The sequence below is a fragment of the Amblyomma mixtum genome, chromosome 9, assembly GCF_055824585.1.
Source record: "Amblyomma mixtum isolate Tamu chromosome 9, ASM5582458v1, whole genome shotgun sequence".
In the NCBI taxonomy this organism is placed as follows: domain Eukaryota; kingdom Metazoa; phylum Arthropoda; class Arachnida; order Ixodida; family Ixodidae; genus Amblyomma; species Amblyomma mixtum.
This window is the reverse complement of record NC_143020.1, coordinates 82,172,788-82,316,966: the sequence shown is the minus strand read 5'-3', so window position 1 is coordinate 82,316,966 and position 144,179 is coordinate 82,172,788. Positions and strand designations below refer to the sequence as shown.

At 44.0% G+C, this 144,179-nt stretch overlaps 1 protein-coding gene across 1 annotated transcript; it reads right to left on the bottom strand.

Annotated features, from left to right (window-relative positions):
- Positions 1–55,768: 55,768 nt before the first annotated feature.
- On the bottom strand, positions 55,769–140,828 carry Hn (phenylalanine hydroxylase). Its single transcript, XM_089560616.1, has 13 exons — positions 140,409–140,828; positions 110,094–110,216; positions 106,426–106,606; positions 95,429–95,523; positions 93,579–93,646; positions 92,375–92,425; positions 86,788–86,933; positions 82,679–82,814; positions 80,747–80,873; positions 62,352–62,447; positions 61,265–61,398; positions 59,941–60,056; positions 55,769–56,004 (listed from the first exon to the last, which is right to left on the bottom strand). The coding sequence occupies exons 1-13, from the start codon at positions 140,445–140,447 to the stop codon at positions 55,964–55,966; spliced, it is 1,353 nt and encodes a 450-aa protein (XP_089416742.1). The 5' UTR covers positions 140,448–140,828; the 3' UTR covers positions 55,769–55,963.
- Between the last annotated feature and the right edge of the window lie 3,351 nt (positions 140,829–144,179).

The window sequence follows — 144,179 nt, the reverse complement described above, 5'->3', positions numbered from 1 at the left end:
TGTTCCCGGCTTCCCGCGCGCTGCCCAGAACCGGTGCCGTTTCCCCAACAGTGAATGGAATGCCAGTTTATTTCGGTCGGCTAAAGCAGCACGTTTGGTTCATTAAGGATTTGTGGTGCAAGCTTTCAAAGTCAAATTCTAGCGATGCTTTTTCGCCAAACATTTTACTTATCAATCAGCCGACTTTACTTAGCCTTCCGGACTCGTGGCCCAGTTAGCTTTACAGCAGTATGCTTTTGCACATATCTGCTTGGGTACGATAATTGCCACTTCAGGCCTGCCGACGTAATGGCATCGACGCGGAAGTTGCATCTACTGCAGCGGAAACATGCCACGCAGAATACCAGCCCAAAGGCCTTTTAATCATAGGGGCCTTCCATTAGCGCATCGTTTTGGTCCGATGCATCTGCTCTCGCAATTAATGACCTATCTTCTTCAGAAGTTAGCTGTGCGTATGGATGGCGTAGCCAGCGAGGAAGCTCTTTTGGCTTTTAACAGCAGCGCCTCTGGCGATAGAGACATGGCCTCTCGTAGCGACGCCCATCAAACTCAATCAACCGTGTTAACCCTGAGGCCTGGAATAAAGTACACACCAACAGCCCGTGCGCGACTGCCGCTGTCTAAAGCTCCAACGCAAGCCGGTTTGAAGTCAGCGCTTTTCATCGTTGCGCGTTTTATTTTTATTTTGCGATCTCATCTTATTCAATCCTAATTAACTTGGATAGAATTTCTGCTCAGCCGAAGTCGCCCATTTGATTGGCTTCGGCGTAGTGATGTGGGAAATGCATCGTAGCCACGCACTCTGTCGATCTAGAACTGTAACGATGCATACGGGTGCGCATTCGCTATTGAAGCCACGAACCGGAGTTGGAGGATTTGCGCCTGAAGAACTGAATCGATCAGGAGAAAAAAGAAGAAAGGGAAACAAAGGCTGAAAGCAGCATTTCAAGGCCTTGCTGCACTTGTGCACATATTTGCTCTCTGTGTGCTCTATAAAGTTCCTATTGCTTTTGGTCCGTGTGTTGTCAGTTTGGATCAATCTCAAGGTTCGACTCTTAATGATGCTGAGATTGAAGCCCACGACCACCATCTTATTTTTTTCGAGGTGGTGTTAATCAAAATAAAGTTTAATATAAGGAAAACGTTCGTGTTGTTTATTTTGATGATGCTGTTGAAAATACTGAGAGCGTTTTAATCGAAGCAAACGGAGAGGAAGAATGGATAGAAAAACGTAGAAAAAATGTAATCAGATAAAAGTTTGTAAAATAAACACCTACTCATGTTTCGAGGTCCGGATCAGCTCTAAAAAAAGAGAATACGTGTTTGTCAACGCCAGTAAACGAAGGGTAGCAAAACAGAAAACGGCACCATAACGAGATAGTTTCAATGCTCTGGAGAGAAATTCTTCGTAGGTTCAAGGAAAAATTCGGCAAAGGAAAAAAAGTTATCTGGCAGGGTATGGGTTTATCGTATATTGAGTGGCCGTGTTCAGGTTTCACGTCAAATTCGATATATACGCGGAGCTAGGCTTCCACTGACGTCATTATCGCCATGAGCCATTTACATGTTTGAATCATTGGTTTTAATGCGGAAGAAAAGATAACGGCTTCCATTATTCGTTTTCAGATTAGAAAACAACATAATTTAAGAGCAATGTTGAAAGAGCCCTTTCATAGAGACATATAATGAAAAGAACTTAAAAAACTGCACCTGTAGACAGTGTTGTGACTAACAGAATAAAATTACTAAAGATGTGTTTTGGTTCTCTTTTTCTCCCTCGAGCTGAAACAGAATGCCATGTTCGAGTTCCCTTCAAAGATAATACTTGAAATAGTAAAATCTCTTCCGTGAAAGAAGTGCGTTGAATTTCTGAACTATTAGAGAAAACTCGCTATAATTCCTCAAGAGAGTCTCAATTTGAGTCTTCACAGTGGTACACATCGACATTGTTTCTTTTCCATTGCGCCATATAACTTGCCGGAGGAAGCAAAATACCGGTATACGGTGACAATGGCAGGTTGCTTACATATTTTCCGATTTATTTATCGGAGAACTCACAATAATTTTTTTTCATTATGGGGTGGTAGTTCGGCAAATTATGCCCAATAACAATGGAAACATGCTGGCGAAACGTCCACATGCACACTCAAGAACAACACTTAAAATCAGAAAATTTTTTTTTATGCGAAACATAAAACTGTATCCTTGAAGAAGGAAACAACGAACAGCGTTACATTAATAAGGAACCTCTCGGAAGATAATTGGTTTCGCAGAAATCCGATGAAGGAATGTTCTTCGAAACAAACCACATTTTATTGTCAGCGAAAAGGAAGGCAATACACCTGTGCAGATCTAGGGAGCCACTGGGGAGAGAAATCGATTCTGAACCCATTTCGAACAAGTTTGTCGGCCTGGCGGTAGAATTTTGGTTGGGAGCTTGATGAAACCTCAATTTCATGTGCACCTTTTTTCGGCCTTTTGCTGTGTCATTTCTTGTTTAATACAGTCCGCTATCTTTATACAAAAATTTGTAATTATTTGTCACCTGTCAGGCGAGTAGTCGACGCGGCATAATTCTAGGGTGCTCAATGCATATTGTAATTTCATTCTCAGCTTACAAAACGCTCTTTTATTACTTTCAGACGCTTTCAACCTACGTCTGCCATTGCTCTGCTATCTACTTCGGACTTTGGACCGCATTATTTATAACGCTTCCTCCACCGTCTTGAATCATCAATGGAAGTCCTGACGTCTTCGATTCAGCGTTGCCAAATACGCCTGTGAAGCGTTTTTACAGCACAGCTGTTATGCATTCGTACCTGCATTTGGCGTCGTCGTCGGCGTAGGAGTTGGCGGTGTAACGGGCTGTCCAGGTGGCAGAGATCGCGCAGAATGGCTAGCAGCGTTGCATACTCTTTGCCAGAAGTGGCAGGTGTCGTGTGAAGAGCTGCAATCAAACTTCGCATTACCGACACTCGTAATAGTCTGCCAATGTTTTCGTGTCAACTTTCTCGCCATAAGAAGTAATCGCAGCATCCACAGCATGCTCCACTCTTTTTTTTGCAAAACTTTAGGTGGCGAAATTTGTCTAGTTCAATAATTTAGAGACTAGAATGGCACAACAATCACGCAGATTCATTTGGCGACATTTCGTAAGGCGTTGCATTTTACAGCGACAGCTATTGTATGCCCGTTCCTTGGTTCCCTGTCGTTTTTGTAGCAGTAGTAGGTGGCGTAATCGTTGAGTAGGCATCATGGATGAATGAAGGTATGGACGGAGTAGAAAAATGCGCAAATGAAGAGTGGGTACGATTGGAGCCATCCGCAGTGTGGGTACCGTGATGGTGTGCCGAGAGCTGAGGAATCTCCAACCGAAGAATGTTTACCGTAGAAATATGAGGCTAAGGCAGGTATTCAGAAACGCTCAAGCGGAGACAATGTGCCGCGGGAGCGATCTGGGTAATTTCACAACCGCTAAGTGTGATTTCATAACCGCTCTCCACCCGGGTTCCTTACGTATTCTGCGGTTTCATTTGAAGCTGCTCAGGGCCTTCTCCATCAGTGCGGCAACGGTTGTTTGACAAATAAAAGCATACAGATTGAATAACAAGAAGAGAAAAATTAACCCTGATTTACTCGTTAAACTAAGTGGGACGTACGTGCTCTAGCACTTGATGCATGAACCATTCATACAGTTTACTTATGACGGCTTTATAGACAATGCAAACGGTAGCTGGCGTGCGCGGCTTTTACTTTCTACTAGGCTGCTCTACGTTTCCTAATGCATCCAAGTTTAAACCTAGCTCAGTGGAGCCCTAGTGGGAACATAGGTTTCCACTAGGTTCTTTCCATTATGCTCCATATGGCACGCTACCCCTCTGTTCCATTTTTCTAGAGCTGTCGTGGAAGGCTTTCGTCCTTTCTACGTGGATGGAACTGTCGCGAAGCCGGTTTTCTTATGCTACCTACACACCACCAGGCTTCACCAGGACACAACAGCTTTTTCGCTAGTGAGGCACCATGTACTAGCGTGCACAAAAGAAAGGGAGCTTACCCTCTCTCAAATGCTCCACCTGCAAACCAACGCATATCATCCTCTCTTATCTGCTTATCTTCCATCAGAGCGGCAATGATTGTTTGGTAGATAAAAGAATAGGGAATGAATCAGAGGAAGAGAAAAATTAAACCTCTATTTACTCGTTAAACTAAGTTGGACGTAGCTTCTCTAGCAAGTAATGTATGAACCCTTCATATAGTTTACTTAAGATGGTTTTATAGACAATGTAAACGGTAGTTGGAACAGTGTAGTCGCGGCTTTTGGTTCTCACTAGGTTTCTCTAGGTTTCCTAAGGCAGCCAAGAGTAAACGTAGGTAGTCGTCGAATACAAGATTTCTTTTTCAGATTTCAATCCGCAATGTTTTCAGCACGCCACTAAATTCGTGGCAGTATATTACTTTTCTCATGGAGAAGGCCAGCAAAGCAAAGGTCGGCGACCGTAACTGAAAAAAAAAGCCTCAAATTCCTATGTGCCCCGCCGTACTCTTCTGTGCGTAATTTCGTTGACATTCCTGAATTGTCGTTTCATACGAGTTTCTTTTCAGGAAGCTTTCTGCCTACTTCAAGCACTAACCGTGATTTTAAAAAGAAGTAACTGAGAAGCAGCGTCATTTTTTGAATAAATTTTAGTGCATGTCATCAATAACACTTCCTAAATCTCAGTGTGCTCTGAACTAATGATTCGCAAATATTTTTCACATCTTTTTTTAAAACTTCTTCAATGCCATCATTCCTGTACGCTGTGGCTCCCAACATTTAAAACACCTCGCGCTCTTTCGGCTCCTTCGGAGAGCGACCAGAGGTGATCATCAATATATATATATATATATATATATATATATATATATATATATATATATATATATGAAAACGACAAGAAATGTGCATGAGTGGTGCATGGCAAGGCAAGGTAACCAACGGTTCGTCAAGGTAACGAAGAGGATTCCAAAAAAAGGCAAACGAAGGAGAGAGCAACAGCGATCGGGATGAGCTGATAAGATTAGGAGGTTCGGAGGGATAAGTTGGCATGCGATGGCATATCACAGGTATATTTGGAAAGATATGTGGGATGTCTATGTCCTGGAGCGGAACTACTTATGCTGACGACGGTCACGGTCTTGAATGTAATGGCGGGGAGCACGGACACACGTTAGAGCGAGACAAATTCTGGCTGACCACATCGTGCCAGAAATTATCTCCTCGAGCAGGCAGAAAATAAAGCGGTGCGGTGGGCCGTGAGAGAGGCCCGAGTGTATGTAACGACAGTCTGTTTCTTTTTTGCGCATCCACAAAATGTCGGAGCCTGCATTACGGGCGCTCACTGCCCACTATGCGTCATTCTGAATGTCTCGCCTTCCAGGTGCGCTCTATTGTAGAATGGCATTTGTCTACAAGATAAACAGTGCCGAGGTCGTGAACATCGTGTTCGACGAGTCGCCTTAATTTACGAGGACATTTGCTTCGTTATGTAGGTCTTCATACCTTGTATTTCTGATGTATAAACTTGCGAAGATCTGTGGAACGTACTAATGCATATAATGAATGTCTAAAAGAATCAGAAGCTGGAAGTAAATGTGCTGAAATAAACAAAACCACTTAAAACTGAAACTGTAATCCTGGAATGTGTATTGCTTTTAAGATATCTATATAACTGGTGAATGCCAATGTATTTCGGGTGGCTAAAATAGCACATTTGGTTTATTAAGGATTTATGCGCCATGGTTTCAAGGTTGAAGTCTAGCGATATCTTTTCAACAAACATTTTAGGTATCAATCAGCCGACTTTACTTAGCGTTGCGGACTCGTGCCCCAGTTTTGCAGCGGTATGTTTTTGCACCTATCTACTTGAGTACGATAATTTCAACATCAAGCCTGCCGGCGTAATAGCATCGACGCAGAAGTTGCATCTACTTCAGCGGAAGCATTAAAAAGCTGCCACGCAGAATACTAGCCCCAAGGCTTTTAAGCCTAGGGACCTTCCATTAGCGCAACGTTTTGGTTCGAGGCATCTGCTTTCGCAATTGATCACGTATCTTCTTCAGAATTTAGCTGGCTGCATGAGTGGCGTAGCCAGCGACTAAGCTCTTCTGGCTTTTAACAGGAGCGCCACTGGCGGTAGAGGCGCGGCCTCTAGTAGCGACGCGTATCAAACTCAATCAACCGTGTCGACCCCGTGGCCAAAAGTAAAGTGGGCTAAAGTGCCCCTTTGCGACTGCTGCTGTCTAGAGCTGGAATGTGTATTGCTTTTAAGATATCTATATAACTGGTGAATGCCAATGTATTTCGGGTGGCTAAAATAGCACATTTGGTTTATTAAGGATTTATGCGCCATGGTTTCAAGGTTGAATTCTAGCGATATCTTTTCAACAAACATTTTACGTATCAATCAGCCGACTTTACTTAGCGTTGCGGACTCGTGCCCCAGTTTTGCAGCAGTATGTTTTTGCACCTATCTACTTGAGTACGATAATTTCAACATCAAGCCTGCCGGCGTAATAGCATCGACGCAGAAGTTGCATCTACTTCAGCGGAAGCATTAAAAAGCTGCCACGCAGAATACTAGCCCCAAGGCTTTTAAGCCTAGGGACCTTCCATTAGCGCAACGTTTTGGTTCGAGACATCTGCTTTCGCAATTGATCACGTATCTTCTTCAGAATTTAGCTGGCCGCATGAGTGGCGTAGCCAGCGACTAAGCTCTTCTGGCTTTTAACAGGAGCGCCACTGGCGGTAGAGGCGCAGCCTCTAGTAGCGATGCGTATCAAACTCAATCAACCGTGTCCACCCCATGGCCTAAAGTAAAGTGGGCTAAAGTGCCCCTTTGCGACTGCTGCTGTCTAGAGCTCCAACGTAAGCCGGTTCCAAGTCAGCGCCTTTCAACGTTGCGCGTTTTGTTTTTATTGCGAAAGCAATACTACTTGCACTTTGACGCCTTGCCGTGCCGCGGCGGTGACCACCAAAGCAATACTACTTGCACTTTCACGCCTTTGCCGTGCCGCGGCGGTGAGCACCATCGTGCCGCGGCGGTGACCACCATTGACCTTCAGTTGACCTTGATTGCATTAGATTGGATTAGATTGGATTGGATTGGATTGGACTGGAATGGAATGGACATGGACTCGACTGGACTGGATTGGATTGGATTAGATTAGATTACATTACAGTAGATTAGAGTAGATTACATTGCATTGGATTGGAGTGGAGTGGACTGGACTGGACTGAATTGCATTGGAATGGATTGGATTGGATTGGATGGGATGGGATGGGATTGGATTGGGTTGGTTTGGTTTGGTTTTGTTTGGATTGGATTGGATTGTATAACCGATGCATCACCACAAGTCTAACCACAAGCACCACCACCAGCTGCAGCTGTATCATGGCGTATGTACGGATATTGCTTTCGCAATTACCGGGCTTAACCAAGCTAAGCCACAGCGAATTTTTATTCTCCGATTGCATCATATTGAATCCTTCAGCTTTTGTGTAAAATTTCTGCACAGCCGAAGTCACCCATTTGATTGGCTTCTGCGTGGGCGATGTGGGAAATGCATAGCCGCACACCCTCTCGATCCAGAACTGTAAGGATGCATATGGGCGCGTATTCGCTATTGAAGTCACAACTGGAGTTGGAGGATTTGCGCCGGAAGAACGAAATCCATAATACGACAAAAAAAGAGAAGTGGAGGCTGAAAGCAGCATTTCAAGGCCTTATTGAGCTTGTGCAGATTTTGCTCCCTGTGTCGTCTATAAAGTTCCTATTGCTTTTGGTCCATGTGTTGTCATTTGGAATCAATGTCTAGGTTCGGCTCTAAGTGATGCTAAGATTGGAGTGTAAGACGCCATGTTGTTTTCGTTTTTTCGAGCTGTTGTTGATCAAAAGAAAAGTCAAGAAAAACATTTGTGTTGTTTATTTTCATAACGGTGTTGAAAGTACTGATATAGCGTCTTAATCCAGGGAAACGGAAAGGGAGGACCTATAGAAAAGCAGAGATGAAATCTTATCGGATGAAAGATTGTAAAAAAAACACCTACCCATGTTTCGAGATCGGGATCTGCGCTAAGAAAAGAGCATACGTGTTTGTCAGCGCCAATAAATGAAGAGTATAAAAAGAGAACGGCACTATAACGAGAGAGTTCCAAGGATCTGAAGGGAGATTCTCGGTAGGTTCTAGCAAAATGTCACAAAGTGACAAAGAAATTAATATTTAGCAGGGTGTGAATCTATTGTATATTGTGTTTGTGTTCCGCTTCCGGTCCTATTGAACACATCATTGGGGCTAGGCTGTTACGTCATTATCACCAGGAGCCGTTGGCATGTTTAAATCACAGGTTTTAAAGCGCAACAAAGCATAAAGCTTCCCACAGCCCGCAATTTGGACAGAAAATGGCGGAATTTAAGAGCAATGTTTAAAGCGGCCTCCTATGAAAAGATGTAATGAGAAGCAGTTAAATGCATTTTTTAACCGCGCGAAGCTGTTAAAACACTGAATAGTACAGTGTGTTGTAACAAACAGAAAAAAAGTTCAGTAATTATGTGTTTTGGTTCCCTGTTTTTCCCTGGACCGGGAACGGAGTGCCAGGTTCGAGTTCCCTTCAGATGGGATGACTGTAAGCAGAAACTTCTCGACCTTTTCGGCAAACCAGTCGGACACCAGCTTGCCGCTAAAAGAGATCTCGCAAGTCGTGCCCAGTCATCCACGGGGTCCTACGTGTAATATATTCAGGATGTTTTGGCTCTGTGCTACACGTTGGATACAGGGATAAGCGAGGCTCACAAAGTTGGACATGTGCTCCAGGGCATTGCAGACGACGCCTTCAATCTGCTCGTTTACAAAAACTGTGACAAGAATGCGGACATCGTGAAAGAAGCCGCCACTTCGAGGACGCCAAAAGCCGACGGATCGCTCAGCATATCGCACGCCTGCCCAACACGGCTGCGTCTTCGTCCTGCCAAGATCTTTGTTCTCGGAACCAGCCGACCTCATCTGAGAATTTGACTCGTATTGTACGCCGTGAGCTTGAGGCAATTGGTCCGGCTCCCTTAGCAGCACCTGTGGCCAACCAGCCCCCGCCCCTTCCACTTATTCAAGCCGTCTTACGACAGGAAATTGCAAACTTGGGTTTCAACTCTGTCGCCGCTATTCATCGCTCCCAAGTACCCGAAGTCCCTCCCTATACACTGTCCGGCCAATTCACGCCGCTACTCCACCGCGCAACCCCTCCGAGTGGAGTACGCTAACAACAGGCCCATCTGTTTCAAGTGTTCCCGTGTCGGCCACATCGCACGTCATTGCCCGTAGTCGATGGTACTCCTCCCAGCGGGCCCGTTACTCGACCCCACCTTATCGCCCCGACGCTGCGCACTCAAGCTCTTTCTCGCGACCCTTGGACCCACCAAGACCCACCGCCGGCGACTCGCCGGCGGTGGGACGGCGAGACGTCGGCTGAAGCAGCGATGGCTTCAGCCGCTCGCCATCTCCACAGCGCCGCCAGTCCCGTTCGCAGCAACGACCACGCGCTTCCTCTCCCGGCTCCTACGGAAGATCACAGGCAGAAAACTAGTTTCTGCAGCGTCTAGAGGTGATTCTGCAGTGACGACCCGGCCCTAAAATCCTCGTTTAGTACTTCGTACCCAGCACCGCCACCAAGGATGTTACGGGGAAATACTATTTACATTTATTTAAAAGCGGTAGGGGTCTAGACTGAATACTTCCTAGCAGGGTGCAGCAGAGAGCACCAACGCGAACAGGGAGACCCCTCAACCTCTTCTACTTCGTTCATCCTTTTCATGCGGGAGGCCATTTCGTCTTCCACTTCCACTTCGTCCTACCAATATATATTCAAAAAATGGCTCCTGTTTACAGAAAAGTCCTAACTAATGTCCTGTAAATCCGCTGTCATTCCTCAAGAGAGTAATCGATTTCAGTTTTCACACAGGAAGCAAAATGACGATTGATGGTAGCTATGGCAGGTTTTTCCTTATTTATTTCTGAGAAACCATAACACGAATAATATTTTTTCATTATAGGGGAGGGGGGCAGGCCGATCCATTGTGCGAAAGAACGGTGAAAACATATAGGCGAAATGCCCACATACGCACTCAAGAAGAACACTTAAAACTACAGGATTGGTGTTTTTATGCTGAACAGAAAACCATATCTTTGGGCAAAGAAACACCAAACAAAGCTAACTGAAAACAAAACCCGTTGAAAGATAATATGTCGTGCCGAACAGGGATTTTCTTGAGAACAAGCCCCCTTTTATTCCCAGCGATTAGGAAGGAAAAACATTGGGACAGATCTGGAGAGCCTCTGGGGAGAAAAATTGATTCTGAATGCATTCGGATCAAGTTTATCACTCTGTAGATTTATGGTCCGGAGCTTGGTGATACTGCAGTTTCATGCCAGCCTGTTTTTGGCCTTTTGTTGAGTCCGTTCTTCTTTAATACAGTCCACTAGTTTTATACCCGAATTTCGAATTATTTTTCAGATGTGAGAGAATCGGTCGACCAAATATAATTCTAGGCTACCTAATATAAGTAGTCATCACATTCTATGGTGTAAAACGCTGTTTTATTTCTTTCGAGCGCTTTCTATCGATGTTGGCCTCTGCCCTTACTGCTACTTCCGACTTTGGACTGTATCCGTTTAGCACGTGTCCTCCACCCTCTGGAATTATAAAAAAAAAAGTCCTGACGGTTGCGATTAAGCATTGCCAAAGACGCCATTGAAATATTTTAGAGTGCGGCTTTGTGAGAAGGTACCTGCATTTCGGGTCGTCGTCTGCGTAACTGGTTGTCCAAGTAGGAGAGAAAAGCCAAGTGAAAGGTGTCTGCCGTGGGAAGATACCGTAGAATGGCTTGCAGCGTAGCAAACCACCTGCTAGAGCTGGTAGGGGTCGTGTGAAGAGCTGCGATCAAGCTTCGCATCCGCGGGTCTGGAAATCGAAGAATGCCTTTTTTAGCACCAAATACAGAGGACAGCAACAAGAAACACTGGCTTCAACTGATCTGTACAAACAAAAATAAATACACAGCAAGTTTTAAAACCTCAGCTCGCAAGCGCATGCCCCTCAGGCAGGCGTTTCAACCAGTTTAACAAACCAGCAGTTTTATCTGGGCACATATTGGTATTGGGTTGTTAAACCGTGTTGGGATGGTGGGGAATATGTGGGGTGCGCTTGTGAGCTGGGGTTTCAAAATTTTCTGTGCACTTATTTCAGTTAGTGCCAATAAACCAACAGTGTAAGTCAGCGTTTGTTTTGCGTTTACTCCCTTTCTTTTTGTTTTTAGCTCTGAAAAAAAAGTTATTCTACGTACCAAGACCAACTAGCCCATTTTTCCACTTGAACAAATTTTTTTGGTGTCCACTTTTCCCCATAAAATATAATAACAGCACCCACTGCATACGCGACTTTTTATTGCCAAATTTTAGATGGATAAATTTTTGCACTTCCACACTCTAGAAACTAGAATAGCAGAACGTTCGAGTAGTTTCATGCGGCGGCATTTCGTAACAATCCGATGCATTTTACAGCGACGGCTGTTGTATGCCCGTTCCTGGGTTCCCTGTCGCTTTTGTAGCAGTAGTAGTCAGCGTAATCGCTGGGTGGGCACCACGGAAGGAGGAAGGTAAGGACAGAGCGAAGGAATGCGCACCTGTAGGATGGTTACGATTGGAAGCGTCCGCTGTGTGGTTACCGTGAGGGTATAGTGAGAGTAGAGTAGTCTCCAACCGAAGTGCGCGTGCTTACCATGAAGCAGGGCAGGGCACGAGTTCAAGAATCCGTAACCGGAGACAATATGTCGCGGGAAACACCCGAGGAGTGATATAGTAGAAGGACGGGGGTATGGCGAGTGCATAAGGATGCCTAAATGGAAGATGGTTACCGCGGGAACCATTCAGTGGGCAGTTATCTTGTAAGAAGAGTGGTACCATGACAGCGGAGGAAAGGGCAACAGGAGGATGGTTTCCATGAAAGGAGGAAGCTACGGAGAAAGAATAAAGGCACCACCAAAGGCCAGCAGCGCGTAAAGTTATGGCTAAGAACACTGTAGCGTTGCTACCACTAATATAACATATAAGCTCGCGGGAACAACGCCAATTGCTATGGTGGAACCAAATTTCTAATCTGAACCGGCTAAATACATTGTATTGTCGTACAGACCACGCTTCGCCGTGCCTAACCTCCCAAGCGCAGCTGCGACCGTAAGTCAAAGCAGTGTTGACTGGGATTCATTCATATAATGCCTGTTTATTCCGTGCTTAACTTCAGAGTTCATGTTGCAACCGTTTACATTTTATAAGACTCTCAATGCGCCAGTCGCGGAAAGCTTAAACGGACCTGAATTATCACGTAAATACACTTGTAGTTGAAGAGCTTAGCGCCGGTTCCGTTAGCGAGCACGTTTATTGGGAGGCAGTCATAAAAATTAGAAATGAAATATGTAAGCCAGTGTTTACTTACTGTGCTCAGGGACTACCCCTTTCGTTAGAGGAAGAATGGAGCGACAACGAGAAACTTATCATGTTGCCTGTGCTATTATTACGATACTCCAGAGCAGCACTTTCGTAAAGCCATAGCAGCACCTTAGCTGGCCAAGACGCAGTCCTATGTCTACAATACATGGCCAGAACGTAAGGCTCTTACATAATATGTCCTTTAAACTGCATCGGTCGGTTACTGAATACGTTAAGAGCTGCAGGCCACAGGCAGTGTATTCATAGGGAAGTACCACAAAAAAAAGCATGTCGGAAAATTCTATGGGCCAGGTAGCTAGATACAAAGAAATGAAAGGAGTCTAGTGTGGGTGCGTGCGCCAAGGATAGCAACGTGAAGTAAATAAACAAAGCTGCACTGGAACTACAACTCGGTTGGCCGCAAGGAGGCGCCAGTGGAAGTTATGTGGAAGATAAGCTTACTAAAATTGAAATTTCGGAGCGGACACTTAAGCTCCGCCATAAGGGTATGACGCGGTAGCGTGCATGTGCCAATGACCAGATATGAGCAACTGGTCATGTCGCTGCTTTAATCATCTAGACCACGGCGAGTCCTCATATACTCCTGGCGCAGTGGTGTAGCGGTTAATCGGTGCGCCACTGCCCTGCAATGGAAGGTGCTGCCACCGGTGGGGCTTTTGCGATGTAATTTGCGTTTCCGAAGCAACCTCTCGCTACCAACGATTAACTACCACCTGCCATGATGGGAAGTTCCTATGCAAAGGCTGTGATGACAGCAAAGCGTCACGTGACCTAGCTAGGTGGCCCACCTGTTTCGGCTGCTCTGGCTACGAGGCTTCAAACGGTCGCCCTGCCGGCGCCGTAAACTTTTTCGACATGGGGGCACTAACGCTCTCATGCTAAAGTTAATCTGGAATTAGAACCTCGCATGCAAAGAGATGTAGTATGGAAGACGATAGATTGCGGAGCACCTGAAAAGACCTCTTTGACATATTATATCAGCACATGCAAGAATAAATGAATCTGCATGCGACTAAAATTGCGAGAAACATGATTGGTGAGGCAGGGATTATGTACTTGCTCGATGGCGCCTTGATGATGACCCATTGGGAAGGTTCGATGACGTCATGAGGTCACTAGACCTCTGCCGACCAATCATTAATTTAATTCAAACCTGCCACCAAGGGCAGATCGTGATGACGGCACAAGGACTCGTAACTGCTGTCGACAGATCAGCGAATTTGGCTCCCAGGACAGGGTTCTTCTCTAGCTATTCCAACGGTCATGTTCCGGCTTATCCTGAACGTATCCCACGCGTTAGACTTCTTGCAACATGCAGTGTAGTAGAGGTTCTTTTTACTTTTCTTCTCGCTTGCTGTTGCGTAGCGAGGTCAGGCCGTCTCGTTGCCGTTACGGCCTGGTCTTCTGATTGGAATTAGCTCGAAGTATGATGACGACGATTTTCGTTGGAGAAAAAAAAAACTTTATACATATGAGATTAGCATAGATTGTACAGGGAAGACAGAATCGAACAAAGGGAGGGCAACAACAGAGTGGAGCCGCCATAGCTCTCCCGGTCAAAAGCTCCTGGCGAGAACACACACACACACACACACACACACACACACACACACACACACACACACACACACACACACACACACACACACACACACACACACACACACACACACGCGCGCATGCACGCACGCACGCACGCACACACACACACACGCACGCACGCACGCACACACACACGCACGCACACACACACGCGCGCACGCGCACACGCACACGCACACGCACGCACGCACACACGCGCACACACACGCACACACACGCACACACACGCACACACACGCACGCACACGCACGAACAGAACGTCATTTGCACTCTGAACCGGGGCCGGAACCGGGGCCGTTTCCCCAACAGTGAATGCGCGGAGTTGGCACACACACGCACATAGAAAAGAAAAAAGGAGCGTTCCCCCGAAAAACGGTGCGGGTGAAAGTGCCGTGTAGGGTTTCCCGCAAAAGGGATCCTCCAAAGGGACCGAGACGAGACTGCCGGCGCGCTGTAAATCACGTAACGCGTACCCGGCTAGCTCCTCGGCCCGGGCACTCGTCGGCGCGACCGTGTCGACAAACAGCTTTCAGGCCGGCGGGAACACATATATTTCGGCTGCTGCGTGGCGGTCTTAAGCTCAGTGGCTCTACAGTGCTCTAATTACTTTCTTTGGTTCTTCTGTAATTTCGAACCGCTCCCGGTTGGTAATAGATGCCTTGATTACCTCGCGAGTAGATAGAGGAGTTCACTTCGCGTTAAATGCGCACATTACGCCAACATGTCGCTTTAGAAATTGGTGTCATGGGAATGGAAATCGAAGAAATCACACACGCAGGAAAAGTGGGCCCCGGTAATATACTGAGTCTGTTCAGTCCTGTTTCATTCTCTATGCTCATGATCACTAAGTTAGGCGAAACGATGCCATCGCTAATGGGGAGGCTGTGAGCTAGCAGTGCGTGTATTAAGCATGCCAGCGAATAAAGAAAGCTAGAACAGGCGCTTGGCCGAATTGTTAATCCATGAGTGCAGACAGCGAAAAAAACACAGGAAGGTGGAAGAGCACAAAGACGAGCGCTGACTTTCAAATGAAGCTTTATTGCTTGGCCGACGAAAATATTGCCACGTATCATTGTAGTGTTTGTTCGTTCACGCTCAAGGCTGCAGGAAAGGGCTGTTATCATTTTTGTTCGTGACGCGAGAAGCGACCAGTCTAATCTCGATTGATCGCAGCCATGAAAGGCTGCATCTAGGTTTTTCCAGATTACTGTAGATGATCTTGTCCTGCTATCTGGAAGTTTCTTTGCCGGCTTTAAATTGAGCGATGCCGCGAGCGGCGGGCATTCGTAGTTCGACGACCGACGAGCACGTTTGTTGCTTACGCCGCCGCCGATTGATTCAGTTCTTTCGCGGGCGCAAGTCAGCCCAAATAAAGAGCTTCGTTTGCAAGTATTTCTGGTGTCTCCCTGACCTCTGGACTGCCGTCACTACAACGTGACAATATATACATTGGTCACAACCGGAAAACAAAAGACGACGATAATCACATGAATAGATATATGCTAACAACTGTTGAAGGTTCCAACAGCGACTTCATTATCTTCCGTCAAAAAACATTATTTCCCTCGCTGGTAATGCCAACCAGGCATTACTTACTGATGAGTAATGAATCCTCGCGATTTCTGCTGCTTCTAGAATTTCCGGGTAAGCTGTATGCGATGTGTACTTATCATTCTCGTTTGGGTGAACTACGGCGTGCAATCTGTACTGTCCCTGCAGTGAATGCCCAGGTGCCCTTTCACCATTTCGAATACATTGTTATGGTCATTTTTTACGCGCTCATTGAGGAATCGCCCCGTTTGCCGACAGACTGTTTGTTTACCACACGATAGCGAGATTGAGTAAACAACGCCTTTCTGACAAGGTACACTTTGGTTTTCGTGTCTTATGGAGCATCGCTGTGCAACCAACGGAGTATTGTTGACCTTATTGCAAATCTTCCCCCGCTTGTCAGGGGCCGCAAAGTCAGCTTGAACTTTAACCCCATTCCCTCTCTTTTTCAGTTTGTGTGAGGGCCGTGAATCTATGAAGCCACTGTTACTTTTTTCTGAATAGTTGCGGATAGTGCCACACTATTGTTCTCTTTGTGAGACTTTAAATCTGAAAGAATAGATTCCGCTATTGCGACGAGCAGCCGCTTTGGGTAGCCGATCCTCTTTAGGCGATGGGTCTGATTACTGAATCTTGGCTAGCACTTGTACTTGGCTGCATCTTGTTCTACTAGTTTAGAATATAGTGATACAAATGGTAGCAATGGCTAACTGTTGCGTGGTTCAAAGTTTGCGCACTCTGTCGTGAAGTGGGGGGGGGGGGGGGGGGGGGGCATTCTAGTCTCAGTGATAACGGTGGTTTTAGAGAGCTTGTGCTCCGAACAAACTCTTTTTGGTGATGACAGATACGGCGTTTGCGGAAAGCCCCTGGAAGAGTAGGCGGAGTTGGTGCAGTGGGTCTCCAAGAGACGATTTTTTAATCAGGATGTTATCCGTGTAAGGAAATATGAAAGGAAGGCCATGATGAACGCAGTCGAGCAAGCGCCGCGAGGTCTGCTCAGCTATGTTTAGTCGGAATGGCATTCTCAAGAATTCAACTTGTCACAAAGGTGTCGTTATTGCTGTTTGCGGGGATGTGTTCTGTGTAAAGAATTTGGTGGTTTGCCGTTAGCAGATCAGTTTTTGAAAAGATGGTTGCGCCGTACGCACCCAATTTCAAAATTCTGTACCCGCATTGTGCAGTGGGTACAGGCCCGGAACGATCTAGGTATGTAAGAAGCAGTATTTTCCGCAGGACCTCCAGTCTCCTGAATTCTTGGGGAGCAGATGGAGTGGAGATACTCAGCTGCTGTAGGAGGGTCTGACGATTTCAAGTTGTAGCATTAGCTCCGATTCTCCACTGGCGACCTGAAGTTTCAAGGGACCCACGGCTGGAAAAGGTGGGTTGTCTTGATGTGATAATACGAAATCGGATGTAGTAGCAGACGCTTTCCGTCCAGACTCGTGGGTATGACAGCTTGGAAATTTTTTTAATAATGGCCAGAAACAACTCCTTCGCAACTGTAGTGAATGAGGGTGCAAAATCGGCTGTTGAGCGCGCTGAGATGCCCTGAAAAAAGTCGTTAGCTGCGGGGACAAAGAGCAACTTTTGCTCCTCATCGACGAAGCGACCATGTTTGGTCTTAAAGAAAGCCCCTGTAATGACTGAACATGCGTCAGCGACCAAACCAGCTCACCGGAAGACTCTTGAAAGGCGCAAGTTTAGCTTCACAGGAGGTTGCCTGTGCAGAGGAATGCTGGCTCTATTCGTTGCTTAGAGATTAAAAATTGCAGCGGGAGCACGTTCTGCTTTTTTTTTTTTTTGCTGGGAATATTGGCTTCGATGTCATATAAGAATCTTGGTCGGGTGTTCGGGTTGGCGATGTGGAAGAGGCAACATTGGCTTTGGCTCTGACCTGTCGCCTGTAGTGGTGGGCTGGTCGGTTTTGCTCCCATCTGCAGGGAAGATGTCGCGGAGGGCGTTGGCAATAGCGCGGCGATGATAGAAGCCTCACTCACTTCGTTCCCGCAGTCTGCGCTGGAGAGGCATTGCAGAGCGACGCCAGTGGCGCTCACGGCGCGGCGAGCAGCTGCCCCGATGAGTTGCTCGACCATGGGAGACGAAAAATGGGAGATGAACAATGGGAGACGGATAGCAACAGCAGAGACGACATCTCCGGGTACATCGGATACAATCGTCGTCTGGGCGGGGTTGGGCGTGTGCTGTTGATTCTGCTCCATTCCATCTCCGAGCGTTGACGTGTTTGTCAATGGGGACAGGCATGACTCTACGTAACTTAGGTGCGTCGAAGAGCAGGTGACTATTTGTAGGACACATGTAAGAGAAGGAGACCAAGCCGAGACGTCCGCACGCAGTCCATTTTATTTTATTTACAGAATACTGCAGACCCTAAGATGGGTCCAAGCAGGAGGGGCAAAAACACAAAAAAAAAGAGGCGCGGCAGATTACATAGCACAAAACTAACATAACAGTAATAGAACATAGTAAAGAACAAGGAGAAAAAACAACTCAGCAATTATCAATACGTAATTTTGTTAATGGCATCGATGCTGTTTACAAGCTCAGGCGGGAGTACATTCCATTGAGTTATTGTGTGAGGAAAAAATTAGTATTTAAAAGCATTGATTCTAGCGCTGTAAGGTGTTAGTGATTCCGTGTGACGATGTCGTGTTAGTCGCGTTGTGATCGGTTTAAGAAATAAATCTGGGCTCATGGAGAGTTTGTTATTTTTGAGTAGGATTTATGTTGATTTATTCGCTGCATCGACATGTCAACATTCACCACCGTTCACAGCACACACGTCGAATGGGATTTAATAAAACACACGTAGTAGTGCCTGCGCTCCCCGACACCGCTGCAAATAAATTTTCGTTTTGAGTTTCGCTGTTTGTGCGGTTTTTGCAAGGATGTGCAATGTTCTCACTCAGAGGCCCTTTTTGACCCCGATGCCCATCTTGAGTGTCGCCTCCATCTCTTTGCGCCTTATATTTAACCGACATGTATTAGAACTCCTTCGTGGAACTTATTTTAACTGCTTCCTGGGAAGCTCCAGCAGAGGGTAAGATTGAAGACGGAGATTTTCAGCGGCATTTTTGAAAACATATTTAGAATAGTAATATCTGCTTGCAGAAAAAAGAAAGAGCATTTAGCGTTGCTCAAATTTTTGTAAAAGCAGCTATATTATTCGTTAAAAGATCCTCGTCAATAAATCAATGTGTCCAGCAGTCGTGGTCAAGAACTGCAGAGCAAAAAAAGGAATGAGCTAAAGGGTGAAGAATTGGACACTGACCGCACCTTATATGAGATAAGATTAGTTAAGATAAGATAAGATAAGATAAGATAAGATAAGATAAGATAAGATAAGATAAGATAAGATAAGAATTTATTGAGCACATATTGGTTACATAAATTCAGTATGCAGGCGAGGGTCCCAAAGTCAAGCGACTGTTATGGAACCCCCGGTAGATTAATACTAACTTGAATAAAAAACAAGCAGCATCACAGACAGGTACAATTTGCTGTAGTAACAATGGTAATTTAAATAAGGAATATTTATATAATGGAAAAGAAATAGAAGATTTTATTTAGAAACATGATGCCCTTGTGGACATGACGGAGCACAGAAGTACAGTACACATAGGCATTCATTTCTCCATTGATATAAATAATATATGTCATATAAAGAATTATAAAATTGCTGCAAGTTCCATCCTTTTTCCTGTCTTCTTTGGTGTTACATAGAAGAACATTAGGATTGTTTGCCATACGTAGTTTAGAAAATACTGAATTTGAATTATTAACCTAACGTTCACTTCATTCAGATTAGTGCAGGTAGAATATTATTGCGGCATAGCAAATTTCCCAACTAGTCTCAATTATGCGCACACGAGAACATCATGCATCACGCCTCTCAAGGCAGCATCGGAAAGCACTGCTTTCATAGTGGTTCTTTACGTGGCCTTAAAAGCGAGATTTCGTGTCTGGTCTTTCGATTTGTCAGCATAATCACGCAGCTCATCATACTGCATTTGCAAAACAGCAGTCTTAGTTTGCTGAACTCACGTTTGGATGATCAAAGAATACTTCACGGAATCTGAAATGGAGTCATGACCTAACATTCAGGCAAAACTTGTTCGTTTTGCTCTCTTGATATGTTAGTGCTATCAGCCATCAAAGGAGACCGACACCAAGCGGAAAATGGAGTCCCGTTTTTTCCCCGCCCAGCTACTTACATCTGCTCTGCTCCCCTCGCTTCGTCGAGGGAGCCTCTACAGCCAGCTTAACCGTTTGATATTGAACGCACTTCTTTTAAAAGCCACGAATAAGGAAGCGACTGGATTACTTCAGAAACATTTTGCTGAGTTTGAAACCGCCATTTGAACCGTGTGACAACACGGAACTTCCATAACGGGCTTATTTGAACGCGAACCACAAGCAGTCTGATCTGTGCCTGACATTACGTGGAACATTCAGGCACAAGGTTTTGTCAACAAGATTAGGTATCTAGACAAATTTTCCTGCTTTCAGAGTTCTAACGATTGTCTTTTAGTGCAATAGAATCAGGAGTAAAGCCGAAAGTCGGGCCAGTAAGTGAACTTTTGTGGTTGTATTGTCTGGGTGGTTGGTGCGTTTGCCTGCGTCGAACGGTCTGCCCTCTATGTTTCCTTCACGTTATTTTTCCCATCATGAGCATTAGGAGTGCCATAAAGGCGAAAGCTGACCGGCGTCGGCGCCTGCTTGAAGCGTCCACCTAACAAGCGCAGCAATAGGCCGGTGGTGTTTAGGAGGACTCCCCCTCTCCCCAAGCCAGCCTGTTCCCCGTCCTCCTCACGTCTTCTTCTAACTGCCTTTCTTCTTAAAGGCGATAGGAGGGAGACATCGGACTAAGAATAACCCAGCAAAATTGATTAAAAGTAGGGTTTACGATCCAATATGGAATCATAAGAAAATAGGAGTCGGAATAGAATTATATTTAAACAGAATACAAGTTGGAATAGAAAGAGAATTGGAATAAGTTAGGATTTAAGGGACAATGGACTGAGAAGTGAAAATGAATCCAAATTTAAATTGACTGACAAGTGGAAGAAACTGCAGTCGGATTTCCTCCGCATTCATCCAAATTATCGCGCCTCAACCTTTTCGTTGTATGCCCAATTGATGTACGCTACCTTTTGCATGAATACCATCTCAAGTGCAAGCTGTTTTTCGGTCGTTTTGTTTTCATGCGTCTGTTTCTTCTTTTGTGCGGCGATGTTTAGGCGAATCCTAGCCCACCACAACTTTGCGAAAACCGCACTCAGACTGACTGTAGTGAATCGTCGTCGTTGTCTGGGGCTGGCAAACGATTTGGTGATTGAATGGAGCGGTTGATTTCCGGGTTATGTCGATAACAAGAGTGGCAGAACGGGATTGAAATCTTGTTTCGAAAATTCGAGAAAAGGCTAACCAGCTCACTTACGTGCTGCGAGCACGTCCTATCCTCGACATTTCCGCACGGCTGTAATGTGAAGAACATATAAAATAGAGATCGTCTTGTTGAATCTGCCAACATATGACGCCAACAACAGGTTACGTAGATGCTGTCTTCTATTCTTTGCGCAACCCAATGACCAATACGAGGGCGCAATGTGATTCGGTTATCGCAATATGCTTCAAATCTATGGGAGAAACTCTCGGCATAAATGAAGGTGTTTTTACTACTGGTTTAGAAATAGCGGATTCTATTGGAGTAATAATATCAGCGTAATGAAACTGCCTAAAGGTTTTGAAGTAACTTCAAGAACAAGTAGAGACTTGTCTGAAGCCTGTCTATTTTAAACCTTCTTTCATTTTTCTTTTTTGTGGTTAGATATTTGGTTTACTTGTGTACCGGTCCAAAGTGCTGGAAATCATATATTTTTCAATACTCTTATATTTACTCAATGACATACCACTGGGAAAAAGAAAAAAGGTAGAATTTAAGCGAAATATAAACTGATTCATCTCCGGTGTGAATTAAACGGCTGCACATAGTGCCTGCAAAAAAATGTGCTCGCTAGACCTGAAGTTCTTCAACCTCAGTTGATCGGCACGTGTCACTTCGCATCGGCCTTTCTGGGTCCTCGTGAGGCTTCCGGATTAAACTCCATATTCGAACCATGCTCACGCCGCTCGCGGGTCATCATAAGACGTCAAGCTTGACTTTGATCTAACAGCCAACCAGAAAAATTATGTTCACGCATACGTAAGCTCGCTCCAATTTGCTCGATACTACTAATTGGAGACTTATGAAGCTTTAATTAGCTCTCTTATGGAAGATGAACCAAGATAATTAGATAGAGATTATACTACAAATAAGTAAGTTCCCTCATGTTAAGCAGCTGATCAGCGCCGAAGTGCAGTCGGGATGCATTGCCACGTGGCGCTTCGGGTCGGCTAGGTATAAACAGGCTGGCAAATTATAGCATAATTAATAGATTTCTCTTGCTTTATTCTTGCTTGCACAGGTCCTTGAACTGTGCATTTACTCACTTTTGAAAAAAATTGAGGCTCATGTACCGCATTGCGAAATGTGCATTTTGCTACCTTTGATGTGCACGCTTTAATGACCCGTATACCCTAATAAATTAGATAAAGACTGTACAACAAATAAGTAAGTTGTCTCTTGTTAACCTGCTGATCAAAGCCCAAGTGCAGTCGCGATGCCTTGCCACGTCACGCTTCGGGTCATCTACGTATAAATGGGCTGGAAAATTATAGCATTATTAACATATTTCTTTTACTTTCATCTTGCTTGCACAGGTTCTTGAGCTATACATAGGCTCACTTTGGAAAGAATTTGAGGCTCACGTATTGCAATGCCAAGTGTGCATTTTGCTGCCTTTGATGTGCACGGTTTAATGAGCCGAAGCTACGCAGGGGCTGTGAGGGACGGTATAGTGGAGGACTCCAGAATAGTTTCGACATGGTGGATTTATTTCATACTTTCTGGCAGCTCAAAGAACTCGGGCGTTTTGATACTAACCCCTGTTGCTACCCGGCCGCCATAGTCGATGTTCTGTTACGTAACCGTATCGCCACAGCCGGTGTGCCTCGGCCACTCCAGCACCACTGCGGGCAGCATTTTGTTTTCTTAGTGACCAAGATAAATAGAAAACAGCCTTTTTATTCGTGAGTTCTTGTACCCAGTGTCGAAGCGATAGCTTATTCAAAAGTTGCGGCTCACTTCAGCCGCCTCGCATTTGAAGTAGCTTCGTTTTTTCGTAGTACTCGTAATTCTTTCACAACCAGTTTCTTCCTCTTTGACAAAGTTCATCTGGACCGTTACACGTCAGCTCAGATCTTCTTCAGGGCATCCGCCTGAAGCGTCATATCAGGTTTGAGAAAAACAGAAATTTGGAGTTAGATGCCATGCTTCACAATCAACCTGCCGGCTGTAAAACCTTTCTGCATGTTGATTTTCTTTCTCAATTTTCGGCGCGGGCTGCTACTTTTCCTCGACTAGGGTGCTTAAAAAAACGCTAGTAAAGGCTGTGCAGTCTGTGGTGGAATAAAAATTTCTCGTTGCCTTTTAAAGTCGAACCAGAGCCGCTTACGCGTGAAACCACACCGGCTGGCTTCAAAGCCACGGCTGACTTGAAGGTTCCAGCGCATGTTGCAGCCATCGCATGTATCTTGGCAAAAGAAAGGTTTACGTTTGAAAACTTCCTGATGGCGGCAACAAACAACTTGTTCAGCACAAATGCGGAAGCGCCCGTTCCTTTAGGACGTGACTGCAGTTCCCTTGGAAATCAGGCTCCAGTGCGCCCGGTCTTTTCAAACCAGTCGCTTGCGTCAGAAGGCGCCCTGGCGTTTTTGTGTGTTCGTTTTTTATATTTTCAGATCGTTGAAAACCGTAGGATGACTCTTGTATGGAAGGCCGAAGCTTCGGCTGACTACACGCCAAGAAAATTTTGACTACTTTTCTTACCTTTAACAACCTGACCTTCGTGTTTGAAGAATTTGGAAGCGGCTCTGTATGTGCTACTAGCACGCAAAGATGGTCAAAAGGTGATTTGGTCACATAAAATGTACGAGTACTGTGCCGGCCGCTTGAAAGCGAAGTGGGTTGTTGGTTTCAACTGTTGGAGGGATCGTCTCAATGCTATGCAAACTACATGCGCAAATATGTGTCATGCTGTGTCGGAGAACATGACACAAGGACAGATTGGTGGATAAGCGAACGTGGTTTATTCCATTAGACCTCAATGGCGGAACGATGGGGTTTATGTTATCGCCAGCTCTCGTGATAGTCGCGCCGCCGCTATCGCTCTAAAGGTGATGATTATACAGCGCTCCTCCAATTTTATTTAGAGGGTGTAATAGTATCTTTATACAACAGTTAAAAGGGAGCTTCATATCGCTCTAGTTGACAGCGTTATCTCTGCGGGCAGCGCCTTCCAGGGGCCGACGTCTGCAATGAAGGAGCGGGCCCAGGAGGGACCTAGGGAGACTGCAAGAGCACAGTCTCTTCCGACGCTGGCTGGTCACGCGTCTGGTTTTGACAGAAAGCTAGGAACCCCCCCGCGTAGTGTGGGTGTGACGAACTTGGTGTCAACATAAGGCTTGCGTTACTTTACATCTGGTCGAGGTGCCGACGCCAGATGAGCCGCGCTCGAAGTGTGGCCTCCATGACTTGTAGAAGATCGGTCCAGTGTCCATCAGAACGGCTCGACAAACCCATTTCGGCGAGCCTCTGTAGTTGCCAACTAGTACACGGTTATTAATGCAAAAACAAATTCTTGTTTTTCCGCTGCTGCAATTGGGTGAACTGACTGTGCATCACATTTGCCGCCCTGCAGGCTCGATCGCATCCAGCCTAATACGCAACAGTCTACACATCAGCATGTTAGCTGGAGCCTCTCCCGTCGTAGAATGGGGCGTATTTTGGTACGGCAAGGAAAAGTTACGAACTTGTTTGTCGATAGACCCGCGGGGAGGTGATTTGTGTCGAGCAGACTTCAATGTTTGCACAAAACATTCCGCCCGACCTTATGTGCGGGCGTGATAAGGGGCGCTCCTGATATTTCTGGCTGCTACGTCCCGCATGATGTATAGTTTACAAGAACTTCTATCTGGGTTAGATGGTTCATTGTACTCGAGAAAGGAAAAACAGTAGCCCCGAAGAACACGCATACAGCTTAAGAACGACGTCGGGTAAGCGCTTGTCCTACGTCGTTCTTCAGCTGTGTGTGTGTGTGTTGTTCGGCGCTACTGTTTTTCCTGTCCAGCATGAATGCCTTGAAATAATCTTCGGACACCAGTTGGGGTCCATTGTCGGACACCTACGTCTCCGGTTTTCTAAATCTGCTAAAAAAAGGTCACGCAAACAAGAACAGTACGTTCGAACCATGTGCTTCGCATGACGAACACTTCAGGCCACTTCAAGTGGGCATCTGCCACGGCCAGGAACATGGTCCCTCGGAAAGGCCCCGCGAAGTCCTGGTGTATTCGACTCCACTTGTACAGAGGACTCGCCACAGCAGATAATCGCGGAACGAACTTCCCGTAGTAATTCACGATGCCTAGAGATGATTGGAGCTGCTGTTTGCCTGTGTGCGCCGCAGCTTCCATCAGCGCTTCTGTCTATTATTGGCTTGTGCTGACACTTGCTGCGCTAATAACATGACCCTGATACCGCAGTTCTTTTTCGAAGAACGCTTTTCTTTTTTCTCCCGAACCCCTTGCTCCGTCAGACGCTTTCGAACCGCTTCAAGGTTTGCAAAATACTCGTCCGACGTTTTGCCGATGATGAGAACGTCATTTATTTATTTTATTTTATTTATTTATTGAAATAAATAAAAAAACGTCATCGAAGTAACAGCTGATGCCTCTTTCAGCATTGTGTCAATAGTTTGAAAAATAGAACGTGCCGACGAAACCCCGAACGGCAGCCTATTTAGTGTAAACTTTTTGTGAGTATTTAGGGTCAAGTATTATTGCGAAAGCAATAGTGCTTGCACTTTTCTGCCATTGATGGAGGTTCATCCTTCGCTCCGGCGCAGTTGTGGTGCGCTACCACGTGACTGCGTGACGTCACGACCAGAGGAGAGCTGGGGGCCCAACTCGTCTCATCGAGGGAGGCTCATCCTTCGCTCCGGCGCAGCTGCCGAGTGAGGGCGCTCGCTAGACTGGGATAAAACGGGGCTGCGGCTGTGCTCCTCGCAGTGGTGTGCTATGTCGGAGGATGCGTACAAGGCGAGGCTGGAACGGTGTGCCGCGGCCAAGTTCAAAGTCAAGTTTAAACGAGGGTAGTTTCATGGACGCTCTTAATGCCGAAGAAGAATCTATGAGTAGTGCGGAGCGATATAATCACTAGAGAAGAAAACACCGTGCGGAAGAAACGCCGGAACAGAAAGAAGAGCGGCTCCCTAACAGAAGAGTGCAGTATACAGCCAAGAAGAAAGAGAAGAGCATTGTGGTGATTCGAGACGGTGACATCGTGGCTCAGCGACGTGAAGAACAAGAGATAAGAGTTGGCGAGTTCGAGTCTGCTACGTGTGAATTCGATAAGCGAAATTACCAGCAGAACCAAGCGCAGCCAGGTGTTATTGCTTTCGCAATCAGCCAGGCTTAACCAAAGCTAAGCCTTCAGCCAATTTTTTTCTTCAGGAGTGTGATATCAAACATGCTGATAAGCTCGGTTGTGGTAAGGCTCAGAAAATTTTTGGCCCCCTCTGAATGCTGAGAACGACTCGTCAACTCTCGGCAGTTGGTAACGATCAGTTTCAAGACCGCGATTGAGGCTGGTCTTGTAACCGCCGCATAGCCTTATGCCACATTCCTTCTTTACTACTGGTACAACCGGTATTGGATAATCACTTGATAATCACGTGACTGGTGAAATGACTTCCATGCCTTCCAACGTCTTAAGCTCAGTCTCGACGGTAGGTTTCAAGGCAAAAAGTACACTTCTGGCCTTCATAAATTTCGGCACGCTGCCTTATTTTAGTGAAAATGTTGCTGTTTCTTCTGCAAATGCCACTGTTCGTCCTTAAACAAACTCTGGTACCTGCCCAGAAGACCACGCAGTCTGGTGCTTTGACTGGAATATGCAGACCCGTATGAAATGGAAGTAGCTTTCAGTTCGAAGATGTGGTTCCAGTCGAGTCGGATGGCTTGCAACCATTGTCGACCTACCGGAGGAAGTCTCCTTTCTCTAGTGATGTAAAGAGGCAGCAGGGCCCGCTGCTGTACGTTCTGCACGGCAACGCGAACAATTCTGACAGGCTGGACGACGGCTCCATCTAACGTCCGCAGCTTCAGCGTCGTTGGCATGACCCTGATCGAGGGAGACATCTGTCGAAACTCAACCCAGGATGGGACGGACTCTGTAGCCCTCGTATCCAGCTACTTCTTTAGTGATATACCTTGTACAGTCGCGAGTAAAAACGATTAGCACACATAACGGAACACCGGAGCCCTGGAAGCAAAACGCGTCGCGCTGCGGCTGACGAAGAGGCTGATAACGAGAGTGCCGAGCCGTTCCCATTGTACAGTAGTAGTTGGGTTCAGCGGACTGCACGGACCAGCAAAATTACTGGCTAAAAGCAGCGCTATCATCTATTGTTCTCGCGAGTTTCTTTTGAAAATCCACCGCGGACATAAAAAAAGACAGTAATAAAAAGAAGTCATCTTTGCTCATGATAGCCGACCCAAAATAAATGCCGCATGCGCAGTCACTTATAGGGTCGGCACTTCGACGCTCGGGCGGTGCACGCTTGATAAAGCTTACTTCCTGCCATCCCCTCCTAGGCTGCAAACATGGAAACAGCCCGTTAGGCAGGCCTGCGAACCGCAGCGCCGCGTGGTGAGGTATAAGTTCTGATCGCCAGTGACCTGTGCTAACATTTTTTGCTCGCGACTGTACGTGCATCGAAATTTTTATCCGTTCCAATCCAGACGAAAAAATTCTCTTCATGCTAAAAGAAGCTGGAACGGCGACCAACACCTTCACCGAGTTCCGGCGCGCTCCCTTCGTTTTTCGCTGCTTGTCAGCTTCGCACACTCACTAAATGTGTCCTTTCTTATCACATTTGTAACAGGTGTCCGTTACGTGCGTTCACAGTCCGCTTACATGCTGCGCCGACCCGCAGTGGTAGCAATTCTGCCGCGTCATATGAATTTCCCCGCCCACTCTGACCATGCGAACGTCCGGTACGCTCGATTCACAGGCGTGCACTTCGGCAGCTCTTTTTCGCCGCTTCCACGGCTAGTGCTCATTCCACCGCTTTTTGGAAGGTTATCTTGGTATCCTCCGTGAATAAAATGGGCTGCATTTCTTCTGTGCGCAGACCGCAGACAAAACGATCCCGCAGCGACTGACCTAGGGTGGATTCCAAATCGCATGTGTGCGACAATTTTCGGAACGGTGCAACATATTCCGCGATGGATTCAGTCTCGAGTTGCACGCCTGTGCGAAATAATGCGCGTTCGGTAATTACCGACGTTACCAGTGACAAGTGGTCAGCTAAAAGTTTAACTCGTCGAAACCTTTAGCTGATGGCAACTGCGGCTTGGTGAACGATTTGAGGAGACTGTACGTCTTTGGGCCTATGAGACTTAACAAAGCGTGTGCCTTGTCGACTTCGGCAATACAGTTGACCTGAAGGAACGACAGCAAGTGTTCCTCGTACGACGGCCAGTCGCTCGTAGACTCGTCAAGAGGTCGATGTGCCCGAGCCGACTGATGACTTGCGCCACTGGACCTACCGCTGTCAGACCATCTACTACCATGTCGGCCTGCTGCAGAACTGGTCAGAATCCTGCCTTCGTCGCCAGTGTCATGTTTAGTCGGGGACCAGCAGAGGAGGACAGGTGAGTGAATTAGCGAACATTGTTTATACCTTTACAGCTCAAAGTGAAATGCGGCTCGATGGCCGAATGGCGGGGTTTATCTTATAGCCGACTCTCATGATAGTCGCGGCACCGCTATCGCTCTTGCGGCGATGATTACACGGAAGATTGCATAATTACCCAGCAGGTTTATTCTGTTGAGCAGAAATATTTAGGACGTCCGAAATCAGTGTGTACTGAACCGGGCAACAGAATAGGGAGATCTTGCTGTTTAGTTCAAAATATTGTTCGAAGGGAACGACAAACGGCCCTTTGACATGTATAAATTAACATTAGAAATCGAATATTTCTTTAAAACGTTCCAATCGAACGTTTGCTGGGGATACCGCTGTCGGGTTCGGAGTCATCACTTTAATTTTGAATAACGCTGCGGTGGTTCGAGTAGACACTTGGGCTGCAAACCCACTTGTGCAAACTTTCGTTAGGGTCTTAGTTGAAAGCGAAACGCAAGAAACTTCTTTAAGCAGTAGCTTATAGACAACTCGCCTGAACCAGCGTTTCCTGCCGTATTGGCTAGTCCCTCCGAGTTTCAGCTTTGTGTACAGCGATTACTGTAGTTGACGCTTCGTTGCTCTAGATGGCGAGAATTATAATGTGATTAAGAGCTTTCTTTTTAAACTCGCACGAACGTCGTCTTAATCCTGCGCTGTGAGAACTTCCTATCACATATAGCGATAGTGGCTGCATGTTGTAGTCAATGCCAGGCAATGGTGCGGTCCTCTATCCAACCACCGAATGGCCTGGTCGCTTTCCACACACACGCTTGAAATCCGCGGGTATATCTCAGTGACCCATGGCAGAGGACCAAGCGTAAGCGAAATGGCCATTTTAAAATCAACAGCTTACAGAATACGGCCCCAGATGTGGGAGGACTTACAAGTTCTGATCAGTTCCATACGTGTGCTTCTTCTGAAGCAGAGATGAAGGGAACTGCGTGGAAATTATATTTGCGGCTGAAGTCTTCTTACCTGCGCTGTATTCAGTTGAAATATGCGACATGCAGCCAAAGTGATTCGTACGCGACTTCGTGTGAAAGGCGCAAAAGTGGTGATGTAAATCAGTGGGATCCGTAGCATTAAGGACGCGACATGTCATTACTATTAGGAAGTCCATGGGAATTTTTGTCAAGAAAGCGGCAGTTATGGCATGTCGTTGTGAAGTTTTTCTATTTCCTTCGTACTTTTTCTTCGTGCAAAACTTGGCGCCATTTGGCTGCACTTAGCACAAAACATAGCTCCAGAAGCTGAGGTACACAGCTGTATTTGCTACATATCTTCGCAGAAGTCGGCGCCTAATCTGGTTGAGTACAACGACCGGCTCAGAGGCTTCTTAATCCTAGGGGCCTTCTATTAGAGCATTGTTTTCATTCCACGCACGTGAATGAATTATGCATCTTCCAAAGAAGTCAGTTGGCCGCATGGATGCCGTAGCTATGTCCTCGGGTTTTTCGAGAGCCGGCACATTCGGTTAGGCCTTCTGAGACCTACAGCGCATGTTAGCAGTGCTACTGGTGGCATTGATTCGGCCTTTCCTAGCTACGCATATCAACATATACCGTATCGACCCCTACGCCTACAATATATGAAAAAAAAAAACACACCCCGTGGCCCAGTGCGATTGCCGCTGTCTCGAGCTGTAGTGAAAGCCGGAACCAATACTGCGCTGTTCAATGCTTAGCGTTCTTTTTTTCTATGGGACCACATCTTTTCCATTTCTTCCGCATTCGGATACAACTGCAACCCAGCGGAAGTATGCCGTTTGATTGGCGTCCGCTTGGGCGATGTGGCAAATGCATGGCCGCACACTCTGTCGAACCCGGATGCATGCATGCATGCATGGGGAAAAATGCATTAAGGCGGGTGCGCGTTCGCTTATTTCAGTCACGGCCCGGGGTTGGAGGATTAACTCCAGAAGAGCGGAATCGATAACGCGAAAATGAAAAAAAGAAGGGGGAAAGGAGGCTGGAAGCCGCATTTGAATGCCTCGCTGCGTTTGTGCAGATATTTGCTCCCTGTGTTCTCTGTAACGTTCGTATTGTTTTTGATCCAAGTGTTGTCATTTTAGTTCAATAGCGTATTTCGACTTCAAATGATAGTAAGGTTGAAGCTTACGACTGTCACCGCCTTTTCTTTTTTTAATTTTTTGAGCTGCTGGTGCTCAAGAGAAATGTAAAAAAAAAGAACAACGTTGCGTTATTTATTTTCACGACGCTGTCTAAAAATGCGATATCGCGTCTTCATTGAGGCAAACGGAAAGGGAGGGCTCATAGCAAAGTAGAGAAGAAATATGATGAGAAGAAAGCTTGTAGCAGTAGTAGTGTAAATTAAACACGTACCCGAGTCACTAGAATGAGATCTGTACTAAGAATAAGGAATATGTCGTCGTAAATGCCAATAAACGAAGAGAATCAAAAAGAAAACGGTACTACAACGAGAGAGTGTCAGTACCCTGTAGAGAGATTCTGGCTATGGTAAAGGAGAAGGTCAGTAGAGGGAAAAAAGTAATATATGGCGGCTGGGAGTCTAGCGTATATTGTGTGTGTGTTCTTGTTTGGCTTCAACTTCAACACACTATGAGCGCTAGGATCCTACTGTCGTCATTATCACAAGGAGCTATTGGCTTGTTTAAGTAATAGTTTCTAGTGCGAAATAACGAATAAAGCTTTACATTACCCGTTTTGAGGCTAGAAAATGGAGGAATTTAAGAGGCATGTTGAAAGAAGCCTTCTAGAAAGACAATAACGACAAATAGGTAAAACACTGCATCGGTACCATACGTTGCTACAAAGAGAAAAAAATATCACTATTAATATTCTCAGTTCTTTGTTGTTCCCTGAGGCAGAACGAGGGTGCTATGTTCGTGCTCCCTGCAAGATGAATACTAAAAAATGAAACCTTTTGTTTAAGAAAAAAAATCAATCTCATTTATCAACTATTTCAAAAAACCCGCTGTTATTTCTCAGGGGAGTCTTGATTGGCTCCATATTGCATGGCACATTAATGTTTTTTTTTTTAGTGCGAAAGCGGTACTAAAAATGGCCAAAGCGAAGCAAGAATCTTGTGGCTTGTACAACCTCTTGGTTGACCTTGGCCAACCTGCTGCGATAAAATAATTATTCACGCGACTGCACGAGAGCACTCTGCTATCGCCGCAGCATTTCCCGCCCAGTGTTAAACTCAACGTACCCTTGCGCTGTGTATTGCACGTCGTAGTTGTAATCAACTTTCATGTGTGCGCAAAATTTTTCGCACGTCCTACTACTTTTATGTACGTAAAAGCCCTATATTTTTTTTTGTTGCGTTGTAAACTTTGTCAGAAGAAATAAATATACGGATTGACGGTGGTGATGGCAGGTTGAAAACTTACTTCTTTGATATATTTAGTGGAAAACACATAACAAAATTGTTTTCATAACGGGGGGAGAGGGGGAAGATGAGAGGTCATGCAAAGTAAAGGTGAAAGCACGTACGCGAAACATCCATATGCGTTGGTAAAATAAATAATTAATTTATTTGTTTATTAATTAATTAAAATTAAAGGAATTTCTACGCTAATCAGAAAATCATATCCTTGATCAGAGAAACTAAAAGAGCATCAGCTCAAAATAAAACTCATTTAATTATAATACATAGGTCCGGCACAACACCCGACAAGGGATTTGCTTCGGAACAAGCCATATTTTAACGTCAGCGATAAGTAAAGCAAGATAACGGGGCAGATCTAGAGAGTCGCGGGGGGGGGGGGGGGGGGGGGGAACGATTCTTAACCAATTTCGAAAAAGTTTGTTGCTCTGGTTGGGAGTTGCTCTGGTTGAGGTTTGGAGTTGGATGAATCTCCACTTTCATTTGCGCCCGCTTTCTGTTCAGTGAGCTCTTAAATGTAGTCGATGTGTTTTATACAACAAAGTCAAATTAATTTTCACAAGTCAGGCAAGTTGTCGACAAGGCTTAATTCCAGGGTGCTCGAGACATGTAGACATCGCATTTTGACAGAACGCTCTTTTAATTTTTTTTGGCGGTTTTCATGGATATGTCGGCCGCTGCTCTAATTGCTACTTACGACTTAAAGCGCATTCTTTTAAGGACGTTTCGTCCGCACCCATGAATAGTGAAAGCTCTGACGGCTGCGATTTAGCACCACCAAACACGACCGTATATCCTTTTTTCCTAAAAACTTTTTCGCCATAAAAAGCAGTTTCAGCAGCCAGTGCATATGCGAGTTTTTTTTTTGCCGAATTTTATATGGAAAAGTTTCAGTACTTCTACGTTTTAGAGACTCGAACTGCAGGACTTTCAGGCTCCTTCATTTTGCGATATTTCGTAAAAATGCTATGGTTTTAAGACAAAAGCCTTTAATGGTTCATACTGCCGTCTGTTAACAAAGCGTGTTACACGCGTTTAACTCTGTAACTGAAAAAGATAGAAGAAAACCAATGGTTGCTTTAGATAGAGGAGGAAAAAATAAACCTAGAAGCCATGTTTGATGACTGTAGATTGATTAGATATTTGATTATAATCAAAAGTATCGAAATCTTGTCGAAATAGCGTGGTCGTCGATATAGCCACGGGAACGGTGGGAGGTCACATCCACCGGAAGTCGTCACGGCATAGTGTCCTCGTTTTTCGCCTCTCAACACTTTAGTTGCCAAGTGTCCTCGCAATTTTTTACAGCCACAGGTGTTGAGAGCCCCTACTTAGGCATTTCGTCGATTCTGCATTAGTAAACGCTAGGGGTTATTTTTACAGAAACTATGTCCTGGAACAGGCACACAGAATATATAGCCTCAAAAATCGCGAGTGTAGTTGGATTCTCCACAGAAAACAAATACTTCCTACCGAAAAATGTCATGATGCTTCTATACAACTCTCTTTTTCTGTCTTACTTAAATTACTGCATACTCGTGTGGGGAACGACCACAATGAGCGGTATCCAAAAACTTAGCAGACTGCAGAGTAAGGCAGTTAGAATCATTACACAATCTGCACATGATTCTAATGTACAGCCACTATTCCACAAGCTGGGCCTATTACACATTAAAGAGATGTATAAGTACAACCTATGTCTCGCATTAATTCGAGAAAGGAGGCAAAATAACAATATCCTAACAAAATTAGCACAACTAGCCGTTAAATGTTCGTCAGGTCACTTAATAAGTTCTGTTGTGTCTCCTGTTGAATTGAAAAAGCAAGTTAAAGCAATATTTTTATCTGGGCAGCAGTTGCATGGGTTAAACTCCTGAGCCAGGTCTTGGTGCTATTAGTCTGTATTATGTTGTACTACCATCGTGCACTATAGATCATATTCCATTACTTATGTACACTCGATTGCATTTCACATTATCAATTTTTGTTTGGTGAAACATTTTTGTTTACTGATAAACTTGATGCAGTACGTAAGAAGTTGTTTTTGTATTACTACAGTTCAAATAAGTTACTTTCCTTTCGTTCTACAGAGAGATTAGAGTGTAACCTAAGACGGTGTATATCTTTCTGTATTCTGTATTGATGTGTTGTACTTCGGTCTGCTTATTATACATATGAGTGTACATATGATTATACATCATATGTACACTTGTGCTGCCTGTGCTGTCAGGGGGGCATAGCCTAGTCAGGCCCCATCCGGGCCTTTTGCTATTGCCTCCTGAGTCAATTTGTAGCAAATTGTCTCAAATAAAGAAAGAAAGAAAGAAAGAAAGAAAGAAGGAAAGAAAGGAAGAAAGAGAGAGAGAGAGAGAAAGAATTAAAGAAAGAAAGAAGGAAAGAAAGAAAGGAGGAAAGAAAGGAATAAAGAAAGAGAGAAAGAAAGAAAGAAAGAAGGAAATAAAGAAGAAAAGAAGGGAGGAAGGAAGGGAGGAAGGAAAGAAAGAAGGAAAGAAGGAAAGAATACTGGAAAGTTGGCTCCTGCAGAACAAATTACGCTGCACAAACCCTAAAACACCGCATTCCTTCGGTCTTAAACTCCTATTTGTCTGAAGATGTAGACAGTTTAGCGCTGAATTCTACGCAGCTTAAGAATATTTTTCTTCAATAAAACGCAAACTGTATGTAACCGCTATTAATATTGTATAATTCATCGAGATGTTCTGTTCAGTCCTGAAATCTGATGTATTCCTTTTTCGGTAACCATGTTCAAACTCCATGTTCAATTAACCATGTTGAATTTACTTTCCTCAGATTTTTTTAGTAACATGTTTTGTTGCCATGTATTGTTACCATTGGCATTTCTTCATTTTATCGTGTCAAAACGACTGTTCTTCTGATATGCTTTTTGTTGTTAAGTGCTTTGCTGTCAAGTGCCACCTGTCGTTTTCATGTAGGGGGGCGGGGACCAGTAAAGCTGCGGTTGCAGCTTTAGCCCCGTCTCCCTCCATCTTTTTTGATGGAAAATAAAGTTTTTATTTATCTTTATCTTTAATATAATTCTCTCCACCTTTCCTTTCATTAAATTACTTTCCCTCTCTCTAGTAATATAGTCTTCGTAATCGGTGGTTAGCGAGGAAGTTAGAGGGTATGGTGAGATCAGAGGAATTCTCAACCTCTGCACGGTTACAGCTGGAAGAGGAGGGTAAGACATGAGTTCAAAATCCGTAACCGGATAAGATGTGCCATGGGACCCACCCGGCGGGTGCTGACCGTAGAAGGAGGCGGGTATTCAGCGCGATGCAGGTTAGAACACTGTTAACCTCAGTTTATTTATACAATGACTGTTTATTCAGTGCTTAACTCTAGCGTTCGTTTTCGAACAGTTTACACTACTAACACTTCCTAATACATGGGTCGGGAAAGCATACACACACCTAAATTGTCATGTACACAGGCTTGGCCGTGGAGAGGTTAGCGACCGTCCTGATCGCGAGCAGGATGACTGGGCAGCAGTCATACAATATTCAGTCGGACATTCAACTAGCTACCAGTGCTTATTTATGCTGCTCAGCTACTATCCTTTTTCTTAATGAAATGACGGAGTGATAAAAAGAGTGTCGTCATTTTGCTGAGCTATTATTACTATATTGATGTAAAAACCGTATCCGCACTTCAGAAGGCTGTGGGGCAGTCCTGTGTGTCGTAATAAACTGCCGAAATATAAGTACCTTCCATAATATTTTCCTTATGGTTCACTGCCGGCTACTGAACTCTTTAGGAGGTGCAGGACACGGGAACTGTATTCTATAGATAAGCACCGCAAAAACAGCATGTCAGAAAATTCTTTAAGCTGGACAGCTAAATACAAAGAAATGGAAGGAATCTAGTGCGCGGGCGGTCATGTAGGATGTCGACATGAAATGAACAGGCATATCTGCACTAGAACTACAACAGTGTGTGCCGCAAGGATGCGTCACTTGTCGTTTTGCTGGATCAATTGGACGATAACAAGTGGGCAGACAAGGTGTTTAATTACGTATAAGGAAAGATCGTTAACTAACAGTGGCAGAAAAGCACTAGTAAACTAAGCTGTAAGAATGCTGCACATAAGGACGGAGAAATAAAGAGCTAAAGAACGAGGAAAAAGCGCAGAAGGTAAAATGTTCCTTCTCACGCGAAGCTAAGATAAAAAAAGAAATATAACCAGGAAGATGACACATGTGCAGAGCGTGGTAAATGTGTGAAACAAGTGAACATCTTATAATCTGATGTGGTGGTAGCCATCGGGATGTCTATGCCGGCGCATCACTCTCCCTGAGGCCATAGTGTATACAGATAAAAATGGTAATGTGATTGAACCGGCGGTGGAAGTTCGCAAAAAGCGGTTGAAATAAAGAATCATGGCTCAAAACCAGAGAGGTGTCATGAGGCTAGAAGTGGCTGATTGAAAATGTATTTTAGAAAGTGAAGTAATTAGAAAGCGACTTCTAACACCGTTACTGTAAAGGCCATGTTACATATCAGCACGCGTTGATCACCGTCATAAAGTTGGAATCCCATCTTGTCACACCAAATGTTTTCATGACTCATTCATACCCCGAACTTGTGTCAGCTGGAATCACCTTCCCCACGACATCGCAGATATTTCTGATAACAATGCATTTCGTAAAGTCCTTAATGTTTCCTTCTGAGTATGTGTCGTTTATTACTGTATAAAAATTGCCTTTCACTGTCTACACACTGTTTTAATATATCCCCACTGCATTCTAATCTCATTGCCTTCCTGTGTTTTCTCTTTTTATGTATTCCTTGTTTGTTTTTGTTTTTTCTTCTTGTTGTTGCTGTTTAGGCTGAATTTTTATGTATTCCCACTCCCCTCTGTCATGCCTTCGGGCCCTGAGGGTACAATAAATAAATAAATAAATAAATAAATAAATAAATAAATAAATAAATAAATAAATAAATAAATAAATAAATAAATAAATATAAAGGAGAAAGAGGCGAGCGTGGTGGGAACTGACAGCAACCCGTTGCAAAGGGGCCGCTCCTATTTTCCGTCAATCGATCCGGGAGGCTAAGCTTACAAATTAAAGTGAGGAGGCATTAGGAACTTCCGTACAGTGCGGAGCAGAATGGAAAGCTGTAATTTTTGTAGCACCTGAAATAGCTCCTTGAGATATTGGAACTGTACAGAGCGGAATATAGATTTGCATGTGGCTGTAATTACGAGGAACACAATTGCTGAGGAAGGGATGGCGCATTGTTGATGACCCAGTGGGAAGGTGATGATGACGTCCCACGATGACGCGACCTCTTTCCACACATCAGTAATTTGATTTCCCGCTGCTACGAAGGACACCTTCTGGTAACGACTCAAGGACACTTGGCTTCTCTTGACCAATCAGCGGAATTCGTCCGCAGAGATGGGCGGGATATTGATGAGACAATTAGTATTGCTATGCGTTAGAATATCACCGAAGCGTTAAGACAAGAGACCCAACAGAATTTTTTGAAAGGCATCAAATATTCAAAACGAAATACTTAATTTTGGTTTATCACTCTACTTGCTTCATGTTCAGAGCTAACTTTCGTTCTTTATGCTTCATCGTGAAGAAAGGAAATTGTGTAAACCGAATAATGCATTAGAAAAATCGCGAGGGTGCGCTTAAAAAGTACTGTCATTTTATATTCTGAAAGAAACGTGCACATTGCCGCCTGATACAATTGAAGTGCCTCAAATGGCGTAATCTGTCATCCGTCTTACATGAAAGCCACTTTTTTTTATGTTTCAGAGTGCTGTGAATCAGCTTCACGAAATTCTCATTCATTTGTCGGTCGTAGAACACACGGGGCAATTATATTATTTTCTTCTACCTAACGTTCTAACAGCGCTGGCGCTACTCTCTAGAGGCAACTTCAGTGGCTTTGTCAAGAACCACCTCCGACACCACTTGCACAATACAGCGCCGTCCGCAATCTGCTACCCTACTTTATTGGGACAGCTAAATGACACCATCGATAGAAATACTACGGAAAAACTCCCTGCGGCTGCTAATACAGCCAGAAATAGCAGAAATGTGGCTAGATCGTTACAATGGGCGCGGATATTTATTTCTTCCCTCTCGCTCCCAATCCAGACGCGAGCTATGTATTACAATTTTATGAGCTCACTAACTCTCCTTTTACAGGACAATTCTCCCGCCGTTACGCCATTATCAAATTTCTGCTACCAGTTTTATTGCTCTTCTGATGCGTAGATTGGATGCTAGATATCTACAGAGAAAGAAAATCTTAACTTCATGCCATCGTTTACGACGCTCACACAGCAGCGTTTCGCCGGCTGTATGATTGCTTCCAGGTTGGAGGCGCCGATTACGAAGTTATCGCATTCCTTGTAGCATTGGATAATTCGCTTTAGCTTACTCTCTCTTGCGAGTGGTATATGTATTTATTTATTTTTATTTATACAAACTGCTGCCTCGGCGAGGCTATTGCAGGAGTGATGCAAAATGCGAAGAAACAAGAATACAATGAGCAATACAAGGAAATAAGGAAAGCAATCATGCAGCATTAGGAACAGGCTTGTAAGAATTCTTCTAATAACAGTGCGAGGTTGTTGCCTGCTAAAATATTCCAAACTCCAATGATATGAGGGCAAAAGCTGTACTTAAAGAAGTTAGGGCGGGCATTAAAGGGCGAAATGTTTGGGACGTTTTGGCTCCTTGTATATGAAGGTTTTGAAATCGTCAGATAATTATCTATCAAAGAAAAACGAAGTGAATTGACTGAAGTATACATGAATTTGAGGCACACAAGACTGCAAACAAAGCGCACGGCCTTCTTTTGCGCAGATCCTAGCTCGTTGATCTCACACTGCCTATACGGATTCCAGACAGAACAAGCATATTCGGGGATGGGGCGAACGGCCCTTTTATATGTTAAAAGCTTGGTTAATTGAGGAGAAGCACACAAAATGCGATGTAGGTAACCTAGCCTTTTCAGGGCCTTATTGCCCATGACATCAATGTGTTTTGACCACGAAATGTCATGCGTTAGTAGAAGGCCGAGATAACTGTATTCATGCACTCTGTGTAAGTTGACCTTCTTATATGATTTTGTGAAGAAGGAAGGACACGGATTTACGAAAATGTCATACAGATGGTATTAGAACAGTTAATATTCATTTGCTACATCTTGTACCAGTTTAAGAAATAATTGTTAAGGATATGTTCAGTTGGTGATTTAATGGTTCGATATAAAACGTAGTATGGGCATAAAGGCGTATCTTTACTGAAGCGCGAAATGAAGGGTCAGAAATGTGCAGGAGGAACTGAGGAGAACCTAGTAGAGCACGTTGGGGAACCTCGGATAAATAAAAAATGTATAGAAAGAGCAGAAGAGGACCTAGTGCAGAACGTTGGGGAATCCCAGGTAAATAAAAAATGTACACGAAGAACAGAAGAAGACCTAGTGGAGGACGTTGGGGAGCACCAGATAAAACACTAACTGATGGTCGAGTTGAAGCGTACGTACTGGGAGCGCTTGGAAAGTCTAGTATCCAGTTAACCAGAGACGAGTTTTTTTAGTACGGCGAACAGCTTGAGCATTAGTTTAAGGTGTTAGGCTGTTTGGAGGGCCTTTGCGAATTCTATAAGTGATATGAACCTCGCCACCTATACCGGGAGAACTGTTGAGGTCATGTACGTGTTCTGTCAGTTGTACTGCAGTACTAAGGCACGATGAAAACTATGCTGTACAAAACTGAGTGTGTTATCTGTTTCAAGAAATTTCATGTGTTAAAAGACAATGAGATCCAGAATTTAACATTTATGCGCTGTTAAGGAAATTGGACTGTAGTTAGAAAATAATTGCAGAGCACTGGACTTAAATAGGGGAGAACCGTAGGAAGTTTCCACGAGGAAGCAAGGGTGCCGGTTGTTAGCGACTTCCTAAAGATGGCTCTAAGGTACCTGCATGACAGCCGAGAACAGCTAACGACAAAAGCCGCAGGTATGTCGTCAGGACCACGCATTTCTTGGTATGTAAGTTTAATACCATATTGAGCATAGCTTCAGTGGACACACTGACATATCGCCAATTCAAGTATCCGGTGCAGAAACAAAAGCTGGAATTACCGAATTATCGGTAGTGAAAACTTAATGAAACCAGCGATTAGAAGCAGGAGCAATTGTCTGTGGTTCAGAAACTGCGTACAAATGCGTAGAAAATGTGTAGCAACACAACCGGTCTTACGCACCACAGGTGGCAGCGACCGCCAATAAAGACGCTACCGATGAGAATCCTGGTTGGGCCCCTCCTCGAAATGAAGTTTCGCGCGAGTCTGTTCGGGCTGTCTCAAGGCAGCGCATCAAACACTGACACTACTTCCAATGAATCAGCGAATGTTTTCCTCATCCCGGCCTAAGACTGCTTGACGCGATACTGTATCCGAAGTGGACCCAGGCGGTAGTATAGACTATCAGAATTTGCGGCACTAAGTTTTAATTATTTCGACCGTATAGTATCCTTGTAATAAAAACGTTTTTCGGCATTTATTTTAATACCAAGCTCCTCTTTGGCGCTAATAAACTGACTGATCCTTGCATGGTCGCCAGAATATTTTGATCGGCGAAATATGGCGGCACGGAAGGATAAATGCAACAAGTTTCTATTCATCCAGGGGATGGCAATATTATTTTTCTTTGTTTTTAAGGGGATGAAGCGCTTGAGGCACATTTTTAGAAGATTTGCGAAGGAAGTATTGACGTAGCTATTGCAACTTATATAAGCTCAAACTCCTCAAAGGTATCACGCTGAGTGTCATTTACTGGTAGATCATCTGGGGGGTTAAAATCAGGAAACGTTTAGTAGACAAATCGAGATGTAGAAACGGTGTAACGAATTGAAACTAGCACAGCTTTGTGATCGGATACCCCCTTAAACAAGTCGCACTCATTAATGTTGTTTATAAGAGATGGGGTCAAGAATTGCCGCCTGCCGAGTACATTCTCGAATGATTTGACTTAAGCTACAAGACTATGAAAAGGGTATAGAGCTCTCTTTTAACAGACACTTCATGTCCGCTCGCTATCACAAATGAGCAGTTGACGCAAGGTGCCTTAAAATTGTTCATACAAACAACATTTGAAGTATTGTAATCATATAAGAGCGTACTCAGAGTATGTAATTGATTAATCTAAGAAGCAGGAGGACGGTAAACAACCCCTGATATCAAAGATGAGTTTTCTAAATAGACCTTAGGCAATAAAGACTCGATCTGGCGGAACTGCGAGTGCAGAAAACTTAATGTTTGACTTAAAAAGAGGGCCACGCCACCACTTCTTCCGAATCTCCTGTCTCCTCTAACCAGATTTAGGCTAGGGGTGATCAGTTCGGAATTCTGCACATAATTGTGTAACCATGTCTATGTAACTCCGATAATATGTGAACGGCAAGAGGAGATTAGCGAAACTACGAAAATTTGCTAACCAGGCGCCTTGCCTTAATGTTCAAAATAGAAAGATTACTGCAGGAACTGCGGCGCCAAGAAGAATCGAGCTGAGATGTGATGTCAATGGACTTCGATGAGCTAGTAGATGGTTTGACAAGTGTGTTGGATGCACTGTCCCAGCTGTACCGAACCTGGTCTGTGAATATTAGTCAAGTCGAAAACGGACAGCACAGCCGTTATCACTGTAAAAGGCAGACGCCTCCCAGAGCTCATTGCGAATGTTGCTTACATGAACGGGGTATTCTTCGGAAACACGAAAGTGAATTTTTCAGTTTAGAACAATTTTTAAACACTAGCGCTTTATCTTTGAAGTTTGAGAGCTTCATAATTATAGGCCGTGGTTGACCAATAATGTTTCTGCCAAGTTTGTGACACCTCTCATGCGCGGACATGAGATCTGAAGGTTATCCTCAAACCATCTAGTAAATTTTGAAGTGAGAGGCTTGTAATTCTCGTCAGGTTCTTCGGCAAGAGCGTATAGGGTGATATTCTTTATACGCAACCGGTTTTCTAAATTGTCATTTCTTGATGAAAGATATGAGATTGCGTTTGTTGATTGCTGGATTTGATTCTGAATGGTATTATTTGAAGACAGCATGATACCGGACGCTGCCGGTGATTCTGACAAAATACACGGGCCTCCAAAAGCTTCAAACCTCGGATTAACCGAAAACTCAAATATTCCACACACCTTGAATTTTGAGTACCATGAAATATCCGGATATCGTGGGTTCGGACGCCACCAGTGGCATGCAGTTGTGTTTCTCCTGCTTTATTCTCACATTAATAAAAAGTAAATTTAAAAGAAAAATAAAAAAAACATGTGTCATGCTCCTTGCTTTCGATGACTGTTGGCTTCCGTCACGTACGTCATAATGAGCACCCCTTTCAATTCCTTTGTCTCCTGTACGTCCAAGCTGATTAGTTAATGGGGACTGGGTAGCAAACCCCCGGCAACAGGCCTAAGCAAATTGTCTAAAATAGCTGCCGTTTCCTTCTCAAGCATGACCCTTCAATGTACGCTGAGGGGAGCTCCAACCAAATTTCGTTTTTAAAAAAAAATATCGACTTCCTGGTTCTTTCTGTTTATAGTGATGTTTGTGCGACAAAAAAAAACAATTTTAACCCCGTGCAAACCCGATTTAAAACATTACCCGCCATTCGATGGAAACTTGTGACGTTTAGATTGGAAAAGGCTGAGTTATCACCTCTTCATACGGGATGGTGGCACAGCGTACTTCCAGGAATCCACTCGCACACGAAGCCAATCTTTGCGCCAGCGCTCTAAGCTTGCGAGAGAACGGCCCGGCGGGTGATGGGAACACCTGTATTTCAATTTTTGAACATTCAAATGCTATGAAAAGGCTTCTTTTATTGAAAGCAGCCTCGTTATTACAAACACATACCGCTTTGATACAGGTGAACTCGAACTTGCCCTCAATGTGCCTGCAACGCCTTGTGTTAGCGCTGAGCTTTCTTTCATGAACTGTTGCCGCTGAGGTGATGACCAACTAGAGAAAGCAAACCAAGGTCTAAATGAAATGTCTCATGAGCAAAAAAGGTTTGTGCCTGGCTCACGCCCATCACGCTTGCTGTCGTGATTTTCCATCGAACCCTATCCTGCTAAGGTATTATCACTTCTGCGAGGTAGATGAAGCTTGGACATTTTGGACTCCTATTTTTTAAGAGAAGTCATGACTTTCGCTTCCGTGCCAACTAAGCATGAAGGCCGGGTAGTTGTTGCAATCCTTACAGTGTATTACAGGCGGAGTGAAAAACTCGGTTGAGTGATAGCATAGTGTTTAGATTCCATAACAAATGGCCTGCATATATGGCACCGCAGTTAATACTGTTTCGCAGAGGCAAGAAAACTACTCTTCTGTTCGCTGAAGACGCTGGCCTGAAGTAGGACGTCAATAACATATTTCCTGTGCTTGCTTCTTTGCTATAGTTGCTTGAACGACATGCACAAGGCGCGAAGCTTTTGCAGTGGTTTTATTGGGGCTAGACTCTGGGTAAAAGTAGCTTATGAAAGAGACGTACAATATCGTAAAAATAAAAAGTCCTATATTCTCATGTATTGCCATGAATTAGCCATTGCGCTCATTAAATTGGATAAGTGGAAAATAGACAAATTGGATAATTCGATAAGTGGCAAAACGTTGGTCTCGTCAGTTTCATAATGGTGGTGATATTGAATGAAGGACGCGTCCATATTTTAAGCATAGGTTATTGAGCGCCGTTTAAGAAGATTTTATCCCTCTTTTAGTTCCCGGTTATATCAGTCATTTTCTATTTCTCCTTTACAAAGTTAGAAACACGGAGCGGTAAGAATGGAACATAAATAAAACTGATGGCTTATTTTTTGCCTGCAGTCGCGCTGAAGTAAGGTAATACAAAATTATTTCACCCGTGCGCCATCTTTCTTGTGCAGCGCACACGCCTCACAAATCACTTGGGAACGTTGTGTTAATCCCTGATAATTGTCTCTATTGGGTGCCTTGCATGTACAGCTCAGGCTCTGGATAAGAAAATGGCAGTGAAGCGACAGTCTAGTGGAATTCTATAATAGTAGTCCCAACTCGCACATCAAGGCCATAACATGCTTTAAGTAAAATTTCACAGGTTCTCTTTCCTTGCACCAGAGGTTCCCCGCCAGAGACGGTTGGTTTCACTCGAAGACTGAAGCTCTTCGCACCAGGGGTGCCCCGTCAGAGACGGTCTCTCGATGAGTAGAGACGCAGGAATAAAGGGACTACTTATGTACAGTTTATGTACAGCAATTTACAATAGATACAAGTTCAGGCACTAGAGAGAAATTAAACAGCAAAAAGATACACAACAAAAAGGTGGAACTGGCTAACACTAGGGGAAGCCCCTACTCGGCATAGCCGAAGATGCATAGCATCTCACCTTAGCGCAGAACCCCGCTTACAGCTCCGGGGCCCAGTTTTAAAGCCCTAAAGGCCTGGCCCACATTCCGTAGCTTCCAATCATGTTGTGCTCTTAACATGATTGGCTCTTCAAGGGCATGGCCAGCCCTCCGGCTTCAACAAGGTAAACCACCCTCTCTACCACTAACTAAACATAAAAACAAACACAAATACACATTCGTGCCAGTACGTGCGCGAATCGGTACCGCGGGGCGGGGAACACCCGTACTTCCTGCCGCGTTCGCGAGCGCCGCGTTCCGAGAAAGGAGACGCTTCGCTTTGAGCGCTCCCAGCCGCGTTTCGATGACCCCGCGTACACTGCCTATCCCTTACTCTTCAGTTTTCTGTGCATTGAAACGCACAAAACTGAAGTCCATACAAGCCCAGTAGAGTTTTGTAAATGAATATCACGCCTTGTTACAGTTGTCTTTTGCGTCCTGTAGTCTGCGTGCAGTGAATCAGTTGCTAACAGGCGCTGTAATGTATGAGTTTTCAGTATCAGTTTTCTGTGTTTTGTTGCGAAAGCAGCACTACGCGAGTCGCCGAGCCATTTCGCGGAGCTGACGAAAGGCCGTACGGCGCATGCGCGAGCCGCAGTGATGTCACACGGCGCACAGCTGGCGCGCCATCGCTGCGCGGGTGACTCAGAGGTGCCGGCGCCGCGCTCGCCAGTTGCGCATGCGCAGTAGCGGCGCATAGCTAGAGTGCAGGGGCTGCCGCTGCTGCTGCGCGCTCTCCATCGCCTCTCTCTCCCCTCTTTGCTTTCGCAATCCTCGAGGTTTAACCAGAGCTAAACCACTGGCAATTTTTTAATACAAGTTTTTTTAATACATTTTTTTAATCCAAGAACAAATGTTTCTCCACCTGACAGAACTCTCGAGGCGCACTATGAAACCACGGGACGTCTATCTTGAATTCTTTTTTCTAAGCGTTGTCCTCTTTCTTATGCTTATAACGCACAGAAAAAAGGTTTTTAAAAGTAGCCGGCATCATCGCCATCGTAGATTGGTTTGGTTTATGGGGTTTAACGTCCCAAAGCGACTAAGGCTATGAGAGACGCCGTAGTGAAGGGCTCCGGAAATTTTGACCACCTGGGGTTCTTTAACGTGCACTGACATCGCACAGTACACGGGCCTCTAGAATTTCTCCTCCAAAGAAATTCTAGCCGCCGCGGCCGGGATAGAACCCGCGTCTTTCGGGTCAGCAGCCGAGCACTATAACCGCTGAGCCACCGCGGCGGCCATCGCCATCGTAGAAACAGCCTATACGCTTCAAAATAGTTCTGAAAAGTGGCGTGCACAATCGTAGACGATGTCCGGGAAGGGGTTTAAATAAGCATGCGATGAGCAGTACTTTTTTTGGTTTCCACTCAGTAAATATGCCTATAAAGACACCATAAAATATTTATTTTTATTAGGAACTCCAGAAGTGTGACAAGGATGACAGCAGTCTAACAGTTTTTCTTTTTCCTTATACCTTCCAAACATAAAACAGCTGCGCTTGACACATCGTGTTGCGCTCTCCTTGCCCTCAGCAGGGAGCACAGTAGCACTCAGTGTCTAGGCTAAGGCTTTTATAAAGCCACATAACAAGTTTTGTCATCAAAAGGCAAAGAACTAACTTAAAAAATAGCGTATTAATAAACACCACAACGAATTTTATTGCCATCGTGGTCCCATAAAGTGGCACTAGGGCTTTCGATGCAGCTAAGTAGCTTTTATTTCGCAGTTTTAAGTTTCATTATCAAAGTCGCATAACAATCGAGCATATACAGGGAGTTTCGCCTAAGAATTTGCAGATTTCTTCTAAATAACCATTTTTAGTTTGAAGAGAGCTTTTGTCGACATAGCATTGTCAGTGGTGTTCTACATCAGGTTACAGTTACGACGTGCTAACTAGCAGGCTGGTTAACCAATATTAAATAATTTAATTGTACCTATTACTGTCAGGCTCCTTAATTATTGAGAGCCGTGTAGCCTACCGTAAGTAACATTCATGTTACTAGAATTTTGAAAACGCGGTTACCCTAGGCGCTGTGGCCCAACAAATTCTGACGACATCGTGCCAGAATACATGCGCTTTCGAGAAGCTTGCAGGCAAAACAACCTCTTCAGTGTACGTAACTCGTCGAAATAGTCGAAAGTTGTTGGGCAGCGCCGACGCGCGTTTTCGAAATTCTAACAACTGATATGGGTATTACTTACGGTGGGCCAAACGCCTCTCAATAAGATATGAATAGTACTTACGGTGGGCTAAACGCCTCTCAATAGTCCACCGTGGTGGATCAGTGGTTACGGCGCACGGCTGCTGACCCGAAAGACGCGGGTTTGATCCCAGCCGCGGCGGCTTAATTTAGATGGAGGCGGAATTCTAGAGGCCCGTGTACTGTGCGATGCCAGTGAACGTTAAGGAACCGCAGGTGGTCGACATTTCCCGAGCCATTCACAAAGGCGTCCCTCATGGCCTGAGCCGCTTTGGGACGTTAAACCCCATAAACTAATCCAAACCAAACGCCTCTCAGTAATTAAGGAGCCTAAAAGTAATTGTTAAAAAGTCAGCTATTCAATATTAGTTAACCAGCCTGCTAGTCAGGATATCTTAGCTGCATTCAGATGTACTATGCCACTGAAAACGCGATGTCAAAATTGCGCATTTCTAAGTCAGAAAGCCTATGTTTTTAAATTGTGTAAAATCTTAGTTGACACACCTTGTCTTTCAGTACCATAGAAATGCGCTCTAGCGCTGTTCAAACAGCACCGACGAATAATAATTCATGCACCGTGAAACTCAAATAAATAAACTACAGATTTCCTGCACAAATATAATACAGAAGCGAATTGTTTCCGAGTTGCAATCTAACCGCAAGCAATTTTAAGAAACCAAGAAAATTCGATTTTAAATGTGAAATGTAGTAACGCTAAATTGAAGGCCTCAGAAGTGGCACAAGGTTTTCTCGACTACTTTTGTCTTTCTGAAGTCCTTAGGTGAAACTTAATGCTGGTGGGTCCAATTTTCGGAAGGGGTGGGATTTTAGAAAACTTTGACTGTTGTAGACGATTACTTTAGGTGTATTTCCCTTAACACTTCACACTCTACTAAGCTCCGGGTAGAAAATTTATGAGATTCTTTGTTAGTTTGATAAAACACCTTGATGAACAGCTTAAGACAGCTAGAATGAACGACACCGTTTTTTGAAGCAACTCGGACGTGAACTTGTGTTTTGTACATTTCTACATTCAAAACATGAAATTGCTGCTATGCAAAGTCATCTCAATTATCATTATCATCAATCATTATCATCAACCAGTTATCAGTATCATCAATAAATATAGCAACCGAAAAGTTGCCCTCTTTTATATCCTAGGCAAACATTTGGATCTTGAACAACACCGAAACAAAACTCGAATTAAAGTCCTTCGATTTGGTATCGGAGTACTGATTTCTCCCTGCACTTTTTGTTCAAGGCCTTCCTGTTCAGGGGAGAAGCAACATCGCCGTCATGTGCACTGGCTATCTGGCAGGACTCGCAGAGAATATGCGCGCAAGGAAGAGTTACGGTGTGGCAAAGACCACGTATGCAAACATTAGGCCAAGTTATGTCGCCTGCCTCTGGTTAACGTGCTTTACAACAGCTGAAGAAATTTTGCACTTTTATCCGGTACATGAACTCAGGAGGAAGCAGTAATCTACGGCTGTAGTGCATGCATGAGATATTGCAATCAGGACGATACGCAGCACTAGGAAACTTGCAATAAATGAGGCATCTCTTGCGCACGTGATGTTCGCGGCTCTCTTTATTCCCTCTTCATGTACGCAATAGATGCTGCTCGTTTTTTGAACATGAAGAAACGCTGGATGCGGTGCAGACAGAATAACTGATCAGGATTTAAACGAAAAACGAATGCGCTGGGCGCATGCATTAGAAGAAGCCGGAAGCGAGACATTCGTTCGTTGTCTGTTTATTCACTGTGCGATGTGAGCTGCGGTCGCCCAGGGCGCGAGGCCTGGACTGCCGCTGCGAGGGCGAAAAAGGGGAAGGAAATAATGCGCCCGCCGCATCAGCGCGCTTGGAGCTGTCTGGATCGTCTCACGTAAACATGGTACGGTCCAAGTGCGCCATCGTTCACAGCACAGCCGTCGGAGGCGTGCGGAGGAAACACATTTGGACTGCTTTCTGGGGAGCCGTGCGCGCCACTACACAGCCCCCTTCCGAGACAGGAAGCCAAGTCCAGGAAAGATTACTTCCGCGAATAGCTAATGTTCCAGTACACGCGATGAGTCGGATATGTTTGTTGTCGGTGAGGAAGGTACGCGGCAGTCGGGAGTGCCATAGTGCGAGACAGCGAAGCGAGAAACAATGGATTGGCCGTAAGCTCGCTTGAGCTGCTCGACCGCCATTTCCTCTCCTGTTCCGTTCCAGTCGACAACAAAAGTCGATGGAAGGCATCGAAGGACACGGGAGGGGCCGCGATAATGTAAGGAGCCGCACAGGGCCGCACCGCACACAAACATGCGCCGCTGCGTTTAGGTCTCGGATCACGTATACTGTGAGTGGCTGGCTTGCCCTCACCGGCTGTGGTCAAAGACGGCGGAGAACATCGCGGAGCTTATTGACGTATTTGCTTGGTGTGTGTGAGACGGCGGTTGAAATAGCTTCGAAGAAGTGTGCCGGTTAACGAAGAGGGGTTCCATAACAACGCTTGGTACTGGCACACGAAAGGCCTTCCTTTAATTTGGTTCGGGTTCAGAGCTGCGTGAGTGGATGAGCATCGATCCACTTGGCCAGTTGACCATGCGCTGTAAGTGCTGCTTCGAGGTACCGATGGAAATGCACCACTAGTACGCTTGTTAGGAGATGGTAACAGGCAGTTCGTAGCCACGCTTGTACGAGCAGTTTCAGGAGTTCCGTGAAAATCAATCAATCGAATTGGGGGTCGCGCTACGTGAAAATGGTTTTCGAAGAGCCAAAACGCGCTACCCATATTGAGACGAAGACTGTGGGGACAGTCGCTGCTCTGATGTCTGGGGTCGCCCTGCCTCAGGCCATCGAGTGAAGCGGTGGGCGCACATCAGCAAATACCGCCAGCCTTGACAAGAAAGAAGTGGGCTGAAGATGTCGATATTGATCACTGCGAAATGTTGGTCGGGTTGAAGAGAACGCTGGGCTTGGGGTGCAGTGCAGCGGTGGACTTTCGCAAGCTCTTATGGTGTACACGCGCGCACCCAGAGGCGAATGCCATCATTTATGCGGGCCCAGACAAAGCGGGATGGGACTAGATATTGCGCTGCGCGCAATCTAGGCAAGTTGACAAGTAATGTGCAAGAAATCGAGAATTGCCGTGCAGAGAGGAACGGGCAGAAACGTTCTATGTGTTATCGCGAGCGATTTGCAAGGCTTCAATGAGGACTCCCTCGAGCTACAGAGATATTTGCTCTAATCGTAGGTGCACGAAACCACTCCGAGTGGTCTGCTTGAAATGTCGCCATTTGCTGTATTTCGAATGCAAAAGAGTACGAACTTGATGTTGTCTAACAACAGCATGCGACGGCGTCGACATGACTGAGGGCGTAAGTTATGGTGTTTTCTACATTTGGGACGTTAAACCCCTATCAACCTATCTCATCTGTATTGATCACTAATTATCGTAACTGCAGATCAAAAGAGGCACGTAGCTAGAGGCTAAAAGACTGGGCCCCGACCATATGATATTAGGAGGCACGATGCCTGGGGACTTGTAACAATACAAAAACAAAAAAAGATACACTGTTAAATGGCCGATATTTTTCTAGTTCCAGAAATTACATTTCTCCAGTAAATTAATATCAGGCGCAAATATAAAAGAACGTTAAGGTTTTTTGTCACAAATTCTCTGAAAATCTGGGATGCGAAACTTTAATCAAATGTTCGATTTATCGAGAGCGCATAGCGAGCATATTATAGTGATTTAGAAACTTCCTAACTAGACTTCCTTATGCCTACATGGCAATGCTTGGCAACGCGCGCCTAAGGGAAGCATTAGAAAACACGATTTTTGTAGTCCACCTGTGAGCATCCAAATCTGAAACCAAAGTCAGCGGGACACTGCGTTGCTCAGTCCTGACCCGGAGGTACAACTCCGGGTAGTGGGTTGGCTCCTGGACGTAGCAATGAAGCATGAATTTCAAGCCAACTAGCGACGCCGAGAAGACCAACGCACCTGTCTAAACTTCATCCCTATCCCCTATCGTTTTTGTCATATGATAAATGGATGTTCGTTCATCCTACTTATAGTGATTGCTTACTAAGCTTCGAAAGCTCAATTTCCTTTCTGAACTTACGAGACGATTTTTCAGCATAATCACTAAGCTCTTTTTGTTGCGTCTTCAAAATAGCAGTCTATGTATCGTAAAGAAAAAAAAGAAAAGAAGAACAAGAAAGAAGAGAATAGTATACAACAGCTGTATCCTACCGGTACTCACCTATAGGGCAGAAACGTGGAGGCTAGCAAAGAGAGTTCAGCTTAAGTTAAGAACAACGCCGCGAGCTATGGAAAGGAAAATGATAGGTGTAACGTTAAGAGATCGCAAGAGGACGGAGTGGGTGAGGGAACAAACGCGGGTTAATAACATCTTAGTTGAAATCAAGAGGAAGAAATGGGCTTGGACAGGGCATGTAATGCGAAGGCAAGATAACCGCTGGTCCTTACCGGTAACGGAGTGGATTCCAAGAGAAAGCAAACGTAGCAGGGGACGGCAGAAAGTTAGTTGGGCGGATGAGATTAAGAAGTTTGCGGGGATACAGTGGCGGCAACTGACAAAGGACAGGGTTAATTGGAGACACATGGGAGAGGCCTTTGCCCTGCAGTGGGTGTAGTCAGGCTGATGATGATGATGATGATGACGTATAATAATAACTCCTAATTCTGTGAAGCTAACATGAAGACACAGAGTGTCGGCCGCGCAAAAGTTATTTATATTGTCCTAATATGTTATTCTGATCAGCTAACGAAACCGGCGTTTTTTATCGATCCACTCATATACCCATCGTTGCGTAGCTGCTGTGTCCTACTGACATCATCGAAGGAACCACTGGATTCTGCGCAACTACTACAGCCGAACCGTACTGCTTGACCCAGCGATGAGGAATTGATCGGATCACCTCGGAAACATTGCGCTGGGTTTCGAACCAGCCATCGCACGCGTTAGGTAACCAGGCATTTGAACAATGCATATTTAAACGCCAGCCAAAATTCGAGGCATCTTGGCCTGACAACGCGCGGAATATACTGGGTGTTTCTGCGAACAATTTCAAAAATTTTCAAATTTAGGCTTTTCGGGGTCAAAATATGGTTTTTGCGGTATAGTATTACCGCTGTTGGCGGAAACTAGAGAACCAGTGAATCGTCTTTAGTAAGCTGCTTAATTAATTTTTAATAATTAACTTCTTAACTAGTAGAATTACGCGCCTAGCTGCAATTAGAGATTTGTAGCCAGTGGTTAGCAATAGCGATATCAGTTTTACAATTTCGAAAACGCGATTACCCGTACTGGCGCTCTGGCTGCACAGTTTGGCTCTTTCGACTAGTTACGTGCACTGGAGGGGCTGCTTTGCCTGCATGCTTTCGGAAGTGCATTCATGTTTGCCCGACGCAGTCAGATGTCGTCGAGTCGCAGGCACGAAGGTAATTGCATTTTCGAAGATCTAAAAACGTATATTGCTATTACTAACGACCGGCTACAAATCTCTAATTGAAACTATTCACCTAACTCTATTAGTTGAAAAGTTAATTATTTAAAATTTGTTAACTGCTGCCGCGGTGGCTCAGTGGCTATGATGCTCGGCTGCTGACCCGAAAGACACGGGTTCGATCCCGGCCGCGGCGGCTAGAATTTCTTTGGAGGAGAAATTCTAGAGGCCCGTGTACTGTGCGATGTCAGTGCACGTTAAAGAACCCCAGGTGGTCGAAATTTCCGGAGCCCTTCACTACGGCGTCTCTCATAGCCTTAGTCGCTTTGGGACGTTAAACCCCACAAAACCAAAACCAAACCAAAATTTGTTAACTAGATTGCTATTTAGGACAATTCACCCACTTTCTGGTGTCCGCCAACACGGGTGATACTATGCCGCAAAAGCGAGAATTTTACCCTAAAAACCCTATTTTTGAAAATTTTTTAAAGTGTTCGCTTAAACACCCGGTAGAGTCATGATATTTGCCGCCCATATTCGGTGTCTAGACAAACCTTCTTGTTCTCGTACTTCTATTGCCTTTTAGTTCGATAGCGTTACCAAGAAAGCGAAAACTATCCGGCGAATCCAGCGGCGGTGGAGTCTCTGCGAAGCCTCCAGCTGCCAACCAAGGAAGGTGGCAGGTGGGGCAGGTGGTATTTAGGAAAATTTCCTGTGTTTAACTCCCAACTCTTCCCCTCCTCTTTCTCATCCTTCCTTCTCTTCCCCTCTGCACTTGTGATGAAAAGGAAGCAGAAGCCGCAAACACGACTACACATCAAAAATAATTAAGCCATTACGAATAGAAATTGAATAAGAATAGAATGGGTGTCTGAATTGAATCAGAGGCGGAATAGAACGCAAGTTATAAAATGTTCGAGAACTATTGCATGATACTCACGCCAAATGCTAGCTGTTTTCTTTCGCATTTTTTTTTCAGGCGTCGCTTCTTATTTTGTCCGGTGCCTTCGAGACCAACCCTGGCCCAACACAACGTTCTGAAAATAGCACGCGAGCAGACTGTAGTGAATCCAGAGCGTTGTCTAAAGCTGTCAAAGGACTGAATGATGAGGTGCAAAAGTTGATATCTAGCTTGAGTGGATGCCAGGCATAGCAGAACCGGATTTAAATCCAGGTAAGAAAATTCGAGAAAGGCTAACAAGCTCAGTTACTTGCAACTGGCCCGAACTTTTCCTGTATATTGCCGAACGCTGATAATGTGAACAACATATAAATATGAAATGGCATTGTTGATTGGGACAACATGTGACGCTAATAACATATAATTCAGAAGCAATCTTCTATTCCTTTAGCAACCTAATGATTAATCCGGGACCTATTTTCAATCTGGGGAAGAGTGTTGTTGGCTTGTGATTTTTATCTATGGGAGAAACTCTCGGCATCAGTAAAGAGGTTTCTACTACTGCTATAGAAATTGCGGTTGGGATTGTTTGTCATCAGCGAAGTAAAACTGCCTAATAGTAGTGAAGAAACTTCAAGAACAAGGAGAGGATCCTCATGGACCTTTTTCACTTAGACCTGTCTCTCTGAAAATATTGCATTTTTTCTTTATTGCGATTAGATATTTTGAAACCATGCGTACCGGTTCGAAATGTTGAAAATCATATAATTTTCAATATTCTGACTTAAAACATGGCGCATCATCAATAAAAAGTAGAATTTATATCTAGAGTAAACTAATCTACCTACACAGTGAAAGAAAAAAACTTAACATAGCGTCTGGAAAAAAATGTGCGAGATAGGTCCGGAGTTCTTTAACCTCAGATGATCGCCAAATGGGACTTCGGATCAACTTTTTATTTTTTTCGGAAGGCTCCAAATTTGATCTCATTATTCCTACCATCTTCGCCGCCTGTATCATAAAACGCCATGCGTGACTTTGATCTCCCAAGCAACGAGAAAATTGCACTTACGCCTAGACAAGCTTTCTCAACTATGCTCTATGCCAGTAATTGGAAACAGATGAAGTTCTAATGTCTGCCTTTTGGAGAGAACCTGCAATATTAGGTAAAGATTATGCTGCAAATAAGTAAGTTCGCTCGTGTTAATGCACTCATCAGCGCCTAAACACAATGGCGTTGCTATGGAACGGGGCAGTTCTGGTGGGCTATGTTTTAATGACCTGGGAAATTGTAATCTCTTTATCAGATTTCCCTGACTTTTGTCTCGCTTACATAGATCCTTGAACAAGGCATAGCGAGACAATAGAAAAATATGAGGCTCGTGTATGGCATTGCGAAATTTGCATTTTGCTGCCTCTTTATGTGCACGGTTTAATGCCCTGAAGCTACACAAGGACTTTTAGAGATGGCGTAGAGGAGGACTGCGGAATAGTTCTGACATGATAGGTTTTTCTCGTATTTACTGATCGCGTAGCAGTCGGATGTTTTGGCATTACCTCCTATTGCTACCGGGCCCCCACGGCCGCGTTTCTAAAGCATAACCCCGGACCCAGTAGCAGTGTGCCTTGGTGTCACGAGTCAAGGTGACAAAGTGGCAGCAGCATGAAAGAAGGGAATTAAGAACACGCTGATGATGGGAAATCGGATAATTTGGCATTATAGAAGGAAGAGACCGATGACTGCAATGGAGAGGTTTTGTTTAATGGAGCAAGAACAAAGATTAGAGGGTTTGCTACAAATAATGAGAAATCAGGACAAGAGAATAGAGTAGGAAATTCGGTTAGGAGAGGTTCAAGCAAGGGGTATAAAAGAAAACAGATGGCATACTATGGCAGAGTATTCCAGCCTTGAACGCCGGAGGTTTTGCATTCCATCAAGTGTGAGAATAGCTCTGTAGTTACATAATAGCTACGGGCAGATTACTTTGCTACCAGTATCCAAAATTTCCGCAATTGAATTATCTTTCGGTATTTTGTTGTGTATTCAATTCTCTCATCTTCACTCCCGTTTCTTTTTTTTTTGGGCTTCTTCCTCTTCGATTATTCTTATTTATTAACCAAAGCAAAACAATTAGCTTGGCACCAGTTTGCCCTCTTGTTTGGCTCTCCTTACTGAACCCTGGCCTACACCCCGTCGTGGGTATGTGCCATGCCACCAAGGCAACAACAACGACGGCATAGTTTGGCAGTCGGATGGTCTCGTGGCTTGTTTCTTGGGCCTCTTCGACCATGCGTGGACCAAATCGGCTTCCGTTCTGATCCCACGGTCGATGGTATTCCCCCGTCTACGCTACGAGGGGTCTACGTGAATGCTCCTAGGACACCGAGAAGGCCAGCTGATACTATCAACATATGTGCCTCTTTGGAATGTGGGCAACGACCCATCGACGCCTGGAGTCGCGTGACGTGGCCCGGACACGTCACCACTACCCCCCCCCCCCCCCCCCCCCCCTTCCAAATCACACCAACACCGGTGCACGCTAGGCAATGCGTCGGAGTTTTAGCCGTGTGCGCGTCATCGAGGACGTTTTTTTGAGATTGCATCCTGTTGCATAGTTTGATGTACGTGTTAGGACTGATCGTTCGTCATGACAGGGTAGGTGTAGCATTAGGTTTTGTTCCTTTGTTTTATGCGCTTTATACGTGTGTTCTATTTTCGATGCGTCCCGTATAAATATTTCTTTTCGTGTGTCACCAGCTGGTCTGTCTCTTCGCTTCATAGGCACACACACGAAACCAATATAGCCACCTAAATAACTGACTGCTGACCAATGTAACTAGAATACAGCAGCTTTATTCATGAGTTCTTATACACAGTGCCGAAGCGATAGCTTATTCAAAACTTGCGGCTGGCATCAGTCGCCTCGTCTTTGAAGAAGCTCCGTTTTTGGTAGTATTCATATCTTTTTTTTCATAGACAGTGGCGGCGCCCTCTTTGCTGAAGACCATCTGGACCACTGGACGCCTGCTCAGATCTTCTTCAGGGCATCCGCCAGGAGCGTCATATCAGCTGCGACAAAAACAGAAACAGAGAGTCAGAAACTAGAATACACAATTATCCTCTGGCCTGTAAAAACTTTCTGCACGTTGCTTTTCTTTCTTTATATTCTGTGCTGAGTGCAACTTTTCCTTAATTAGGGCGCTTGAAAAAAAAAAAGCTTAAGAAAAGGTTGTTGAGTATGCACTGTAATAAAATTTTAAATTGTCTGTATCGTTGGACCAGCCCAGCTTATACAACCTAGCTCAACGGCCGGCTTCAAAGCCATGAGCACCTGACTTCAGTGTTACAGAGCACGCCGCAGCAATCGGGCATGAAATGGCGAAGAAAAAAAGCTTTTATTCTTCATGCAGCTGTTTTTATTCTGCGAGCCGGCAAAGCTAGCCCTTCCAATACCCTGATTACCCAATATATCATCTCGCCCCTATATAGCGCATGACAGGCGTTTCACTTACTGCCTTGTATAATTTTTAATGTTAAGATTTTTGCATTACAAGAGCACTTTTCTTGGCACTACATAGTCACCGATGTAAAGCTTCATAACGCAGCTATGACCTCGTAACTAGCTATGACTTGCTAATTAGGAGGCTGCTTGACTAATATTTTGTAGTTAGCTTTTTGACAATTGCTGTTTGTGTCCTTTTTATAGAAGGGTGTGTAGACCCCCGTAGTGATAGCCTGATAAGTTTCACTCCCGGCCCTGTGGGCCGAAGAATTGTGGCTACATCACGGCAAGACAAACAATGCGCTTTCGAGAATCTTGCAGGCGAAGCAACCTCTCCAGGGCATGTAACTCATCGAAATAGCCAAACTGTGTTGGCTCACAGCGCCGAAGGTAACTGCACTTTCGAAACTTTAAACCTGATCTGCATACGGTTTGGCTGCATGCCTCTCAGTGAGTAAGGAGAGCAACAGTTATAGTTGAAAAGTTCACTACACAGCATTACTTAACCAGCCTAGAAGTTAGCACGTCTAATCTGCATTCTGGTACACTACGCCGCCTAAATTGGTATGCAGAAAAAAATTAGCTGCGGTTAAACTAATGCTTAGCCTGGTTAGAGTGCAAAAGCTACGGAAAGCTATGGCGTATCGAGCAAATATATTCGGCTTGGCATCTGTAACATTGAGTGCGTTCTGGACATATAGACCGCGCACCCACACTGCTATCCTGGCAGGTGGCAGTTAGTGTTTGATCGCGAGGGTTTGCTCACCCAATAAACGCTGCGGCCTATTGCAGCAGTGGCATGTGTCTGCCATAAAGTTATCAGCGCTAACGCATGCTGCCCACATCTATTTCTCATCACCCCACGGAACTATAAGCGCGATTCAGGCGTCCACTGACCCATGGAGCCAGTTATGCGCGATTCCTTCCCTTAAATTCATCGGTGTATAAAACGTTGTCAACGACAACGCCTATGAACACAATGAACACCGACGGCCTAGGACTTCAGTGCCGCGTTGCCAACGTTGACAACAGTGACAACGTTGTCAATGCTAACGCATGCAGTGCACATCTGTCACTACCACTACGTAGCTTAAAGCACAACTGAGGTGTCCCCTGTTCTAAGAGGGCATGATGCGCCTTTCTCTTGCTTTCGAAGCTCAAAGTCATTTGAAGGTGAAAACTAGGCACCCGGCGATCGAAGCACGATGTCCCGTAGTGAAGCTTTCGCTTCAAAAGCACTCTTTGAACTGAAAAGCGCTTTTTTTTTTAAATGTAGAACATCTTAGGCAAAACATACGGCATAAACACCTTCCTTTTCAAATTCTGCACGTCGCATATCATTTTCCAAATTCATGAGCGCAGGCAAGGACGCAAAGTATGCAGATGAAAGATTGCAACCATAGGGCGTTGCACTCTCATTTGAAAGCGTACGGTCGATCGTATACGCTGATGTCAAAGCGTTAAAGCACGCATGTACGGCCCGTTTTAGAAAGGATCTGTGCATATTTCATCGGGCAGCTACAGCCATGAGCCATTTCGAGGAGGAAAGTGTCTTTTGGCAGGAGAAAGGTCGACGTTTCGCACTTGCCTGAGTGCGGCCAGCAACAAGCTGTCAACTATAATGAATGCAGCGATTCGGGTTGAATGTTGCGGCAGTTCCCTTAGAGATCCTGCTTTCGAACGTCTTGTCTTTTCAAAATTCGCGTTTAAAAAAAACGTGCCCTTTTGGACTGTTTTGTTTTAAGTTTTGCAGATCGTAGAAAAGCGCAGGACTGCAGTCGTATTGGTGACTTAAGATACGGTTGACTGTTCGCCAAGAAGGTTTTCAGTCCTTGCGTGACGTTTTGCCTGACCAGTTTTGTGATTTTTTGCAGGGTTTGCAGGAGCTCTTACGTGTTATGAACACGCAAACCTTTTGAAAGATTATTTGGCCATGTAAAATGTACGGTACCTGCAGTCTCAAAGCGAAGTGATTCGTTCGTTTTCACTGTTAAAGTGTCCCTTTTACTGTTATGGGCTCTGTTATTAATCTCTGATGCTAGATATTCAAAGTTTGTATCATCAGCCAGCCAGTTAGTTTTGATGAGCAGGACTGGTTTGTACGCACGCAATCTGTTTGCAGTGATTTCGGCATGAAAAAGGAGCTTGCTGTTTTGGTAAATTATGCGTCAAGGCAATGACAAACAACGAAACTCAAATCGCATTTCGAATATTTTTCAAGCTCTATTCGAACATTTGCTGAGGATGTTGTGGACTCTGTTTTGGCGTCCTGAGAACACTTTTGACTGCTGCTGAGCTAAGGACATTCAGGTTGCAAACGTATCAATGCAAAACTTTGTAACGTCTCAGTATATTGCTTGGCGTACTGTGTAAAACAAAGCACAAAAAAATTCGTTTAAGCTGCAGCCTATACAAACAACTCCCACGAACCAGCGTTTCTTGCCGTGTGTACAGTCATAAAAGTTATGAGCGTGAACACAGGAGCGCGTGGCACATAGCCTCAAACCCTACTTGTGGCGATACGCGGCGGCTGCTTTCAGCAACGCAGTGGAACGGGTCTCGCCGCCTTGCCTGCTTTCGGCAAGCGGAAGAACACACCTCCCTTTCCACTTTGTTTATGAAAGCGGCCGCCGCGTATCGCCACGAGTAGGGTTCGAGGCTATCAGGCACGCGCTCCCGTGTTCACACTCATAAATTTCATGACTGTACCTCGATTACTGTGCTTGGTACTTTGTTGCATTATATTTCAAGAAATATAATGTGCTTAAAACCAAGACACGCAAACGTCGCCTTTTATGCGCTGTGCGAATCTCATTTCTACCATTTTAGAAGATTTGTGCACTGTAAAGCCGCCTAGATGGTGCTCGTGTTATTTTCCTTACTTTTATCGCACTCTTTTTAAATATCAACCGTAAAAGATATTGGCTCATATAAGTTGCAGTAAACTACTAAACTACTTCTAAACAGATTCTTAGAGTTTTCCGGAGATCATTTTCAGTTAAGCGTAAGCAGAATACTGTGAAAACCAGCACCACCGAGTGAGAATGGTTCACGTGACTGAAATGAAGACCGAGTATTCTCAGTGGGAACTTTGCACAATTTGAGAACATTGTAGATGCTGAAGATGAGACCCTTAAGACAACTGATATATAAGTGAAAAATAAACTCGAACCGTTATTGATTAGAATTGCAGCACACTTTCGGTTCTTCACCACTTCGGCTGCGGTGACTAGGTATCAGAAAACAGCAAACCTTAGAGGGTGCAACACAGGGAGTGTGCGATGAGTGACGGTGCACACTTCATGATTTTTCTTCCCACCACCCTTACTAATAATTGTCGCTATCCCTCAACTAGTAAGATGCGATGCAGAAGATGATCAGTAGGAACGCCTAACTCTAGTATTTGATAACTTTACTTTAGGTGCGGTAAAAATTAGGGGAGCAGTTTCATCATTCCCTATTACATTGTTTAAGTTTTGGAGGATTCCGATTATAGTACTTACACTGGATGTCCTGGGCGAGGTTCTGAACCTGAATGTTGGTGTCGACGATCTCGACGCTCTGTGTGTAAGGGTTGTAGCGCACAGTAAATGGCCTGGGAATAGACAAGGCGTATTCCCTGAAAAGCAAACACAGGCAATGTCAGCTAGCGTCCCGTTAGGAAGAGACATGAGAAGACGCATTCCAAGTATAGTGGCTAAGTTCACTGTTCAGTGGGTGTTCTGCATGTGCATTCGAACATGGTTCCCAGAAAGTCAACTGTATACATGAGAACTCAGTGCGTCGTGTCATCAAGGAGATTTTTGAACGCGAAGCCTTCCTTGTTTACATGCACCTAGATGCCAAAATATAGATTCACATCACTACCTTTTACTAGCTTTTGTGAGGAGAATAGGCCCATTAATAATACGGTAGCTTAGTTTGCATGTTTTAATGCCAGTATAAAAGAAACATTGTAAGGACACTTAAGAACGTTTTCTTCGGACCTAGGCTGAATTAGTAGCAAAGTAGCAAATACTTCTTTGTCTTAGGAAGAAGCGGAAAGACATCCCAATAACGCCCAGTCCAAAGCCAACACCGACTGCGTAACTACCGACAAATGCCATCTCGATAGCGCCAACTAGCTGGTGCACAGGAACCTTATAGCTCACTTCAAACATGAATCACGCGACAGATAACTGCGCCCTCTCGAGACCTTAGGCCCCCCAAAATAAGATATTCACATTAGCTGAGAGGTGAATATTAAGTTGCCTTTTGCGACGGATTGCGCAGATACGTGACAGAAAAAAGGGAGAAAGACTACAACTCTTCAGGTGCCCTAGACATGTCCAACATGCTTAGACAAAAATTTAGAATATTGCAATAGTGTATGTTATTCTTATGGAAATATGAATGCAATGCTGCATTCTTTTGTTGTGCAGCAAAATTTTCTTTTTAGAGCATTTACATCACTCGCATTTTTAAGGCTGCCTTAGGAAACAAATGGCGAACGCTTTTAACAGCAGCAAAAAGGTTAAGATCAAAATATTGGAGCTGCTGACGGGAGATCTGCGGATAAGTTGTTATTGTGCAGTCTTACAATACATGAAAAAATTGCGTTCATTAACAGCTTCCCTTTAATAAATGCTTTTGTCCATAATTGTTGTTTGTAACATTCCGAGTCAAGCATCTCCGCGCTACGTTTCTTAGCTCCATCCAGCACGAAGTGCTCATCGCACGGGCATCGATGTGCTCATCGCAAGCTCATCGCAAGAAGTCCTCATCGCAAAAAAAAAAAAGAAAAATAGGGGAGTTTTAATTGAAGTGAGAACGAATGCTTCACGCTACCTGACTTTCTTCTGGGCGTTCTGGAAGCTTTCGGCCACGTAGTAGACGGGCTGGTACTGAGTGATGGGATACTTCTGCTCTCCGGTCACGGCCGGCTCGAACGGCTTCATCTCCGGCTTCCCGCTGAGACAGTACTGCATTAGAAAAATGTGGAGAGGAAATTGGTCGGGAAGCGAAGAGCGCTGGTGGAGAATTGCAATTGTGCTGCTATTCTGGAATGAAGTTTCGGTGAGGACCTGTAGGAAAAGCAGGTTCAATGCAACTGAAGGCGAAATCACGTATTCAAAAGAGAGAATCATTCTGCTGTCTGGACAAACAAAAATGAATATATGTCTGGAGAAAACCTTAGTAGCGTATAGGGAAAAGCGATGCTGACAAAATGTAGGAGAACACCGCATTTTTTTTTCTCATTGTAATTCGTGAATGGCAACATGAGGCCATAGAAGACAGAGCCCCAAAAATTGAAACACCAAAAACGATAACGACTTTTCCTTCTCTATGCAACAATGTGTTCCAGCGCATGCTCGCGATAATTGAGCTTATTGAGGTTTACGCCCGCACTGTGTGTGACAATAATTTTTGATTCAGCACAGTAGTGCTTACGTTGACAAATGTCCAGGGGCAAAGCATCTGATACAGGGTACACTGCATAGCCATATATTTTGTATGGTGCATGTATGCCAGAGTATACACGGAGACAGGTAGCGATGTTTTTCAGGTAAGAGAATAAGAGAAATTCAAGAAAGACAATAATAGAAAAAAGTAGCACACAAAGAACAAGATAGACTGTATCGAATATAGGGGCTTTTGCAGGCATTCCGTAGGAATCCATTCCTGCAGGATTGGTCCCCGGCATTTTGCAAGCATATTGGCGTGCCATATTTGCATTTAAATCATGGTGCATATTTGCATTTAAATCATCTTACGAATTCAAATTCAAATTGGATTTATTTCCGTTCAGAACAACAAGGTTTGTCAAATTCGAGATAAAAAGTGAGAAAAAGAAGAGGCTGCACCGAATCACGTCCAAAGCAGCATTCGGCTCGAACTGTTACAGGATAAATACAGGGTGCAAGGGAATCCTCACCTCAAGCTCTCCGAACGATGACAACAGCCCAGCGCCGTAGGCCTTGAGCTGGCCATCCTGTTTGCAGATTCCGAACTCCACGGTGAACCAGTAGCACTGCAAGGGGAAAAGGAGGGCTCAAAAACTCAAAACGACGCATTGAAATGACAAAAGGATGGCATTTGGGCCAGTTGGTATTGACCCATAGTGTTGTTGCAGCACAAGGCGGACACGCAGAAGTAGATTGGACAATACGAAGAGCTGTTCGTCCTCTCCCTTCACTTCGTCACTTCGTCACTTTGAATTTTTTTATTTATTTCGTACTGCAGATCATGCTACAGATCCAATCAGAACAAATACATATTATATATTACAGATACACCGCGGCAACAAGCAAAATAAAAAGAAAAAACTAAAAATAAAAAGGGCATGCAGGATGACTATGAGCTGACATTTATCGTGTCAGAGAATTCCACTCGCTGAAGGTACGCGGAAAAAAGAAAAATTTAAAAGTGTCAGTTCTAGAAAAGTACGGGGTAAGTGAACCGGGATGATGGCGACGTGTGATGCGTGTAGCTAAAAACACTAAATAGGGTGCAGGATGAAGCGCCAATTTGTTATATATGAGCAATTCATTATAAACATTACAGAAATATCGCCCTATAGAAGAGGGAACGCATAACTGAAAAATTCGGGCAAGAAAATACATGTTTCTTGTAAGTGGCGTTAGTGCGAGAACTAGTGCAATTTCAGTGAGGAAACAAGGCTTGGAGCGCATTGTACGACGACAGTGTTTTAAATACCTGCCCCCTCCCCTCCACCCCAAAAAGCTATTTCACTTGCATGAATGCCTTTAAGTCCTAATTCTTAAGGCTGCAAAACGCTGCTTTTTGGCTGACTGATTTCAGTCCAACTTATAAAAGAATCATTACAAGTGCACCGAGAATAAATATACCGATTGAAGGCTACGTACGCTGTGGCTTTCCCATCGCCTATACTTTTCAAGCCGATTTTTTTTCTCCTATTGGAAGTCAGATTTCTCGTTTTAGAGCTACATTTCCGCTTATCCACACTGCAGCATATATTATTCTGAAGTCGGTATAGCGTATAGCGGTGTCAAGCTCACATTACTTTTGTAAATTGTAGTACAGCAAATTACGATTGCGAAGAGGCGTTAAATTCCAAAGTAATAGACCCAGATTTGACTGCTTATTTTTTTTTTGAGACCAATGTTTGTGCCCAAGAACTAGTTTCCTCGAAAAGTGCTTGGTTTTCTTAAATTTTTTGCTTTCGTTCTTTATTTCGCCGTGATGTTTTGCCGTCAACCTGAGTTGCGTGACTTAGGTCTGTGTGGGCACAACATAAAACACTAGCAGGTATATTCTGGAAAAGTTTCTCTTCCCTCAGCTATCATAGACGGATTATGATTCAAGCTTCCGGGACATAAAGTACAGGTTGAAATGCAACGAACAAAATGAACTTCTCTTTTAAGAAGCACGCCAAACTAGAGTCCCTTCGTGAGTAAACGGTGCATTTCTCTTGGGTAGGAAATAGGAGAATGCACTCCTTTCCGCAATATTCTCCCTCCTCCCCCGCCCCTTTTCTTCTCCTGATAAATCCTCGTATCTGGAGCAAAACAATCTTTTCTGAAAGCTTTTGTGCGGACTCAGAATGCCAGTCAGGAAACAAAAAAAAAACGACTAGCATTTCATATAGTTCCGGCAGCACTATCAAGAGGGCGAGCACAAAAGAAAATAAATTGCTTGAGATCCCCCCGAGAAACTCCGCCACCAGTTCCACCATTCCGGTTTAGTTTCCAGTCTATCCTTTTCAGATTCGCCTGAAATGACTTTCGGTTGGTTTGTTATTCAGGACATTGTTGCTAGCAGCAAAGGTAGCCGCTCACAAAAGCCCTCTGGCAGAGGCGGGAAAAAGCAGTCGCAGCGAATTCCTCTGCGCGCGTCAAAGCCCTTTTGTTTGAAACAGGTAATGGGTTCGAGGTCTGTTATCTTTAAAGTCAGTTAAGAAACGCAACGACTGCATAAAGTTCGTTGGGCCTCAAGCAAAGCGTGCGTAGTTTTAAAAGAGATGCAAACTAAACAAAACTGAATTAAAAAGTGCATCAGGAAAAGCATTTAAACTATATATTTTTTTCAATAGCGTTCTCCGGATGAAGAAAATGTCTCAGGCGGAAGAAAATCACATTCAGCTTGAAAGAATGTACGGTTTGTTTGAAGTACTCCCTGATTAAGAAAGGAAAACTAAGCTGCTCAAAGATTAGTTCCGGCGGCCAGAGACAGGAAGCGACCGGCAGAACCAGTTATGCGTCATTAAAGCAAATAAATTATTCAAGAAATACAAATCGCCACCTCAAAGCGAAGGAAGATGACTTGAAGTTATGAGAATATGGCTACCCGCTTAATCATGCAAAAAAATAAGCATGTACACAGTCATCGACGTTAATTTAAATAGGCAGCTGTTATGCCTTTTTTAAAGCGTTGGTTTGTGATTTTAAAGGTCGTGCCTTAATTGCGTGGGACCTTCTTGGAATAAAATCGCTCATTTGTTGAGGGACGGTGCCTGTAGCTGGTTTGTCATGGACGACTGCAAGAAAGGTGAGCTGTTGTGCGCTTTTTAGCGGGTGCCACACTTTTAGAAACGCAAATTCTGAATGCGATTTCGGCTTTCAGGACTGCGGCTTGTTGTTATTCTTGAAGCGGCAAAAATTGCTGCGCAGATAAAGCATGAAAACTGCAAGCTTTGTCTTTCTGCAGCGGTTTTTATGGGAGAGGGCGGCGGGAGGGGGCGCATAGTTTTCCGAACTTTAACGCCAGATCAATTGCTCTGGCACTTGCTTGGAAATTTTCCTAGTCGGCACAAACTGTTTCCTCCGAGTAAAAAAAAAAATGCTATACTGATGCAAGAAAATAAAAGTTTAAAGCTGCACGCATTTTATGCTTTACCAGACAGAAAACAAAAATGAAAGGGTACAGTCGGGGACAAAAGCACGTGTTCCTCTAACGAAGCCAATAGCTCTGCTCTTAGTCGGCGGCTGGAGACCACACTTGTGGAGGTAAAAGTTAAATTTTTGTTGTTTCATCTCCACAAGTGCAGTCTCCAGCCCCTGTCTGATGGAAGAGCTATTAGCTTTGTTTGAGGAACATGTGGTCCGGAGACTTTTGTCTCCGACTGTACATGTAGTCTTCTTTCAGTCTCGTACTTTACGTGGTCTCAGCACTGATAGACTAAGTTGCAGGATAATAATTGTTTTTCTTTTTTTTGTTATTTCAGCAGCCATAAGCTGTCTTTGAGCTTGTAACGACGGGCTCGAAAGAATCAGGCTTTTACTGTTGTTTTGTGATCAAGATGTCACAAGCAGAGTGTAAATGAAAAAAAAAAGGAACCTGAACGTACGAAGGAAACCTAAGTGACTGAATACCTGGCCGAGAGAGCAAACAAGATGAAAGCAAGTCGGTTCAACAAGGCTTCTATTAGGAAGCTCCTTTAGTGTCGGCCATGCCAACGTAGATTTTATTGGTCTGGATAAAAGCTGAATCTGAGTGCAATTCTGAAGTCGTAGCTCAGCTCAGCGGACGCATATTTGAAAATTACCATTTTGGAGCATACATTTTGAAATCAGTAAGCCTGTGATGCCATTTCTTGTGCTGTAGTGACGATCGTCTTGGGATAGACCCCCGCCTTAAGAAGTGAAGGTTTAATATACAGTGTCTGTTCTGAAAGTAGTAGGAATGGTTTTTTCCTGGGCGAACGGGTGGACGAAAGGTGGTCAGCGCGTGCAGGATCGTTGAATAAGGATATCGGGAATGCTGGGGAAAATCGGCAATCGGCTCTCGGCCGTTGATGAGAGGAAGTCGCTTGTACTGTGAACCCCTGACGAAACGTCTCGTCACGCAGAATCATCGAGCGTTTACTGGATCAGCGGTACGCGATAAAATTTTGAGTAAATCTTGGTAAAACGGGCAAAGAGACTCACAACATGATTAAGAAGGCCTACGGTGACGCTTCCATGGGTAGATCAGGTGTTTTTTGAGTGGCACAAGCTGTTCCGAGAAGGTAAGGAAAGAGTGGAGGAAGACGACAGCTCCAGACGCCCTTCGACCAGCGAGACCAACGAAAATGTGTAGCGAGTGAAACATTTACTTAACAGTGATCGTAGAATGAGTATCAGTATGATTGCTGATGACTTGAGCATTCTTCAAACCCAACTTTTTGAGATCGTGACAGAAAACTTATCCATGAGGAAAGCGTGCGCGAAGTTGGTGCCGGGAGTGTTGTCAGAGGAGGAAAAGGCGAACCGGTAGGATCTTCTGCATCATGTGAATGAGGACCCCGATTTTTTGCCCAGCACAAGGCGGCAACAGCCCGTACAGTCTCGACATAGCCCCGCCAGACTTTTTTCTATTCCCGAGAATAAAATCGAGGCTCAAGGGGAAACATCACGGATCGGTAGAGGTGGTTCAACAGGCCGTGACGAGGGAGCTAAACAACATTCCGGTCCAGGCGTTCCTGGAGGCGTACAAAAACTGTAAAACTCATTCGCAGCAGCGTGTGGGTGCGGAAGGGTGCTACCTTGAAAAATTGTAATTGTTTGTACTATTCTCTTGAATAGATTTTGTTAAAAAAAATGGGTCCTTCTACTTTCAGAACAGACCATGTACACTACCGCATTTACTCTGTTACTTCTATTGAGGACCTAGCGAAGCGTCTCTGCGCTGAGATGGGCTCTTCTTCACAAAGCCGCCATCTCTTTGGGGTCAGTTGGCTGTCATGCTTCTCCCGTTCATGAATGAATGAATGAATGAATGAATGAATGAAAACACTGGTTATCAAATTAGCTAGGCCTTCGAATATTTCGTCACTTGCTAGGATTGCAACAATTGCACCACTTTAGGTTGGCACTTATAAAATACGTTTTCATTACTGTTGAAAGCTGCTCCGCTGCCAGCACAGCCTTTTAAAGCGAGGCGGGCGAGCATTACGAACATACGAACATAGGGTAATTCTTTTCCTCTTAGGAATGCGCTATGGTTGGTTAATGGTTTATGGGATTTAACGTCCCAAAGCGACTGAGGCTATGAGGGACGCCGTAATGGAGGGCTCAGGAAATTTAGGCCACCTGGGGTTCTTTAACGTGCATTTACATCGCACAGTACACGGGCCTGTAGAATTTTGCCTCCAGCGAAATTCCGCCGCCAAGGCCGGGATCGAACCCGCGTCTTTCGGGTCAGCAGCCGAGTGCCATAACCACTGTGGCACCGCGGCGGCTGGCATGCGCTATGTAAATCTTGCAATATGCTCGCTCTGCTGCGTGAGAACGTTACGAAAAGGCGCTGTCGACAAAACCTGTCCATACAAAAAACGAGCGCTCGCAGCCTCCCCAACTTGCTTGCTGCTATATGCTCCACGGGGGAAATCAACTCGCATTGCAGCTGCGATGAAGAACTGCTCAGGGTACAGCTGTCGGCTTATTCAAGTGTAAAGCACAGTTGCCCCTCAGAAACTGCAATGCCCCGAAGTAGACCGGCGCCGGGGATGAATAATGTCATTAGAGATTCAGTCACGCGGCTGCGTGAAAGGAACACAATGCTCAAGTTTGAAAGGACTGACTTCAGTAACACTGACACTTCAGTAAAACGCGTTGCTGGGCTAATTAGTATTGCATACTTTAAAAGTTCAGACAATGAAAGCTGCTTGAGTCAGCCTAGAACGCAGTTGAGGATTCCTCTACATAGCCGGTGTTAGCTTTCTTTGTTTTAGGCCGCCGCGGTGGCTCAGTGGCTATGGAGCTCGGCTGCTGGCCCGAAAGACGCGGGTTCGATCCCGGCCGCGGCGGCTGAATTTCTTTGGAGGAGAAATTCGAGGCCCGTGTACTGTGCGATGTCAGTGCACGTTAAAGAACCCCAGGTGGTCGAAATTTCCGGAGCCCTCCACTACGGCGTCTCTCATAGCCTTAGTCGCTTTGGGACGTTAAACCCCATAAACCAAACTAAACCAAACCTTTCTTTGTTTTTGTATGGAGTGCCGGAGCGTATTTATGAAGCGCGAAGTGGCGTAAGACGTCCACCACGCCAGCTTTAGGAACGCAGTTATTACGTGTTCAGCGAATTCCGTGAGGCTTGCAACTTTCAAGGGGCGAGAACTCTGAGAGAGCTAGGGGACCAGCCACCCATGTGTTTATACCAACAATACAAGCTGCATGGTGCTTAATTAGATTCAGCGAACGGGCGGATGCCCAGTAGAGCAAGAACCTCGAAATGAAGCCGTGTTTATTCATTAAATGCTAAATGTTCCTTTCGCTTTCGCAGTGGAACTTGTCAGCCAATGTATTAATGACTTCAAGCACTCATGGATGAAAAAAGGACTTCTCGTTCCTTAGGAAAGCAGTGGATTGAGAAAAAAAGCTCATTAATGCAGTGAATACTCCTGGGCCACTGTCTGCGGCAAAATAGTGGCTTTTGTCGCCATAACGCTGAAATCATTTTTTTTAGGGGGCGAATTTCAATAATGCGTCCCGCAGTGATCGTAAAAGCACGAACATTGCAAGAAGATAGCAAAAAGTAGATACTTCTCGAAGAATTAAGAAGCCGACGCGAAAAGTACATTCCTTAAACGTTCCCCATGGAGGTCACTGAAAAATCCCTGCGATTTTTTACGAGTTCATTTTTTCTAGGCAAAGAGTGGTAGAAATAATACAAAGGCATAGAGAGAGAGATCGAAAAAAAGCGTTGACTATCACGAGGAAAATTTCACTGTCAAATCGTCACCCAAAAAAAATCTGTGCTGAGCTGCCAGATGTGGGCGGACTTTAGGGACTTTCTTTTTTATTGGCCCTCCCTAATATTCTTTTTCTTGATGCGGTTGTGCAGTCTGTTTTCTGTGATCAATCGTGTGCATACTCCTTTGGATGTTTATATAGTTCTCAGAAAGGAACACTGTAGATGTTACGCAAGAATCATTCGTAATTATAAACTGTAAAACAAATAGATAAACAAACAGCTCAGACGCTCACTCTTACGCAAGAAATCGTTCAAAGTAGGAAAATCAACTGGTCAAAACAGCACCTTCTGAGACCACCGAACGTGCAGGGATGTGCGAGTAGATAATTTATTATCGAGGTGCTTACATTATAAATGACTGTACGTATAGCTGGCTGCCAATGGAGTTCATCAACCTTTCTATGTAAGCATCCACTGAAGCCTGTAAGCAGGCCTACATTGAAGCGAACTATCACTTGTGTGCAGATCACGAAATCTCTAAGCTTGGTACTTCGTCAAGAGCACGTGATTAGCAGAAAAACACGCCTCTTGTAAAAGAAAAAACTACAGAATGTTTACAACATTCGAATCGGAGCAAAAGCACGGATTTATGCTACATAGAAGACGATGGAGAGCTGGCAGTGCCGCGGGACGTAACAGATGGAAGTTGATGAAGACGACGCTCTCCAATGCACAGCGCGAGAATGTGGTGCAGTTTAACACGAAGCTGTTGGCTGTGGCGATAGCCTAGTTTTAACTGGCAAGGTCTCAGTGTGCAGCTTAAGGAAAAATGCTTTTGTACATGACGAGAGGGGCATTTTACGTACTGTCCTGTGTACGCAATGTCTTGAGTACGTAATTTCTCGATAAACCAAAATACACAGAGCGATATAGTGGCGGAGGAAAAAGCATACAGATTACGTCCTTGTACAACCGTTTCCTCGACATCGAAAAAAGGAACTCAGGGGGAAAACGAACAAGGCGGAAACGAACAGAAAAAGACACCTCATGCATAACTCCCCACAAAAAAGGACGATCAGAAGCATTCGAAGAGACAGTGATGCTCGGTAAAGAATGAACTAAATTTACTTGCAGGAATGCCCGCATTATTGGCTGTACAGTGCCCCGGAAAAACATGAAACGTGAAACCACCTGTCGAGCATACAGGCGTACTAAACCGAGGCCACTAGCACTTACAGGTTGGAAAAGGTGATCACGCCTCGTTGATCCAAAAGACAAAACCCACCGAGGATTTGTGAAAACTCTGTGGAAACGCTGGATATAAAGTCTTGTGCAATGAATAATTTTCAGTACATAAATTTTAGGGGTGAGAACCAGATTGCATGCGGTCGGTCTGCCAAAAATCCAGTGACCATGGGGCACAAAAGTCTCAGCATAGCGCTGAAGATTTGGCAGGTGGTCTTTCCACTAATCTACACTGTGCTTATAGTCCCTCAAAGGAACTCCCAGTTACCATTTAAAACATGGCTAGAGAAAAATGGTATTTTTCGTGTCTACTGTGAACTGTCGCCTTTGTAATGCTCCTGAAACGATTGAGCATTGTTTCACTCATTGTAAAGATGCAACATTCTTCTGTGACATCATGCAACAGACATTGAAAAAAGGCTTAATTTGACGCCGAATTCTCTACGATTTCTCACTGTACTACCACTTGTTGGTGAGCCCATAGATATGTTATTTTTAATTGGATTACACAGCGTGTGAAAAACACGCTTGATGGACCGACATTGTGAATCTGTTATTTCTGTCAAAGACCATTTCTGTAGAATGAATGCACACTTAAAAGAATTGTATGCCCAGGCAGAGTATGAACGGGAATGGTACTCACTCTTGGTGCTGTGTTGTTCATGGCCTTTTTATCTAGTTCTCTGTTGCTTAGATGTGTCGTGTTATGATGTATTCGCTATGTGCTCCGAACTGACTCTTTTCTTGTGCTAGTGTGTTGATGTGCCACTGTTTGTAGATACCACAGGTAGATAAACATCGCATCATTATAATAAACACCTTGTTGAAGAAAAAAAGGCGGCGACATCCTAGTGGTCTCGCTGAGTGGCCCTTAAACGAGATCTGTTCGAGCAGCCGCGGGTTCGACTCCCAGTTATAGGTATCGATTCAATTTCTTTTTCTCTTCTTCATGGTTTGACCTCTAACTCAACTAAAGGTCAAATATATACGGCCCGCGATTGAAGCCCGATGTCCCGTAGTGCAGCTTCCGCATGAAAAATGTTATTTCTTTCTTAGTAATGGCCTGACAGGATTACTGCGGCTAACCAAATACGCAAACTAAAAGAACCATGAAACGATATTGACTGTAGTTAAGAAAAGCGTGCAAGCAATCAGCATTCCATCACTCGTAATCGCAGCGCAAAATTTTTTTAAGCCAGTTTAATTACCAAAAATAAATGGCTATTAAAAATGATGCTGTTTTTCGCCACAGTAAATACTTCTTGGCGACGTGCAAGAAACAATAAAGAAAACAGGTCCGCGCTCAAGCAATCTCCATCTCGCCCTCGCCACCTAGGGACACCCAATCAGAATGCTCGCTCAGATTACCACTGACGCCACCGGGGTAGTGGCGTATAAGGACGCGCAATCAGATATCGCCATAATCAATTGCGAGGTGCTGCGAACAGGAATTTCTAAAAATATACGGAAATTATAGAGTAAACGGAGTGTTCTTAATTTGAGTCGAATAGTCTAAACGACACCTTCTACATAGCAGTTGCAAACAAAATCATTTCAGGGTTCCTTTAACGCCTCCAAGCCATGAAAGGAAAAGGCATGCAATATCAGCATCAGCAAGCGATGTACCGTAAACCTTTCAAGTACACATGGAAGCACGCCTCAGTACGGAAATTATCAAAAGTCCGCAATTTTTTGGGGCAGAAATACATTGTAGATCTGAGGATGTGAAGGACAAAAGCGAAAGTATGTATTTCTTGCGTAAGTGAAATATCCCTTTCTTGTACTGGGACAACAAAGATTACGAAGCAATCTCCTTCCTTAACTGCAGAAAGAACCCTACGTTTCACTTCAGAACGCACTCAAATCCATGGGCAGAAGGCCCGGAGAAACGAATTAAAAAAAAAAAACAAGATATGAGAAGATAACAAGGCTTCACGTCACTTTACCTGTACATACCGCTCATGGGATACCTAAAAGGAATGACATTGGGCGTAACAAGCGTACAACGGGTCTTCAGCAGAACTCCATTTCAACATCATGCGGGTTTGTGTGCTGATGGTGCCAGAATTAAATCAAAAGATAATCGAACAAACGAATCACTCACGCCTCAAGAAGCATAATTGCTTGGAGTGAGAGTTGAAAATGTCTTAGCAGTTGTGGCATTTCGGTAAGTTTTTAGGGAAGTTTGCAGTGGCATCCAATAGCGTAACAAGTGCTTGAGATTAACAGGTAGGGGACCAAGAGAATGCATTCGGAATTTTCAACTAAAGCAGCCGGTTCTTCTTTAGTCTGCGTCGTCGGAGCGCCCAACGCCTCCTCTCCCCTATTTCATTTTTATTTTTGTACTACGGTCCCGATACCTTTCTGTGCAGTATTCAGCTTGTTCAGTTGGTTCGCATGTGTTAATACTACCGCGCGCTTTTTGCATCTGGCAGCGAGCAGGTATTCACAGTAGATGGAAATTAAAACTTCATTTTGCTTTTTGCAGGCCTAAAATAAATGCGAACTTTTCTGCCCCAAACCACTTCCAGGCAATATTCTGAGCGCTTCAATCGCGACTGCGGTTTTAGGAGCGAGTAATGGTAAGCGCAGAACAGCCGTTTTCGCCTAAATTGGTTTTCCCTTTCTCGCTCCGAATATCGAAGACTGTATGATGCGGAGTAATGCGTATTTGAAGACGCGAAATTCCGTCAATTCGCAGTTTTATCCCGAGGAGAAGCGAGTACATGCGGGTGCTTTCACGGATGAGTCTTAAGAGACAAGACGAGTTCCTCGATGTAAATCCACTTTTACGGATCGGCGAATGCTTTCAACATATGATTGCAATTTAGACTGCTTTCATCCCGTGCCTTACGGAAAGAATCGCGTTCCGCTTCAGATGCACTTAGAAGGTTTCTCGAGAGATTTATGAAAATGGCGTGATCTCGCATGTTCGTGTTTTTTAACACAGCGTAAGTAACCGAAGCCCAATGTTTCTTGGGAATGTGTTCACAGTGCGCACTTTCGCTAACGAAACGAAATTCGATGCGGGATTTCGTAGTTTCGTAGTTTCTTTTTTTGTCCTAAGCCTTGTCACACAGACAGCTCAGTGGCCCCTCTTGTCTTTTAGGATTATCTATCCGTCTACACGCATTTCCTCTTCTCAGCTCTTGCCATAAGCTCATGGCACCCGGATCATATCGAGGCGCTCAGAGTGTTTTTTTTTTAAATTGTCGTTTTTATTTTCAATGCATGCCTATACTGAAAAAATAAAAAGAAATCTCGATGTCTTCCTACATTAAACCACGCAAACTGGGCCGGGAAGGAGCAGGAACGTAGAGTTTAAGGCGTGATTTTCGTAGGCTCCGTTGTAGCGTGTTCTTTGCCACTTGTGTCAATTCCCCAACGGCTTCCTTTCCAGGGCTCTTGGAACACGTAACGCGTCTCTACGCCGCTGGGATGTACTGGCATTTTCTCCGAACGAGCAAGTGTTGACAACTAACGCAGGATATGCGTTGCCAAGTGAGTAATGATGATTTTTTCAACTGTGGTTCAGCCCTTTGTTCTGAAATACGAAGGAAATACGTTTCCTTCTACGTTTTTTTTTGTTAGCCGGACGTATCTAGGTGTCCCTAAAAAGGTTCTACCCTTTGTGGAACTAACGCACTTTCTGAATATGTCCATAAAACCAGCTTAGCGACTAGCGTTTGTATCCTAGAAGTAATACTTTGCTCTGAGCTATGTTTCTTTAGTTGTCAGGCAGAGAAAAAGCTGGGAGTAAACAACTGGTGAACTTCTTTTTTGCCGTAGTGCTTCCTTTTTTTAGAGAAATATGCAGCAAGAGCTTCATACTTGGCTGTATGATTAATCTGATTAATCAGTTCTTGTGACGTGCCCAAAGTTCTATTCAAAAGTAGATATGTCACAGCTTCTACGATTGATTAAGGGCGTAATCTCTAAAGAAGCGGCTATTCCTCAAAAGTTTGAAAGATTATCATTAAGTTAATGAATTTTGCTTCAGCCGCCGCGGTGGCTCAGTGGTTATGGTGCTCGGCTGCTGACCCAAAAGACGCAGGTTCGATCCCGGCTGCGGTGGCTGGAATTTCTTTGGAGGATAAATTCTAGAGGCCCGTGTACTGTACGATGTCAGTGCACGTTAAAGAACCCCAGGTGGTCGAAATTTACGGAGCCCTTCACTACGGCGTCTCTCATAGCCTTAGTCGCTTTGGGACGTTAAACCCCATAAACCAAACCAATTTTGCTTCATTTGAGAATGAGGGCATGGAGTATAGCAGAACGTGGAGTGAATAGAGCCAATAAACTTCAGATTTGTTAGAGTGATATACACCACACAAAGAAAGTGATATACAGCCCTAGTGTGCAGAGGTTGACCCGGGCTGATAAGATGAAGAAACATGCTGCGGTAGTAAGATCGAGGCTAGTGCAGGAGGGAGTGCCAAAGGGATCGTTGAGAGGTTCACTTGCGCTTAAGTAGACTCAGATGGCTAGCTAGCCATAACGATAAGGACTATCTCGTGCAAAAAACAGTTAGAGATTTGAGAATATCTCAGCAAGCGATGACGCTGAGTTTAACTCCACCGACCCCACGAGCGCTAGATTGCCTCTGGGCACTATGAGTGAAATTTGAGTAGGCGAGATAGAGAACCTTATCACTAACTTTTCTGCCTTGGTGCTGAAGCGTCGTAGGCCCGGTGACATGAATCAGGAATTGTCTTGTTTTATTTTCTCCTTTTACAACGACCAACTTAGCTTCCAGTAGGGCGGATGGCGTTGCAGCTATCATTACGCCTAAACTGCCTACAAACAACTTGAAAAGACAAACTAAAATCAGTGTTCCTGGACATAAGTTTTAATTGTGCAACAACTGCTCAATGATGAAACAAAGTTGTAACAATATAAAAGGTAATGATTCATTTTTCTGATGCCTCGGATGATCTTTGCTCTAAAATTAGCCCATTGTTCGCATCGTGTAGTTCAGACTTTCATTCGAAACTGATTTGGAATGTTCCACAAAACGTTAACAGCAAAAAAAAAGCTACTGGCGAGAGGTCATCTGCGGATTTATTTAGTTTTCTACTGAAATCGTACAATGTGTGAAAAAAATGCGCTCATCAACGACTAGCCTTTGCGAACTACGTTCTTCAGAATTACTGGGTATGCGGAAATGACAATTGCAGGAAATAGAACTGGCTAATTTGTGTTTGCGGGAAACGACAAAATGCTGCGTCGTCCGATAGCTTTCACCCCCACCTCAAAATAACCTGGTCTCGTAGTTCATGCTGTAATGTGAAGAATGCTTCCGCTCTCCTTGCTCAATCCTCGAAAACACTAGAGGTTCATTTTTTCTAAGATCACAAAGTATAAATGCTTATCAGTCTATCACTTTTTCGTCGTAAAGGGACAGGTAGCGGTAGTCAGTCAAAAAGAGAGACAACAAAAGAAGTCAAAGCACTGGTTGAACCATGAATGCAATGGTAGGTTTCTGAGCTTACGGACCAGTCTTCCTCGAAAGGAGTCACCTTTTTTCTGCTCTCAAAAATTTCAGTTTCTTAGAAGTCCACAACGCATATGTATTTTTAGTTCTGTGTTACTTTTTGAGCAATATTTTTGCCTGATTACAAGTACCGTCTCCTGAGTGGGTAGTTTCATGTCTATAGCTTATTGTTCTAGAAAATTCCAACCACGCAGCAAGCTTCGCTACAACTGCTGTCGCATTAGCAACAACGTTCGTCTTCCTCATGGTTCATATGTGTGCGTAGATATACATAAGTTTCCGTTGATTCCGTTAACCAAAGTTTTAGATTGTGCCACACTTGTGAAAAAAATATTCTGCAGTAAGCCTAACTACCATTATTTCTACCCCGGTAAATTAACTGACACACAGAAGAGGCAAAAGTGCTTTCAGCAACTTTCTTTGCATTGGTTGTCTCAGCCACACAAGCCAGGCTTGAAACATCCTAAAGAAACGCGTACCTAAAGAATATAGTAGGACATAGTGAGTTTCATAGGTAACAGTTTTAAGCACTGATGACGGCATGACCTCTTTGTGAGGCGGAAGTGCTGTTAAGTGGTAGCCCCCTCCCCCCCCCCCCCCCTCTCACACGCACGCATATATAGAGCTGGAATCGTCCAATGCAATTTCGGTCACGACGATGCGACTGCGTTTGATGGAAAAGAGCCAGATTTTGGTATATGGTGTGGGCCTGGTCTGGTACGTGCAAAAGGAGACCGAAATATGTACTTTCTGATATGAAACACCACGACACAAGCAGAGATATCTGCTTTTTCGTGTTTAAACGCATTTTTCGAACCAAAAATTTATGACAGATCCAGTCCTGCTTTACCAACACGCAACAGGCAAGAAATTGCTGCGCACCCTTCTTTTTCTGCGCTCCGAGCGAAAATCTAGAAGCGCTGGCAACCTTAAGGTTTTCAGCGGCAGAAATCACAATTTAGTGCCAGCTTGTAGTGCCAAGAAAACGAAAACAAAAAGCTCGCAGCTTTCCAAAGGAGGAAAAAGCAATGAATGGGCATAGTATGAGTCTGACGGTGTTCCAAGCCCATGTAGTTCCACCAGCCTAACGCTCACCGTAATTTTCGCTGCCTGAACAAGCACAGAGCATTTGGACGCTCAAATTCGACGCTGTGAATTTTACGTCGTGCACTCTAAACATGGAAATGTCTTCCGCCTGCTCAACTGACGTTTATAGGAGTGCGACACTTTCTTCCGTCCTGTCTGCACCGCTGGCTCTTCTTGTACTGTTTGTACTGAAATGGAAAACTGCTCGACAGTTTGTTTAACATCGTTCTCCCGCTTCTGCGACTGTCGTGAGAAGAGGTGCAGACGTGCTGCAGGCTTCTGGGCGAACGGCGACACCTGCCTTGCGGGAATCGTCAAAAGCGCGAGAAAATGCAGTTTCGGTCCGAATGATGCATTTGCATAAGGCGGAAGAAAGCCGGCGCTTGGTATGTAAATTTTGGGCACGGCGCGTGCTGGAACGATTCGGAAAATGTGCGCCTGAAGCCCTGTCACGAGAACTTCTTTCGTCCATAACGCGGGAAACTTTGAATAAAACTGGAAACACAAGGAAGGCGTGCAGTGAAAGAATCAGGACAGGCACGCTTGGAGAAGTAGAAGATTTTGCAGGGATGTTTGGTTCATTTTGACATGAGGGTCCGAACATGTCCAACATTCTTGGAGAAAAAATTTGTATATTGGAAAAATTGTAAGTAACTTATCGAAATATTGAAAGCAATGGTCTATTCTTCTGACGTGCAGCAATATCATTTTTAAAAGTTTTTCCGTCGCTCGCATCGAGCTTTTAAGAATGAAACAGATAACAAATGGGGAATTCTTTTACCGATAGCAAAGACGTTAATAGCAAAGCAAATGCAAGCATGCTGATGGGAGATCTGCGGACATATTTGGTCTTATAGTGAAATCTTACAAAACATGAAACATTTACCGTCATAAACTTTTTCCTGTTCAAAAATAATTTTGTTCAGGATGGTTGAGTGTGTGAAGGTGTCCGGAGTCTAAACGAAGATTTACAAGAGAGAGGGCTTAACTGACAGCTGGTTTTAAATGAGTGAAACGTACAGAGTATGTAGCAAAGCAGCGGGAGAGGTAATCAGATGAACTCAACCTTGACATATTCATCCTGTAGGCATTTATTATACCATTCATTTTGCCAGGTTCTGTGTTTTTTACCCTTTTTGCCTTTTTATAGATTTATTTTATCGTTCTTGCGGTTATTTTCATCGTATATCTTTAACTGGTATATAGTCATCATGTGCACAATTTGTTTTCTATCAACCCTTTTATAATTTCATCGTCTTGTAGCCTTGTCACCTTTCATGATTTTTGACGCTTTTGTGGTCCTTTACAGCATGTGACGTTCTCTGCATCTGATTACCACTTTCGCTGGTTTCCTATATTATGTGTGCACTTCGCTCAGTAAAAATAAGCTGTCAGTTAAGCGCTATTTCTTGTCTGATATTTGGTTAGCCTTATGACGCCATAATTCGCGCTGCTCTACTGGCGTCATATATGAGAAAGCTAGAAAATGAAAAACACCAAAGTCAAGGTGTTAAGCGCTGGATACAAGAAAAAAAAGCGGAGCACTCAGGTTCCTTTCCGCTAGTAGAGACAAAGAGCACTTGGAGTATAACCATATTCTCTGTTACGCTGAAAATCATTTGTACACGTTATAAACTCCGTCAAGTAAGAGTTCACGAAACAGGATGGACAGCGATTAGGAGCACTCAGCGAAACAATGAAAACAGCCACCTTTCCTGGCTTTACTTTTAGGTATCGATATTTATTGTGACTTCTCCGGTTTTGACAAAGGTCTGTGTGCACAACTTTTGTCGTAAGTCTGTATTTTTTGTTGCATTTCAAAGAGTTGTAACTGTGTTAACTTGTTCCCCTTTCTATTTATGCAATGTCCAATTTGCATTAATCGTGTTGATAATAGTGAAGTCCTGATGATGATGATTACGACAATGATAAATTTTGAGAAACTTCATGATGATGCCAATAATGATAAATTTTGAGCAATTGATTTTTTTAATACTTAAACAACGCAAAGATACCTCACCCGAAATTATAGATGTTCACTAGCTTAAGGTGCTGTCTGCTGAAGGTGCAATTTTAATGAAAGACGACGTTCCTATAGCAGCATTCCTACGGTCTAAAAAAATCAATGTTTGAGTTCATGCCAATTTGGGATGGCGCTTAATTTCCTGTCATCCGCAATTTCCGGAACATTCCCCATCTTTAGAAAATTCTTCCGTTTGCTCCTATGCCTGATAACCAAGGAGTATGCTTACTAGCCCGTCCTGTATTATTTGACGGCAAAAGATAAGAGCAGCGTTTGATATGCCGACGGTTCAGTAAATGGCACGCTTAGTTTTCAATAGAAAGTTAGCTGCTTACGCAGCCTCCCTCTTCGCCATTCACCACAGAATTGGGAAAAGCAATTTTTATGTGATTCCCTTATGTGAACTCTTAGCGCGTCAGTTTAACTCTTAGCTTAGCACTAGAACCGAGCTACGTTGATAGAGCCTGCTTTCCTAGTAGTAATTCAGTAGCAGCATGGAGTAAAGGATTACATAGTGGTAGATGTTACAGATTGACAAGAACAAAAATTACCTGGGGAGGTAATTATTATTGTATGCTGGAAATTCTTTAGCATGACGTCTTCTCCTTGCTTTTAATTGTTTCTTTTATCCTTTCTATATTCTCTTTATATATAAATACCTTCACTAAATATGCATGAAGCTGACGCAACGTAAGGTCTCGAACCTAATTTAGCGCCTTGCTGTTAAGCTTTCGTGCTTGCTATCTGCCGAGAATCTCTCGTCAGCCTACGAATCAGCCGGCCATTCCCCTGATCCCCAACCCCACCCGGGAGAACTGGGAGGTGACCCTGCTTGGCTGCCACGACTTACAGGCTCAACAAGCCTTAGTCGGGCGCGTCCGGGCGGCGGCCACCTCCACTGTGGTCACAAACTAGGGATCTCCACGTAGTGTTTGTAAGGATTGGTTCCTTACGAGCTGATCAAAACATACCTCCTGTCCCTTCTAAATAAATGTTTTCACCACCACCACCACCCTAAACGCATTTTGTTCTAGGCCGTATAGAAATTCTAGGTGAATTGTACTTAAGCTCAGTGCGCTCTGGCTACCACCACATGTCGCAATTACTTAGCATATTTACCTCATTACTTCATGGTGCTGCTGTCATCGGAATACGCCACTTCGTATAGAAATTGTAGGTGAATTGTACTTAAGCTCAGTACGCTCTGGCTACCACCACATGTCACAATTACTTAGCATATTTACGTCATTACTTCATGGTGCTGCTGTCATCAGAATACGCCACTTCGTATAGAAATTGTAGGTGAATTGTACTTAAGCTCAATACGCTCTGGCTACCACGACTTGTCGCAATTACTTAGCATATTTACCTCATTACTTCATGGTGCTGCTGTCATCGGAATACGCCACTTCGTATAGAAATTGTAGGTGAATGTACTTAAGCTCAATACGCTCTGGCTACCACCACATGTCGCAATTACTTAGCATATTCACCTCATTACTTCATGGTGCTGCTGTCATCGGAATACGCCACTTCGTATAGAAATTGTAGGTGAATTGTACTTAAGCTCAATACGCTCTGGCTACCACCACATTTCGGAATTACTTAGCATTGCTACCTCAATACTTCATGGTGCTGCTGTCCCCCGAATACGCTACTTGGTAAAGAGGGAATAAAAAAAATGAAACCTTAAATGGACTAGATAACACTTCGGGTAGATTGATAACTCGTCAATGAAGTTCACTCGGTGGCTCTATTCAGTGTGCGCAGCGAATTCTGCTAGCGAGCGCATATCTATTTTGCTCTTCCATGCACAGTGAGAGACACTTACTGTGGCAAGCTTCTCGATGTAGTCATCGGGGGCACCCAGAGACGCCAGGCCGATTTCTTGGGAGAACCTGGCGAAACTTGGGTCGGCGAACAGCGGTGCATGTCCGAGAAGTTCGTGACAGATGTCACTGCGCAGTAAAAGGAAGAAAGCAGAACGGGGTGAAGCAATATAGTTTCGTTAATATAAATGGCCAGCGAAGTTCAGCGCCGTTCGCATACACCGTAGTGTATGGTAAAAAAACAGAAAGAGAGAAAGCAAGAAAGTTCAGTTAAGCGAATATGGGTTTGCAACAGATTAGGCAAGGGTTTGGTTGAGTTAAATGAAACGGCGGGAAATAAATGATGCGTTTCTGCTTAATGTCTTGATACGTAGCTCTGGGAGTGTAATGAAGAGCTATTCGTCTTTTACAAATTGGCGGCAACAACATATGCTGTTTCCTAATATAGGCCGCCCTGTCGAAAAGAACCAGATCGCCGGATCGAATTTTGTGATTAATGTGGCATGAATTGCGCAGTGTGGCATGTGCAAACCTGGTGTTGTTCAAACCACCAGAAAAATCAGCATTCCTTTGATGATCTTTTTACTAGTGAACAGACGAGATTAATTGCTCAAATGTCGTGTGAGCTAAGTAAAAAACTTAGTATCGCAGCACGAGGGGTGAATACTCCGGCTTTTTCTGCGTGAAAAACGACGATTGTCAATAGCACCACCTTCTATTAGGGCCACCTATTATCAGCGGTACTAAGTGTACATGTGACCAACAACATGGTTCTACTTGACATCGGACCGAAGTTGAGATTTTGATATGAAGGAGGCATATTTGGGGCAATGAACATCATGAAGTCTTAGTAGCATAATAGTTGAGAGAAGAGTAGCCGGCTTCGTGGGGAAAGAGGAGCTCAGGTTGCGACCTACCAGATACATGTAGGCTGTAATAAAGGCACAAATTGTTTCAGTAGCGAACTGGCTTGTGCACTCCGATAAAATCCGAGAGTTAGGAGACTATTGTTGTGAAAGCGCCTTTGTAATAAGTAACTCCATCAAAAATATTTTTCCATTATCCTCGCACAGTTCCGTTGCACTTATAGCGTTGTTAACGTCTACTGTATCTCGTAGATATGTAACGATTATTCTTAATTGACAATGATTTATTTTAAAAAAAGCCACAAAGCGACACTTCCATGCAGAGTAATATGAATTGTCTCCTTCACGTGGAGCTTTTTTCGTCCGCCTATCTTCTTCCTACTTTCTGTTCTGGTGCAGCCGTGAGTCGTATACTGACCGGTAAGAAAGTTACAGCTTTAATTTTTTCCGTCTCATTCCCTAATAATTTTTTTCCCGAGAGACGTTTCTCAGAGGTGAGATTATTCAGAATTTTCTTGCAATTTACAGTGATGTGCCACTTGCGTCAACTTTTCGGGTTTTGTTTTAACAGCAATTAATAATTCAATGGATATGGTGAGTTACTTTCACTGGTTATGATATAGTTGTAGTTTTAAATAACACTGGACAGCAACCTGATGGTTCATTTGATGTGCGCATTGTAGTAAGGATAATAAAACTGGAAAAAAACTTCCAGAAGGACACAGCAGCTGTAGCTCAGTAAAGGCGCCTTGTGGTTACCAGTCACACCGATTTAAGCCGGGCCGCCGCGGTGGCTCAGCAGTTATGGTGCTCGGCTGCTGACCCAAAGGACGCGGGTTCGATCCCGGCCGCGGCGGCTGGAATTTCTTTGGAGGAGAAATTCTAGAGGGCCGTGTACTGTGCGATGTTAGTGCACGTTAAAGAACCCCAGGTGGTCGAAATTTCCGGAGCCCTCCACTACGGCGTCTCTCATCGCCTTAGTCGCTTTGGGACGTTAAACCCCACAAACCAAACCAAACCGATTTAAGCCGGATCTAACACTTCCTTTTAGTTTGAAAAAGTACTCACGGCTCCGGTGTGTACAGTGGCTGGGACGGATGCCGGATGTATTGTGTCGAGTGGAACACGCGGAACGCCAGTCCAGCCAAGAAGTCACGTGATGACAGAAGTCCTGCCACTGGTCGGAGAGAAAAGCCAGTGCAGTCTGTGCAAGGAAGAGAGGAAACAAAATGAAATGAGTAACTAAAGCTGCTGTCATAACTTTGCAACCAAGTTCGCGGTTTTTGTGGACAGCTTCTATATCACGATTTAGGTCCGCAGTGGTATTGCTGTTTGCTTTGAAAACAATCGCGTTTGTTTATTAGTTTATATACACGCCCTTAAAAATAGATTTATCGGAACGCCTTCCAAGAAGAAAGATCAAAAGTCAAAAATGAAAGTCGATAATCGCGTAGGAAAAGCTCAGAAAAGGGCAGAAACACACACCAATATGGTTCTTTTTCAGGTAAGTTTGCCAACCAGCTGTTAAGCGAGCTACATATGTTCGCAGTAGATAACGAAAGACGTCTGGAATTGTGTTTTTGACACTTGGTTTTGGTATACTTAATGAATATCCACTACAGAGAAACAAGCGAGTTTAACCTGGACTTTGCAGAAAAATGAAGCTTCATGGAACCAATTTTTGGAAGCTGCCCAAGTAGGGGCCGCAACTAATATTGCATAGAACGACTTGGAGTGAGACTAGCAGCAACAAGGGCGACTGCGTAATAATCTTTTAGAAGAGAACGGGTGAATATTCCTTAGCGTAAATGTGCTGTTAAAATGTCACGTGCAATATATTGGTGTACAGTTGCGTAAAAAGAGCTCTTGACTAACACATTTAAATGGTATCGCTCAGCTTTTCTATCGATCGGTTTGGTTTTGTACTATGCTTTTGCAAAATGACCTTGGATTTACTGAATATTGTACGCATATCCAACTTGCTCGCTGACATGGTTGTAATTCGCAACCTGCCCCAGTACTCGCAGTCATCGCTTACACAAACCTTCGAACAGTTTTGAAAGAAGAAGAAAAATTGAGCTGTAATTGTTGTCTTCTAGGCTCTCCCGGGGCTCACACTTGCTTCTTATTCGTCGTATGTATTCAGATTTTTGCAGTATACAGGAAAGCTTTTCACAGCGGCTCGAAGCAGCGCAAAAGGCGGGCTCGACAAAGAAATCGCCATGCTCCGTTAGAAGAAGTTGTTTAAGGCTATGTCAACGGCACGCGACCGCACCGGAACACGCAATCTCTTGCGTATTTGCCAGGCAGTAGACTGAAAATGACTTCTTTGCGATCACCACCTACTGTAGTTGGTTGCGAGACCAGCCCCCCGGGGACTTTCTTTGAATTCGAACGAACTTCCCGGTTCGAGAGAAAGGTTATTTTCTTTTTGTGTGTGCCTAAGATACCAGCGCCCTTGTAACGCACCACTTGTCACTACCATGCGCTCAAACCTATTGCCTCAGCAGCTGTTTTATATCTTGCTTGAAAAATCCGCTCCCTATTGTGGGCTGAAACTGCTCTTGCAAGAGCTATGGGGAAATAGCTGCTGGCTGCAACCTTTCTTGTGAGCTGCGGGGGCTCAGCTGCTTCCATGTGGAAATACGACGTTGACAGGGGCTAGTCTTCGAAATACCAAACAGTGTCGTCTGTATAGCAACCTTTTTCTTTCTATCAATTCGAGGAAAGTTGTGCATGTGCGCAGTTTTGGTAAAATGGAGTTGTGTTTATACTGATCCCTCGATATGAAGTTGCGGGTGCCGCCGCGGTGGCCGAGTGGCTATCCTGCTCGGCTGCTGACCCCAAAGACGCGGGTTCGATCCCGGCCACGGCGGCCGCATTTAGGTGGAGGCAAAATGTAGAGGCCCGTGCGCTGTGCTATATAAGTGCATACTAAAGAACTCCAGATAGTCGAGATTTCCAGAGCCCTCCACTACGGCGTCTCTCATAGCCTTAGTCGCTTTGGGACGTTAAACCCCTATAAATAAAACCAAGTTGCGGAATGCATCGAAATGAAACGCACTTAAGAAGAAAGTAGAAGTTGTACGGAAGATGTGCTCCTTAAATTTCAAGAAATAAGGCGCTACAAAACACACGAGACAAGGCCGGAGGACGATACAGGTGCCACCCCTGGAACTAATCCCTTCCGAAGGAAAAAGACATAGGTTCTTGCCTGGTATGTAGAATGCACAATGGCACAATGTGGCGCAGCTAAAGATCATGAAACGCACAGAAAGACAGGCACAGTGTACTAGAAATGTAGTTAGGTAACTTTTGTTGCTGGGCTAGTTAGATATGCGTCTTACACTTTCTACTGGTAGGATATGGCAATGTGACTGGGACGATTGGACAGGAATAAAGCTTATCACAAATTCCTTCCACGCATTCTAGGTTATTGCCGGAAGTAGGGAGGGAGAACTTACTCATTGTAGTTAAGCGGAAAAGTAACTCGAGCGAAGTGCCGGGCCCATTACCTTCCTCTTAGGTATGTCAACACCATGGCGAGTGAGCGTCACGTCAGGCCTTTTATCTAAACGAGGTTAATGTCGGCTATGCACGCAACTTCAGTTGCTTCCGCTACAGAAGGGCTTTTAACTAGCTAGCGCCATTCGCCGTGACATCATGTTGAGGCTGATTTATCATGGAAGCCCTTAAGTGCACTGCGTATTTCTGCGTTACGTGAATCTAACTAGGCAGGAAGCATTTTTTTATAGAAAATAAACAAAAGCATTGCGAAGCAGAAAATAACAATAACGGTTGTGCAGTGCACAAATTTTCCAGCTCAGTGTGAGAACTTCGTCAGCCGGGTTACATCATTTGGTAAGATGGGACCAAATTTTTTGAGAAAATGTATGTAGTGGTTAGGCGAAGTATATATATTTTTAAGGGAAGCTTACACAGATAAGATGACTCAAAAGACGCGGAATATATTTTGAATAGAGGCACGAGAGCTGGCTCGAACATTTTTTTTTTTTTGGCTGGAGCCTAGTCCCACTCAATATAGTAGCGCTTGGAAACCCTGCAAGTCAGCATACAATTGTGTGAAGAAACTTTCACACACCCTCAATATATGAGCCGGTAATGTGCAGAGGCCATCTATTTGATTGAATGAAAGCGTGTTCAAACGATGTGATCTTTAATAAATTAGTTCTGGACAGCATTTCACATGTTTTCAACTTATGACCACGTTAGTTGAATAAACAAGGGAGCTGAGGATCTGAAAAGGCTACCTCTGTTGAACCACAACATGGATCTAATTTTGCTCCGAAAAGGTCCTTTCTTTAGGCTGATTTTTTTTTTCTTTTCCTTCCACCGTAGAAGATTCTTCTCCAGCACCCACCCCTCCCCCTGACAGAACGAACCCTATGAGTAAAATCACAACTTTCATACACAAATTCAGCTGCTCAATTTTGCACTTAATCTCGCATATCAGAGACATTTTTAGCTTTAGGACTCTCCAGCAGCACGCCGTATTTATTGACATTTAGTAACTTTTTAGGTAGTAGACTTTGCTAACAATTCGCGCTGGTTTGCGTGATGCCTTCATGCCCAGTAGTTTTTTAATCTTATTATTTTTTAAGGTCACAAGCACTCACAAGAAGAAAGTTTTTATGCTTTAACCATTGGCCTATTTGTAGCACAAACATGATCATAATAAAGGGGTTTGAACTGTAGTTAAAACATTTAACGAGCCGTCTCATTTTAGGAGGTCCTGTCTAAATTGGCGTTTAATAACCTCAGCAAACTATAAGAGCTTGCCCTTGCCCTTAAGGGCTTGCACTTTGCAATTACGGAAATAAAGTTTGTGATTAATGATATTTAGATATGTTAAGTAATTAGCATGATTCCCGTAATTAGCATGATTCGATCACCCGGACATTCAATAATTCCGTCCTACGGCATCAGACCCTGCTGATGTTGTATCTGGACAACAGCCTCAGTTAAACGGCATCTCATCGAAGGTTCCTGATCGATTTAAACTTCTTCAAAGCATTGTAACGAACTGTCCGACAACGCCTGTGTTTGGGTGAGGCATCGTGTTGCGGGTGCGGAATGCCGTGAGCGTTTAATCACTGCGGCGAATATCTGTTGCATAAGAGAACAAATGTTATCCTTTGGTGACGAAAGATTCTCACCCCTGAGGAAGTTGGAGACATCTTCGAGCTGTGGCACATTGTCCTCCCGGTAGCCGCAGTTTTCCATTAGGAGAGGGAAGATGTGGTTGTGCTCGCGACAGGCGTGTGTCTTGTAAAGCTTGGTCAGCTCGTGGAACACCGTGCCCCTGGCGGTAGAGTAAACAGCAAAGATGACACAAGTATACACGCTGAAGACATATCTGTGGTCTGTCTTGGTGCTTGCGCGAATTACATCGCTCTGCTTTTCAAATCATGCTATAGATTAAGTGAAAAGTTGCAAAAGATAAATGACAATCATTTGACGTTTAACAGAGAGTATTAGCTTGGAGGCTTTACGTTACGCTTATTGGATGTCTGCGGTGTCAAGACCTCGGCTGCCAGATGCGACATTAAAGAGCCGCACCTAACTCTTGTCAAGTCGCACCTAACTAGCAATTGTGGCAATATATTTATGTGCTTGACATGCCTCCGAAAGCGTTGTTCTTAGGGAGTTGACATAAAATCAACAAAACATAAGAAATACCGAAGCTTTTTTACCATGTAAACCCGAAATATATGCAAAAGCGTAGGGACCTATTGACACGACCGGATAGTTCGGGTAGGCTGAGCTCAACTCAAGTATTTAACCACAGCACTCATAAATTTCATCAATACAAGAGGTGGGCGCAGCCTTGTCGTTTTATGACCGTATTCTTTTCCTGCCGAAACTGAAGCCTGTACGAAGCACCTAGTTTTCTTTCGGATACGGCTTAAGCCTTGAATTCATTCAAGAAGGGGTTAGCGGTACACATCTCATTGCGGTTCGACAAGAAATGAAATTATAATTCCCAATAGGAAAGCAGCTTACAGTTCAATTCGCCTATTGAATTAAACCTCACACGAGGGCATCAAACACTGAATGAGATGGTGCCTAACTTGGCGCACAGACGCGTTGTTGTTGGAATCAGATATTTAAGGCTCAAAAATATATAGACAAATAATCAGCGTCGTTTTAGGTATTATTTTTTCAATTTCATGAAGTATCAGTCACACAAGTTTCGAAAAGCACTGAGTACTGAGAGCAACTTCTTTTATTTGAGGAAATTGTTGACGGCAACATATTAGTGTCAATCAGGAGCCCGGTGGTCCTCCCCAGAGAAGCGGATTCAGTGTGATTACTACAGTGAGTCTTCGATGTGAATCATGGGCTTACGAAGTACTTGTCCCTAAGATGGCGTGTACTATCTCGTCCTCCATGAAGATCTGAGTAATGTTGGAAGGAAACAAGAGTGCTCTGTGGGTTTGCTTAATAAAAGTTTAGCCCCTCGAACACATACATCAGTGCGAGGACTCCACAGATCACTTAACTGTATGCACATATTATTTATCAAACTAACTATGAAGCGGCTGCTGTCAGGAGGCTGATATTGTCTTTAATTGGTGCTACTATGTATTAAAAGGAACACGTATAGACCCCCGTACATTTTGTTTTCTCATTAGGTGAGAAGTAGAAATATTCTAGCGTTCGATTTTCATTTCCTTCCGTCTTATTCACTGAATTTTAGTTAAGCTTTAGTTTCTGTTTAGTTTTCCACTTGACGACCGAAGAGACCTTCGTCTCCGTTGAGGCCACCGAAGCACCGAAGTTAGCGACTAGTTAGTTGCTGAGCTTTGCTATCACTACGCCACTGGTTCTAGCCTTTTACGCTAGCACTTTGCTAACCACTGGTTGCGCATTATGATGTGTGGGGTGTTGCAGCCGGGCACGTCTTCTGCGGTAATATGCAATGCCACCTCCGATTATCTGCTTGACATCGTCGATGCTCGTATACCTCGTTGGGTTCTATGGTTGTCTTCAATTGAAATACTATGTTTATTGTGTCAGCACCTATACAAGAGAGCACACCAGTAGTGTCTTACTCCAAATTGCAAGTAATATTAGGTTAGGAACACAATTGAGAGTTCGAAGGAAAGACCTCTTGTGGAAGCAAACTCCAGCATTTGGGAAAAAAGCACTAGCTCACCAAGAAAATATAAGATAAAAAGTAGGGGGAAAAATTAAATTACGGGAAATATATTTGTGCCTCAGAGCAGCAACAGATGCTTTGTCCGCAATAAGGTACTAATTCGATTGCCTTTCTTTGAAAAGGATTACTGCACGCCTAATTTATAGTTTTGGTTGCCATTTGGGAGTCAGTGGGCTGGAAAAGTGTAGACAGAGTTCCTCTTCAACAACAATAACGACGAATCTTAATAAATGTTATGGCCTATTATTTTCTAACGCTGTTGTGGTACGTTAGAAGACCTGTTGTTTTCTTTTAAAGACCAAATAAAAAAAGGCCTACTGACCGACTTGCGCTCGTATAATTTCTAATAAAAAGTTTTTACAAGTTGTCTGATGATCAAGTCTCTTTGTATGCTCACAACAATACAGCTGAAACATGAGTCACGTGGTAATGTGCCTGGGACATATATACGCTAAGTGCGCTATATATTTTCTTCATGGGAACAAATTCCATCAATTTTTGGTCTAAATAAAAATGCGGAGCCCGCAGTGGCGCTGACACATTACTACGTTTGTTCTTATTTTTCTCTGATGTTCTTAGCGAGCGCTTTTTTTTCTGCGGATTGTGTCACCAACACGAACCCTACTCCACAAGGAAGCAACCATTTGGCTAACATTTCTCTTATTCGTAGACTTCTAAACTTCTGTTTGCGATTGTGGATGTGGGTTCATTTTAACAGCAGGCGATAGTATTGTGAGCCATAATGAAAAAGTTGAAAAAACAAGAGGCTGAGATACTTTTTCCGGCATTATTTTATCAAATGCCAATACGCAAACATTACCGCAGCTTCTGTGCCATGCCCACAGAAGGCTCCTTCTCCGAGGAAGGCTTGTGAATTGAACATATTGCTAGAATTATGTGCAAGTACATGTCTTTGAACTAATTTAATTTGGAGGTAAGCATACCCGCTACCGCACCGGTCAAGGACAAAGACTTTCAACAGCTGTGCACGTGCCTAGAAATAAATAGAGAGTAAAATGACAATTCTGGCGTCTTATGAGAGGCTAGCAGACCATGGAAAAGCTAAGACGATAGGTTTTTATGTTTCTCGTATGCTCGTACTTCCTTTCATTAGCAACGCCTGTCTGAAGAACGGTTTAATTGGTGCTGCACTTTAACTGCAGAGACACTTATTTTGCTTCTATGCATACTGATCAAAGAGCTCCGAGCACAGCGGAGGATAATTTATGAGCATATCAAAAGCAGAGCGCTAATGAAGTGCTCCTCTATGCTTTCCTTTGCTTGGGTAGTCAATGCAGGGGATAACCCCTGATTATTATCATTCTTTGTTTACTGTTCATGCCTGTCTCAAGTTCCTTCTTTGCTCCTAGAGTAAGTTCATTAATTATGTGAAAAATTCTGCTTTGAGAAGGATAATATTACTTATAAACAATTTAAAATGGTGCATGGTGCGTAGAGAATGTACGATTTCATAAACGAAACTTTCTACTTATTCGGCGCAAACAGTACTCCTTGCAACATCTAAACTGAGCTGAAAAAAACATGAAAAAATACTTTTCTTCTAGTGTTTCAGCTACCGGGATAAAAATGCCGCCTTGACTTGTAATGTGACGATTGAATGATGAATTCAGTCTGTCAAATTGAAGACAAGTGGATCCAGTGCTCTGGAGGGGGATTATAGCTCGGGCGCAGTTAAATGTACATAGGCGCACGAGAAAAATATTCTGTTGCTATTAACAAGTTACAGCATTCCATTGCCTGGATATATTTCTTAGCGAAAAAAGGCTGTGCTAAAATGCATTTCAAACATATCGTGTTAATTTTGTACTAATTTTGCATTTTTGGTCTCTATAAGTAAATATTTTACTTATATTTTAATATTTTGAACATTCTTACAAATATGTCAGAAATACAAATTTTGCTCGCTGAGTATATTTATTTTACATTATAGATACTGTGAAAATATGATGTGAATACATTACCTTAGTGTAAAATAATGCGCTAATATGAATTAAACACATTACACTAAAAATATATTCAGTCCGGCTTAAGAAAGTCCTTCTAGTCGGCTTTCCTGGATGAGACTGATCGAAGTTAACTGCAGGACTAATCATTTACCCACCGACACCGCAATGACCCGAATAATGCGATAAGCAGAAGAAGCCCCATTCTTGCGAAAACGCGGCTTTGACGTCAATCAAGAAGAGTTCGAAGACGTTGCAAGGTGAGGTGACGCTACTTAAACGGGAAAGATGTCGCCACGCCAGAAATGAGGGCACAAAGTGACGTCAGCAAGGTGGAAGTGTTTATGCAAGTGGAATATTTGGCTTGCCTCGTATATACCCCCGGGAGACGACACATTATCTTGCCCGGTCAGGCGTTACTGGAACAAACACTGTGACCCCACAACCGTCGCACAAGAGCGCATCTGGTCGCGTTCGAATCTGGGGGGATGTACAACCGAATAGCTAGACGTAACTTGCCTCAGGCACCGGTCAGGAGCCGAACTGTCAACAAACAAATACCTGGACATCTGTGGGAGCCGGTCGGCCATTCGAGACGGGATCGTTTTCGCAGGCATTTTCGCGCCTTGAGGTGCCCATGACGCACTTGCCGGTCGAATGCTATCACGTTCTCTACACGTAACGTAATTAAGCGGTGATTGTCTTCCTATTAGAAGTTGAGAAAAACGAAAGGGCGGAAAAAGAAGACTTTGACTGTTCCCCGAAACGTGACTTCAAGATTTTTCCACGGCAGCTTGAAGGTGCGGTGCAAATATGTTTACGACGGCTGGTCGTTTGTTAGAATTAAAATAGACTTGGGACGAATTTACTTCGTATTTACCAAAGTAAACTCTTAATACATTTCCAACATGAAATAAGATTTCCGTCGGCCTCGTGCCTTTGCACTTCTTCAATCCAAATCATGCCTGACCAACGTGCCCAGCAGTTCATGTTATGCAAATGTGATTCCATGAAACGCGATATCGAGCGTCCGATTATTCTACAGCAGCTTGAATTGCGCTTCAAATAAGTTTACCAGGACTGCCCATTTGTTAACAAATTATATTTTGACCGAATTAATTTCATATTTACAAACGTGCAATTTTAATACATTGGTAGCATGCAAATGCGATTCCGCGAATGCTATTTCGAGTACTAAATTGTTCTGCGGCAGTTAGAAGTGTGCTGAAAATATGTTTACGAGAGCTGCCCCTTTGTTAGCACTAAAGAAAATTTTATATTTTATATTTACGAACGTACATTTTTACTACATTGGCAGGATGCTAAAACCGCACATATATTTTTCACTCATTCGAGACGTCCTTCAAGCAAGCTTTAGGCAAAGCATTTTTGGCAAATTAAAAATATATATTTCAAGTATGTAGCATCACATTTGAGGAACCTATTCTGAGAATATTTTTACTGCATTCAACAATAAAAAATATGTTTTAAAATACCATGTAAATATTCAGCCCTATATTCCTAACGTATTTATTTTCGCTATGGGTATCAAACCATTTATTTTTTGATAAGGCAAACTTTCTGGTCTGCTGAAGTCTGCTGTGTAGAAATACATACCATGTTTTCGTCTCTTCTTCAGTGTATTCGACCCTGGGAATTGGTTGCCCACTGCAAGAAAAGCACACAAGAATGCACTAGTGAGCAGTAAAGAACGATCAGAAGGTGACTAGCAACATTTTATACATGCGTGTTTCACAAAAATTTGGTACGGCTGAGAACAATAGGAAACCTTCCGAATAAAAGTTTCGCAGAAGTGGAAGGGCCAAAGCTGACAGCCCAAACTCGTCTTTGAGTAGACTTGCTTGACTTATGTACACTTTTTTCTTTTTTTTTTGTATAAAGCAAGTGCTCGGATACCTTTCAGCTATGCCAAATTGTTTTTTTTTTTATTGCTCACATAAGTTTGTCAAATTCATTCAAACCGCCTTTCTTCTCGTACTAACATTCGGGGAATTTTCCTGTTTCGTAAGTTTGCCGTGAGGATTTCGGACGCTGGCATGACCAACATTATTAGACGAGAAATTGTAATATTAGAAAATTGGGAGTTACTCTTATGAAAATATTGAAGGTAATGATCAGTTCTTCCAATGTGTAGAAAAACCTCTCTTTCAAAGTTTTTCATTGCCCAAATAAAGCAGTTAAGGCTGCCATTGAAAACTGATAGAGAACGCTTTTGACGATCGCAAAAACGTTAAAGGCAAAAAAAAAATGCAAGCCAGTTGCCACTTTAAAGATCTGCGGATATGCCGATTGTTATAATGAAGTCTTAAAATATATTTAAAAAAATGCGTTCATAAATTCTGTCTTGTTCAAAAATTCTTTTGTCCAGAATCGCTGATATTTTGAGACAAGTATTTGTTTCAAGAGGAAGTTCATGTTTTCCTGCCGAAGGAAGAATATGTTCTTTATTCTCCCTGAAACTGAAATATTCATTATTTTTATTCTATGCATAAATTGCTGAGAACCAAACCAATGCACGGCTGGAAATTTTACTTTGAGCTGTCTGCTATGAAGAACTCGGCCTTTACAAGCTTGCGTGTTTTTCTCATTTACTTCACGTCACCAGCAATGCGCTCTTTTCTTTTTAGCTGTAAAGTCTAACGCAACATTTAGAAGTGCATTTTAGTGCAAAAATATTGCGCGTTTCTGGAAGAAATTTTGAACAAAAAGCATTACCAGCACATTATAAAAAGAATTAGGATTTAATTGATCACATGTCTTTTGCTGCGTTTTGGCAGAAGCGAAAAAAAAAAAAACTTACTGCTTGTAGGCGTAGGCGATGTCCGCGAAGTATTTTCGTCGCTGGCGGTATTTTTCATCGGTGAATCCCTTTGGAGGAGAAAGCCAGAATGCAGAAAGTTGTAAGTATAGGAATGAGATGTAGGAAAGAGGTCATGAACGTTAAAAAAAGAACTAGAAGGCTCTGAGGCAATTTGGAGGTTCTTAATGGTGAAAGTATTTTTCTAGATGTTTGCACCCGCATAGAGCCACCACATGCTGTCGCTTTGAAAAAATACGTTCAAAATGTGTAGGCACCATTGGAATGGCCTATTATTATTATAGCTCTCTTGAATCCATGGCGTGACGCTTAATTTATGACACCGTTGAACTGTGTTATTTTCTCATAGGGATGGAAAAAAGAGCTGGTGAAAGAGCTTGGAAAATGAAGGGGCAGCGGAGGGAGACAAGAATAAATTAAGAGTTATACTTTGATTCTTGCTGGCTATGGTGGAATTATTTTGAAAAGTTTCCTGGTGTAACTCGAGCTAATGTTAATTTCCGACCTTGCGAAGTTTCCGGGAGTCAGATTAAAACTCCCTACAGCCTGAAATAAGAAGTGATGAGAATTTGAAGCGCGCTCAAGAAAAGCGTTGGCTGTGTTCAAGGGTACCCTACTGTACCATAAAAGATAAGATTTCCTTGAAAAACATTTGAAGATCATGTTACTCAGAGCAGAAACAAAAGTATAACAACCCGCTATAACATTTTCAGCCTGTAAGTATATAAAGGCTTAAATGAAGCTAGCTCTTGTTTACTGAAGCAGAATTTTCTTCAGGGACTGTTCGCATAATCCCCGCGCGGCCCATGCATGAAAGACTAATGACTACTTTGTGCTTGGAAGCTGAGAAGCCTAAGGTTACTCCAGTTACAAGTCGCTGCATTGAAGCCGCTGACAAGCTAAGCTGCACGCAGTAATGGAAGCTCTTCCCTGAGTCAGCTTTACCTTCTGTCTCTTTAAATACTCGCCGCTAATGACCAACCACCTCGGTTTCTACTTCTTCATTCTTTTCTTCATTATTCTTTTCTTCTTTACGCGCCTGTTTTCATCAAACAATATTCTAAACACACTTCGGCGGGTAATAGACCTAAGCCTACGGTTTTCTCTACTCGGTTCCGTGTTGTCTCCCCTCTATGGGGATGTATCACTGTGAGTTTTGACAGTGGTTTCTGCAAAATGGGCAGATTAAGGTATATCAGAAACGCAGACCTGCACTCACTGTTAAAAGAGTGCTTTCGCAACTAACGAATTACACGAACGAATGTTAAATAACATTACACCAGGAAAATAATAAAAGCTGTAGTCTTGCAATTGATGTGGCAAGGTGAAAGTCGTAAAGAATGCGCTGAACTCAATTGACTCGAAAGAGGAGAGTGGACCTTCGAGTCCAGAGTAAAAAATAACCTGACAATGGTGTATACGGCCTCGATATACAAGCGATAGATGAATGTATGGATATGAGAAGCGTAGCCTTTCAAACGGGGTGTTGGCAGTTGCCCCCACGCTTACCTTATTTTGCTTATATTTGTTCAAGCAGTCCGGTTAACGTATGGTATTATCTTTGATTGTGTCATTTTTGTTGTTGTACAGTTTTTAATTCTTAACTTGTAACCTTACGTTGGCGCCCTGCTTTGGAACCGGCAAGTTTCCAAAAACGTTTTGTGACCTCATGCATCTGATTCTTTCGATTTACCATCAGCATCTCTAAACTCTAGGGCCTGAGGAAACCTGATGTCGTAGGCATCGACATCGAATGGATACTGTCATATTCTGTTATAAAATGTTAAATTGTTACTACAAATTTGCCACACACTGCACACTGCGACACCTACCGGATGGTCAGCGTCCAGTTCAGATCCGTAGCTGAGGATGTGGTTTGCAAAAATGTCCAGGTCCTTAATTTTTCTTGGGAACCAAGGTACAGCGTCTGGAAAAATAAACGTAACCAATAAAAACAATGTCTTTGGATCTTCGCGTTGGTCTGCATGCTCTAGCCTCACGTTCCACTCTTCCCACTCCTTTCCTTTGTGTTATTTTTTTTTCACTTCCTTTCGCCTCCCTGGAGTCTACGCAACCAGGCACACGGTGATTAACCTTCCTTTTATTTCACTACCTATTTGGGCCCCTGGTTCAGATAATCGATGAAAATGCAAAAAATAGCATTCTTTTTGAACGTTCCTCGGATGTGTGCACTAGTGAGTGTATTTTAGAGGAGAATCCTGCTTCTTGAAGAGACAAGTAGACTAAGAGCACGCAATCTGGGGCCAACGACACAGGCCCCTTGTTTCTGTCGGCAGAGACAAAACGTAATTTTTAGTTCTTCAAACTTTATTCTTGAAATAGTTTTATTCTGCCCTCAAGAAGCATGGCCACGTACTGTAAACAAGCGCCAACTACTCCCTATTCTTTCATTCTTGAGATTATGTGTCCCTCGAAGAAATCATCAATTAATATTAATATTAATCTATTTTTCAATCACAAACGATGGAGGAGGTCGTGTGTAAAAGCTGCAAGACAGCTTGACCCGAGCCCGCGGTCCCCTCTACAAGGAAATACAAGACATGAGCATTAAGACATGTTTAGAAATAGAAAACGAAAAAACTACTTTTTCTCTCTAAGCAATAAAAGACTGCAAGGAAGAAAAAAATCAACATTATTTACATTCATGCAATACAAAATGCCGTAGTTTACGAGCCGTAGTGCTACATAAATGAATTCCAGATGTATTTAACTTATCAAGAAGGGTATGTAAAGTGTAAGACGATGCTTCCATGCAATGATTGGCAAGAGGAGTGACCGCCTTCCAGAATACAGCGTGGCGTTTAGTATGGGATGTAGCGTTTGGTTCCAGCTGAGGAAGGTTGCGAAAAAATGTGGCGGTTTCCTTCTAATTCAGGCTTAAATGCGACATTTAGTCTATAATTATATAATTTTCATGCAGGTATTATGCTTCTTGAAGGAAGAGATTGTGAGTATGAGAGCGATAATGAACATCAAAAAGAAGCCTAACTGTCTTTTACTGCAGCATGAACACATTCCCAACTTTGTTGCTGCTGTAGAGCTTCATACTAAAGAGCAATAACAGAGATGAGAATAAACAAGAGTATTCTAGCCAACTTTTTTTACGGTAAATGGTAGTATCGTTCTTCATCGCGATAGAGCCACAACAACACTTGACAGTTTAGGGCAAACCATATTGATAAGAATATTTCAAAGCATATTTTGCAAAAAAGTAACTCCAATAATTTTGATACTTCTTACTACTATTGAGCTGCCATACATAAGATGCACGCTGGAATTCAGATGTTTTGATTTCGGACTAAACCGTACTGCCTTAGATTTATTGGTGTTTACTCCGAACTGGTTTCATGCAGACCATTCTTTAAGTTTTTCTAGACAGAAGTTAGCTGTGATGCCGGTGTGCTCACAGTGGACCCGAAAATATGGTTTAGTTTGGTTTTATGGTGCTTAACGTCCCAAAATGACTCAGGCTATGAGAAACACCGTAGTGAAGAGCTCCGGAAATTTCTGCCACCTGGGGTTCTTTAATGTGCACTGGCATCGCAAAGTACACGGGCCTCTAGAATTCCGCCTCCATCGAAACTCGACAGCCGAGGACGGGATCGAACCCGCGTCTTTCTGCTCAGCAGGGCCGGAAAATATATGCTGGATAGATCATCGTATAAATTATACTTGGCTTGAGTGGCCGTATTTACAAGATCATTTATATAGATACTAAAAAGGAAAGGTCCGAGAATGCTGCCTTGAAGTACACCTTTTGGAATCGGTTTTGGGTCGGAACTGTGATCGCCTATTCGGACATATTGCGGGTGATGTTCGAGGTAATATTTTATGAGGTTCATGCTATGGTCCTATACTCCGTACATTTCAAATTTCTTAACAAAAATGACATGATCGACACAGTCAAATGCTTTCCTGAAGTCTACATGCAGGCCAAATGAATGCACGTTACATGCAAACTGAGATAAAACGAACACTTTTTGTTCCAGTAAAGCTAGTTCTTTATATCTGTCTACACTTAACTCAAATTGGCCTGGAGGTAGAAGGTTATACTTGTCAATAAAATCTGAAAGGCGGTCATGATTTATTCTTCTAAACCGTTAAAAATATAGGGAGGCATGAATATCTCTCAGCGAAATATTAATATATCTTTGATACCGCAAGCACTGCATTCGAGTGCGCATGTGATTATGAGGACATAGGAAGGCACTCTCGCTTGACAGAGTAGGTATTAGGGACTAGCCGTCCTCATACTAAGAATTCGCTTGTAGGGGCACCTCTAATTCCATTGTTCAACCGGGGCTAATGTAATTTGCTTGTGGCGTGAACGCTACCTGCTGTCAAAGAGCACTCCATTTTACATTACGGCGGGTTCCTTTTGATGCTGAGGTAGTCATATACTAATGTACTTAAGTAGTCCAATGTATACTGACATATCATGAGCCCGAATCTGGAACGAGAAAAAGCACTCAGGTCGGCAGGGGGGCCAATTAGATCATTTTTTTACTGATAAGACAGGGTGTCAACGCAGGTTAGAGGGCGCGTGTGCCTAATAACATGCACCGTAATGCGAGTAGACACTGAAAGGAGCCTCATCCTCGCGAACCTGCTCTTTTGAAGCACTCTTTATACGAGGCACACAGTCGAGGCTTCGATCGCAGAGGGCAAAAGCCAATTTGCTGGAACTACTACGGCCTCTTTGAATTGCGCTTTGATGATATGGAATTTGCTTGACGCTGCAGAGCGCTCCAGAAGAATGTGCCGTGACACCTGAACGTGCTCCTAAAATTCATGAACGAAGCACGAATGAGCCAGAACATTGCCTTTCAAAATGACTACTTGCAAAGACTTCCTTTCCTATCGCCTTGTTCCTCGGATGGCTCTGTTCAGATGTTGCGATATATTACGACTCTAAGCGGGTTATTTTGTGCTTAGTTATGCGCCTATGTTTATCGTTTTTGTGCCTTTAAAGGCCGTATTTTGCAGCCATACTACCTGACAAAGGCCTGCAACAAATTCCAATATAAATATTACAATGGCCGTTTAAGATTTGGCGACATTTTTAATTAGATCGTCTCTGTGAAAGCGTTTTTTAAGATAGCGACGAGATAAACCGACATCCTTCGAGCCTGGTTCGCTAGTGAAGCAACTTTTGGTCCCGGAATAATTAATCGTGGAAAACCAATAAGTAGACCACCATGCAAAGGAACTATTTGTTGGTGACTACTTTTAAGCAGTGACTATACGACGGCAGGTAAAAAAACCTTGCGTCACTGCAGTGCTTACAGGGATAATCTGGCGAGTGAGACAAAATAGTTGCACTCAAATGGCCATTAGGTATTCCTGATATCCGGTTATCTCCGGGCCTCAGCAGCAGTTGCATTCTCACAGTAGCGCAGTTGATTCAATCCCAGGCTGATTTATGGAACCAAATGCTCAGCGTTTTGGGGCATCATTAGTGGCTGAATGCTTAGATAGTTTCACCGCGTGCAGGATTGCCGATAGGGTGAATCCAACCCTCCCATCACCAAGCCAAATTAACCTCTGTTCCCCTTTGACGGTGAATTGTTCTCATCAGTACTGCCTTTTCAAGATTTGCCTTCTTTGGCGACTGTTGGGTGATTTCCTTCCCTAACGCTGACTCGAAGGCTGTGCTTGTGCGGGGTAATACTATGTTAACGTACGCTTAAACTTCAAAAAAGTGCTCTAGATTAGGTGAAATTAGGTTTCTATGCCCTTAATACTGTCTACATCATGTAGAGCCCTTTTACAAGAGCCCCCATCATCACTGCGGAGTTCCCTGGTGATCACAAACTCGCAAGTTGATCAATTAAATGAATATTCAACTCTTGTTTTCATAACAACACGACCTATTTTGGGTATTGTGGCGTCAACAGTCCTCCGTCAGTAAAATAAACCTGAGAGAAACTGAGAGAAAATAAACCTTCACTGCGGTCTATTGAAAACAATCAGAAGCAGGAAGGCACCCGTTTCACTCACGATGTTTTCGATACTTTCTGACTAGGGGCCTTAAGTTTTGTAGGAGCAAAAGCGGGTGTTGAATGCATTAAGATAAGTTTTGGAACTTAGTCACCATCCCTCAAGAATTTTCAAACCATATTTGCGCATTTGGTGGATTCAAAATCCGATGAAGAGAATGACTGGGTTCGGCGCAAATTAACAGATTCCATGAGAATTTTTGCCATTTTTCTGAAACATGCCTTCACCTAGGCATAGAACTTTCGTCATTAGTTTCGAGTTACGAGAAGGTATTTGTTCAGGATTGCAGAAAGCCCCAAAGTGCCATGCCAACCAGTAAGTAGATCTTTAGTAAAAGAATTCCATCACCATCTGGACAGTTTTTTTTTCGGTCTTCTTTGAAGTTTTCGCCTCTGTGTGCGTTACACGCTTTTTTTTTATCCATCATGCGACGGGTTGCACAGAAGCGTGATAGAACTAAACTACTCATTTACATTTGCGTCAGACGCTACTACCGAATTATTGAAGCGACTGCTGGAAGGAAAAAAAATAACGAAATATCCGCCGGACATAATTCGGCGTCCTTGAGCCAATTTGCACCAATTGTATGGGGCGTAGTGTAGCCTAATGATTCACGAATGTAAGGATTTAAGTTCCTTGGCTTCATTAAGAGGATATTTGTTCTCAACGCGGACGAAACGAGACCGTCCATCAAGCTCTCATGTTTGTCTATTCATTGGGGTGGTGTGGCTGAATGTCGCAACCATCTTACTGCATTTTTTTGCTCTCTAGGCATTGTTGATTCAGTTTATTTTCTTTGATGTGTTGTTGCTCAGAATGAGTTGCCCCCGCCCCTATGTTATATAATGCCTGGACGGGCGTTCAGCGTTACGTTGTTTAATCAGGACTCCAGCTGACATAATCAGTTCAGGAGGCGGGGAGAAAGCATAAACCTAAATATATTTATTTGCGCTGTCTATACACCCACATTCTAAGTCACACGCATCAAACAACGTAAATATAGAATGTGTACCAAGAAAACATAGTTGTCACAAAAAATATATTATTAATAGGACAATACATCATGAATCTTCAGAAAGAACGAGATTAGTAATGGTAGCTACCGCTGTGGGCACGCTCTCGAAGTGTCAAATACAAAGAGGAGCGGCGAACACTCAAATGATTGGTGCGTGCAGAGGTGGCGTTTATCTTGAAAGACGATTGAAGCGCAACAATGCATCGTATGCCGGGCCAAGAAATGCTCTTCTAAACCATTAGCACCCACGGTACAGTTTAAGAAGAATGGCAACGCTGGATTTTCGTCTTCTGGTATTACTGGGTAATGAGTTAGACGGCGTTCCATGGTTTTACGAAAGAGAGGTATGAATAGCCATGAGCTTAAACATTAACGATGCAAAAAAGGATTGTGATCGCAAACTATAGTCCATTCTGCTTCATTGTTTTACACAAGAGAGGTATGAATAGCCATGAGTTTAACCAGTAAAGATGCAAAAAAGTATTGTGATCGCAAATTATAGTGCATTCTCCTTCGTTCTGCCTCTAAATTCTATATTGGTCAAGTTGACTTCATCGTGGTATTTCTTTGTACAAATTATAGTTCCTTTTTTTTTCTCGCCTTCAATGACAGTTACCGCAGGTTGTATCCCTTTTCAGTAGAGCAGGACGGGAAAATAGTGCTGAACTTTTTTCCATTCCCATAAAATGCGTTAGTTGCAATTGTGCTCTCTTCTGTTTGTCTTGGGATTGTTGTACAGAAGGAAAGAATTCTATAAAAATTGTACTCACGTGTGTCGGTATCTACCTCGTTCGGGACTGTTCACGATTTTTTTAGGCGCGTATTGTGGAAAATCCCCAGTGATCCTAGAGTGCGACCGATAAGCGAGGGTAATCATAGTCTCGGAGTCTAGCGAATGTATGCGGCAGCGTCACCACTAGCTGGCATTGTTCTTTTATGCTGGGGAGCCGTCCAGGATGAACAGCTATTTTTTAGTTTTACGGAATCCTTTTTTTGTTTGCGCCTTCGTGTCGCCGTCTCTGAATGACAATGGTAAAAAAATATAGTAATTACATAGCATTAGGAGTTATTGATCCTTCCGCATAAATTATTTATTACAAGATTGGGATAGTTGCAAAAGAAAATAGACGCTTCTCGCTGAGCTAATCCGTTTGTCGACTCGGCTCCCGTGCCCAAGGGTATGTTTGGCTCAGCGAGCACCAAACAAAATATTTTTTCTGGCGCCTAGTGCCTGGTTCAGTTTCGATCAGTGTGGGTCTCAGACTAAGCTAATCAATAGGCCAGATCTCTGGAGCCCTGCGTGTTTACTTTCTGACCAATTACAGCAGCAGTCCCAGATGGTGAACACGGCTCCCTCGCGGCAAGTAGCGGCCAACTTGTTTCCTCATGGCAACTCCCCACAGTGAGATTACATGCACAACCGGAAATACAAAGTGCGCGCAGAACGGAAGTACCGGACTTCCCAAGCTACCAAGTAGCATGAAGGTCCGGTATGCGGAATAGCTGTGACGTTGTCGGAGATGAGGATTTCGCGTGGCCATTAAACTCGGCTTCAACGCATAGCTGCTCTTGAATCACTGCCAGACCTATCTTTTTCATAATTTCTCGCCCCATTCATTTTGCTGATTGCGTGGGTCTTCAATTCAATTAGGAGGATCGCAAGCGCGATCCTTGCTGTAGTGCTTCTTCACCGAATGTTCTACGTGCAGGTGTTGAGAAAAGAAAACATTGCTTAGGTACTACTCAGCCATGACAGTCTACGTGCTGCGACACAAGTGATGTCGATAGTGGCCCTGTTGGGGTCTCTTCTTTTAATGGAAGAGGGATTCATACAATGGAAGCTGTAAGGTTTGGTTTGGTTTATTGGGGTGTAACGTTCGAAAGCAACTCAGGCTATGAGGGACGCCGTAGTAGAGGGCTCCGGAAATTTCGACCACCTGGGGTTCTTTAGCGTGCACTGACATCGCACAGCACACGGGCATCTAGAATTTTGCCTTCATCGAAATTCGGCCGCCGCGGTCGGGATCGAATTCGCGTCTTTCGGGTCAGCAGCCGAGCGCCTTGACCACTGAGCCACCGCGGCGGGGCCGGAGGCAGTAAGGCGCAGAGCACCTATCGCTGTCTTAAATCAACCGAGAGGACGGTGGAAGGTCTAGGAGTTTTTCTCAGTTTTCTATACAAGCAGATCTTTCGTTGACAAAAATAATAAACGCAAAGTAGGGCCGAAAATCAATTTAATATAAATTGACGCAAGTGCAGTAAGATTTGGAAAGGAAAATCATATGTGAAACGACGAGAGACAGGAAGAGAGCAGAGGCGGTTAGGCAACAAATGCGTGTGAACAACCCAGCTAAAGTGAGAAAAAAATGGGCAGGCGCAGAGTGTGTAATGCGAAGGAAAGATATGAAAGTCTTTCAACTCTTTCAAAACTACTTTCCAGAATAATGGAAAAGTTACATTTTTGAAAAAGTTGTGAAGATTTGGAAGCAGTATATCCGTACACATGCCAAGGCTTAAAAGCAGTGGCCTCAGTCTACTACCACTGAAATGATTTAGAAGTTAAAGATACGTTGCAGCATTTCCGGCTGCCACTCTGATGTCATGCCAACGAAGCAGCTTACCGATGCATCTCAATGAAACCAGTGGAGCAATTGGTGCTGACAACAGTAATTTAGTAACCAATGAGGCTCAAACACCGAGGCTAACCAAAAAGCATCGAAAAAGCATGAAAAGAAACTGAAGACCGCGCAGCGTACTACGCAGACAGAAATTATCAGGGTAAAAGTGAGACACTAAAGAGCAGCAGGATTTCGGAACCCAATGTAGTTTTGAGTCTTTAAGTATGCGAGATGGATTTGGCCAGAAGGAACGCAATACTAAATTATTTCAGTGGAGTAGATTCTGACGAAAAAAGGGAAGTGTAGCTGGGAGTGATGCGACATGATCTAGGCGAGGTGTTAGAAAATTTCGTACGGCCATCTCCCCGCGGCTTTAGCATTAGGGGGGACTTGAACAGCTTTTGGTTATGTCTTTGCTATACGCTGAATAGACTCCTGGCAGTGAAGGTGATGATTGAAAATCACTGCTTATGTAACCTGGTGACTGGTACTCTATGACCCCGGCACCTCTAAGCAGAAAAGCCCGAACCGTGCCTAGATAGCAATGCTCTGTTCCGGAGCCCGCCATCCATTCCGGTACCCAACTTCCGAGGTGCAATAGGCGTTGTCGAGGTGCAAAACAGGGTGTGAGGGTGTTGAGTTGACAGCAACATCTAGAATGCACCAATGTGGGTCCCGGAAGATTGTTATTTAGAGTAGGCTTCGCTTGAGATGGAAAACATAGGCTACGTTCTGGCGCTGACGCGTCTGCTCATCGAATTTTCATGGCACAGGGAGGAAAATATTTACCTAGTAACCGACAACAACGGGTGAAAGAAAACAAATGAATGTATGTCAAGGGGTGGGGGGCCGTGTTGAGATGGAGTTGTTGTTTCGGGGGCTGCTTTCAATAAATCGGAAGCTCGACATCGATTGACACTATATTGGGATTCTTGTCCGAAGTACTCTGTTTTGATTAGTTCTTTGCGTGTTCTGTTGTGCGCGAGGAATGCAGGAGCTCGGTCACTGTAAAGACTTTGAAGTAAAAACGTAGAGCACAAGAAAATGGCGAAACTTTTAGTCAACCAAGGAAGCAGGAATATTCTTCAGACGTTGCTATCATATGAGCACTATTGATTCCGGATATCGGCTGGAACTTCGGAATTGGGCTCGCTTGATTTTCTTTTCTTATTGCTTCTAGCATTCCTGGGCATGCGGTTCCCTGCAGATCTGTATGAAAGCTCAGCGGGTGTCAACATCTCACACCGAGGGAGCAATTTTAAAAGAGAGAACCGAAACAGGCCTAGAAATGTGAGAGATGCGAGACATATATTCGCTGTCTCTAAAAAGAAGGCCGAAGAGAGACAGCGCATTTTGACTGTCAAACGAAACTCGTATGATCCTGTTGAATAAAACAGGTGTACTTGGGGGGGGGGGGGGGGGGGGGGGGGGGCGTGCGAAATATTGGCTGCGCCATACGAATCCTCAGGTCGCAAGAAAAATAAGAAACAAGCATAATAAATACAGCAATGTTTACCTCTAGACAACACATGCTTGAAAGTATTGAGCTTCAATAATAGGGATGGGTGGAAAGATAGTAAGATATGGAAAAATTTAACATGTATAATAAAATAAAATCTGGAACAACTCGCCGGGCAGTCATGCTTCAATGGGCAGTACAGTCTACTTTATCACTACCCTCTCTATATAGAGATCAAGATTTCGAAGTCCATACTTCACCTCTCTTTGACACCTTTTCTTAAGAGGGCGCATGGCTCCACCACCAGCCAAGTTAGAGGATTAAAAGCTGAGCCGAATCGCCGGCACAGTGAGAAGAGAGGGTACGCTGAGGCGAGTGCCTACTCGGACTAGTAGGCGCATATTTTCACACGAAGGAATGCTATATCATTTGTTCGTTACCACGCTCACAGTTTGTATTCCTATTCCAACGTCGTGTTTCTGTCGCGCCATTCCAGCCAGTGAAAGTAGGTAGGTTGAATTTCATAACACTAGAGACGTGGCGAGAAGACAGAGTTGAGAAAATGGCGTGATTTAAAAGCTGGAAAGGAAGTAAACGTAAGTACGATAGCTGTCAGTAACGTTTCATGAATGTTGCATGAGCTTGGGACAGAGAAGAAAATGCTGGATAATACACAACTGCAGTCTACAAAAGCAGTCACCCTGAAAAACTGCTTTCACATTAATTGCACCACCATTAAAATACGTACACGTCAACCATTATCAGAGCAGCCGGCGGCCTTTGAGAGAGCACTCAGAGGTGAAATTCTAATATAGCAAAATACGGAGCGCACCCGATACGGCGGTAAGTAGCAGCGGCCTCAAGCGTCAACGTTTGATGCGTCAGCGTGGATGAACTCACTGCATTCCTCTTCCTGCGTCAGCGCACACATATATTACCATGCCGAAGCAGACCATCACGCAACCCTTGCCTTCTGAATTAAGTTTTCGTGTCTTTCGCCTCGCTTGATAAATTGCATGCCCCCCGCACTTGCAGGCGAGGGAGACTGCAGACGATTTGCGAATCGGACACCACCGACCTAATGTACGGATTGCTGACGTGTGTTGATGAAATGGATCTCCCACTCATGAGATATAAGTCCACAGTTGGTGTCTTTCAGCGTAATTTTGTCTGTTTTATTTAATATTATATTCATCCACTTCGTCACTGCATAGTTCCGGTGTGCGACCAGATTTAGATGATTGCGACGCCCCCAATTGTTCCTTTTCATTTTTCCTCCTCTTCCATTACCCCTTTATTTGGATTAGCCATAACCAGCAAGATTAGATCATCGCTTACTCAAAGTTTTGATTCAGGTGAAGAAATTAGGCAAAACTATATCTTAAGGTTGTATCCTGGAAGCCGCGTTTTAAAGGCAGTGGGCGGGTGTGCATGGACCATGCTTTACGTATTCGCGAGTTTATTTCCTGTTGAACAAGGACAAGTTCAACCCGTTTTGCTCTGATGTAATTATTCTCCTGACGTCTCCTGCAGATGCACAATCGGAGGCATTTTGGAGCGAAACCAGTTGACCGCAATGAGAAAGCTTCATATAACGAGAACATATAGTGTTTCAACAAGTAGATTTAAGGCTGAGGTCTGGCACACCTCTCATGAGCTCTGCAATGATCGTAAAAAATCAAAAACGTCCACAGGTACTGGAGCAAGCACGCTTACCATCGGATTTAGGCGGCAGGTCCCTGGAGATGACTTGCACATACTGCGACATGCTTTTGATCTCTTCCAGGGCCTCGTGCACTTTGCCTTCGGTCGGGCTGAAGTTCACGATGAACTCGTAGCCATCCTTGAAGCGGGCCGAGGACCTCGACTCGATGTGCACTAAGTTGACGCCATTGTCCTGCAAGTGCCAACTCCTGACTTACCAGCCTTTGTACGTTCATAGAGCAATAGTTAAAAATGTGAGCGCAGCTCGTTGTTGAGGTAGGCTTAATGTAAGGAATATGTGACGTAACGAGTCACGATCAAGCCCAATTTTCCACACTCAACTGCCATCTATTGAGAAAAATCTAGCAAAAGTGACGAAAGTGCACACATTTTAATCTCTGTTGGTCAAAGCCATGGAGTTAATTTTCGACCGTTAGTCGTTGCACCCGATTACCGCCTTCATACAGGTCCTACAGCTCACGACCTATTCCTGAAGTGTGTCGCTTCACAACAGTGAAGGCCATATAATATGCTTACGGCTCTAGAGGAGATTTGTGCTACTTGGCAGGAAGTATGGCCGAAGTGCAAGCGTGCACATGCTAAAAATCTTGAAGCTAAGTTTAGCTCAACAACAGTAGGCTTTTAAACGTAGCGCCTTGTGCATAGCAACAGGCTTGGAGCGAATTTCACGAGTAGCGGTTGCAAGCAGACCTTGCAGGAAGCCCCGGGATAGCCCAGCCTCAATGGATGACAAGGGGATGCCATGCTTGCTATATTAGCTGACTTCTAAACTTCTCGTTAGGAAAACCAGGTTAATAACAGTGCACCGCAGATTATTCGCAATGTTTGGAAATAGCACTTCCGTAGGCCTTCTTGTGTTCGTATACGCTTCGCAAAGCTTAATCCAGTTTGGGAAAAAGAAGGAAAGTTATCATAGAATGCTGATTACAACGAATTTGGTATGCGGGGAAAGAATAAAAAAAATGGATCGTGGTTTATTACTTCTCAGAACAAAAAATTTTCAGAAAGAACGATTTCTTGCTGGTGTACACCATGGCCACGTTATTCAGAGTGCCAGTATTCGAGAGAGAGAGAGACTCTTTAATGAAGAGCAGAGAATTTAGCCGGCGTTTTAAAAATCGCTGGCATGCTACTCTGCGTAGGGAGGGGAATTTGGGAGATAAAGACAGAAGGAGAGCAGAGTGGAAGAGGTCAAAAAAAACGAAGATAAAATGCGGCCATCAAATGAGTACTAAGGATGCAATGGCGAGTATTGATGTAACCTATGGAGTGATGGAGTGCATAGTCCGTCAAATGGGCTGACGAAGTTCACTGCATGAAGAATGCATGAAGGTGACGTGCAAGTGAATTTAAAGCTTATCGAGATGTCCAATGTCTTTTAAATATGTGAATAGAAAAGTCATTGCAAGTCTCTGTTGCCTAAGGCAGGCTAAGGGACCTAAAACTTTGTCCATTGTAAGGGGCACTGAGCAGAGCTTCTGCATGCAATGTTCATAGTACGCACGCTCGTTAGCATATGCAGGGCACTCAAGCAAGATATGCTCCACAGTTTCTATCGCGGCACAGTTGTCACAGTGCGGACTGTCCATTTGTCTAAAACGGTATCGTAAGCCGTTTGTATACGCAGCATTAAGACTAAGTCGATGATAAAGTGTTTCCAGATGTCGAGGAATTCTGGGTGAGAGTCTTGATCTAAGATGTGGGTCGATTGAGTGAAGAAATTGGTACCGATATGTCGGCAAACTCCAAAGCCGATACATTTCTTCGGAAGCAAAACTTTTGGCCACCTGGGACGCATCAGATTTCGTAAAAAAAGTTCTAATGTATCTCCGATGTTGATGGCCCTTACGGGCCGCTTCATCTGCTTTTTCATTAGCCTGAATGCCACAGTGAGCAGGTACCCACTGAAATGTTATGCAGTGGCCTGCGGCAATAGCTAAATGATGTAGATATCCGATGTCCAGGGAAACTGGCTGGTGATTCGTTTTCTTCAGCAGGTTGGCCAGGATCTGGAGAGATGCTTTCGAATCGGTGAAGATAACCCAACGGTCGGCGGTTCGGCGCAGGATGTAAGAAACAGCTTCCTTAATGCCGTGAAGCTCAGCTGTCGTAGAGGATGTCCTCCGCTGCAGCCGGTAAGAAAGGGCATGGCCTGTTGAGGGCACATAAAGGCCACATGAAGAGGTTTCTTTAGTAGTTGAACCATAGGTGAAGATATGGGTGTGCTGCCTATATTCCTCCGTTAAGTAGGCGAGAGTAGTTTGCAGAAGCGCTGCCTGTGGCATGCGGCTCTTTGCATTCACACCTGTAACAAACTTCTTCACCTTTAGAGGAGAGAGTGTCCATGGAGGAAAGGCCAGAGGTAGTAGTTTCTGTGGCTGATAAATAGTAGGGATGGGCAGGAGCTGCACTGCCTGGCCAAAGCTAGAGTTGCTGTGAGTTAGGTGGACACGGTGCAGGAAGTGCTTCTTCCCTTGAAGAACGTGGCGGAGATGGGTACGCATAGTTTCCTGGGCGGCAATCACCTCTAGTGGGAGACATCCTGCCTCCGCTACTGTTCCTGGTGCAGAGAAACCCTTTGGGAGGCCAAGGCATATTCGCAGGCAGTTGTTCCGTGCGGCAACGAGAGACTTTTTGCTTGATGTAGATAATCTTTGAAACACTGGTAGACAGTAGCGCAAGGTTCCTTCAACGTAGGCTTTTTCAAGCAGAAGCATTGATCGGCAGTTGCTACCCCACCTTGTTCCCGCCATGAACCTAAACACTTGCGATGCTGCAGTGATCCTCTCGCGGAGTTTTTTGATCTGAGGTGTCCATGACAGATTATAGTCGATTACAACACCCAGGAATCGCTGAGATCGTACATATGGTAGCGATCGTCCGCCTAGGAGCAGCGGATATCGGGTCATCGTTTTTCTTGTAAACGCCATTGCAACACTCTTTTCTGGCGAGAGACGAAGACCTCTGGAAGCCAGGTACATCGAAATGTGCAATAGCGCTCTCTGTAGACGTTGCTGGGTGATATAGCGCGAGCGTGATGCGGTCCAGATGCAGATATCATCAGCATAAATTGTTATACGGACCCCTCGCGGAAGGTTTCTTCTTATGTGTATAAGGGCAATATTGAACAGGAGAGGGCTGAGCACCGCTCCCTGTGGTACGCCCCTCTCTACTGCGTGAAAGCGCGTATTCGAATTTACACTGATCCAGGGAGCCAGTACAGAACCTTTATTTTTTCAAAATTAACTGAGTCTAAATATTCTGCTGGTTTTGAGAAAAAGAAAGGCGTATAACTGCCGCAGTTTGTAGGTGAATTTCTTCGCATACTCCAAGCGCGGTCGAGGTATTTTAGTAGGCTTTGGGTTAGAATACGATGGATATGAGTTTTTATGTAGTTGGAGCCTGTTTTATGGTGAGTTACGTAGACGACACTACTTCGTTATTGAATGTGGAAGTGAATACGCGCCCATCAGTGTAGTACACATGTTTTGTTTATGTCTGAGCTTGTGCGGCCCCTTGTTTCTCTCATCGTATAATAGAGAGCATGACATGCCCGAGAGGACAAGCCGCCTAGCATGAATCACATGCCGGATGATATGTCGAGACAAAAAGAATTTACCTATAGCCAACAAACTATAGATGCATGAAATCACTCTCACCTTGAATATCTGCAGAGCTCTAGCCAAAGCACCGACTTCTTCCTTCAGGGAGAAGATGACCGAGTTTGCGCTGCTGGCATTGCTTTTGGGTTCCATAATGTAGCCCTTGGAGACTCGTGTTGGCTGCAAAAGAGGCCAAGACAAAAATTCTACAACACTGCCGGCATAAACACGCCGTGCGCACCAAACAAGGCGGTGTGCATACACAGCAAGTGGAATCCGAAGCACAATTGCAATATACTAACCCTTGAAGTGTGAGAAATGAGAAGCCGTACTGCTTCTTAAAAATCAAGTGCGGCGCGCAGAATACGATTTCCGCGATTCAAAGCTGTACACTGGAAAGCGTATTCGACGTGGCCGTTTTGCTAAGCGAATCGTCTTTGTAAACAGCCAAGTTGTTTTCCCAAGACACAATGCGCACAGCTAATCCCACTTAAAAAATATTCACGCGGATGAAAAACCTAAGTGCCCTGAATCGCGTGTGTTCGCACCAAAATACGCTAAAAATAACAAGAAATGTGAAATATTTACGTAGTGTGCCATTTATACACCCTGCGTGATGTGAGAGGCGCAACCCAAAAGTTTTAATGTCAATAGCGGCTGTATAGAACTTCTCTATAAATGCTCCGTGTCATAATAATAATGTCCAGTGAACGGGACGAACAAATAAGCAGTTGATTACAGCGGTAATTTAATTATTTTGTACACAAATAGAGAATATGTTTTAATATAAGAATGAAATTTTTTTCGCGTACTCAATCCGCATTTTGGTGAAAGGTACACAGAACACGCAAAAAATTAAGAGCAAACATGAAAAACAGGAATAATTTCTCAAAATGCGTAAGTACGGTCAGCTTGTCACTTGTAGAAAAAGCAGAATTTGAAATTGTGATTATAATAAAAATTACATGTCCTACCGGAAGTTAATTTCTGGAAGTTCAGTTTTTGCAAGCTTTTTCTGGGAAGTTATTTGAGTGCTATGGTACAGGGAAAGCAGAGAACTTTAAACCATTTTGAGCGGGCAGAGTAGGGTTATATAGCAATGTTATGATGTCGGCGAGCCTTAACAGAGTCCAGTCGTTTTAGATAGTCAATAGGAAAATTAAAGAAAAATTCTCATATATAAGGAAGTACATTAACCACAAATGTGACACATCTTGATATAAAGAGTTGTAATACCATCCAGCGGCAATGAAATCGAAGACGATGCCACCGCTCCACTTTTAGATATTATTTGCACTTAACAAGCTGTACGTCCCCATTACAGATCGGAGTAATGGCATGGAGCCTGCATGGTGTTATACTTAAGACTGAAACAGCACGGAGGATTGAGACCAGAAATGACAAAACAAACGCTGAACTGTGGTCAACTTTATTCGAGCCGGTAGGCAAAACACCCTTATACAGACGCGGTAACCACAACGCGCAGAATAAAGAAAGTGCCCAGAATACATTGCTGTAAATTCAGATATTAGCAGGTGAGAAACGTGTCCTCCACGGCGCTGACTATGATAACGAACCTCCTGATTTGTTAAAAACCGCAGATAACTGGATGAGGCATTTCCTTTCTTGCTCAGGAATCTCCTTTGTCTCGATAATTTTCAATTTAGGCTGGCTAAACTGCAGTGGCAAAATTACAAACTCTGTGCAGGGTGGTGGCACTCCGAATTTCTTTTAGCGCATGATAAACTAGGATGCCCTACAATTAGGAAGTTCAGTGTAAGAAACGCATTCTTAAGAATGAACAAATTAGTGATCGAGTTGGAGCGACTTGGTAGAAAAATTATCGTGTCCACGCGCATTGCACAAAGACCAAAATCGGTTAATCACCCATCTCCCTCTTTTGCAGAATTGATGGTTTGCTATCACATTTATTTGCATGATAAGCAATTTTTGCACTGCCTGGAATCTTGATTTTATTGTTTTGCACGCACATTTTATTCTTGCGTTTTTTCTGGAAGCAGTTTATATTTTGTCTTAGCGCTCGTATTTATTTTATTTTATTTATTCAAATACCATAAGGGCCCACTGGGAGCATTACATAGGGGGGGACAAATGAGAGCACAATTTTCTAAGGCAAAAAGCACTTTAGGTGGTTAATACATCATGTTGAGAAAGAACATAACAACATAAAAACTGTTACAAAAAATGGACCAATAACAAAGAAAGAGAACATACTAGTTTGCTAGTAAGTGATATAAAAGCAAATCTGGTTACTGAACGCGCTGGGATTCCAGATATGTTAGCAATTCCGACTGAAATAAAGAAAACTGGGTTATGGTAGCGATACTGGAGGGCAACTCATTCCATTCTTTTATTGACAAGGTTAAAGGCGAATTCTTGTACTTTTCCGTACGAGCGAAGATGGGGGGATTAACTTTGTAGATATGATCGGTGCGACGTGAAGTATGAGGAGGCGGTAAGATGTGCGACCGAGCAAATGATGTACTGCTGTGAAAGAGAGTGTGAAAAAAAGATAATCTGGCAAATTTTCTGCGCATTGCGAGGGGCGGCATGTTGAGCTCTTGCTTCAAAGATGAAACGCTTTGAAATCTCGAGTACGATGATAAGATGAATCGCGCGGCTTTATTCTGAACGTTGTGAAGTTGACCCTTGTCTTGGTTCAAGGAGAGGGCTGAGTCGGGCTGGTTGGTTCATGTTGAATGGTATGGCAAAACAGCACTGACGGACGGGACGGAAGACAGATGAGACAGATGATGTCTCAGTGTCAGCGCATGTGTCTGTCTCATCTTGTTCCGTCCCGTCCGTCAGCGCTGTTTTGCCATACCTTGTCTTGGTATTTACAGTACGCGTCTTTCAGGCGGTATTACAGTTGATTATCGTAACGAAAGCAGTTTTCCCTTACGTGTTGTAACTCTTACAATACATGTGGCTGTGAGAGGCTCTAGGGTTTATTTCCATGTTGAAAGACCATGTTATAAGACTCCCAGACAAAGAGCCTAAGCAAGTGCCGCTCGACGACGGCGGTAGCGAAGCCTACAAACTTTTTTCTAGAATTCAATTCAATCCCCTCAAAAGAACGGGTGGTTATCTTGTAGCAGCTGGAGGACAGCGGGATGCCTCATTACGTCTCAGTATCCGCACGTTGTTTACTTGAACAGGCACATTGTGCAAAGACCTATCAGGAATCAATTCCAATATCTAGTCATTGATGCGCACGGAAACCAAACCACATATTCTTTGTAATAGCTCGCGCAGAAAGTTCTCTATGCGGAGTGCTTCAAGCCGTACAACTTGAAATCGAAGCACCTAAAACATCAGACATTTAAATTCTAAGCGCCTTTGTTCGGCTAATGCATTCTTAGCAAGGATATTCAGATGCAAAGAGAACACACATGCCCGCACACAAACACTCACATGCGTGCAGAAAGACAGACGGCACAGAACCAACTCCTTTAATTTTTGGTTTTCTTCCGCTGAAGCGGTGAAAGCTTTTCATTTGTCCAACGAACCGAATGCTCTCCAACAAAGAGGTGTTCTGAAAAATCAGCTTGTCTTTCGAACGCAAAACTCCAAGATGACTTCTGTATGGCACAGTCGTTCGAACAAGTGTTTATACCACGCCGCGCAGGGCCTTTGTGTTCTGAGAACCGACTGAGCAGGCTCATTAGGAATAAGTCAACAAGAACTTCTGAGAAAAATGAAGCCTGGGCTAATCTCAGGATGTGAATAGCGACGCAAAACATGCATGTGCTCAAAGCCGATGATTCCCTTCCTCAATACAACTCCCTGAAAATGTTGAAGGACCAATAAATGACGAACAGAAGGCAATAATGATAGCGTAGAGATTCAGTTTCACGGTGTGGGTGTCGAACAGTTGATACAGAAACGGTGGCCGTGTAGTAACTCCAAAACAAAAATTTCCGTGCTGCACTCCTGAAGGATACTAACACACAACTTCCATTTTCCAAATTTTCGAGCCAAAGCGGCCTGTTAAGAGCGGTAAACAGAAGCTAAGCCCTTTGAGCTCAGGTCGACCCTATCTATGACAGACCACTCGAGAACTCACTCGCTCACTGATCAGACATTATCCTGCTGCTAGTTCAACCAGATAGAATTTGGCATTGGCCTACGTAGGCGCATTGCGGCTTATCATTAAAAATAGAATATTTATTAGTAAGCTCATTGAACAATCGGTCAATATGCGCTGCACGAATAGGTGAGAGAGACAAATTGATAAGTCCAAAAACGAGGAGAAAAAGCTGTCCTGGCGTTTATTACTTTGTATGTATAGGGTGTAACGTCCAAAAGCGACTCAGACTGTGGGGACGGAGTTCTGATAAGCTCCGTATAACTTCGACCATCTGGGGCTCATTAACGTGTTCTGCCATTGCACAGCACACGGGTCTCGAACATAATGCCTCCATCGAAATGCAACCGCCGCGGTTGTGATTTAACCGGGCTCTTTCGGGTCAGCAGCCGAGCCCCATAACTACTGCGCCACTGCGGCAGCCCAGAAAAGCGTGACTTCCTGCACTGAAGCACGGTGGCTAGCAAAAGCTTGACGGTGTTAGCTAGGAGTAGGTCCCAAACTGCTTCTAACTCTAAGAATAAAGAAAAAAATATCTAAGCCAGATCCCAGCAAAAGGACCGAAATAAGTACTTGAACTCTTCCCGGAAGTGAAAACCATCTCCTCTTTATTTTTCCCGGAAGTAACGCCAACTGCAACAGGCCACGAATGACTTTCGCTCACGAGACCTTTGCTGTTGCGAGGGTGGTTGGTAGTGAGAACGGTGAAAGAAGTCCCGGGAGTCGCCCGTCACTTCCGTCAACTCTTATCGCCGAGCGCCAGTTGTGCCCCGTGGGGCGTCACCTACACTGATTCCTAGGGCCCTGGTCATTAAGCCCATTACTCCCACCTTCTCGCCGATACCTCCGAGCGAACTCGCATCTAGGTTCACGCTCTCACAGGTTGACAAGTCTCCCTAATGCGTTTCTGCAGTGCCTCCCGGTGGTCTCAGCTCTAAGGTGCGTCGCTGAGCTAGTAAATGACAGTCATTTGGTATATCCACCGTCAGGCAGTCCCAGATTCCTAGGAAATCTACTAGAAGTAGCGCATGTATTCCGGGTTAGCAGCCGGACCTCGGTGCCGCGGAAAGTAGCACTGCTAGTTGTCGGGCTTGGCCCGCGCGCGAATTCCGCTCGTCAAGGTCGCCCAAACTTGAATTCAAACTGTTCTGTGTCCGGCTACGCGACTAGCCACTACTCTTTCGGCTTGTTGTCCATGACATCGTTTTCTCGTGTTTTGCAAAGAGAAAGATGGTTTTTAGAGCCTTACTGTATCTGCGACAGATAACTTGCAAAGCATTGGAAGGCACTTAATTTTATTGCGACGCGTCACTGTATACCACATTGCTTTCTTAATCTGATTTGTAGCTAAAAAAACTCGAGAAGAACCGTAGATAAACATTCTTTTATTAAATTGATGTTTGTTGGGTTGTGTAAGGTTATCGTCCAAAGTTACACGACATTTCCGAGAAAAAGCTTGCATTTCCTTCAATAAAGCGTTAATACTTCGTCCTTATCGCCATTAATTTCATTACAATGATAGTGCTTTGATGTCACTACGAAAAGAACACATGCAACCTTGTGATGGAAGTGTATCGGCAGAAGCGACGTGAAAGGTAACTAATAAGATAGGAACTTAGTTGCCGTTGCATGTAGCAGAAGTGTAAACGTTATGTGTGACTTTCTCTTCTAGAACGACAGCTTGACGTGGTAGGCGGCAACAGCATCACCGGACGGGTTCAAGAAACAAAATCATGAAGAGAACAAATTTATCTAAATATGAGAATGTCTCTCCAGCAAGCAAAAATGCTTCGAAGAACATATGGGCAGGGTAAGGAACTTAGCATTGTCATCTGGGCTAGGTTTTCGTATGGGTAGGTTTTGGGATAATCGCCACCTTGAGCGTCCCGCCCTGGGCTTTCCTCGAACATCCAAAAGTACAAGAGAAATAGGTGTCTTCTTTAGATTCTGGAGTTTTTAAATGTGTTTATTTATATTTATTTATACAAAATACCCCTAAAGGCCCTCGAGAGGGTATTACATAGGGGGGGTTACAGGCAATTGATCAAAATAAAACAAAACCACACATATAAAACAACAAAACCTCAAATAAAACACTTAGCATGGCATAAATAAGCAAAAGAATAAAAAGTATGGCAGCGCGGCGAAGTGTGAAAATTACTACATTATTAAATTTGTACAAACAGAACACTAATGCAAGAAAAATTTTAGTAACATAACCTGCAAAAAGGGGAGCCATGAACTAGTAAAATGATGTAAGATGTTGGTTAGGTTTCGGTGTTCTCTACATGGTGAGTTAATACATGTTTTCCGTTGCGACTGGCAAATCTAAGGAATAACCTCAAGTATCCTTTAGTGTAAGAAAGTGGAGCCGTGCTGCCCTAATATGGTTTCGAGGAGACGTATTCAGGTTTAGCAATGCATTTGTCTGGAAATAAATTCCCTTGCTTTTTTTGATTTTTTAAGAAACATCCGACACTATGAAGACACAGCAGTACTGCACTTGTTACCACACTGTCCAGATATTCATTGTCCAGCGCTTCGGTAATACGATGGGTGGAGTAAATAATATAGGCCTAAATAATAGACGTTGATCTCTTAACTGTCGACCCATTTAAAGCACACTACGGAAAGCAGTGTGAATTACTTGTCCCAAAACGGTCCTTCACGACGGAAAATGCTGAGCTCCACGATGGTAGCGCTGTCATCGTGTATCGAAGAGTACTTACAAGAACACCACGGTGGCTGGTGTGACGTAATACTAAGTATCATGAAGAGCCCATAGTGCACACGAACCTCTAGATGTGGAACACGTGACCTGAGTATGTGCCCGGCTCCGTGCGGACGCCTGTACAAGGGAGCTTATCGTTGTGTTCCTAGCACGGTTTCTGTCTTCGACTGTCACCAACCTAGCAATTTTTCCAAGGTTGTAATGACTGCAAGAGTTTTTAAGGAGTTCTTTCAGTAGTTACCTGATTATGACAGTTAGAAATGCTTTCGGGAGCTACCTGCTTATGACAGAGAGAACTCACCGTGCGGAATGTTTTTTTTTCTAGACCAAATGTGCTCCTTCCAGATGCATCGTTGCGCAAGAGACATTTGTTTCCTTTCTTTAGTGGCCAACGTTGTTGGCTTGTTAGTGATTATCGACAGATTACCAGCGACAAGCGCAGGCTCCGCATAGTTGCACTACGAAATTTTGCTGTGTATAACAGAAAAGAGACGGCACTTTTCTCGCGCGCAACGTACAGAGAATCCCAGAAGTATGAAGTCGACTTTCTCGGTACTTATGCTGTCTTCTTTTCTTAAGCTTTCAGGTATTTTTTTTTTCCAATGCTAGAATGAAAGGCTTGATAGCGCTGTTTTCAGTTTCCTTATTTCCATTTTCCAGTATGAAGAGAACACAAAATAACGTTACAACATGTGATATCGGCAAAAGCTGGCTATGAATGCGAATAGGTTTCGAAATCTCAAAAGAAAGCACAGGGCACGGCGCGTAGGGCTCAAGGAAGGTATCTTGGTTTAAGGCTGACTTAGTACGGAATGCATAGAAGCGAAGAACTCTTCGCACATTGTTTACACTGCAGTATAATTTTTTTGAGAAAGCCTGGCTTATGTTAGAAAGTTTGGTATATTTGCTGCATGTGAGTAAAGAGTGAGTAAAGGCAAACAAAGCAACAAGCCCTCTTTCTTTCTGGAGCTATCTTCCACCCGAATCCAGCTTCTATTTACGCTTGGCGGGTAGTGTTGCCATAAGAAAAGAAACTGCCGTATTTCACTTGCATTTTGTTTCGAATCCGTTGCTTCCCAATCGGAGCCTAGCATATGGCGTCAGTTCGCGGGAGAACGATAGCTTAGTTTACTCCAAGGCATGCCGAACGCGTGCGTTTGGAGCTGAGCTCCCGGCGAGACCTATCGTTTACACGAATGAGTGAACATGCGCCACCATCCGAAAGCTTTATCTTCTTTAGTTGACAAAACCCTCTCTGTTGTTCTCTGTTTTTTTGAGACAAAAGAAAAAGCCTTGGATGCTCTCCTTCCCATCTATCCGCTTCCTCTGAGTTATTTTCTTTTGTGTGTTAATTCTCGCCGGCGAAAACGCGGTGTAATTCAATTAGCAAGGAGCAGAGCTGAGAGCTCGTTCATCTGGGGCGGAAATGAATGCAGCGAGGGAAGGAAAATATGGTGGGTATCGCTGCTCGCGGAATTGGATCCTCGCGCATTGAGCCGCTGTCGAGAAGACGTGGAACGGAAACAAAAGGAAAAGCTTTGCTAGGAATCCGGAGCTCAGCACAAGACTACATTCCAAAAGAAACGCTTCCCTCGCCGCGCGAAGAAACTCGATGTGCCTTGCAGATACGTTAGCGACACGTGCAGCTGACAGTAGGAAAAAGAGGGCTTCTCTGTGCTTACCTGAGTGGACATATCACAAGAGAGAATGATCCCAGATGGAGCGCGTTGTTTGTGCTCGCCTTGCCCGAGCGGACTGTCGGATTTTATCAGGGACGCTGCGGGGTGTGCGAGCTACTGTCAGGTTCGACGAGTTCTCCCTTTCTGCTGATGTTCTCACCCGATCATTTTTTTTCTTCTTCCTCGCCCAGTCTGCACGGTGAGACGGCCGCGTGAGTTGCCCTCCAAGTAGGTAATTTGCGCTCCCTCACCCTCGCCACTCTCTCTTTTTGGCAGGACTCCCGGCGGCCTTCTAGACAGTGCAGAGGACGCTGCTCGACTTGCTCTCCTAAAGACTCTTTCTTTTTCCGTGTCTCCTTCTGTCGCGTCTGCATCATGGTACAGCACCCTCTCTTACCTCTAAGCGAATCGCGCCATATTCTTGTCTGAATACCAATTTCGCCTTGTTCCCCAGCGCACGTCTCGAACTCGGTGCCGCAATCTGTCATTAGCCTCGACACACTTCAGGGTTATCTTCCAGCAGACTCTAATGACTGCAAAGGGCCCGGAAAGGGCGGGTGCCTCGCTTGTTCATATCGCTGTGATACATTGTACCAGTATACGCGCCTATTGTGACGGCCCGCACTAATCGATGAACAAGGTGAGAACAGGAAGATGTTGGCCTGAAGGGACTGGGAGGAAAATTCGGTGCAGGATGTTTTCGTTTCTGCACATTGCATGCTGTCGTTTCAGTGCCCACTAAACAACAAAGATGCAGTTAGGAAAGCAGGCTGTGGCATCACCTAAACAGTCAAGTTTGTGCACTGCAGAATGAAAGTGACATACGAGATCCCACTTTGCTAAGATTCGGCCTATCTATGACAAAGGGGACATTGTAATAATAAGTGTCTGGAAGAGCACAGCATCTCTTTGTGTTCTCATTACAGGCAGCTTTGCCAACACACTGCCAATCCAGTGACCACAAATACTCACCGCTTATCAAGCACGCTAAGATAATGGGGGGTGCGATAGACAAAAACCCACATGAAATTTTCAACACCTTGCATATAGGAAGATATGGCCCTGAAAAATGTGTCAGCGAAGGCTCGATTCAGTTGCACCAGTTTAAGCTGAAGGTTCCTGGTTTGATAAGGCCGTCAGTGCTTGGAGCGCGTGAGCATCGCTTTTGACCAAGGAAGAAGGCATTGCTTAAATAAACACATGTAAGTCCGCGCTTGTCCTGTTTACATCTTCCCTGTGTCCTGTCCTTTGCGTGGGTTTTGTTTTTAATGTCCCTGTGTGTAGCTCGTCAGTGGTTAAGTAGCGTAAGAGAAATTGTTCCTTTCTTCAACTGTTGTTTATTCAGACACCGTGCGCAATGACCACCAAGCCAATGCAACGCACGCCGTAATGATACTTTCTTCCTCTTCTGCGGGCATTTTGGCGCCTCCCAAACTTGCTGAGATTGCGCAGTGGTACCGGTAATGAAACGCTTGCATTACTATTTCTTTTTGAGCATTCAATCAATAAATCAATCAATCAAAGACTCTTTATTTACTGATTCAAGGAAACTTAATACAAACTATTTGGACCGATAGCATATATGGCTAGTATCCGGTCCGATACAAAACAGCATATTTGGGCAACCTCATAGGAAATATCCTTCTGTTTCCCTTCTGTTTACCGAGCACTGGAGGTTCCGAACAAGCGCAAGCCACTAACCACTGGGTTCCTCGTCTCTTGCCTACAGAACAGTTTGCCCCCGTTAGCGCAATGCTACTCCCGGTTTCCGCGTTCTCCGAATCTAGATCCTGCAGTGCTTTTCTCACGCATGACTTGCTAGGTGGACTGGATCTTCGTCGTATTATGCTTTCAGCGCTGTAGGATGAAACGGGATACAAGGACCCCGTCCGTACTTTCAGCAACCCAGTGATGCACTCGAGCCTCCATTTCTGGGTATGTAACGAAGCTATCGAAAAAGAACGGGCAGGAAAACAGAAGAATGCCTTTCTCGGTGACATCGGCAGTGCAGTCTCGCGCGCAAAACTTGCCCTGATCTGCTGTGGCCCGCCGGGCTTTGCGATTCTCTCTTATTGCTCTTGTTCTGGAGAGGCGGCAAAACGTTACTATCATGCTGAAGTGTTGCCTGTAGCTTCCTTCGGTGATCTCCTCATGCCGTGCACACAAGCACGAATATAAGCTTTTAGCGCTTCAAAAAAAAAAGAAGTGTGCGCAGTATCTATCATTTGTACTCACCAAAAGAATCACATTTATTTCTCCTGTTTCCCATGTTCTCCAGCTTCTGCCTACGGTATTTCTCTTAATTTCTTTCGGAATATTAGAAAATATAGAGACAGGGATAGAGAATGTGCTTTATTAATAAAACGCTAAAAAAAGGTATTACTGGAGGCACAGGAATAGGTAACCGCGCTTGGAATGAATTTACAACCTATTTCTTCGTCTACACACTTACATTGATAGGATAATATCTTCCAAATCTTTTTTTTGTACTTCTAAATATCTTACAGCTTATACTTTTCGCTCACAAAATCAGGGAAAACCGGTTTTCCCCAACGAGATTTTCGGATGTTATTGTCCGCGAAGGCGCAGAGGTAACCGGATCACCATGTCTAGCGCGGCTCAAAGCCAGTTTAAAGAAAGGCAAGGTGTTCGACAAACTGCAGTCGCGTTGACGGGCTCGCACGCTGAAAGAAACGCGTGTTTCCGCGCAAAGAAAATTCTGCCCTCAAACCAAAGAATTCCGGCATGAATGGTACAGTATATCGGCACCGTTGCCCGCTACCGTCGGCATTTAGCCGCGATACCTGAATGCGCCGTTGGTGCTCGCTTCTTAAAGTCGTCGTCTCTGAGTCGGTTCTTCTTGGTATTATATCTTAGGTTAATCCAGTTCATTGTGCGTGTGCGTGTGCGTGCGTGCGTGCGTGCGTGTGTGCGTGCGTGTGTGTGTGTGTGTGCGTGTGTGTGTGTGCGTGCGTGTGCGTGTGCGTGCGTGCGCGCGCGCGTGTGCGTCTGCGTGCGTGCGCGTTGGCCTTTATGCAGCGTTGTCTCCAGTACTTCCTTGTTCAGAACTGGCCGAACTACCTCATTATCTACCACCTCTTTCCTTTCCGTCGGTGCGTGTCGATCGCGTCAGCTGGTTCAGTCAGCGAGCAGTTATCGACGCCTGTAATTGGCGACCACGGCAGCCCCGCCGATGCCGTTGCTTTAGGCACTATGTGCGCCGCATGCCATCTATTGACCGCCGTCACGGACTTCTATCCTGGCTTTCTTGACAGAACAAAGGCGTCAGCACACACACGTAGAAATCAATCCATGTTTACTTATAGGTCACCCTCTAACATGCTGCTAGTGCTCGCCAGAAAATGGCTGAGAAGGGGGAAAGGGAGAAGGCGCCACGAAGAATTTCTTCTCATAAACATCGCGCATTTTTCCTCGGATGGCTTTAGCTAAAGGTTCTTTCTCACTCGAAGCCGTTTACAGTTCGACAGAAATCCAGAGGGATGAAAAAGAGGCGAGTCCGGCGGCCACCGGTCTTTGCCGAAGAATTTCTGATGCAAGCCTCCGGCAGTGTTGACGTGCAGAGAAAATAGATCGGGCACGGCTGGGCGTTTGCCAGGCCTTGGCTACACGCGCCCGCAGAAATACCTTAAGCCGGTGCTGATGCAAGTCTAGGGCACTCTTTCGATATACTGCGGTTACGTTTTCGGGTTACGCTTTCAAGAGGATCACAGCCAAGGAACAGACGCCACACAGGGAATAATATACGTAGACGAGGCTGTCTAACAAGTAAATTTTCTTTAAACAGACAGGCAGATATAAAGTGGGCAAGGGGAAGAGGAGCTCATCTTTATTTGAAGTAGACATTTCAAAGAGTAAAATTACGAAAAAAAGATGAAAAGCACGCACTTCAAAGGATGAAATTACAAAGGGACACACCCGGAGAGATTAGAGAGCTGTAAAAGGCTTGAAAAACAAACACTCCTCGATTATGTACTCACTAGTTCTGAAAAAAGTTATAGAATACCACGTTTGTCTGGCTTCGGCGCTTTGGGTTCAGTAACATTATTGGATGAATGATGGTGCATATTTCATGAGAACTCAGACTGTGTTCAGGGTGTGCAATTGGTTGAAGCATGTCAGTGCTCACTAAGCAGAACCCTCTATTATTTCTGTATGCGCAAATGTTCTGACAATTCATAATTTTCGTAGTATCTAAGAATGGTCTCCTCGGTGTGCAAAGCGGTTAGTCTCACTTAACGGATTGTTCAGCCTTTCAAGTGTTGATGGTTACAGGTTCCAAACGAAGATGTTAGTTACAATTTTAGCAGCGAGGAAAATTGCCAGCAAGCAACGACAAAGTCGAAGTGGTTGTAGAGTTCCAGCCCTCTTCAAGCATACAAAGAAAGTCAGAATCAACCGAGGAAGCTAAGCAAAAATTTTTCTCCTGGCTTCCTTTTTTATTGAATTTACTGACAATTATATTTTGTACGATATTGGAGAACTACAGTTAGTCTTCAAGGCGGTTTTTGTTTTAATTTCAATGCAAAAATTGAATGGACGCGACATACTTTAGTTGCTGGAAAAATCTGATAAATTGTGCTGGTGAAAAAAGTAGGTGCTCTAAAATCGCTTGGAAGTGCCAACAGATGGCAAAGGCCAAGAGATTGCTCAGATTTCAAACTTTAAAATCAATAATAACATATTTGATTCTAAAATCGTCTCCGGCACAGTGCCATAATGACATTAATATTTTCCAAGCGTTTCTTCAATAGCCACTCTGGATAAATATGAAAATCTAAAGGCTGCGTCAACATTAAATAATTTTAAGCGTTCTAAGATTTAGTGAAAGGTAGAAATTTTTTGCTCATATCTTGTAGGAACGAAAAGTCATAAAGTCAAGCCTATTTTTTGAAATGATTTGAATAAGAGCTGCCAATACCTTAATTCAATTTGTTTCAACGGTTTAATCAACTTTTTACTTTGTGTTGTAGTTCATTACACCTAACTGATTATTGTTACCTTTGAGCTCTTTGCACACAGATGCAACTGAGGTATTTTTCACTTTAATATTTCCTAAAATGCATATGGGAGTGTATTACATTATGGGTTAGTTTACTGACCAGAGCATTTGGTACGTTTCCTGATTTCAATAGCCTAGCCCCGCACGGCGCCTCAAAAGCTTTCAGCACATCCCATAACGTACAAAATATGAGATCTTATGCCGATTAATAATTATGTACGCGTGAACTAACTCAAGGTAACGGTATGAGTGCTACCCTCATGCGTCCAAGAAGAAACGACGCATGCGCGGTGCAATCCTCTTCACATTGGCCTCTACTAGTAAGGTCAATAGTTATGTTCAGTATACTGCATTATAATCCGATCACATCTCTTTGGGAACGCGAACTGCGCACGCCTTCCAAGTGAAATATTACGAAAAAATTAATTTTCGCTACGCCTAGGAATATCCTGCAATTAAAAAAAATTCGTCTGGAACAATTTCAGTGCAGTCGTAAAAATCAGATTCAGGCACATTCGCTGAAAATAATTCCTTAAAAAATGTTCAAAGGCTGTGTCTCAATAATCCAGTGGTTCTTATTTTTGAAATTCGCGTCAAAATACAGAAAGCAGTTTTCACCGTTAATTTAATGACTTCTTATGAGATATTGCATGGTATCAATCAGTGCTAGCAAGTCGTTTCACCCAGCGACGTCGAGACATTTAGTCGCCGAAGTGCCTAGAACGTAATAATAGCTGAAAAAAGGATTATAAGATTCGAGGACTCTTAAAATGACAGTATTTTGTGATTATGGGAATGCGTCGTCATCGCGGCCCAAATTAATTCAGCTGCGGCTCAAGAAATGAATCAATGTTTAAAAAAAAGTCATGTTCGCAGCTTCTTTATATGGCAGTATCGTTCCACAAAATTGTGTGTTTTGTTTTACCTTTTTCTGATACAGGATAGTAATCACTTATCTTCTGCGTCCATTCAAAGCTAGGAGCACAAGAGCATAAGTTTAGGTTGATAACAATGGTAGTTAATTATACTTCGTGACATTGTTTCGAGCTGAAGCTATTGACGATAATAAATTAACCGACGTCCAAGCATGCTCGTTGCTCGTTGAGTGCTGCTTTTCCAGAGGAAAAAAAACGAATACGGGTATTGCTACAAGCCGCGCCTAGATTATTCCATATATTCAATATTTTATCCCGCCTTACGAGTATGAGCATCAGAATGCCTTGTTTGAGGAGAGAACAGGCTTTGAACGAAACTTCGGCTCGTCTTTGATGGGGCCGCTTTCAGCTGAGCAATGATTAAAGGCGGACAGTGTGAAGTAGCAACATCGCCGCTGGCAGCAATTTTTTTTCGTCGTCGCCTCAGAGGATTTCCATAACTTTCTACTAATGGTCTTATGAGCGCACCTAACTACAGGCATTCTTTTAGTTGCCCCCACGGTGCTAACCTTCAACAGTGTGCGGCCTTCTCTGATGACTTTTATTGGTACTTCTTTTTCACATGCCCTCATTCACGTTCAGAACCTGAGCCTGAGGCGTTATCTTCTTCTCACAAGACCCCAGTATATGTTGCGCTGAGGGCAAAAGGTAACGGTTTTTATGAGCGCGAGGCAAACATTTACAAAAGGACAGCTCTCGTTATTGAGGAACCGAGCAGTACTTCTTCTTTTTCGTCTCTATTATCTTCTCGTGATTAACTTTCGAAACATCATCACCACCATGACGATGACTTCGGAACGACGAAGTGTTCTCGCGTATCTGTCCAGTTAACCCGGACTTTTGACAGCTGCGGCCCCTTATCCGCACAGACTTCTTAATCTCGTCCGCTCATTTAGCTTTCTGTCCCCTCTGCAATGCGTGCCTTATGTTTGAATCCAATTCCTTACCCTTAATTATTATTGGTTATCTTTCCTTCCGCTTACATGCCCAGTCCTTGGCAAAGACTTCTTCATTTTGTCTAGGATATCATTACCCGCGTTAGCCCCCTCACCCACTCCGCCCGCTCCCGATCTCCTAACGTTAAACCTATTATTTTTCTTTCCATAGCTTTGAGCTTTGTAATCAATCTTTGCTCGTCTCCACGTTTCTGCTCTTTAAGTGAGTACCTTTAACATGCAGGTGTTATACACTTATTTTTGCAGAAATTTCGACAAACTGCCATTCATGATTTGCGAGTGCCTGGATAATAAGCTGTGCTTCATTCTTATGCTTCTAGTTATTATTATTCTAGTTAGTTATTTCTAGTTGTCCGGATCTGCGGTCACTATCTGCATGAAGTAGGGGTAATTTTTTACCACTTAAACCACCCAACTAGGTATTGTAAACCTCTGTTTTCTGCCGAGACTGCTGAACATTTCTACTGTTTTCTGCGTGTTAGATATTAAAGTTCTTTTGGTTTGCCTGTCTAAATCTTTGATCGATCCTAGCAGCCCATCCCCTGACTTATCTGGCAAGACATGTCATCAGCTAATCGCAGATGACTAAGAATTAATTCAATAACTCTTGTCCTCACCTGCTCTCAATGAGTGAGAGGTGATTAACAGCGGAGTGATCGTATCTCCCTGCTTGACAGCATTCCTTAATTGGATTATATTACTTTCTTTGCGGATGACTGTGGTACCGGCGCGACCATTGTAGATATCTTAGAGTATTTTTATATATGGCTCTGCTACAACCTTCTCGCGTTAGCCGAGACTTGAACTCAGTGAAGTTCTCGCTCGCAATCCGTGAAGAATATATGTAGTGTTTGGTTATAATCTGCGCACTTCTATTTCACCTGAATAATAATGCGAATGTTGTCGATTGTCGAGTAGCCTTAACGAAAGCCTGCGTGGTCCTTTCATTCAGTGAAATCTAAAGTTGTCCTGGCTTTAGTGGCGGCTGTCTTTGTGAATACTTTGTAAGCATGGCCAGTACGGTGCTAAGTCTGCAGTTTCAGAATTTCTTGACGCCCCTTTAAAATGGATTAAGACAATTTTAGTTGGAGCGAACGAAATAGCGCAACTAAAATAAATTACCAGGGAAAAGAAAGACACGTGTAAGCACAACTGGCGGCTTAATCGAAAAAAGAAACAATTAAATATCTAACTACCATGGGAGAAGCTCATGTCGTTTTCAAAAAAAAAATAATAAAAAATTTTAAATGTCTATCTAGTTCCAAAAGTCCTATCTCGCGCTTAGTCAAGGCCACGAAGGATGTTATGAGCTTGCTGCTCTTGTTCCGAGCGGTTCTTCTTCTCTCTTGTCCTGTCCTTTTTGCGCAGCTATTCTTCATTATTCGTTCTTTTTTTGTTCCCATAATGTCGCACCAACAAGCCCTCACTGCACTCTTATAGATTACACCAAGGATGACATGAGGTTGTCCCCAGGTGGTGAGATATGTAACTGTTTTATTTTTTCGATTACAAAACCAGTTGTAAGTTCAGTGCTTGTGCTTGTCTTCACTTTCCCCGGTCGTTCGTTTCAGTTGCGCTGTTTCGGTCCTTAGAGGTGCAATACCGACTCGCACACTATGCTATTTTGCTTACATTTTTAGCGTTCTTCCAGAACTCAGGTTCGGTCGAGGTCAGTGCAGTTTCAAACACCCGTAACTACCGGGTGTTTTTTCTTTACCTGTTCACAGTTCACTATATTAAACCCTGCGAGAGATACGTCACTGCGGTCTGTGTAACTACCGGGTGTTTTTGTTTACCTGTTTACAGTTAACTATTTTAAACCCTGCGAGAGATACGTCACTGCGGTCTGTGCGGGTGGATTGTACAGCAAGCGGACTTTATGTGCGTGATAAAGGTGAGGGACGAAAAGATTAATTAACTAAAATTAACCAATCAACGTTTTTACTTTTGATTTCAAGGGCCAACATATCAAGAAATTGAAGGCTGTCTACTTACGAGTTGAAGGTTAGTCCAGTTTTTAAATTTTCTTTATCGGCAATCCAGTTCGAAATATTTAACTTGAAAAAGAGGCATTTTTTTGCTCCTGAAGTTCGCTTCCCTCAATGCAGGTTTTTGAAATTGCGTAGCTCGCATTTCAAATACAACAAATACGGAAGCCGTTCGTCGATTTGATGCAGTAGAGGCAGTTACCGCGATTTCCTCGACAATAATACGTGCACCCCACCGTAAGTAATATTCATTTAGGTTTTATATTTTCAAAAATGCATTTACCCTGGCGCTATGGCTCAACAGATTTTGGCTATTTCTATGAGTTGTTTGCACTGGAGGGTTTGCTGTGCCCGCAGGCTTTTAGAAAGCGCATGTATTTTGGCAACATGCGGACAATATTTGTTGTGCCACAGCTCCGATTGTAATTGCGTTTTCGCAATCCTAAGAGCTTTTATGCTTATTACTTACGGTGGGCTCCACGCCTCCCCATAAATGAGGAGACAAATAAACAGTATTAGTTAAAAAGTTAACTATTTAATATTAGTTACACTGCCGAAGTGTTAGTACATCTTCGCTGTGTTGTGGCACGGTGCACCATCATCTTAACATTGTTATGCCGAGGAAAGCGCTCTTATTACTCAAAAAGCCTGTTTGTAAAAATTGCAGAACATCTTAGGCGAAACAGCCGTTATATCAACTCGGCTACGTCTCTATTTCTACGCCACTAAAAGTCAACTAACGCTGGATCATTTGCGTTGCAAAGTAGTAACAGTCCTGCAATTTAAATGTTCCTTCCTAGTAACTTTCAGACCACACCGTTCTGCTCTCCCGCCTCGGGCAACAATGTGTCGAGATGAAGCTCAGACACCATTATGCCGTCCATTTTTTGCCTTTACAATCTTCAGCAAAGGCCACTAAGGAGGTTACTGTTGAAACCAGGTGGTACTTTGGAAATGTTTGGTTTGATTTGATTTATGGGGTTTAATGTCTCAATGAAACTTCGGTTGGGCCTAGTGGGTACATGTTACAGCGACACACACGGCGCCTGCGTGTGTCTCTGTGTCTCTTCATTGTTGATCGTCTTGTGTTTGCGCAACATTCACCTTAACAGTTAATGTCACAAAGCGACTCAGGCTATAAGAGATTGGTAATGAGTCTACATAGTAATCAAAGGTAACCATTTTTTTACAAAGGATTTTTGACGCCTCATGACGTGTCACCTGTTTATCTGTGGCGCAAGTGTACTTTGGTTTGTTGTTTGCTTGCTTTTTATTGCACGTCTGGGTTGATAGTGGGGCCCTTTATGCTATCTGTGCACTGCGTGCCTTTCGCACCTACGCCGTTTATCTGTGTGCGTACATTGCGTTCCTTCACAATAAAATTTAGTTGCGATGCAGCGCTTGTTTTGTCCCCCTTACAGTGCCTTTAGTCCCTCCGCGTTGTATTTTCTGAAAAAATAACCATTTAATTGCAGAATTTAAACCTGCGTTACCCGAAGGTTTTTAAGTTGAATCTTTGGCGAGGACGTGAGAAATAAGTTAGTTTCCTTCAGGAAAAAATGCCCTTGCAGAGCAAGCACTTTTAGCACCTTTATAAATCTAATCCCACTTAACAAACAAAACGTAAGCTATGAACGAAAATGTATGAAAAATGGTTTAAAGAGTGGACAAGAATGTATAATCCTCGCAAGAGCCTTGGCGATAACACTGACAAAATATATTGATGAAAAATATCCTCCTCCTGCTGTCTGATCATATCAGAAGATTTCTGAGTACCCACTGCCGTCGCTATTTCACGAAAAGAAAAAGAAGACATGCACGAATTAAGTAATGATCAATTGATATGCGCTTTTAACCATGGTGTTAGACACTATGTGACACTATTTGATTTTGAAAAAGAAATAATTAGTGCGATGTATATTGAACGTGTTCGAGAAAATGTGCCAGTCTATACGATCATTGCTTCCAGCTTCTCCTGTCCGAGAATGAGACAAAACCGTGTCACCATTTTCTAAAGTGCCCAAATTATCAACATACTCCACTCCTTGTACATGAGTCCGTTTGTATCCGCTGTGCACCCTGGCCAATCCCCCGCCGTTGGTATGTGCCATTAAGCCTGTAGACATCATCATCAGCTTCAGAATCTTGCGACACGATCCAGGAATCTGCAGGCGATGCGTTTACTTTAAGCGAATCAGCTGTATTTTTTTTTTCTCTTGTCGCATGATAGAACAAATGCGGGACGGCAGATTGCGAGAAAGGAGAAAGCTGGACACCTGTTTCCCTCAGTAAAGAATTGATGGCTTGACCAGAAACCTTACTCATTCTACACCTCATTGCACTTCTGTTTATCGTGTAATTTTGCCTTTTATTGCTCTGTTTTGTTTGCACTTTTGGGTTTCGGTTAAACACTTGACTCTTTGGCACACTGAGTTGCAAATCATTAGACATTAATAAATCTGTATAAAGCGTACAGTACACGTGACCTCAGTGACTATATAAGAAATTTTGAGGATTCACGCTACCGGCATTCCTACTCTTGACTGTCCCAGTTGCGCTAATTATAGTTGTATTCAGCAGAACCGCTATGAGAATAAAACCGAAATGTCTGCAAGCACTCGTCGGTACAAGTGGCCAGATATATAGGGCGGAAGGGTAACGCTTTCTGAGATGCTACTCTCCTTTCGCAACACTTTCATCAAACCGCTGTATAGCACTTGCATGTCCCATTTGTCGTTATAACATGTCACTCCGTATAAAGGGGATATATTGCATGAACATCACCTGCTGATAGGACAAAAAGTGACGCAAGCGGAATGACGTAAAGCTCGCAGCAGAGGAGGCACCGAGACCACAAGCTATTGGATTACGCGGTCGTCTTCAGTGCAAGATAACACTCGGCTTGTGTCGCGTCATCAGTAGCCGTCGCGTCGGCGTGGTCAAAGCTATCCCATTCGTCTCATTTTTGACACCAAAGGAGGAGATAAATCTGCGTCGCTGATGGTCGCGTAGGTTTTTCTTTAGCTTCCTTTGAAACCTGGAGTGCAGAAAAGGCGGCTAGGAGCAGCGTCCGCGTTTTCACGTCCTTTGTGCGGAAGCTTTACGCATCTATTGCTCTTTACTACGGACCCGCTCTCCGTACTCTCCGTACTATCTCATTTCGACCGCCGATTGCCTCCGCATCAGCTAGTTTCGTCTCTCTGCCTTGTTTGTTTGGTCTTGATTTTGCTTCTATTCGGGTTTGAAGCGCTGAACGCCAACCAACTTACTGCTTGACTTCGTGAATGATGGATAACACAGGAAACTCAGGCTGGCGCGTTCTATCATGGATGAAAGAAGGCTAAAAGGATGGCGTCCTGAAGTAGGCTGATCGCTAAAAGGGCAAACATGGGGCAGAAGGAGAGGAAGCGAAAGAAAAGAAAGAAAGAAGAGAACTTTTTTTCTTGTGGCAGGAGATCAAAGAACAGCATGCTTCACAGGACAAAGTAGGGTGAACGAAGAAAAAGTAAAAAGAAAACCATGCATGCTTTGCTACCGAGGACAGCACGATGCCAGGAAATATCTCTAACGACGTGCTGCCACACTGATATGTTTTGCTAAAAATACAAGTGTTTCAATTGTACCCCGATATTTCTCGGGAATTTTAAGGCAAAAGCCTTTAATTGTTCATACTGTCGTCCGTTAACAAAGCGTCTCACACGCGTTTAACTCGGGAACTAAAAGAGATAGAAGAAAACCATTGGTTGCTTCAGATAGAGCAGAAAAAAAAGAACCTAGTTTTCAAGTTTGTTGACTGTTGATTAATTAGTTAATTAATTATAGGCAAAAATGTCGAAATAGCGCGGAAGACGATGGATTCACGCATAGAGTTTCTTACTATTACCTAGAGGGAAAGCTGGCAGCTCGTCTATGGGAGTTTGCATGAAGGCCCCTCGAAGCCACTTCAGCCACCATGGGCGCTCAAAGCATCATGGGGCGGTGAGCTACCGACTGCAGAACTTCAACTTTTGGCCAAAAAATAATGCAAAAATAAACGCTATTCGATAATCAAGTATGTGCTAACGTTCAATATCCTGCCTGTAAATTGCAACAAACGAGCAGAAAAGCATTTAAGTGCAAAGTTCGCCCAAAATAAGGGACGGCTAGCTCTCCTATTGGCAAAGTAATGAACACTAAAAAACCTAATATTTCGTAATTAACAGGCGCACTTTTAAAAGTAAATATGTTTTCAAAAAAAAAATGTTGTTGCTTAAACATTATAAGAGGTTTTTAATGGCATTTCAGAAAAGTGAAACCTTTTATTGGCGTCGTGTGTCTATGTGTTTTCACTACTATGGGTTTTGCACACTGCGTTCGAGCGAAAGTCGTCTGCGCACACACGAACAGCGTTTTCGAAATGAAACCTCTTAGTAGTGCCACTCCGTGCTCCCGAAAAATTACGACTGTGCCGCAACAAGTAGCTCACCGCCCCATGATGCTTTGAACGTCCATGGTGGCTGAAGTGCAGCGGCGCCAGCTTTCCCTCTAGGTAATAGTAAGAAACTCTATGGAGTCACGGGAATGGTGTGACGCCACATCCACCGGAAGTCGCCACGACATAGTGAAAGTTGTCACAGAATGGTCGGAAACACGTTGGATTTGTGTCAAAATAGATGGAAAAATGTGTAGTTCAGCGTAATTAACCCTTAAGGTTGCCGAAAGCTGTATAATTTGGGTATCGATATAGCCACGGGAACGGCGTGACGTCACATCCACCGGAAGTCGTCACGGCGTAGTGTCCTCGGCTTTCGCCTCTAATAATTTAGTTGCCAAATTGCCCTCACAAGCTTTTTTTGTTTTTCAATCTGTAAGTCTAAAAGACCCTTTCGGGTGTTATATTGGGGCCGAATTAAATAACTACGAAGGCAGAAATGTAATGCAGAGTTTCACAGATGCTAACTAAATATTACAACACATGCAGAAAGCGGGCATGCAATAGCACTTAACGCGCGACTAGAGTTGATATCAGTGTTTGTAAAAGACTAATTTGTTAACGCATAGTTTAAAATTTTGGCTTCAAGTGAGTCAGCTTACAGATGGTTCCAACAGCAGATTGCTGAAAAAATCGGGATATGACTCAGGAGGCAACCACGAACGAACGAAGGTTTCAATTTCAACGTTGCTATCACCGGTAAAAAATACAATTTTTTCGCTCGACATGCAACGCGTTGCACAGGACGGACTGCAGTAAGCCTGTAAAATTATAATAACGAAGATGTAGGGTTAAAGTTTTGAAAGAGGACTCACTTTAAGCCAAAATATTGAACTAGGCGTTAACAAATTAGCCTTTTACAAACACTGATATCAATTATAGTCGCGCGTTAAGTGCTATTACATCGACGCTTTCTGCATGTGTTGTGATATTTAGTTAGCATCAGGGAAACTCTCAAAAGAGTGGAGAATCGTGTGAGTTGGAACGAATTCATACTTTCACGTAGACGGAGTGACAACACAAGTGCACTTGTGTTGTCGTCTACTCCGTCTACGTCCTTGTCCTTTTGGTGCCACAGCAGAGAAAGAGTCAAATTCTTTATTACATTTTTGCCTTCGTAGTTACTTTACTTCGGCCCCCAATATAACACCCGAAAGGGTCCCTTAGACTTGCAGATTGAAAAACTGCAAGTTCCCGAGCAATATCGTGGTGTAATTCAAACACTTGTATTTTTAGCAAAGCATATCAGCGCGGCAGCACGACGTCAGAGACATTGCCTGGCATTGTGCTGGCGTCGGTAGCAAAGCATACTTGATTTTCTTTTACTTTTTGTTTGTTCGCTGTACTTTGTCCCGGAAACATGCTGTTCTGTGATCTCCTGCCTCAAGAAAAAAAGTTTCTAGGCGACCTTGCTTGTCTCTTTCTTTTACGCTTTTTCTGCCCCATGTTTACCCTTTTAAGTGATGAGCCCACTTCAGGACACCCTCCTTTTAGCCTTCCTTCATCTATGATAGCTGGAGACCACGCCAACCTTAGTTTAATATGAGGCCTTGCTCTAAAAAGTTCTGATGAAAGAATAGTGCGCGAAGTTTCTAAAGGCAGCCACTCTGTGTGCTTTAAGCATCCGAGTATGCTAGCGAGGTACTATCGGAGATAAAAGGAAATGAGCCGCCTCCACGTTCCCAGCTATATTATAGTGCATGAGTACACCACGTGACCACGCACTCCTGATGTCGAGACAGGTGCTTTTGCCGGTATCGACATTTTCTCGACATCGACGGGGGTCATTTTTTCGGTCTTCGATAGCATAAATAATGCGGATTTTAAATCCGACAGTTACGGAAGGCCTTCAGTTCAACTAAGTCAGCTGAAGCCGAATGTCCGACCACGCCAATAATTCTGATATTATTAGATGTAAGAATATGTAAATGATTCACAGGCGCAAGGTGCAAAGGAAATTTTCTTAAAAACTGCAAGGTGTTCATCAGTCTCAGTACCGGCATAAACTATGCATAAAAGGAGGAAAAGTAACTCGACGACCGATGCGGATTTATTTATTTTTTTAGATGTTTGTCAGCGGAGTAACAGTCTGCTCTACATCACAGACTAAGCATGGTGGAATGTGCTCGTCACGCTCAAAATGTTTTTACTCCAGTGCTAAACTGTCCTACCATAATTGTTTAAGTCACTCTCGTGGTGCATTTATTTATGACCGGTAATAAGTTTCAGTATCTCACATGGGCAGACACCTATTTTTGTTATCTGTATTATATTTTGGTTCAGTTTTTGGAGTCTAAGGTCCCAAAGCGACTCAGGCTATGAGAGACGCCGTAGGGACGGCTCCGGAAATTTCGACGCCCTGGGGTTCTTTAACGTGCACCGGCATAGCACAGTACACGGACATCTAGCGTTTCGCCTCCATCGAAATTCGACCGCCACGGCTGAGATTGAACCCACTGAACAACCGCGGAGGCCTGGATTACAGTATTGTCTCAGAACATAAAAAAGCAGGCTCTACAAAAAACGAAGCAGGCTGGATGCATGAGCGCAGTCTAGCGGTGAGTGGTAATGAAATTCGTCAATCCAAGCATGGCCAATTGCGGCATAGTCCAAGGTGAAATTAGGGCCGATGTCAAGTGGTCGCGTCAGGCAGAAAGAACGACAATTCCGCCTCAAGCGACTGTAGATCGAGGAAGTGATTACAGGGCATGGAAAGCAGTCTTAGCTTGCTTTCTTTTTCCTTTAATTTTCTTTATATGTGCCGTCAAAGTCATTTCTTTCTGTTCCGTGAAGAATGAGGTATTTTATTCGTGCACTACGCACTTACACTTACGATTAACAGGCATAAACTAACGCTTGTATAAACCAATGTCCCAAGTATGTGAACAGCTGACAGTAATATTAGTTGTGCAACAAATTCCTCCTTCCTGGCCTTCTGAGAGCGGCCACCTTGATGGCCTCACTCCACTGGATATATTCTCAAGGGCACTCATTTCCTCACCCAACCGAGCAACATTTTCGTCGATTGCGAAAATGCGTCCGCCCAATGCGGCTTGGAGGGGACATGATAATGTGTTCGCTCAGCGACTCTTCAATAGGAAGCTCCATGAGTGCCTTCTGTGCGCCATTCGAAATTGAGGCGCCACGTGTTCGTGGAGCTTACTGCTTAAGGAAGTGCTCAGTGCACACGTGGAGCTTCATGTTCGTGGAGCTTACTGTTTAAGGGGAGACTGAAGAAACTCAATGCTAGTTTTGCGCTGAGTGAAACTCGAGTGAGACTCCGAGAGCAGTGAAAGAGAAACCACAGGAAGCCGTACAAGCACTGCGCAGACAAAAGCGGCAGGGGAGGATCAAGTAACTAATGTGGTGGAAATATTGCGCTAGGAGAACTGGTGTCTCGTTTTACGCACGGTCCTGCGTTTTCGGGTTTTTGCTTGTTCAAGATTTCGTGCGGATAATATTGGGAGGTAAAGCCTGCTGCGGTAGCAGCAGCAGCATGTCATAGAAGATATTCAAAAACAGCTGTCCCTGCCGTAGCAAGCTCTTCCGCGCTATGGCAAAGAGTTTATACCACTTTGTTTCGGCCATCAACAGCACAACAGCGAGGTATGACAACTGCCAACGAAATTGCGCGCTGTCTTATCTTAGAGCGTGCTGTAGTTGCTGCGCCGGAACAAACCCACTAGAATTTCACTGACCTTGCTCGTGCAAGGCCAACATCTCTGGCCGCGAGGCTCGAGCTGAGCCTTCGCCATAGTTTCCGAGATTTGCGAAGATGGCTAGGCCGATTTTAGAGAGAGAGGAGGAGTGGCCGGCGCCGTCTTACTCAGTGTGAACTGTGCCAGCTTCCTTAGAAAGGAAAGGGAGGAGCCCTTGACAGCCAGCGATTATCTCGCAAGTTCAAGGGTATCCAGTTTCCTCCGTGTGATAAGCTTCTGCGGGGAATGTCTGGCGCCACGCTGACTAGACGGTGCCACGTGATGGCTGACAGCGGCACAGTTTGTCGTGAAAAGCTTGTCGCTCCGAGATTTCAACAATCGGCGTCCCTAACAGTGCAAGTTATATCTTGATGTGAGTCTACGAGGGCAACAACCCTTTCACAAGCTGAAGGGTTTCCGCAGAGTTCGACACTGTACATGCACTTGACGTCGCGTGAGACCAATTAGAACAATTATTGCGAGAGAGCTTGAGAAGTATGGTTGCTAAAGGTGAAACTCCTAATGGTGTAGATTTCCATATCAAATTGAATATATTGAGCTCATTTTCAAAGAACGCCTGGCTTCGCTCTGGTGGAAGTATACTTTCAGCTACTCGGGTATATTTTCTATGAAAGAAATAATGCAAGTACATACACACGAATAAGACACCACATTTCATTAGGGCTAACTGTTAGCTAAGCTCAGGAACTGTCTACTGGCTTATGAGGACCGCAGTCAACCAGGCTGTCAGTGATCTCAGATGTTTCAAGGTCTTGTGTTCCCGTGGTGTCTATGTCGGGTCTGCGCCTTCAGTTTTTCGTTCTTTTTAGAGAAATCGTGGGTGTGTTGTATTCACGAGCAGTTTCATTCACACAAAGCAGAACTTCTAAAACGCGTTTCTTTATATCTGCATTAACGTATACATGACTCAGCATGTACTCCCATTTAATATTTCGCAGAGAAATATTAAACGGGAGTATATGCTGAGTCATGTACAGGACGCTGCAATAAGGCGCTTAAGCCGCGAACATTTTAATCTTCCGGCTACTTCAAAGAATAGAAAAAGAAAGTTTATGGATTAAAAAGCAGTTACAAAACTCAGTTAATTCTACGTTTTATGCGGCACTAAGCTAGTTACCGATTGAAGCTTTGGACCTTTTTCCCGCATTTAAAATAACCTTTTTTTATCTTTTTCTTGTAATGGTTGAAGAGTCAACTTTCCTTGGTTCCCGGCTTGTGTGACTGACTCTAAAAATTAAAATTATTCAATTAAAAAGGACTAATATACGACACAATATTTCAAAGCGACAAATACATGAGCAGCCGAATCATCCCTTTAAGTATTTGAGCAAATGCTACAAGATGTCTTGCACTGATCTATATTTTTAGCCGCCGAAATTCAGTGGTTATGGCGCTCGGCTGCTGACCCAAAAGAATCGGATTCGATCCAGGCCGAGGTGGTAGTATTTCGATGTAGGCGGAATGATAGAGGCCTCTGTACTGCACAATGCCAGTGGAGGTTAATGATCTTGAGGTAGCCGAAATTGTCCGTAGCCCTCCACTAACACGTCCAAAGCAGCCCAGTTTAAACGGCCCAATATTGCAAATTGATGGCTTCACTCTGGGCCTTTGTTGTACCGGCTTTTGCAAATGCGTTGCCAGTATTGGGCCCATTACGTGTGCTGCTAGCGTGAGTCATTCTGGGACGTTAAACGCCATAAATTATAAACTACTGATATATATTTATTGGAAGACAGAGAGCGATCTTCGATGAAAAAACGCCACAACGAAAACACCTCTGTGTATGAAGCTTGCTGAAAGGAGAAAGCAGTAGAGTGCGCAACAATCAAAAGTCGCAAACATCCGGGCTCACATGGCTTCCCTGACAGACAGAAATCCTGAGCAATCGCATTTACAACGCAAATTGTTTCTCAACGCTGTTTTTTATATCATAATATTCCACTAGAGAGAGAGATACAGAGAGGGGGAAAGGCAGGGATGTTAACCAGAAAGGTTTCCGGTTGGCTAACTTGCACAGGGGAAGGGAATGAGGGGATTAAAAAGGGAAGATAGAAGGAACGAGAAACACAATCACAATCTGTCAATCAAGGCAGTCTCTCGTACAAAACAAAACAGTGCCTTGTAAGCCTTGATTGTAGTCGACTGTTGTGGCCACAACAGTGGCAGGCTTCAATTTTTTATAAGTGACTTGTTCGCTTTTGTCCAAACTCTTCCCCTATAGTTTTATAAGGCAGCCTTCACTATACGATGGGAGCGCTGGACCAACCTGAATGATTTCGCTACTCTTGGAGAGAAAAGTCTACTTCCTTCAATGTTTCGATAACACTACCTGAAATATTTGACAGTTGCCACAAAATTAAAGTTGATGTCCATGAGTCCTGGACTTGTAGAATTGATGTCGAAGAATCCCAAACTTGTATTAAACCAAGGCCCTTCTTATGACATGTACAGGAGCAGCACAGCTCAAACGCCCAAAGAAACAGCGTTAACACTTATAGAATAAGTTCTTTATAAACCGTAATCTTTAAAGTAAGGAAGTTTATTTGAAGTAGAAGCCTCTTGAAATTCATTAATCCTTGTAGTCAGATTTAACTAAAGGTTCAACTGAGGCTCATATCGCAGAACCTTTGTTCTTTTGGATTAAAACACTAAAATTGCAAGTGTCAACGTGCAGAGTGTTTGAGCGCACGCGTTTAACACCATAGCTTCAATAAGTCCAAGTTAAACTACGAGATGCACCTATAAAGCAATTCATCTGTTGTCATTCTGTGCGGCATTGTATCCTGACTAAACGGGCTCTGAGGCGAAATAAAGTGTTATCTAAATCGATATATGGCTGTATTCTATTGAACAAGGTTTTACTTTGAAAGCGGAGCTTTTATAAAATGGAGAAAGATTGAGGAGCAATGTACTGCACTGAACCGGGAGGGATGCGAGAGCAATTTCCTCTACCTTGTCGTGCCTTTGGCTCTCCTTGTGCAGCACGGAACAAGAACTGCAACACTAAAACCACTAATTTAACTTGTAACTTCGCTACACCGCTATCATGAGTGGAATCTAATCGGACTCGCATGTAACTAAATACCCCCTACTAATTTGGTATAGCAGCGGTGTTTCATTAGAACTGTTGTTTCATTATAGCCGGTATTTGAATAAAGCCGTTGTTTCATTACATCCGGTGCGTCATTATAGTTCTTGTTTAATTATACCCATTGATTCATTATAGCCGGTGTTTCGTTCTAGCCTGGGTTTCAGCTGGCGGCAGATGGTGGTTTCACACTTACGCTGATGGCGGAGTTTTCGCCATCTTAGTCTTCCTAATGCCCTCGCATTAAAAATAAATACACGCGCCGCCATTGTCAGCTGCTTTCGCAAGTTAGCTGCGATGCTTGAAAACAGCTGGTGCTGGTAAAGTAGTTCCTTTCATTATTGACGTCTCGAGTTTGAACAAAGAGGGAGAAAAATAAAATCTGATTTTTGATGGAATAAATTTCCCGCTAGATGCCAGAAAACAGCGGCGTAGCGGCGGAAACAGCACAATAAGTTTTAATTACAACTTGCAAAATAATCGATGGAGTAGTCCTTTGTACTATTTAAGCTTTTCAGCAGAGCTGTCATGCGGGCACTCCGAACATTTAGCGTTGTGCCCCGTTCGTTTTTGTCCGCCGAGCTTTGTTCAGCTGCCACACTCTTTCAGCCTTACCACATATTTGACATTAATATAAAAGTGCAGCTCTCTTGAAATTCTTACGCAATCTCCCTGAAGCAGTCTTGTCATGGAGCTCCTAATCTAATCCCAATAATTGGTGTTTCGAGAAAGTGAAAATGAATAAAATCAAAGTTTTTAGGATGCCTAGTAACATGATATATCGTTGATTATTTTTTGACAGATTTTTTTTTGTAATGGGCTTTATGCTGTTCTTTTATCTATACCTGTGTGTTAAGCTTACGTAAGACTTAATATAGTGTGTTCAGACTGTTATTCGAGCTTTACTTTCGTTTTGAATCAGGAAACTTGTACGGTTTTTATTTGTACAACCCGAACCACTCTTCAATAGGTATTAGCAGCAAACTTTCCGCAGCATTCAAGGAATCTTCAGCTGCACTTCTTGGCTAGATAAGCATAAAGTTTTTTTCGGGTAAAGAGGCTAAAATGCGCAAGATATGAGAAAAAAGAAATGACTCATTTATTGTTGTGTTAGAGGAACAGCGTACCCAAAGTTCAACGTTTATCAGATAATGGTTGATAATTTTTGCACTTTCTATAAGTTTGCAGAAGCGACAGACTTTTCCGCAATTATTTGAGGTAGGCCTTACTAGGCGCCTTATAAGAGAATCAGTGGCAAGAAGGCATTTCCGCAGCAAACCAATTTTGCAGAATCTACGAGGCGCTTCAAGAAACATATTGTGTGAGGCCACAAAAGCGATCAGGTTTAAGTGAAAATTATCTGAAGGTCTCTGTCTAAGAGTTCATGTTCCGCACGTCCGCTTAAGGGTGAAAGAGCTAGCTACGGGTTGGACAGCTGAGCTCTGTCCTTTAGAATTTCACGGTACCTCTGTATCGTTTAACTTATGCGGCACAAAACATCACCCCTTCATTGCGATACACCGTTGGTAGGTCGTTGACGGCCGCAAGAAGTGATGCATGCTAAAATCATAGTTCTGGTGAAGAATTGCAAATGTAGATTACTTTCCGACATCCACTCTTCAAGTCCTTTTAAAGCATACGCGTAAGTCTAAACCGGCAAACGCCAGCACTTCCTACCTCTCCAGCTGTTTCCCCGCCGCGACTGAGTGCATCCATGTAGGCTCGACTGCTTCTGCGCCGGTTTTGCTCGTACAAAGTCTTGAGACCGCCGGTCGTCTTCCTTCCGCACCGGTTCAAGCTCAAGCCCGACAAATCTGGTCCGGCAAGCAGAGTAGGCAGGGAAGGCTGTGTCTTCTGCAGTCAACAGAGTCGCAGCTCTCAGCTGGCCGGAGGAGCAATTAGGCAGAATGGACTTCGGCGCGTGGGGGCCTGTTTATGCCCCGTCGTCTTGTGATCTGACCACTCTGGCGCCGCCCAATCGCGGTCCGGGACCCCCGGTAATCGTGGCGACCTTGTTAACTGGCGTCTATCTCGGCCTCGGGCAGACGCCGCCGGGCTCGTCGGGGCTGTCGCAGCCGTCTGGTGTTACCGCCGCGGGGCAAGGGCTTTTTCCTGCGCCATAGGATAACGAGCGCTTATTGCCCTATTGCTACCACTAAGAATCCTCGAAGAGGAGGTGGAGGCTATCTATTTTGTTGTCACTCCCTGGGGAACCAGCGTGGACACATGTGAGAAGATTAGTGGAAGACGCATCGTCATAGTACGAACGATGCGTCTTTAGAAAGCTGGAGGAGTACTGTGTTACGTTCAGGGGCGTAGCGCGGTGCTAGAATATATGGCGCATGCAACAATCTTTTCGCTCTTAATTATCATGCAGCGTTATCCTGTCGATGCCTTGGTGTCCCTATTGCAAAGGAACTTCGAACTGCAGTAATTGTAGTGAGAAATGAAGTTTTAGTAAAACATATAAGATAAGCATATAAATATTCGTGTCTTAAATATTCGTGTCTTAACACATAAAAGAAAGTGCTCGGCTGCTGACGCGAAAGACGCGGGACGCGGGTTCGATCCCGGCCTCCGAGGTCAAATTTCGTTGGAAGCGGAATTCTAGAGGCCCATGTACTGTGCGATTTCGGTGCACGTTAAAGAATCCCAGGTGGTAGAAATTTTCGGAGCCCTTAACTACGGCTTCCCTTCTAGCCCTTCGCTTTCGGACGCTAAATCCTCATAAACCATGAACCGTTCAGGAAGTTTAACAGAGTACACTGTGGGGCCAGTTGGTCATACATAATCTGAACGAAAAAACGTAGCGTTGAAACAGGACACAGAAAGATGAGGACAGGTGAGCGGTGGCTATTCCTCCCCTTTTCGTTTCTTACTTCTTTTACCGGATTTTTCTAGATTATCACAGTTTTGCTATTCTTTCAAGTTTGAGCATGCGTGTCTTTGCTCGAGAAGGGATGTGTGTTTCGTTGATCGATTTCATTCAGTTGTAAGTTGTAGCCCCGTCCAGTCCTCATCTCTCTGGGTTCTGTTTCAACGCTACGTTTTTTCGTTCAGACCATTCAGGAAGAACAAACAGTGGCCTTGGACATTTCACCTTTCGTATCGCAGCCGCTAAGAGAATAAAGTTTTTCTCTCCTTGAGACAAAACAGGAACCGTAACTGCCGTGAATTCCGTCGCCTTACTTTAACTGTCAGTGTTTCTCGTAGTAAGCTCCCTGTATATTGCTTCAAAGATTTGCTTTTCAGCGAAAACATCCATCAGAATTCCTTGCGCTGATGAAAGAAGAATAAATGGAAAGTCCTCACACAGCAGTTCTGGTAGAATAGTTTTCGTCACTGTCGAAATGCGTCCAGAACTCCGGATACACTGATACAAGAATTTAGTAAGCAAATTCGAATTTCAAAGTTAACAGGCAGGGCTTCATTATGTTCCGGTTAACCCTACCTCTAACGTCACCTGTCAGACTGTCCGTGCCTAAACACTGGCCGCCATGTCGCAGGCCTGCAAAGCCGAGCGTCGACTCTACCCCCCACCCCATCCCTCCCTCGACAATTACCATCAGACACTTTGGAGGCGACTCCAAACATGCACTTTACCCTCCCCTTATATACGCTCGCGCTATCACCAAGTCCACACAAACCCCTCTGCCTCCACCCCAAAGCCACTCTAGACGCTATCCTTTTACTCTGCCCGGCGGACCCTCCCCCGTGGGGCCTGGAGCACCTTACCACTTGGGAGACTTGGGAGACCCTACTGCGCTCCGAGGACCCGGCCAAGCAAGCCATCGCCGTAGGCCGGGCTGCCAGCGTCGTGAGCCTCCGGGACATGAACGTTTGAGTGCAGTGGGGCCGTGCGGGGGCCCAAGGACCTACGTGCACCAAACTCCCCAGTTTCAAATAAAGTTTTCGCCACCAACACCCCCAGCTGTAGGCCCCGACATAGGCATAGTGCCTGGGGGTATACCTTCTGTATTTCCGCATTTTAATAAACACGCTCGAGTGCCGCCTCCACCGCTGTGTACATGGGCTTCCACGCATTTAGTACTTGTAGTTCGCAGCAGAGAGAGAGAGAGAGAGAGAGGCTCTTTAATGAAGAGCAGAAAATTTAGCCGGCGTTTAAAAATCGCTGGCATGATACTCTGCGTAGGGAGGGGAATTTGGCAGATAAAGCCAGAAGGAGAGCAGTGTGGAAGAGGTAAAAAAGAAGATAAAATGCGGCCATGAAATGGGCACTAAGGATGCAATGGCGAGTACTGATGTAATCTATGGAATGATGGAGTGCATAGTCCGTCAAATGGGCTGACGAAGTTAACTGCATGAAGAATGCATGAAGGTAACGTGCAAGTGATTTTAAAGCTTATCGAGGTGTCCAATGTCTTTCAAATATGTAAATAGAAAGTTCATTGCAAGTCTCTGTTGCCTAAGTCAGGCTAAGGGACCTAAAACTTTGTCCATTGTTAGGGGCCCTGAGCAGAGCTTCTGCATGCAATGTTCATAGTACGCACGCTCGTTAGCATACGCAGGGCACTCAAGCAAGATATGTTCCACAGTTTCTATCGAGGCACAGTTGTCACAGTGCGGACTGTTCATTTGTCTAAAACGGTATCGTAAGCCGTTTGTATATGCAGCATTCAGACGAAGTCGATGATTAAGTGTTTCCAGATGTCGAGGAATTCTGGGTGAGAGTCTTGATCTAAGATGCGGGTCGATTGAGTGAAGAAATTGGTACTGATGTGTCGGCAAACTCCAAAGCCGATACGTTTCTTCGGAAGCAAAACTTTTAGCCATTTGGGACGCATCAGATTTCGTGAAAAAAGTTGGAATGTATCTGTAATTAATGCGTGATGTAGAACGTGCTGAAATTGGTCTTTACTACGCTCAATCTTTCAAATCGGTTCCCTTTCGGTGACACAAACTTGTCGCGAGACATTTCGTTGCTTTTCATATAAACTACGCTCAATTGATATGCACCGCTCGTTCACGTTTGCATTCATTTGCATCTTTCCAAGCCCTTGTGGAACACTGCGTCCGCTTCCATTACGGTGCACTACTCTGAACTGTTCTCGTTGTTTAACTTCGGCGTCGCAGCGGTGAGCATTGTGTTTCTATGTAGTGCACTAAATTATCCGTGCGCTCTTTAAAGAGTTAGGTTGGCGCGTTCTGCGGGCAGGGGCCTTCACTAAAATCCCGTCAGAAGCTTGGGCATAGCACTGCAGCCTAGGGCCTTAGCGAACGCAAAAAAAAATTACGGGCTTTCATCAACATCGTGATCGCATGTGCTGTCTGTGTTGACATCCAGCGTACTGGAAAACTTCATGCCATGCGTGCTAGCTCTCTCCAGTGCTCCACCCTCGGCTCTATCGTTCTGTGCAATATTGCGTCAGCCGTCTCTTGGAGACTGTGCAACCCAAGGCTGGCCTGTTATTCTCCAGTAGACATTTT

Bases quoted from the DNA above. Each gene is read 5' to 3' on its own strand.
- Hn (XM_089560616.1), bottom strand. From the start codon at position 140,447: ATGGATGCACTCAGTCGCGGCGGGGAAACAGCTGGAGAG. The intron at 61,399-62,351 runs GTGAGGATTCCC...TTTCTAATGCAG, and splicing joins CATCGTTCGGAGAGCTTGAG to TACTGTCTCAGCGGGAAGCC. The intron at 60,057-61,264 runs GTAGCGTGAAGC...TTTGCTTTTCAG, and splicing joins AACGCCCAGAAGAAAGTCAG to GGAATACGCCTTGTCTATTC.